The sequence below is a fragment of the Podarcis cretensis genome, assembly GCF_951804945.1.
Source record: "Podarcis cretensis genome assembly, chromosome: 9".
In the NCBI taxonomy this organism is placed as follows: domain Eukaryota; kingdom Metazoa; phylum Chordata; class Lepidosauria; order Squamata; family Lacertidae; genus Podarcis; species Podarcis cretensis.
The window spans coordinates 21,843,452-21,983,402 of NC_137178.1; the positions used below are offsets into that span (position 1 = coordinate 21,843,452).

Here is a 139,951-nt window from a genome sequence, read left to right on the forward strand (position 1 = left end):
GGTCCTAAAGCCCGCCGGAGGGAGGGGGAGGAGCTAAGTGACTCAGCGTCGGAAGAGTCCAGAAAGGGCAATGCCCCAGCGGGCAGGAGGACCCAGAGGAGGAGAGAGCAGCGTAAAAGGTGGAGCAGGGCTAGGATCTTAAACTGGTGTCATAGGGGAGGGGACTCCGACGGGACTTCGCCGATCTAGGGTTTAAGACATAGGGCTGCACGCTGTGGCTTTGAAATGGAAACTGAACTTCAATAAAGACTTTTGTACATTACTACAGCCTAGCGTTGGTCCTCTGTGAGCTGGGACCTAGAGGCAGCTCTGACAATTATTATTATTATTATTATTATTATTATTAGTGTAAGTATTGTTTGCAGAGTACAGGTTGGAAAGCACATTAGCTTCTGAGAAAACTGTGGTTGGCATATGTATATACAATTTTACTAAGCTTTCTCTGCTGCTACTCGGACAGAACTACATTAGCAGCTATTCTGCAAGTTCCAAAGCCACATCACAGTTTCTGAGAAATCCCCTCAATTTCCAAAGCAGTTTGTCATATAAGGCTCCCATCCTCAAGACCCAAGACCACGGTGGATGCAGAACAAGTTGCATAATTTTTCCAGAGTCTAACAACACGTTGGAGAGGAGAATTAAGTATCAATGTATGCTTAAGAAGCTTAACCTGTGGTTTTGAAGTTTCCATTTTGTGCAAAAGAACGTATGGCACTCAGTCAAAATTTTCATTGTATGTTTTAATGAATGGGAGCTCACTCTGTACCTAGAAATACACCTTGTCAAACACAGGCTAGTTAGGTTTATTTCCGTCAATCTGAAGAATTCAGATCTCCCTCTATTTTAAGAATTGAATGGGGCATTTCTGAGATGCGGAATTTCTACTCTCCTCTTTCCCACCTCCATGCTGCTTTTCAAAAAGGTGAAGCATATGTAAGAACAGTCAGCAGGACCAGGATAATGGCCCATCTAGTCCAGCATCCTGTTCTCACAGTGGCCAACCAGATCTCTATGGGAAACCAAGGAGCAGAACATGAGCACAAGAGAAGTCTCTCCTCCCATGATTTCCCAGGAACTGGAATTCGGAAGCATTGCTGCCTCCATATGTGGAGACAGAGAATAGCCACCATGCCTTGTAGCTGTCAGTTTGCATTTCTTGGTGCAGAAAGTATTGATCTGATGTGTAGAGATCTTTCCTATTCTACTTAATTCTAGAGGGTTCTGAAAGCAGAAGGTTAATGATGTTTGGGTTATACTTCTAGAGAAGCTGAGTACAGTCATACCTCGTGTTGTGTTTGCTTCATGATACATTTTGTCAGGTTGTGTTCCGCCGCAACCCGGAAGTACCAGAAAGGGTTACTTCTGGGTTTCACTGCTTGCTCATGCGCAGACACGCAAAATGACGTCACGTGCATGTGCAGACGCAGCGCATTCACAGATGCCGCTTGCATTCTGCTCATGTTGCGAACAGGACTCTGGAATGGATCCCGTTCGCAACCAGAGGTACCACTGTACAGCTGGTTTAAACTGGTTCTCTTCTCTCTTCTGTCAAAATCATGCTGACTATAAAAGTACGGCCAGAAGGAGCCTGGGTTTCACTTTATCTCTTTTCCTTCTGGTGTGGTGTTCTGTACATAGTATGCTATAACGTTAAGGTTTAGACTTACTACAAGTTATTGTAAGTTTAAGTTAAGTACGCTGCAACTGGATTTCTTATGGACAGTGCCAATCCTGAATGTATTGGATTTGTGACCATTATGCTCATTTGCCTTCAGTAGCAGTAAAGCTCTGCTGGAAGAAATACAATTGCCTCTGATCTATTTTGGGGGAATCCTGGAACATGTTAAAGTTTTTACTCTGCTAACTATACATTGGAATCTACTCTAGATCAATATTGAGTAGAATTTCATGACAGTAGCCACTGATAGTCCTCTTCTCCATAAATTTGTCTAATCCTCTTTTAAAGCCACCCAAGTTGGTGGCCATCACTGTCTCTGCAGGAGCAAATTCCATAATTCATCTGCCCTAAGTTCAGCTTCATTGAATGTCCACAATTTCTAGTGTTATGAAAAAAAACTTTTCTGCAACGCTACATCCCCTTCTACATTTTGGTGGCCTTTTCCTGAAGTGACAGGCCAGACACCTTAATTATTCTCGAGACTAAAGAAAAATGAAAACCCGAGATCTGAGAATTAAAAATATACCTTTATTTATAAGACAGACTTACATCTCCTTCCATAGGAACCAACACTTTAAGATCAATGCTAAGACCATAACAACAAGAACCAAAAACATTTTGCAACTTCAAAACAATTCTGGCATCTGCATCAGTGCAACATCCACCCATACAAATGGCAGCCATTTAACACCAGAAGGTTAACAGTGGTTTTAAGTGCATCGTGAGTTTACAATGGTCCTAATAGCAACAAGACAGAAGTTCAGTAGCTGGTATACAGAAATGGGTCAATTTTTATTCCAATGTCAGCTATTTAAAATTTAGTGTTCTGCAACTTATCAGGCAACTTATCAGGCAACAGCAATACTCCCCGCCCAAGTCTATTAGTCTTTCTGAAATATATGCCATGTACATAGAAGTTTGCCCTCCCCCCCAATAATAGCATTTGAAGGAAATCAGGAGTGTCACCTGTAGAAGCTTCCAAAATCACCCCTTTTTCATTGCATATTAGCAAAATGCTAAACTAGCACAGACGCAGAAACAAAAATTCCTGGGGCATTAGACAATGCTGCCTACTATTCCCACTACAACAGTCTTTTCTCAATATCCCTGTTTCTCAATATTTATATATGGTAGGATCTGGTCCCTCATGAAGTGCTTTTTCCAAAGAAAGCCACGAATCCTGGTATGTTAACATGGCCCATCTGCACGAACAGTGCTTAAATCTCATCGCTGTGAGCTATAGGAGTTTAAAGCCAAGAGGCATTAAAGAAAGACATTCAGTGCAATACCTTTGCTTGACACAAGCAGCCAATTTGATTCAATGGGGGCTAAAAGAGTGGCAAACCTCACCCCCTCCACCCCCAATGTGATTACTGGGTTTCTGAAAGGACAGTAATGGGCAACTTAATAGCTGGAGCCCCGGCAAGAGACAAAAGCTGAAGGTTTGGCATGACCAAGATGAAAGACCTCCATCTTAGCACTTTCAAGGGAAATAAGCCTTTCATAGCCTTAAAATTAATAAGGAACATTTTCCTAATGCTGCTGAAGTAGGGGAACATCCTTGACAAAAGGATTATGGAGACTAGGAAACACACATATATGTTGCTCTTTGGATCATAGATGGCTCATGTCATGGGAGTACGCATGGGTGGCAAGTCAGCAAAAATAAAAAAGAAATCTTCAGCTGGCCTCTCTTGCCCCCATGGCCATGTAGATTTCCCCTTAGCTAAGCCAAGAAACTCTATGAGGGAAACAACAGTGAACATCAGATTAGGTACTCCTTTTAAAAATATCCTGCTGAAAGAGAACCAAAGTGTTCCTTCCAGTCTGTGGTAAAGCAGCCTTCTGAACCCGTCAACTATGAATCGTTTGCGGGACCATAAAAGTCAACCGGCTGTGGTTTTCAGATGATCAAGCAGTCACCTGAAAACCAGCAATCATTTTAGGCATCATCACCACTGAAGGGAAGCCCAAGAAGTGGTTGTATGAGGTGTTCTTTCACACCAAAAGTGGAAGGCAACTGTGTACTAGAGCAATAGCCCCCCTCTTTTTTCAGAAATAGATGTGAGGTAGGTCAGGAGTATTGATGGACACCACCAGCACTTCTACGAGACTGAGAAAAAATAAATGCAGCATTTAGTGCCAAAAGCCAGAATTCAAAATACACATTTCAATTGAAATATAGTGCAGTTGTTACTGACACTTTAGGGAAACTATTTTAACACAAACACTTCCATCTCGAGTATCCCATAAGAACAGAACTATGCTAATTTTTGTTAGTCCCCCACAAAATACTAGCAGGATGAAACTGAAGCTATTGTTGCTTTGCCACCCAAGCTTTAACTTTTCATTCCAGGATGGGGAATCTGTAGCACATCAGTTGTTGGATTCCATTTTCCATCAGCCTCAACCAGCATGGCCAACGACCAGGGATGATGAGCGTTGTAGCCCAGGAACAGCTGAAGAACAGGTTCCCCACAAAGACTTTAGTTCCACCTCCTTCCAATACTTTCTACCTCTGTGTTTGGTGCTACAAACAACATTTGGAAGCATGGTTCCTATTAACACAGTAGTTGCTGAACTACAACTCCCATCAGCCCCAGCCAGCAGGGCCAATGTGCAGGGATGGTGACCTTTGTAGTTCAGTAACACCTGGAGACCCAAAGGTTCCCAACTCCTGTATTTATGTCAAAAGGACACTGCCGGCTGTTTTTGTTCTTTGAAGGCTATAAAGGATAACTTCTCCTAGTTCTTCTTAAAGAAGCTGAATTTAGAGAACTTAGTTTTTTTCTTTAAAAAAAAAAAAGGAAGGTGGGAGTCAAGAATGCCAAATTGTTAACAGGGAACATTTAGTATAGCGGCTAGCAATAAGCAGCAATCATGTTGGCTATTGGGACTTTCTGGTGCTGATCAAGGAATGTTTCAAGTATTAATAGCTGTGTTCCTTCTCATTCTACCTAGTACCAAGTAGCTTTACTGAGGTTTACCTAGCCTAAATAGAGGGCATCTGTGCAAAAGTCGCAATCTTCTTAAAAAAAATAAAAATCATATTTCTAAGGGTTTCAGGCTCAGTTATTTAAACTGTTAAAAACCGGTGTTTTTGTGTGTGTGCTTTTAGCATTCTTCAACAACTGTTTCAATCAAGGAATACAATTTTTTCTTAATCAGACGAAACCCAGGACTCAGGATCAGAGTACGTTTGATGCCGGAAGTGAAGCAAGCTCTGGGGAAGAAATCCCTGAAACTCGGCCATGAACAGCAGTCCTGTTTGAACACCAGCGTCAGTTCAAAAGTAGGAACGACAGTGGGGTCATAGACAATCTTATCCAGCTTTTTACACACATTTCCTGTTTCTAAGTTGACGTGAATGACACACCCCCTTAAGCCACAAGGCTCGGTGGAAGAGAGACGCAAGACGTCTTGGGCTATCCTCCTGGTTAGCTTCTCAGGGACTAGAACCTTAGAGCAACGCAGTTTAGTCTGTTTTGATTTAGACAGGCAGCTCTCCAGCATTCTAACTAAACTCTGACATTTCTGTTCCTCAAACACCATCTCATTAAAGTTGGGTTCAGGCACTACATAATCCCAGTAGTCAAAATCTGTAAAGGATAGGAGAAGAGGAAAGAGATTCTCAGTTACCAGGCAAGAAGCCAGCCAGCCACCACCTGCAGTATCAAATAATTACAGCAAGCCAAGATTTCACATATTATATATAGTGTGTTTGTTGTCCCCCCAAGCTAATGTAAAATAGCAGCTAGGTCTACTGTATCTGCTGCCAACAAGCAACCCTACTTTGACTTCATGCAGAAATAAACAGTTTATCAAATTGCCTTTCCCTTGACAAAGTGGTTACAACAGAAGAGTCATGAAGTGCACTGCAATCAGGATATGGCCCTTTTGCCACTAACAAACATTTGATTATTTACTAAAAAGGAACAGAAGAAGATGTTAGTAGAAAAACACACAGAGATGACATACAAGACTCCTAAGCAAGTGACCCAATCATGCTTTTCTTAATAGATTACATTTGGGCAGGCTGTCAGAAGCTGAGCCAAATTGCTTCTCTCTCTCTCTCTCTCTCTCTCTCTCTCTCTCTCTCTCTCACACACACACACACACACACACACGAGAAGCAACTTGTTTACCTCTCTAAATTAAACGTTGGGTGAAAGTTAGGTACAGTTTTCACCACATCTTTTTATGTGGCAAAGAGAATAGCAAGCAAAACTGTAAGGCTGCAATCAATTTGAATTAATATTTTGCTGAGTCCAGTTGGATGAAAAGTTATTTCTCACCTAAAGGAATGCTTCAGTTTTGCTAAAAGGTATATGTCAATACATTGCTAATATTTATGTGCAAATTTAGGGATGCAAGCTTCAGTTGCTCTATCCGGTCACTAAGCTGGTGAGGAGGAGGTTTAGTTTTCATCAGTAAACATTCTTGTTTTTCTTGGGGCTATTTTGATTGTGGCAGGATAGTTTTAAAAAGGGATGGAACTTTTAGAAATATTTCAGGTAGTGTTGCAAGAAAGGGTTGAGTGGTAGCTCTTTTACTTCCAATAAGTGCTTAGCCTGCAGATGTCAAATATAACACAGATACCAATCATCTGGAAACTATTGAATTAGTTTGATAGCTCTGCTAAAATCACAACCATTTATTTAGTCCTTATTCATTTTGACTTTCATATTAGGATGCATACTGATAATAGTGCTTAGAAAATGAATTTCATGGCATTATTATTTTGGTAAGCAATAACTTCTCCAGTCCTTGGGTTAAAGGTTCTCTGCAAAATTTTGTGTAGCTTTCTTTTGGTAGAACACATTCCAAGGACCAGCCCTAAAAAAATCAAAGTTGATACCCAGCTGCTGTAAAAAAAAAGGGGGATATGATTTTTCACCATAGTTGGTGAACACAGCCATGTTGCTGGTTTGCAAATGTCGCCTATTGGTTGTGGTTAGTGTTCAGAACAGTTTATATGGTGAACTCTCCTGGATCGGTCCAATGGTCCATGTAGTACAGCATCATGTCTCCTACAGTGGACAACCAGATGCTTTGGGAAGTCTACAAACAAGCTGGGTGGATCAGGGGAATGCTGTGGTCATAGTGTATCTTGAATTCAGTAAGGCTTTTGACAAAGTCTTTTGCAAATTCTTGCAAAGAAGCTGGTAAAATGTGGGATGAGTAAGGTGGATTTGTAGCTGGTTGGCTGACCAAAGTGCTCACTAATGGTTCCTCATCATTCTGGAAAAAGAGGCAAGTGGGGTACCTCATGGTTCTGTCCTGGGCCTGTTGTTGTTCAAAGTCTTTATAAATGACTTGGATGAAGGAAATGAGGGGATGCTCATCAAATGTACAGGTGCCAAAGTGCCACAGAAGACAGAACTGGCATTAAAGATGACCTTAACAGATTGAAGACTTGGGCCCCAACTTTCAACAGGGAGAAATATAAGGTTCTGTATTTATGCAGGAAGAACCAGATGTACAAATATAAGATGTAGGACACCAGGCTTACCAGTAGTATATGTGAGAAGGATTGAGGGATCTTAGTAGACCACAAGCTTAACATGAGTCAACAGTGTGATGCAGCAGCAAAAAGGGCAATGCTGTTCTAGACTGCATCAACAGAAGCATGGTGTCCCAATCAAGGAAAGTAATAGTACCACTTTATACTGTCTTGGTCAGACCACACCTGGAGTACTGTGTCTAGTTCTAGTTTAAGAAGGATATTGACAAGCTGGAATGTGCATAGAGGAGGGCATCAAGGTCTGGACACCAAGAATGGTTGAAGGAGCTGGGTATGTTTAGCCTGTAGAAGAAGAGACTAAAAGGAGATAGGATAGTCATCTTCAAACATCTCAAAGATTGCCACATGGAAGATGGAGCAAGCTTGTTTTCTCCTGCTCTGGAGGATAAGGACCTGAACCAATGAATTCAAATTTCAAGAAAAGAGATTCCGACTAAACATCAGGCAGAAGCTTCTGATGGTAAGAGCTCTTTGACAGTGGAACAGACTCCTTAGAAAGGTGGTGGACTCTCCTTCCTTGGAGGTTTTTAAGCAGAGGTTGGATGACCATCTGTCTGTCTTTAGTTGAGATTCCTGCATTGCAGAGGATTGGACTAAATGATCCTCGGGGTCCCTTTCAACTCTACAATTTTATGATTCTAAGCAGTACATGAGCACAATGAGTCACTAGTATTGCTCCTCAGCCAGTGACTATTATTCAGGGGATATAACCATCATTGTAGTAATCACAGATAGCCTTATTCTCCATGAATTTATCAAATTCCATTTCACAGCCATCTTGTGCTAGCAAATTCCATTGTGTAACCATGCCCTGGGGGAGTGGAGAGAAGTACTTCTTGTCTGTTTCAGATTCATGAGATGACCAGAAGTTCTAGCATTAAGAGAGAAAAATCACTAAAGGCATTGAAAGCAACCTATTGAAACAAAATTAACAAGTCCATCAGTCCTTTGTGGATACTATTTTTCTTCAAAGTTGTCACAAGGCTATAGCTCAGTGGTAGAGCATCTGTTTTGCATACAGAAGGCCACAGGTTTGAGCCCCAGCAACTCCAGATAGGGAATCTCCAGTCAGTGTAGATAATACTGAACTAGCTGGACCAATGACCTCAGTATAAGGAAGCTTCCCATGTTCATATCAGGAAAACAGTATGCTTTTCCCATGAAAATGTGATTTGTCTACTTTGTTTGGCATGATAATTTGGGCACAGCACACATAGCATAGCGAAAAGTTGCTAAGAGTGTTGCGCAATGTTTTGCAAAGGCCTAACAATAGTACACTGTTCAGTTTGCAGGCTAAATGGGGGGCGGGATTTGCTGCTTAACATGCAGTTGAATGACCAAACCTCAGGGCTTTAGGAAGAGCTTCAAGGCTTTAGGAAGAGTCTGAGATCCATTCCACACATGCTACACACATTTTGCATAATTTTCCATGACGCATCCACAAACAATTTTAATTCGGTGTGAATCTCATCATCATTTTGATCTTTCTGGAAATTGAAATTGGGTGGGTGGGGGGAGTGTTTTATCCTCCAGCTGTTCACACTAGCTGACACCAAGTTCAATTTTAGGGTCGTTCATAAACCAACAAACTGCATGAATTATTATTATTGAAGAAGACTTGTAGCCTAAGCACCTCTCTGTGTGTATACATGCAAGCCCAAAAGCACAATTGCAGATCTAATGGAACCTGGATTGCATTAAGTTAGTAAGTGTGGCATTAACCACCAGCATCTGAACCCACTCACCAGTCACGGGTGCTGGATGAAAGCGTTGCTGTATCAGTTCAGAGATACATGCAGAATTTTTAATGTTTAAGCTGCTGGATGCCACCATTCTGAAGAACAGTTGTCCTTGCCACCAAGAGGCGGGCTTACCTCTCTGGGTTAACTGAAGAAAAAAAAAGCAAATATAGTTTATTGACAGGCCGTTAGACAATAAAAAGATAGCAGCACACAATTCTCAAAACTGGAAAAGCTGCAGCAGGAGAAATTTGATATGCATCAGACCACAAGATTTTGAAGAAAACAACCTATGTGTTATTTACAATCCATTAGCAGTTTAGCAGTTTAAAGTCTGGGGGATGGGGGGGGGGGAGAGAGTGAAATCAAACACTTATTTTTTAAAGAAAAGTAGAGAATTTATTTGTTGTTTCTTTTTAAAAAAAGGGGAGAGCAGTTCACAGGCAGATTGCAGAACAGTAAACACAATCCATTAATTCAGCCCCCAAGACAAACAGCTCCTCTTACCTGCTGAAAATGTCAAGTAAAGTGCACGGAAATTTTAATTTTCTAGAAAAGCAACTTCAGCTTTCATTGGAAATCAGTTTTTAAATAAAAAGTGTAAAAAAAAGACAAAAGTAACACGACAACAACCCACCTAGGTATACAAAAAGTAATAAATACGTGCAAACTTCCACCCGTTGTTCCACACCACCCACCCTTCCTCTCTCTCTCGTACTACGAGAGCGACTTATATATACAGATATCTATATATATCTCTCTGCTCCCCGCGCCCAATGCTCCACCTCCTCCGCAGGTCTTTGGGGGCAGCGGCAAACTTTGCAGGCGAATCTCTCTCGCCATTGGCGGCTGCGTGAAGGTGAGTTGCGCGTCGGGGGAAGAGGAGCAAACAGCCTCTTAACTCAGTTCACCCATGTGAAAGAAGAGATGCGGAGCGGCGCCGCCGCGGGGGGGGGGGGGGGAGGCGAGCTGATCACTGGATTGGTCAGATTGAATGTCAGAAAGACTTGGGAGAGAGGAAAACATCGGTCACCTGACCTCTCTCTCTGTCTCTCTCTCTCTCACACACATCCATCCTTCTCTGTCAATGTTTGACTCACAGCAGTGTTTTGATCCGCTTCTCTCCTTGCTTTTTTCTGCTCACCTGGTTGCGCACGTGTGCGTGTGAATGGGTGACGTGATGGGAGCAAGTGGCCGTTTCTCCTCCTCTCCTCCCCCCCCCCGCTTGTTTATTAGTTTATTGATGGCTACATTTAAAGCCCACCAAATCGCTCATAGGGGCACACGTGGTTTTCACACCCAGCCCCCACAATCTCCTCCTAATCCTCATCACAACCCAGTGAGGTAGTTCAGGCTGAGAGCTGGTGACTGCCCCCCCCCCCCAGTGAGCTTCGTGGCCAAATGGGGATTTGAACCCAGGTCCTAGCCTGGCACACTAACTCAGGGGTAAAGACACATTTCCTTCTGGCCAATGGGATAGCTCAGTCAGAAGCGCGTGAGACTCTTAATCTCAGGGACATAGGTGCAAGCACAAGGTTCCTTCCTTCCCTCCTTTTTTGAAATAATTTTTATTTGGTTTTACAAGTATAAAATTATAACAATACAAAATACATATCCCTATTTAGAGATTCCTCCAAATCTCTGGACTTCCCACCTTCCCCTCTATGGGTCCTATTGTCAACTTTTTCAATTGCATATTATTCTGTAATCCATATTTTATATTACTCCATTTTGTCCACAGTATTTGCTATGTTACAAAGTATTATTGCAATCCTGCTAATGTTTTCATCTGCTTACAGTGGTCTCCCAGATAGGTTACGATATAGATGCTTTCCCCTCATTTTTTATTAAAGTTTTGGTCTTCTTAGTTCCTGAGCTTTCCAGTCAGTTTTGCCATTTCGGCATGTTCCAACAGCTTAGTTTGCCATTCCTCTCTGGTAGGGACTTTGTCTTCTTTCCACCTCTGGGCTAATAACATCCATACGGCTGTCGTTGCGTACGGTACATAAAAAGTCTTTTCTGCTCCTTTGGAACATTGGTACTTACAATTCCTAATAGAAAAGCTTCTGTTTTTTTTAAATAAAAGTTATTTTAAACATTTTTTTCAATTCATTATATATCATTTCCCAGAATGCTTTTATTACCTTACATGTCCACCACATATGTTAAAAAGGTGCCTTCTTTTTCTTTATCTTTCCAGCAGGTATTTGTACTTGAAACAGGGTTCCTTTCAACTCTATGATTCTAACATGACATTTTCCATCTTGCAACTCTATTTTGATTGCAATCTGCAAAATATGTGTGCACAAGGAGGGATTTAGTTTGGTGCCAGGGGAATCTCTTGCCCCCTGAACATCAGGCTGTTATCCTGCTCATTGAGATGGCTAAGAAAACCAGCATCTTAGCCAAATTAACAGGAGCTTGCACGAGTGTTTTAGGACTTTGCATCTTGGGGGAGTGTCCCTATAAGGCAGGGAATTTGATGTTGTCAGACCCCCCAACTGCTATCAACCCCATCCAGCATGATCAATGATCAGGGACAATGGGAGTGGCAGACTAGCATCTTCTGAAACACCATAGTTTCCCTACTCCTTCTACAAGGAGAGCCAAGACTGGGTGTTTGAAGATCAATGGGTACTTAATGTGGGTCTTTCCTCCAGGATTAAAAGCAGAGGAGAGGAGGGGAAATTATTGGGAACGGGGCTAGAAAAGGAAGGGTTAAATCTCCTCTTCCTGTGCTCTGGGGTCCTGGTGAAAATCAGGGCCCTCTGTGCCTAATGATTTTATTTTTTAAAAGCCTCATGTGTTTCCAAGTGATGCACTTAGCATAAGGTGTAGTCTGACCCACAGTCTTGGGATGCCACAATATTATTTTTGTGTGTGTTTGCTGTAATAGACTACCCCGAATACTCCTGGAAAAGTACTGCTGAACTTGAATTAAGGAAGGAAAATGAGGGTGTATTTTCCTTCCATTCCATATGTCCTTCGGTTTACCATGTTCCTTGCCAGGCTCATATAGTTTTAACAGTTTGTAGGTCAGGTAGAATTTTAACAGGTGAAGCTTCCACCCATAATCAGCACATTTACTGGGATGGCAATGCACTGATGCAGAAAGCTGCAATTCCCAAATAAGACTGCAAGAAGCATCCTGCTGGATCAAGCCATAAACCCATCTAGTCCCATGTTCTGTTCTCACAGTGGCCATCCAGATGGCCGTGGAAAGCTTGCAAGGAGAACCTGAGTACAGGGATGTTCTTCCTACTTGTGATTCCCAGCAACTGACCTTCAGGGGCATACTGCTTCCCACAGTGGAGGTAGTACATAGTCACCATTTGTCGTTATGGCAACAGAGCAACCTCTTTGGACATGTAACTGGCAGTACTTAACTGGCCAGCTAAGGCTATTACTATTGGAATTCTTGATCCATGATTGCAGTCATGGGATTTTTGACTGTCACATGATGGTATATGTTTTGACTCCACAGAGTGGGAAGTGATGGAGACAGGATGTTTGTGTTACTGTGTTCCGTGAAGTGGGACTATTGTCCTTTGTTCTTTTTCTCTCTGCTGTCTGATGCTAGAGAGAGCGGGAGCCATGCTGCAGTGCTCCGTGTGTGTTTATATGTAAATAAAGTAGATTAGCCAAAATGCTGAGTTGCTGGGATTCTGTTACACGATTGCGCAAATTCTGTGGATCCCTAAGTGCACTGGTTTCGGTTGGCATCGATCGCTATGATGTTCGGGCAGAAGAAAGCTTATGAAGCTCCCGAACGATTGACCAGGAAGGAGAGAACATGCCAGTCGGGCATGTGTCTGTGCCAGGGTCCTACTCGAGTGTAGGCTGAACTCCTGACAATTACATTGACAAAGGAAATGGTCTGACTGGTTCAGTGGCCTCTTCTAAGCTTTCTTGATACAGAACCACAGGCCTTAAGGGACCCACAAATGCTATCCACTCTGACCCCCACAAACCTATAACAATACCTTTTCCAGCAGGTGTGAAAGAGGGCTATGTGATCCGGTGAACAGAGCACGACAAATTGTTCCTCCTCAAAATGGTGAAAGCGGGAGCAGGAGGGTCTGGGAGCAGGTGAGCTTGCTCAGAGCCCAGAAAATAATTGGGGGAGGAAGGAGGTATATGCTAGAGTGCAATTATTATCAGGCAAGTGTCCAGATAGCTCCAATTAAACTCTGTGTTGGGGAGATCTCAAGTATCTGCCTCTCTGGGAGACTGCCCATCAAACCCACCATGTAGCTGAAAGGAAGAAGTGGTTATTGTTTTTAATTTTGTTTAAAAAGTTGAGGGGGAAATGTAAAAGAACAGGGCTTGGCATCTTATGTGATTTTCTGCCTTTAAAAGTAAAGCTCTGTTAAGTGGTCAGTTCAGCGATTCATTAATTAAAACTTCTCTGCCAGTTTGATTGCTGCCTGGAACAGCTCCAAGACAGCCTAAGTGATTTGTTTGTGGCTCATTAGCCTGATGGATTAATGTTTGTCTGGCAACCACCTTTGCCCAACATTCTGCCATAGGAAGAAAAAAAGCAGTCGTCCCCCAAGGCAAGCTGCTGGCTGCATTAAGTTCAGTGGGGTTGGCACAGGACTCTGCCACTCACTCCAAATATACTGTGGAACAGCTTGGCTTTGGGGGAGATCACAAAGCTTCACGTGGGGAGTGCATGGCATGGGATGGAAGACAAATGCACCTATACCAGTTCCCCTGGAATTAATCCTGTAGGAAGTAAAAACAATATCTGGGCTCTTCTCTTTCAGTGAATGACATTTAAAGCCCTTCCAGATGTATGTTTTACTGTGTATTCGTGACAATTTACACTCATAATTGGCACAGTTATGTGATCCACTTTCAAAACTGCAAAAGTTTCAGGGCAGACATACCACTTTGTTTCCAATCAGTGCATGCCCTATCATATCCTGCTGAAATCCTGATATTTTTTCTACCACTAATGTTCCAGGGGTGTTAATTTTTTGGGGTGCGTGTATGTGTGCAAGAACCAACCTCCAGATTACGATAATGCAGTTACAACTAAGGAAGCAAAATGATGTGTGGACACTCCAGTACAAATCCACTACAAATACTTCAGTAACATGGTGTAAGGGTTGCGGCGCTCATCTCGCTTTACTGGCCGAGGGAGCCAGTGTTTGTCCACAGACAGCTTCCGGGTCATGTGGCCAGCATGACTAAGCCGCTTCTAGTGAACCAGAGCAGTGCATGGAAACGCCGTTTACCTTCCCACCAGAGTGGTACCTATTTTATTTACTTGCATTTGACGTGCTTTCGAACTGCTAGGTTAGCAGGAGCTGGGACCGAGCCACAGGAGCTCTCCTGTTGTGGAGACCTTCTGATCAGCAAGCCCAAGAGGCTCAGTGGTTTAGACCACAGTGCCACCCTCGTCCCTGGTGTAGAAACAATCAAAAGTCTGTAGGGCACCTTAGCCGTCACTGCATTTGGGTTCCTTATTATGAGCCAAAGTGATGCACATTGTTAAATTGTCACAATCAAGTGGCCAGGTCTTTTGGGGAGCTGTGTCATGTTTGAATGCTCCCTCCTTTTGGGGGTGGCAGGATCTCTGCATAAAGCAATATTGCATGTCGTTTAAAGAGCTCAGCTTCTTTCAGAACACAATATTTTTCTATGGGCAGAGAAGGTGTCCCCTGCCCTTATAGGTTAGGAGTCACATACAGCCCTACACCTGAATGCTGTAGTGATTCAATGCTGGAGAAGCTTTGCCACTTGATTTGTCTGGCATATAAACTGACCCTAACCCTTTTGCTTCAGATTTTAAGCACGTGCTCAATAACTTCAGTGTATGTAAAAGTGCTTAAAAGTCTGCTCCTTATTATTGCTATTTTTCAGAAAAGAAACCACCCCCAGCTTTTTCTCATATATTCCTCAGATGCTGCATTTGCCACCATCATCCCTGACAGCATGTTCAAGATTTTCTTCTTTTCGATATCATTGCTATGTCAAGATGTGAAGCACTAGGTCAATTACAGTCTGTAGCCAATCTCGCTAGAAAACATGCCCCTTTGATCACAATCCCAGCTGCTTTTCAGTTCTAAGCTGAGAAATTGTTGCCATAGTGATCCTATTCTGCAGAACACATTCTCTGAACTCAGCATCATGCTGTAACAATGTCTGCTCTTACTGAAAGTAATTTATAGAGTATGTGCATTTTTCTCCCCCAGCACAAGATTCTGCCTATTTAATGCTGGTTCATACATAAATCACAGTTGCAGGAAAGAACTGGGCAAGGACTCCATCCATTTTTTTTAGCCAGGTTGTGAGGCTGCCCCACAGTCAATTGTGGGTGGGTGGGGGACAACCAGGAATAGCCAAAGGCATTTTATTACCTGAAGTGAAGAATAAAATGGCGCCTCCCTATCCAAATACCACAGTGAATCTTATTTCAGCATTGGCTGTGTGGCATCATCCTTTACCACACTGGAGGGCAGCTGGATAGCTGAAGGAGTGTGTGTGGTGTCAGGGGCTGGTCTGAATCAGATGCCAGAGACTGGTCTGACTCCGAAGCTGAAGGAATGCAGGCACAGTAGCCTCTGACAGAGGAGGAGGGAGAGGATTCACCCCCCCGCCTTACATGTTCCCAGAAGCAGAGAGACCAGCAGATTCAGAAGCTGCTCATTCGAAGGGGTGGGAGAGATAGACAGTTTTGAGATAGTAGCTAGGCAACCAGGAGAGAGGGAGCCTTTAGAGATTCTTCAGTTGAGAGTGGTGGGGAAGTCCCTCCCTCCTCTTGATCTCAGAGGACTGAAAGGGTCCAAGAACAACAGAAATGCAGGGGAGGGACAGGTGTCTGGTGGCATGCTTCTTGCTGCAGAAGGATAGGGGACTCAGAGTGAGCAACTGCCATCCGTGGGGAGGGCAGCCTGATGCTGCTCTCAGTATGTTGCTGTAAATAAAACAGACTATAAACCTGCGAAAGTCTTGTTACTTCTTATCGGAAGCTACCAGAGGGAGGGGGGAAACTCCCTTGCCAGCCAGCATACCTGACATGCGGACATATTGTTGTCCTTCAATACTTGAGGACTGGAGTGCTCACATGCTACATTGAATGAGTGTACAAGCTGTGTGCTTGTGCACAGAAAGAATGGAGCTGCACACCCATACAGTTCTTCACATGTAAGGAGTGTACAACCTGCGTACCTGTGTACAGAGTAGCTGAGCTGTACAAATCAGCAAGTGTACACTCTTTCACACTAAGACTATACATGTGTACTTTGTACCTGTGTTTGCCATAATGTGTGAACAAGTCTCTCACCACCACTTCTTGTCCCCAATAATCCCCCATCTGAGATTGCGGTCTTACTCTGGGCTCATGAGGCAGTTTCATTCTAGGCTGATGTAAACCTAAATCCATCCATCTATCTGTCATATAAAGGAATTCCAAACTTTGGGGTTCTGTGGATATGCACGGTCAGAGGAAGTAAGCACAGAAGAGAAAATAGCTGTTGTGATGGAAAGCTTAACCATTTGGAACAGCTAAGTCATAACCTAGTGGTTTACCCACTGCCAATCCAGAACCATGTCATTTGCCATCGCTGCATTGGTACCTGCATAAGAGATGCACCGAGATTCTTCTGGGCAGATCTAGATGAGCTGATTCATAGCCTATACACAAATTTGTGTGTATGTGTGCACAAATGTACACAACGTGGGACTTAGTTCTAAGCTGGGTATTATTAGAACTACATCCTTGATCTTTATTCCCCTGACAAAAGCTTTGAGTCACTCTCTAACAGATGCATAATACGCAAGCTTTCCCATCATGTAGATGCAAATTTCTGTCTTGTTACTAGAAGTTCCTTGATATCGATTCCAGAATAAGAAACTTGGGGATTGTGGCTTCAAATCATTTACAGTTCACAAATGCATATGCCTGTACTTAAAATATGGTGCTATATGTTCAAAAATATGGCATATGGATAGACTGCTTGTGTTTTAAGTCCTCCACATCCATAATTACGTAGGTTAAATTTGGCTGGGTGTATGCTTGATTACCTTCCTAACTTATTTTTAATTTTGTTATTAGTTGGACTCTTTATAGCGAAACTGTCTTTTGATGGTGAGAAAATCTGACTGATTTTTTTAAAAATAAAAATAGTTGTTGCATCTATACACAGCGGATTTACATTGTAGTCCTATTCTGTAGGTTGAGCTCAGTGAAACTTATTTCCTTGAGTAGATATGCGTAGGATTGCAGTGTTTCCCAAATTAGCATAACCTTTTTCTTTTTAAAGAAAACCTAAACTATGGAAAAGTTGATGTTGAACACCAGGCACTCACAATACAACAGTGCTTCTCTGACACATCTCTTCTGCAATTGTATTTCAGTGTAACAGCCAAATACCTAAGAATATGAAACTGTGTGGGACAAACACTTTAATTCAAACCCTATTGGATTCAGAAGAGTAAGGTTCTGAGTCTGAGGATGGGGGAGAGGAATGCTCCTTCTAATCCAGCCCAGGCAGAAAAAATATATTGCTGTTTTATTTCTGAAGCAGTGAACAGGTTGAGTCTCAGTGGAATGCTGAAGTTTAATAAGATTCAGTACAAATGGTGTCAGCCTTTCAGCATAGGCAGGAATACATCATTGATTTTTTTGTTTTGTTTTTTGTTTCCTCAAGTATGAAGTCAGTTTGCAGAGGGAAAACAAAACTAAGCTTTAAAGAAAATAGGAGGGAAAGGCCTCTCCCTCCCTCTCTCCCTTCTGCAACTCTCAACAACCCGTTTGGGTTGACCAGTTCAAGACATCCTGTTATATTGAGCATTCATTCTGCAGGGAGGTTATATGATGTTGAACTAAGCAGATGTTTTCCCCATTGTATTTTATTAAGTTGCAACATTTTTAACATATCCTATGCACAATTACATTGTTTCTCTTATTTTTGTTGTCTTCCCATCCAGCTTTCCATGGAGTTGTTGTAAAAAAGCTATCTATTAAACAATAACCACAATGCTATGATCTAGTTCCTTCTGTTGCTCATAGTTCAAATCCTGCTTGCAAATTTGTCTTACTCTAGTAGTTCTTTATGTAGTCCAAGAAAGGTGTCCATTCTTCCACAAGACTCATCACTGGAGTCTCTTTATGTTGCTGTTAATTTTGCCAATTCTGCAAAGTCCATTATCTTGCTTATTCATTCTTCTTTAGTGGGAACTTCTTCTTCCTTCCCTTCATGCACATAAAGGAACCTAGTTGCTGTTGTTACATACATTAAAAAATGTGACTTGTTCTTTGGAATTTCTGCCCCTATAATCCCTGCATTAAGCTGATGTTATTCCATACTTTCCAGCGTATTTCACCATAACTTCCCTTATTGCAAAAAGCCCATTAAAAGAAAAATCTGTGTGGTTTGTTGTGCAAGAGCTGAGGTGAGAGTTGCCAGTGCTGTGGACCAGTCCTAGCACGAGGGCTTGGCAGCTGGCGGCTCCCCGACCAAGCCTGCCCTCCCAAGTAGCACCAGCTGGTGAAAAGGAGATGTCAATGGGCAGCATCTGTTGCAATGTGATTGATAGTTTGTTGTTTTTTGGACACAGACCCTTCCATCCAGCACATACAAACCACATTTCTAACCCCCAAAATAATCCTGGGGACTGGGTGCTGTGAATTGTAGCTCTCCGAGACTGAAACTACCATTCTCAGGATTACTGGGTGGTGTTGTGTGTGCTTTAAATCTAAGGTGGGTTTGGAGCCTCAAGTTTAATGGCACAGCCTGAGTGTGTCAGTATCTGTCTGAATCCCACCCCAAAATAGCAACTGTCTGGATCCACCCCTAAGTGCACTGTAGGAATTGGTCCACACTCTCATCACAAGAAATATAATTCAGAAGTTGAGTCCACGGAAGATTTGACTGTGGTCAGAAAGCCATATGCCCACATAAGCTAAACTGTAGCAGAATGGATGGGCAGCTCTGGATGACTGGTGCCTTTACTGATCTGTGCAGCTTGAAGTTGTTTTTAATAGTATCGTAGAATTGTAGAGTTGGAAGGGACAATGAGGGTCATCTAGCTCAAACGCCCTGCAATGTGGGATCTTTTGCCCAAAGCAGAGCTCAGACCCACAACCCTGGGATTAAGAGTCTTTTGTTCTACCTGGTTTATGTTTGTTGATTTTAAAAAACCATTTTTGGGATGTTTCATGGGAAGCGATTAATAAAATAAATACATACATACTGATATTATTTTCAAACAAACAAATAAATAATATGTGCACAGCCCTTGGGTTCTTCTCCTGAAATTTTCAGTTGTGTGTCTAAAAGCTTGCGGTAACTTGCTAAACTCTCCAATTTTCTTTCAGGATCAGATGTCACATGTGAGAAATATTTCAAAGGGCATGTGAGTCAGGATTTTGGGCAAGAAGCACTTGGTAACTTTATATCTGAAATTTAAGGATGCCTGAACTCTGGAGCTCTCAACAGGGTGATCTCCGGAGCCTGCTTGCTGTATCTTATTTGTATCTGTGCAACTTACACCTCTGCAGACTTTTAAGGTTTAGCCTGCATCATCTGCATCTGAACAGCACGTTTTTAACAGATACTTCCACTGGGAACTATTCGCATTTATATTATTATTTGAATGAGAGGGATAGGGTTGAGATTTCGTAAAGGAACTTCACCATCAGAGGCTGCATACACACCGTATATTTAAGGCATTTGCCTTCCCCCAGAGGAATCCTGGGAACTGTAGTTTATTACAATTCTCAGAATCCTGAACAAACTACAACTCCCAGCATTCTTTGGGGGAAGCCATGTGCTTTAAATGTATGGTGTGTCTGCAGCCTCTGATGGTGAAGTTCCTTTACGAAATCTCAGCTATTCTGTACTCTGTGTGTTTAAGGCCCAGCTCTGGGTGCTGAAATATGGACTCCTGCTGTCATGCTCTAGAAAAGCCGAACCTGACGCTGCCCAATGTTGCTGGGCTCCAAATCCCTGAACAGTGGTCATATTGGCTGGTACTGATGAGAGTTGGAGCCCCCCCCCCACAATACCTGGTGGACACCGAGTTGAGGAAAGGCCTCTGTAAAGTGGCTGTTGCGTGGCAGGGCAGGGCTTCTCAGTGGTGGCTCCCCATTTGTGGAATGCCCTCCTTGATGAGGCGCATCTGTTTCTCACATTATTAACATTCAGGAGGAATAATGGCCATTTAGGCCATTATTTCCCAGGGAGATTCTTTAGAAAGAGTTCAACAGCACCTAAAATTGGCTGCAGACAAGGATTGTGGACATTATCTGAACCCTCTTATTTCACAGTTTTGCCACTTTTTCAATCCTGAGGAGCTTTGGTGGGATTTCTCTGCTGATCAGTAGTCACAGCCAACACCCGGTTTTCTGCACGTAGCCCTTAGTTAGCCTGACACCAGCTATTACATAGCCAGTATTTGCTAGAATCAGCCTTTTGCAAGATTACATAATCTGATTTGCACAACATTTGATAACTGGAGGTCGACGGAGCCTGAGATACAAGTTCTGTTTTACCCAACAGGGCCCTCAAGACTGTTTGAACTTCTAACATAACCCCGTCTTTACATTGTAATGTACACTTGTGTTGCAAGCTTATATATTCAGAGCCGAGTGATTTCTCTGTGTCCTTGTGTTAAATGTACTGGAGTTTCAACCCTTGTTAGAGATAAAGCCTCAGGCACAGAGAAATGCAAGCAGCTCTTAAAATGCATGTAGCAGACCTCCCTGCTTTCCTCCTCCCCCACCTGTAGTCGGAGGAATTTCAAAACCAGGTTGCTATGTTATAGAAGCCTTGTTTAGGAAGGGTGGAAAAAGCCTGAGGCAAACAACCCCTTAAGTATATATGAGGTTCCAAGTTCCAGAATGATAGCCAATTCTAGTCTGATGCCAGCAAAACCCAGTGTAGCTCAGCTGGTTAGAGTATGGTGTGTAAATGCCAAGGTTGCAGGTTCAGTCCCTGTATAGGACAGCTGCATATTCCTGTATTGCAGGGCATTGGAGGAGATCAGGGGTCAGCAAACTTACCGTGCCTTGGGCCGGTGTCTCCAGCGCCGATCGTGCGGTGGGCTGGAGGGCGGGGGAGCGCGTGCCCATATGCGTGCGCACACACGCTTTCTGGCACACTTCTGGGTTGGAGGAGCACCGGAAATAGCTTGTGCGCATGTGCACAGGCCTCCTCCAACCCGGATGTGCACCAGAAATAATGGTTGCACATGCGCACAATGCTTGCGCATGCACACAAGCTATTTCCGGTGCTCCTCTGACCCAGAAGTGGGCAGCCACACAGCGCAGCGCCAGTAAGAGCGGGTGGTGGCAGCAGGTGGCGGGGGTCGCCGCAGGCCAGATAAACGAATCCCTTGGACCTTATCTGGCCCGTGGGCCTTAGTTTGGGGACCCCTGGAGTAGATGATCCTCAGGGTTCCTTCTGACACTATGATTCTATGTAGCACCTAAGGGCCCCATAGATATCCTTTTTATTGCACTTCCATTATTATTTGCACTTATGGTGCTACTGGGGCAGTTATACACTGTTGGCGTATGCAAAGGTTTTGAGCAGGTCATTTCTAGTCAGTGCATATCCTTCAACATACTGCTGAAATCTCATGACTTTTCACATCACAAATGATTCTCCTCACTATGTTGTGTTAAAGCCCCTCCAGAGAGCAGTAATGTGGTAGCAATTGGGGAAGCATCACTGAACTCCTGACCATTGGTCATGCTGGCTGAGGCTGATGGGAGTTATATTCCAGTAACATGCGGGAGGGCAACACATTGACTACCCCTGCAGGAAAGGGATGCAGAAGAGGATGGTGATAATAATTAAGATTTATATACCACCCTTCATCAGAAGATCTCAGGGCGGTTCACAAGATACAAACATGAGATACAAGCAGAAATAAATAGTTACCGTATTTTTCGCTCTATAGGACGCACTTTTCCCCCTCTAAAAAAGAAGGGGAAATGTGTGTGCATCCTGTGGAGCGAATGCAGGCTCCTTGGCTTCAGCGATAGCAACGCGAAGCCTCCGAAGCACAGAGGGAGCGCTCCCTCCGCGCTCCGGAGGCTTCACGTTGCTTTTGCTGAAGCCTGGAGAACAAGAGGGGTCATTTGTGCACCGACCCCTCTCTTTCTCCAGGCTTCAGGGATAGCCGCCTGAAGCCTTTGGAGTGCAGCGAGAACTTGCGCTGACTCTCCTGGCTTCAGCAGAGAGGGAGAGTTGTGCAGCGCCCCTTCAGCGAAGCGGGAGGAGAAATGGAAGGGGCTCCATTTCTCCTGCCGCTTCACTGAAGGGGCGCTGAGCAGAGAGGGGGAGAATTTTTTTTCCCTCCCCCTCTAAAACAAGGTTTGTCCTATGGTCGGGTGCGTCCTGTAGAGCGAAAAATACGGTAAAACAAAAACAACAAAACAATAACCTCCTACTCCCACAAACTCAATCAAAAAGCTATAGAATATTAATCAGCCAAAGGCCTGGTTGAAAAGGAACATTTTTGCCTGGCACCTAAAGATATATAAAGAAGGTGGTAGATGAACTTCCCTGGGGAGAACTCTCCACAAGTGGGGAACCACTGCGGAAAAGGCCAGTTCTCATGTTGCCACCTTCTGGGCCTCTTGAGGAGGCACATGAAGAAGGGCCCCATATGATCATCGCAAGGTCCAGCTGGGTTTATATGGGGAGAGGCAGTACTTTAGATTTAATGAGAGTTTGTCCTGAAGATCTTCAGATTTTTCTGCCCTCTGCTTCTTTTGTTCCCTTCTTGGTTATTACACAGAGATGCTATGTGCACGAGGCTGCTGCACATATTTGGAAGATGGTTTGCAAGAAGAAGTTGATGGAAGCTTCCCCAAATGTTGTTACCTTAGGTTTCTGCCTACAACTCCCATCAGCCCCCCGCTGGCACAGTCATTGTGTATCGCCTCTAGCACATGATATGCACCCATGTGTGATTGCGCATGAGCACTAAGGCATCATGCTGCACACAGCTTTACCCTGCTGTGGATGAGACACATTTTGAAGTATGATAGCATATGAACATATTGTTTTTCTAGTAGATCTTTAACTAAAAGAGCAAACACTGCCTCAGCAGAGGACAGGCTATATTCCAGAGTACCAGAAGCATTCAACAGCCAGAGAAGGCGTCTTCAGCAATGTGCAGTGCAGGGAAAACTCAAGCTCTGATCTTTGGAACAGAAAAAGAGATTATAGAACCATAGAAATGCATAGTTGGAAGAGTTGTCTCATCCAACCACTGCAATGCAGGACTGTCAGATGAAGAATCACTGACAGGTGGCGATTCTACCTTTGATGGAAAAAATAACCCCAGGGAAGGAGAGTCCACCACTTTCCGAAGGAGTCTGTCCCACTGTTGCCCTCAGAAAGTTCTTCAAAGCATGTTCCTATTGTATCAGAGATATATGGGAGGGGATGTCAGTTCTGAGCTGTGTTATAGGCTGGAATCCAGGTCTCTGCTCTGTAAAGACGTTGTTTCTACCTGAATCCTGCCTCTTAGGACAAACTTTTGGGGAGCTGGATTTATCCTCCCACAGGCCCACATAACAGATGAGAATATTATTGTGCAGATCTCCTGAAGCAGCCCCATTGTCTGAAGTAGGAGAAGCCCTCAGTGGATTGTGCCCCCGCATTAAAATAACAAACCCACCACGAACATGTGAGAATGGCCATTAATCTGTTGGACGCAGTTCAACTTCCTATAAGGACTAAAAACTGCCCCTACCGGTACAGTGGTACCTTGGTTTAAGAACAGCTTAGTTTATGAACAACTTGGATTAAGAACGCTGCAAAACCGGAAGTAGGTGTTTTGGTTTGTGAACTTTGCCTTGTAAAAAGAACATGTTGAGTGTGTTCCATTTGAAAACTGAGCCCCCCGCTGCTATGGGAAAGCAGGCCTTGGTTTAAGAATGCTTTGGTTTAAGAACGGACTTCCGGAAGGGATTGACTTCATAAACCAAGGTACCACTGTATTTCTTTAATGGGATGTGAAACTGGATTCAGTGTTATTTATTTTTAAAATATTTATTGTACTTCTGTCTTGGCGCTTATGTGTGCATGTGTGCATGCACATGACATGGACCCTTTCCATTCCTCTGCGTTATGGTCATCTTGAGTTGAGCTGTGGCCAATTAGTTAATGCAATAAACCTACATATATTTGCATATGACAATACTTTGAAGAGGGGAAAAACTTCTATTGTTTTGAGATGTTGCATGTATGTATTGTGGCAGACATCTTCCAAGAAGAGGCATCACCTCTGGTTTGAGGTTGGAGGACTTCTCCAAAGCCAGTTTTTCATAAGTGTTTTCTCAAAAAAATGTACAGTGTGTTGCCTGATTAATTGATGCGTGCAGGTGTTGAATTAAAAGCCCCTTTCAGTTACTAATCTAATGAAATAAATACAATTAAGCTCATTGAAGTCTCCCTGAATTAAATGGTAGTTGAAAGTAGTTGATTGCATTTATTTATAGATTGATAACATGCTTTTCAGCCCTAGAGCGCAAGAACAGAAGGGAGCCCTCCTGGATTAGAGCAAAGACCCATCCCAGGGATGGGGAACCTCGGGCCGAGAGGGGTGGGCAGACTGAATGTGGTCCCCCAAGTCTGTCTGGCCCTCAGGACTTCATCCAGATCATACCAGCTGCCTTGCCACACCCTGACTGGCCTTGTATTGCCCCCTTCCTTCCTGATTTTGCCTGGTTGTAACATATCCTTGCATGTCGAGGTTGCCTCTTGCTTCCCTGGATAAAGCATAGAGAGGGGTGTCCCTATGGTACAAAAGTAACATTTACATTTGCCGCTGAAATATACTCGGAGTCGAGTGTGGATTTCGTGCTCTTTATTCAGCTCAGAGTAGTGAGGAAAGGAAGTTCCCCCGAAATGTCTGCTTTATATACATTACTTACAGAATGGGCCCCACGTGATTGGCTAATTCTGGGATTCTCTTGTAGGCTAATCAGATTGTGGATTCACTTTCACCTGGAGTTGGATTGGGTGGCTCCTGCGGACCAATCAGACTGCTGCATTCTGGATCCTATTGTTCTAGGACCAATCAGACTGCTGCATTTTGGATCCTATTCAACTCAGTACATAACAGCCGCCCTGCCCACTTTTGGCCCTGGCACTGCCCACCCCTGGCATGTGGCCCCCAGAAGGTTGCCTGGAATGGAATGTGGCCTCTGGGGTGAAAAAAAGTTCCACGCTAAATTTAAACTGGATTGTACCAAAATAACCATATTCAGAGGCTAGACTCTAGCTAGTTCATCATTAGGTTCTGGCAACTTTATGGGGTCAGCAGATTATTTGGTGCTTTGGGGATGTAAAAGGGAGCCTCTTCAACAAACAACACTGTAAAGACACGCCACACAACTTAACAAATATGAAATAGAGGCTTGGGGTGGGGGGGGGAGAGAGACAGAAAAGCAATGGCCCTTGCTCTGTGCAGTCAGGATTCACCTGTTGCCTGGGCAACCTTGCATTGCACGTATTGCAGGCTGCTGTGTTGTTATTGATAGCCTAGAGAAGAGAATGGGACACTGAAGATATTTATGTTATGTTTGCTTTCCCTGTAGATGCCATTAATTTCTGGAAAGCTTAAAGCTGCTGTGCCCAAGCACAAGGAGGCCAGCGTTTGTTGTGCAAAAAAACTGCATGTGGAAAGATGGGGTGTAGAGTTTAAGCAGGTAGTCAATCATTGAGAATGTCCTACAGGCATTTTGGTGCTCTGTTGATGGGCACTTTCGCATTTGGGTTGAAAAGTGGAGGAGTACTTATTCAGCAAAAAAAGCATATAAAGATATGGATGAGTTGAAGAGAAGAGATTCTGTTGCTGGCCATTGCTCAGATTACAGGCGCCATTTAAAAGCTTTGTAGCTTTCTGGGGAAAAGCTCCGTTGAATTTAGTGGGACTGAACAAACATACATATTTTCCACGTTCTCAGACTACCCTTCCTTATCCCCATTGCACAAGCCCTGTTCCAGAATCAGTGGCTTTGTAGCTATACAAATATACATAGAGGAAATTCAACTGCAAAATCCTGTTTGTGTTTTCCTAAGTCCAGGAGTTCCTACTATTCCCATACAAGGAAATGTAGTAGTGATACTGAGGGAAACCCGATTGCAAGGTTCTTGTGGTCTGTCTGTGGCCGATGGGCCAGATGATCCCCCATCCCAGTAGTTTTGTGGTCCTCCAGCTGTTGTTGGAGACCAACAGTCAGCGATGATAGGAATTGTAGCTCAGCGTTTGAATGACCACAAGTTTCCCATCCCTGTTCAAAAGTGAACTATTTTCCCCACCCCTTTTGAAACAAACAGATTACATGGGTTCGTATATTTTATTTATTTGTAATATAAACATTTTCTTTAAAAAACCATGGCAGTGTACAATAAAATCAGTAAAGCGTCATAAAATTATACAATAATAAAATACAGAACAAATGGCCAGTGTGGAATCAAACACACTCCTGTTTAATATGCACTCAATGCGTTCCCACAACATTAGCCACAACTCGTACCTAGCATGTATCTATTCTGTCATTTGTTATGAAATACTGTGTTTTTATGCCTCCCCCCACAACAGCTTCAGTGTGTCTTGAGAAAAATAACTGCTTTTTCTGCTTTTTAACGCAGTTATGTATATAATGCCTGATTTTCTAAACGCTTAGCTTAATGAAAACATTTTCAGCGGGTGACGAAATGCCAGAACTGTAGGTGTCTGCCTGATCTCAGTATAGGAGCAGTCCCGCAAATTGCTGGTGACATTAAACCTGAAGACTTAGTTCACATGGAAATTAAATGGATATGAGGCAACTCACATGAGATAATGTGGATATGCGCTCATCCTTTGACCTTTAAAGCAAAAACTAATGCAAGAGAAATGTTTAAAATTTGTTCTAAAAATTCCCTAGGAACTTTGTGGAAAGTTGGAGACTGACCTACTTCATCATACTGACCAATAGGTGTGCATAACAGTCCTACCAAAATGTAGAGCAACAGTGAGGGTTTCTTAGAGCTTTCAGAGTATCTGTGTGGTTTTCAAAAATAAGAATCTGCAAGATTGATTCGACAGGAGCACAGGTACAAAAATCAGCACACATGCAGTGGGCAAACTCAAAGCTCTGTAGCACCACCTCTAAGTCTCCAAAAATCTCTCCTGGCCACATGGCTTGGATTGGCCAGTAAAGTTTTTTGCTGTTAGCATTGGTTACTGTACATAGAAAAAATAATAATGCCTCGAACCAGCTAGCAGGAAAGAGGTGTCCCGTCTCAATTTCATACTCAATCTACCAAATGCTCAGAACGAGATGCTTCTCACTTATCAGATTCACATGAAGGCCTTTTCAGTGCTGTTCCTGCTGTTGCCCAGTAAACATGATATACAGTGTTTGCATGAGGTGCTTCTCTCCATTTCCTTTGCCCCCCTGGGATCCAAGTTCCTATAAATAAATGCTTGAGCTCTAGTCAGCTGTGTGTAGAATGAATGACATTTAACCTTTCCACTCCTTCCTAATGCAATCCAGAATAGTATAGATGCCGGAGGTTGGCAGGAGGAGGGAGAGGGAAGTGCAGAATAGCTTCCCACTTTGGGGGACTTTCTCCTTGGGAAATATTTGTGACTCACAGATGTCCATTATATCACCTGTCCCACACTTACCATATTCTTTTTCAGCCTCTCCTGGTGTTTCTGCAGTATACAATCTTGGAAAGAAGCCTGTTGGGTTCTCTGGCTTTCCTCCATTCTGCTTACATCAGGCTGGCTGTGAGATGAATCAATAGAATGTCAGGAAATTTATAGCTGAGGTGGGGAATAGTGACAAAATACTGCTTTAAATGGACAGATGGGGTCAAAAAACAATACTGTGAGCTAAAGACACTATTGCATCCACTGTGGCTGCAAAATCTGGATGTGAAAAAGAACAACAGTGGCACCATCACTTAGGACTTGTTGTGTGCTGTGGGTGACTCTTTATTCATTCACCTGTCCTAACTGGAGTCTGCAAAATGCAAACTAATTTTTTAATTTTTTTAATTTTAAACGCTACAGGAGTTGCACACTGCCTGTTGCCTCTGTTTTCAATCAATAGGCTCCTTGTCCTCCTCAGACTTGCCCTTCTGCTCCAACAAGACTTGGGATCTCGTTTCGCGGGTCTGCCAAACATGGCAGTTGTTTAGCAACTGGCAGCCGCACACGGAACACTCGGTTTGTGGGAGGGGAAGTGGGAAAGAATGCAATCCCACTGGACGGGCGTAAGGTGATTTTAAGTTGAGAGAAGAATACGTGTAATTGCCAAGCTTGGGCACAGGCCAAGACGATTTTGGATAACACCTCTATTTTTACAAACAGGGATATCCAATCTTCATCAGTTGGGGCTGCAGGCTGCAGTGACCTTCAACGGACTCATCTTGGCCCCGTTCGGAAGAAGACTGGCACAGCATGTCCCAAGCCCAATGGACTAGCAAGAACAAACAGTAACTTCCTTCATTCTAGGACTCAGCCCAATGGGTTTCCAAGAAAATGCACGAGGTCCTTCATAGAACAGGAGTATAATTATGGGCATGGAAGATATAGAGACATACATCATTTCCAACCTTGTGTGTGTGAGAGAGTGATGCAAGTAGCTAGCTGTTCAAAGGATAGAAACCTAAACCCAAAGCCCTTGTTGCTAAAGCTAAAGTGGTTCTTTGGATCCTGGACAATTTAAATAGAGGACTTGTTCATTCATGCAAGTAGTTGCACCTCCACTTTAATGCTGTCAGGTGCCATGTACACCAAGGCCATGGGTACGGTATGCCCTGCAGAGGACCTTAAGGTCCATAAATAACAACACTTTGGAGATCCCAAGCTGCAAGGTGGTTAGATTGGTCTCAACTAGGGCCAGGGCCTCTTCGGTACTGGCCCCGACTTGGTGGAACACTCTGTCACAAGAGACCAAGGCCCTGTGGGATTTGACATTTTTCCGCAGGGTCTGCAAGATGGAGCTGTTCCACCTGGCCTTGGGTTTGGATACAGTCTGACCCTTATGTTTCCCTCCCCTTATGGTTTTGATTTATGGGCTACTACTAAAACAAGGTTGTATTTTAAAGTATTTTAACCTGTATTTTAATTAACTGTTTTTTCTTTTTCTTTTATGTTTTATTGTAATTCTATTGCTGTTAGCCGCCCTGAGCCAGGTCCTGGCTGGGGAGGGCGGGGTATAAATAAAAATTATTATTATTATTAAATTAGCATCAGTGGTAGCTAAGAGAGGTTTCTCATATTACAAGTGCCTTTGCAAATATCTATGGCATCCACCTTTAAAATGTTCAGGTTTACAATGAATGTGTGAAATGACACTCCTGGAGATCCCAGTGGCAATCTCTAGGCTGAATGACAATTTTGCATCAGGACTTCAGATGGAGACCTTTACAAATCCTGTCTTCTTCTTCTTTTTTTTAAAAAAATATTTTATTTAGGATTTTCTTGTTTTACAGAAGTGTGATGCCTCGTATTTTTTTCCCCCCCATGTAACATTTTTACAAATCCGTTTCATTTGTTGAGGCATTAGGGGGAGAAGAGGAAAAAAAAAAGAAAAAGAAAGGGGGTGGAGGGAGGGAAGATGGATGGGGGTGGGGTCAGGTGGTGGTGTTTCTATTATGCTTAATGTATGTAGAGTTTGGTGTCAGCGTTGTTTGTGTTGTTCACTTGTGTTCCTTTGGTGGCAAGAGAGTTTGGGGTTGGCCTAGGGTGTGATTGTTTGTTTGTAATTGGCTGTGGGTGATCTTTGTTTTCGTGTGTGAGTGGGGTGGGTGGGTGGTTTGGATCAGGTTAGCCATATTGATTTGTATGCTGTTGGCGGATTATTGTCATTGTCTTGTTGGGCTGTGTATGTGATAAAGGGGAGCCATATCGGGGTGAAGGTGTCTTCTTCTGTTTGTCCCCGTGTCAGTTTCAGTTTATTAGTTATTTTTTCCAGTAGGGCTGTTTCCCATACTATTTGGTACCATTGGTCCATGCTTACTCCTGACAGGTCTCTCCAGTGTCTGGTTATGGTGTTTCTGGCTGCTGAAAGTAGGTGGGTTATAAGTTCTTTGTGGTGTAAATGGGCATTGTTGTCTTGGAAGATGTTTAGTAGGGCCAATTCTGGGGTGATATCTAATACTTGTTTAGTTATTTTACATATTTCTCGTATGGCTGTTGCCCAGAATAGTTGGATTTTGTGACACTCCCACCACATGTGGAGGTATGTGCCTGTGGAGGTGACCCTCTCCAGCATTTTGGTGAGGTTCCTGGGCATATTAGCGCTAGTTTCCTTGGTGTTAGGTACCACCTGTAGGTGAGTTTCAGTGTGAGTTCTTTTCTTTTCGTTGATATGGATTTAAAGGGAGGTTTAGACCACATTCTGGTCCATTGCGTGGGGTTAATCTCATAGCCTATGTCATTCTCCCATTGTTTTTTGATTGCGTCTAGAGGGTTTGTGGGATTTTGGAGTAGTATTTTGTATATTGCGGATACCGTCCCTTTACTGTTTCCCTTTGTTGTTAGGAGGAGGTTTTCGAAGGTTGTCAGGGGCCTAGTTGCTGCTAATTTTACTGTTGGGTTGTTTAAGAGGGCATGTAGTTGGTGTTGTGTTAACCAGGGCATTTGGGTGTCTTCTAGTTTGTCTTGTATTTCTTGTGTTGACAAAGGTTTGTTATTTTTATAAAAGTCTATTAGGCGATATAAGCCTTTGGTTCGCCAGGTTTTTATCTGGAGGTTTTGTGCTGCATGGTGGGATAATGGGTGGTACGCCAGGGGGATTAGTGGGGATGGGGTTGGGGATAGTTTGCCTATTTGTGTTTTCCATGCTTTGAGCATGGTCTGTGTGTACCTGTTGAGTGTTGTGGGAATTTTCTTTAGTTTGTTTGGGAGGAGTGGGTATGCTGTGGTGCAGGTATTTTCAATTGTGTCCCTCTCTAGGTGTACCCATTGTTTTGTCTCATCTTTGAGTATATATGGGATTATATGTCGTATTTGGTTGGCAATGTAATATGCTTCTATGTTGGGGATTCCCCATCCTCCTTCTGAGGTGGGGAGGTGCAGGCATTTGGGGCTTATTCTTGGTTTTTTATGTGAGAAGATAAAAGAGTGTAGTTTTCTCTGCCAACTGCGGAGTTGGGTTGGGGGGATCCAGATTGGGAGGGTTTGGAATAGGTAGGTTAGTTTTGGGAGTGTGATCATTTTGATCATGGCTATTTTGTCTGAGAGAGTGAAATTCATGTTATTCCATCTCTTTAGGTCTTTGTTAATTTGTCGCCACAGGGGCTTGTAGTTGTGGAGGTGCAATTTATTGAGGTTTCTGGTTATTTGTACCCCTAGGTATCTGAACTTGGTGTGGCAAAGTTTTATTTTGGTGACCTTCGTGAGTTCTTTTTGGGTGTGAGGAGGGGTGTTGAAGCACATAGCTTCTGACTTTGTGAAGTTTACCTGTAGGCCCGACACCATTGCAAATGTGTTGAATTCTCTGATTAGGGAGGTTGCTGTGCTTATGGGGTCTGGTGTTGTGACCATTAGGTCATCTGCAAAGAGCCCTAATTTATAGGTTCTGCCTTTTATTTCCACTCCCTTGATGTCTGTGGCTGCTCGGATGCGGATTGCTAAGGGTTCCAGAGCCAGGATAAATAAGAAGGGAGACAGTGGGCATCCTTGTTTCGTGCCTCTTTGGATAGCTATAGTATTAGAATCCATATTATTAGTTCTGCATCTTGCTGAGGCTTGGGAGTATATTTGTTTGAGGATTTGTAGGAAGTTGGGGCCAAATTTCATGTTAGTTAGTACTGCTAATATGTATTTCCACTCTAAGCAATCAAAGGCTTTGAGGATGTCTAAGGACATAATTGTCAATGGGAGTTTAGTTGCCTTGCTGTGTTCGATCAGGTTCAGTAGTTTCCTGATGGGGTCTGTTATATTGCGGCCAGGGACAAAGCCAGTGTGGTCTGGGGCTATTAACTTGTGTAGGAAGATTTTTAGGCGGTTGGCCAAGATTGATGTGAATATATTGTAGTCTTGGTTTATTAATGAGATTGGGCGGTATGATTCTACTTTGAGGCTATCTTTTAGTGGTTTTGGGATGGAGACTATTTTGGAGTGGGTCCAGGTTTTGGGGATGGGCCCCCCTTTTATGATGTCGTTGAATAGGCGGGTCATGTAGGGCATCAAGGTTTCTTTGAATTTCCTATAGAATTCTGCTGTGAAGCCATCTGGGCCTGGGGCTTTGTGTGGTTTCAGGTTTTTGAGGACCGCATCTATTTCCTCTGGGGTGATAGGGCTGTCCATGAATTCCTGTTCCTCATCAGTTAGGGTAGGCATGGTCAGTCCTGCTAGAAATTTTTTGATTTCCCTCTCTGGTGGGTTATGGGACAAATCCTGTCTTCTGAGATCCTTGTCGGCAGTGGGGAACCTGCTGTCTTCCAGATGTTGCTAGACTTCAATGCCCAGCATCCCTACCCATTGGCCATTCTGGCTGGTGTCAATGGTCCAACAACATGTGTAAGGCCACAGGTTCCCCACCTCTCCTTTAGATAAAAGTAACGTTTGGAATGGCAAAAACTGTACTGGGATGCAATCTCAAAAATGATAGAATGACCTCGATACGAATCCAAGGCAAACCTTTTAACATCACAGTAATCCAAGTTTGTGCAACAACTACCAGTGCTGAAGAAACTGAAATTGACCAATTCTATGAAGACTTACAACACCTTCTAGAAATGACACCAAAGAAGGATGTTCTTCTCATCATAGGGGATTGGAATGCTAAAGTAGGGAGTCAGGAGATAAAAGGAACAACTGGCAAGTTTGGCCTTGGAGTTCAAAACAAAGCAGGGTAAAGGCTAATAGAGTTCTGTCAAGAGAACAAGCTGGTCATCACAAACACTCTTTTCCAACAACACAAAAGACGACTACACATGGACATCACCAGATGGGCAGTATCGAAATCAGATTGATTATATTCTCTGCAGCCAAAGATGAAGAAGCTCTATACAGCCAGCAAAAACAAGACCTGGAGCTGACTGTGGCTCAGATCATCAGCTTCTTATAGCAAAATTCAAACTTAAAGCAAAGTAAAATTCTTATAGCAAAATTCAAGCTTAAAGTAAAGTAAAATTCAAGCTTGAAGAAAGTAGGGAAAACCACTAGGCCAGTAAGATGCAATCTAAATCAAATCCCTTATGAATACACAGTGGAAGTGAGGTACAGTTTTAAAGATTTAGATTTGGTGGACAGAGTGCCTGAAGAACTATGGATGGAGGCTCGTAACATTATGCAGGAGGCAGCAACAAAAACCATCCCAATGAAAAGGAAATGCAAGAAAGCAAAGTGGCTGTCCAACGAGGCCTTACAAATAGTGGGGTAGAGAAGGCAAGCAAAATGCGAGGGAGATAGTGAAAGATACAGGAAATTGAATGCAGATTTTCAAAGAACAGCAAGGAGAGACAAGAGGGCCTTCTTAAATGAGCAATGCAAAGAAATAGAGGAAAACAATAGAATGGGGAAAACAAGAGATCTGTTCAAGAAAATTGGAGATATGAAAGGAACATTTCATGCAAAGATTACCATAATAAAAGACAAAGGTGGAAAGGACCTAACAGAAGCAGAAGACACCAAGAAGAGGTGGCAAGAATACACAGAGGAATTATACCAGAAAGATATGGATGTCTCGTACACCCCAGGCAGTGTGGTTGCTGACCTTGAGCCAGACATCCTGGAGAGTGAAGTCAAATGGGTCTTAGAAAGCATTGCTAATAACAAGGCCAGTGGAAGTGATGATATTCCAGCTGAACTATTTAAAATTTTAAAAGATGATGCTGTTAAGGTACTACACTCAATATGCCAGCAAGTTTGGAAAACTCAGCAGTGGTCAGAGGATTGGAGAAGATCAGTGTACATCCCAATCCCAAAAAAAGGGCAGTGCCAAAGAATGCTCCAACTACTGCACAATTGCACTCATTTCATACGCCAGCAAAGTTATGCTTAAAATTCTACAAAGCAGGCTTAAGCAGTATGTGGACCAAGAACTCCCAGAAGTGCAAGCTGGATTTCAAAGGGGCAGAGGAACCATAGACCAAATTGCAAACATGCAATGGATTATGGAGAAAGCTAGAGAGTTCCAGAAAAACATCTACTTCTGCTTCATTGACTACGCAAAAACCTTTGACTGTCGACTACAGCAAACTATGGCAAGTTCTTAAAGAAATGGGAGTGCCTGATCACCTCATTTGTCTCCTGAGAAATCTCTATGTGGGACAAGAAGCTACTGTTAAAACTGGATATGGAAAAACTGATTGGTTCAAAATTGGGAAAGGCGTACGACAAGGCTGTATATTGTCTCCCTGCTTATTAAACTTATATGCAGAATTCATTATGCGAAAGGCTGGACTGGATGAATCCCAAACCGGAATAAAGATTGCCGGAAGAAATATCAATAACCTCAGATATGCAGATGACATAATTTTGATGGCCGAAAGTGAGGAGGAATGAAAGAACCTCTTAATGAGGGTGAAAGAGGAGAGCGCAAAATATGGCCTGAAGCTCAACATCAAAAAAACTAAGATCATGGCCACTGGTCCCATCACCTCCTGGCAAACAGAAGGGGAAGAAATGGAGGCAGTGAGAGATTTTACTTTCTTGGGCTCCATGATCACTGCAGATGGTGACAGCAGTCACGAAATTAAAAGACTCCTGCTTCTTGGGAGAAAAGCGATGACAAACCTAGACAGCATCTTAAAAAGCAGAGACATCACCTTGCCAACAAAGGTCCGTATAGTTGAAGCTATGGTTTTCCCAATAGTGATTTATGGAAGTGAGAGCTGGACCATAAAGAAGGCTGATTGCCGAAGAATTGATGCTTTTGAATTATGGTGCTGGAGGAGACTCTTGAGAGTCCCATGGACTGCAAGAAGATCAAACGTATCCATTCTGAAGGAAATCAGCCCTGAGTGCTCACTGGAAGGACAGATCGTGAAGCTGAGGCTCCAATACTTTGGCCACCTCATGAGAAGAGAAGACTCCCTGGAAAAGACCCTGATGTTGGGAAAGATGGAGGGCACAAGGAGAAGGGGACGACAGAGGACGAGATGGTTGGATAGTGTTCTCAAAGCTACCAACATGAGTTTGACCAAACTGCGGGAAGCAGTGGAAGACAGGAGTGTCTGGCGTGCTCTGGTCCATGGGGTCACGAAGAGCCGTACACGACTAAATGACTAAACAACAAAAAGGTTTGGATCTATTATTATTATTATTATTATTATTATTATTATTATTATTATTTGAATTTATATATTGCCCTGTACCCGGAGGTCACAGAACAAAATCAAATATGAAACCAGAAAATATATGATCAAAATAAAAACAACAATCCAATAAACCACCCCCCTAGCACATCATATATTCAGATTATATGCTTTCTAATAAGTTATGTACCTCCTTCCTCTGGAAAGAGCTAATCCTGTGAGTAATAACACACACACACACACACACACACACACACACACACACACAGAGATACACACAAATACACTACAATGTTATCTACTCTAATTCATTAGATTTATTGATTTAAAATGGGTTAAAAGGCAGATTTTTAAAAATAAAGTAATATTAACAGAAGTGCTTCTAAAAGCTTCAACTGGCAGCCACCATCTTAAAAAGGCTACCTCCATTTTCTCTCTCATACATACAGGAAAGACTAGAATATCTCTTCTAAGAAAATGCCTGTGATGATACCTTCTCATTTAAAAACAAAGGAAGTATACTTTTTACTTCAGAAACAGATGCAAATTCAACCACAATATCTATCAATCAACTCTACCTGACATGATTCACATTTTTAAAAATTGAGCTATAGCCTTAGCTGTGAATTATTTTTAACTTGCAATCCTTACAACAATCTTGTCGGCTAGATCAGCATTATCCCTAAATTACTGTTGGGTGACTGAAGTTGCGTTGCTTTTTGGAAGTTCCACTGAATCAGATCTTATCAGACGGACGGAAAATCTGAAGAGATATTTTGCTTAAACGAACTTCAATTTAGCAGGTAAGATTTGATCTTCCCAAGGCTCAGCCACGGAACAACAAGAAAAGCTCTGGGAGCTCTTGGGGAATTAATAGGAACGTGATACGATCAAAATATGGGTCAGGCGAAAGTGTGGATGAGCACTTAGTGACTTTATGAGCTGTAACGAAAGATGGCCACAGCTATTGGACCAATGAAAGCAGAACTATAAAGTTACCAGCAGTAGTCTATATATATCTCCACAGTAGGTGAATCGGTTCAGAGTGGCACACAGCCTACCTTGTGTACTCCTGATGGTTATGAGAGGAACCACATTACACACAAAGGTAATGAAATGAAGGCCAAATGTTGACACCAAACCCTCCTGATCCAGGGATTAGAAGGGGGCACAGGCATACAGCCTTCCCTCCAAAAAACCTCATACTTAATATTATCTGTATGAGAAGGCAGAAGTTGTCTCGTCTGAAAGCAATGCAGAGTGGAGAATAGCCCATTGGGGCGCTGCCCAACAAACCCCAGGCAGCTTTGTCTAGTCTGCTTTCTTACTTGCACCTAGTCCAAGGGGTAGCATTCCTTCTCCTTAGTCTTACAGTTCCCCTTGCAGATCTCAGCATGGAGTAGGTTGAGGACAAAACTAAAACTAGTTGGCTGTGCCTTACATTGGCTCTAGCTCCAATGACCATTGCTTATTCCCTGCTTTCTACCCCATGGGCATTAGACACCCCTGGGAATTCAACACCCCTCAATTCTGGGTCCTTGTTTTCTCTTCTTGGGAGAGATCCTGTCTGAACAATAACTGAACATTTCAGGGTAGGAAACACGGAGGTGCAATAAAAGCATTTAAGATCAATATTTTAGGAATGGGCAGCATGCAACAAAATGCTTCATTACTATATGCCCCGTATCAACCGTTGTTATTTTATTTGCTTAACAAATTTCTGTCCAGCTCTTTGGGTAGAAAAGAAACCTTGAGGAGTGGCTAGCAAAATTAAAAACATAAAATAATATAAAATCGCAGTAGCAAAGATGAAAACCTAAGTCCTAGATTAAACTGTATAAATCTTAAAAATCCTGGGCAAATGAACTATGCGCTGCAATGAGTAATGCAATGCACTGTTTGGGGATTGTGTTCAGTAAGGAAGGAGAGGGAAGAAAGTAAGTTACTGGGAGCAGGGAATGTTAAGGTAAGGGGGAGTGGGGAGTTGAAGGAAATTTATACAGCTGATCCTTGAAACAGGGAGAGGAAGAGGGTGGGGATTAGAGGGGAGCAGGGCTGGCCCATGCATGAGGTAAGTTGAGATGACTGCCTCAGGTGGCAGGATCCACAGAGGCAGCAGATCCCAATGTCAATTTTTCCTCCACCTTTGTTCCAGATGTAGATCTTCTCTCACCCCTTCTTCCGCAGTAGGGAGGGGAGCGCCATTTTGGGGTCTGCCTCAGATGCCAAAATGTCTTGGGCCAGCCCTGGAGGGAGTAGCTGGTTGGGCGTGAATTTGGAAGACATGTCTGTTCATTTCTAGATCATCCAAAGCTGATAAGTAACAGATCATTGTTCTTCTGTCAAGTCCCAGACTTGAAGCTCACATTGCCTTAACCAAATCATGGTGATCTATTCATTCATAGCAATCAGGCAGCAAACCACAATGTTGTTTTTAACAACCTCTAGAAAAACCTGATTGCAAGGTTCTATGCAGAACATGACGGAATTAACCCGGTCCAAATGTCCCAACAATCCACTGCCCCATGAAGGGAAAAATAAACCCAGCCCAGAATGCCAAGTTCTGAGCATTCCAAAACCACCAAGCTGACACTGTAGAGGACGAAATGGGGGGGACGGCGACACAATATTCTCCTGAATTCCCCACACATCCGCCTGCCTGTTCTAAATAACAAACTGTAAATCAGAAAAGACCCAGAGCATCCAGTATATTGATATACTGCTTAGGACTATATGGGAATGGTGTGGGATGCCAAGAAATCTCTGGAGAACCAACCTTTCACAGACTGTCCAGGGGCAGTAAATTGTGAATTTGAAGAGAGAAGCTAGCTTGAACATCTTGGTCTAAAGTTACACCCCATGGGGGATGCCATTTCCACTTTGTATTGTTGTTGTTTAGTCATTTAGTCGTGTCCGACTCTTCGTGACCCCATAGACCAGAGCACGCCAGGGACTCCTGTATTCCACAGTTTGGTCAGACTCATGTTTGTAGCTTCGAGAACACTGTCCAACCATCTCGTCCTCTGTCATCCCCTTCTCCTTGTGCCCTCAATGTTTCCCAACATCAGGGTCTTTTCCAGGGAGTCTTTTCTTCTCATGAGGTGGCCAAAGTATTGGAGCCTTTGTATTGTTTGTATTAGGAGGGGACAATTAGTCAACACAACGTTACAATGAGATGTTTACAGCACTATATATGAATTCATCAGGCCTATAGTCAAGCAATGGTGAAAACTGATATTTGGCCCCAACTAAGCCAGAGTTCAAGGGACGCGGGTGGCGCTGTGGGTAAAACCTCAGCACCTAGGACTTGCCAATCGCATGGTCGGCGGTTCGAATCCCCGCGGCGGGGTGAGCTCCCGTCGTTCGGTCCCAGCTCCTGCCCACCTAGCAGTTCGAAAGCACCCTTAAGTGCAAGTAGATAAATAGGTACCGCTTTATAGCGGGAAGGTAAACGGCGTTTCCGTGTGCTGCTCTGGTGCCGGTTCACCAGAGCAGCTTCATCACGCTGGCCATGTGACCCGGAAGTGTCTGCGGACAGCGCTGGCTCCCGGCCTCTAGAGTGAGATGAGCGCACAACCCTAGAGTCTGTCAAGACTGGCCCGTACGGGCAGGGGTACCTTTACCTTTACCTAAGCCAGAGTTCATCATGAGTACGGGTGTCACTGAAACATGTATTTCCTAGTGAAGTCACCGAAGAAAAGCACCTCAGAAATATGAACCTTGGAAGCTTGTAATGCAGCCTCAGATATGATGCAAGCATGAGGACCTCATAATTCAACCTTTGCCAACCTGGTGCCCCCCAGATCATCCCCAGCCAGTACACCATCCTGGGGCTGATGGGAGTTGTAGTTGAAAACACCTGGAGGGTACCAGGTTGATGTAAGCTGTCATCATTATTTTACGGGCTGGATTTCCCGTGAGCTGGAGAAGCATTCTGTCTTCTGCCACACATATGCAATACACAACCTCCTTTATCTATTCAACCCCAAGCTCTTTCTTCCAACTCAGGATGTCCCTGCCTCCCTCTTACACACCTGACCACTGCTGCCATTCGAGCAGCAAGCAGGAAGAAGGAGAGAAGGCTGGGAAATGCCTGGTGCTTTGCCATGTGACCCGCCAGTGAGCAGCCCTGGGAAATGTAATTGTAATAAGGGATATTGACACCCACACCCAGCTTGGCTCACCCCAAGGAGGATAGGTTTGTTCCATCTCTAGATATCAACACTATATATTTATAGCATTGTCATACAATTTGTAAGCTGCCATAGAATACTACCCAAAGAATCCTGAGAGCTGCAGTTTGTCAAGAATTGTTAGGAGACCCCTATTGCCTTCAGAGACAGGGACGCTGGTGGCACTGTGGGTTAAACCACAGAGCCTAGGACCTGCCGATCGGAAGGTCAGCAGTTCGAATCCCCGCGACGGGGTGAGCTCCCGTTGCTCGGCCACTGCTCCTGCCAACCTAGCAGTTCGAAAACACATCAAAAGTGCAAGTAGATAAATAGGTACCGCTCCAGCGGGAAGGTAAACACCGTTTCCGTGCGCTGCTCTGGTTTGCCAGAAGCGGCTTAGTCATGCTGTACGCTGGTTCCCTCAGCCAATAAAGTGAGATGAGTGCCGCAACCCCAGAGTCGGTCACGACTGGACCTAATGGTCAGGGGTCCCTTTACCTTTACCTTTATTGCCTTCAGAGAGCTACAATTTCCAGTTGTTTATCAATCCTTCCTCCCAGGGAACTTTAGGAATTGTGGATCTATGAGGGTTTCCCAACAGTACTCAGCATCCTTAACAAACTACAGCCCCCAGAATTCTTTGGGTAGCACTATGACTGATTAAAGCGGTATGATCCTGCTTTAAATGTATATTGCAGATGGGGCCTAAGACCCAATGAAACCACTAGAATGTGTTTGACTCAACCCCTCTTTATACATTGGTACTTATCTGCTCTTTATAGTTTACTGCATGCATGCCGCCCCCCATGGCTTCAGCAAATAAAAAAAGAAAATATATATATTAATCTTTCCCAGTTTCCAAACCTCTCTCACACCAGCTACTCTGGATGGAATGATATGCAAACTAGATCTTTCCTACAGTATATCTTAATTGGCTTCATTTTACATAATTTAGCAGGCATTAAAACAAATCTGGTGTATAATGATGCAGCCAGAGCAGGTGCGGGTTGTTTATTTATTTTATTTTTTAAGAGAAGCAGCCAGATGCTGTTTTGAGATCTGTATTTTGCTCTGTGTTTTGGGTATTGATATGGTTCAAAGTGAAAACCTCAGCATCTGGTCGCTCCAATATAAGGGGTGGGAAACCGTTTTCAGGCCAAGAGACACACATTGACCAGTGGTCAACCCTCTGGGGGGGTTACATCTCAAAATTGATGTGGCCAAATGACCTCCATAATCCCAGAGAGACTTGTTATTAATGTAGCATACCTGAATAGTTTCTTTTTCCTGTTTCTTTGGGGGGGGGGAGCTTCTGGGTGGTGGACGATATTGAGGCAGTATAAAAATGATGAAAGCAAATAAATAAAACAAATAATAGGGCAACAAGCTGTTAGATTTGGACCTGGAAAGTTTCAGTTTAATTTTTTAATCAGCAGACCCTCCCAGTGTCCCTGTTTTCCAGGGACAGACTTAAATTTACAGATGTCCCTGTTTCTTATTTGATCGTGGAATGTCCTGCTTTGCTTTAAAAGGTAAAGGGACCCCTGACCATTAAGTCCAGTCGTGACCGACTCTGGGGTTGTGGCGCTCATCTCGCTTTATTGGCCGAGGGAGCCATGTGGCCAACATGACTAAGCCACTTCTGGCGAAGCAGAGCAGCGCACGGAAACGCTGTTTACCTTCCTGCCGGAGCGGTATCTATTTATCTATTTGCACTTTGACGTGCTTTCGAACTGCTAGGTTGGCAGGAGCAGAGACCGAGCAACGGGAGCTCATCCCGTCGTGGGTGTTCGAACCGCCGACCTTCTGATCGGCAAGTCCTAGGCTCTGTGGTTTAACCCACAGCGCCACCCGCGTCCCTGCTTTGCTTTAGGATGTCCCTATTTTCAGCTGAGAAATGGTGGGGGGTATGGAGTTATGCCACCCCTCAAACCAGGGAGATAAGTGACTATACAACTTTTAGAAGACCTCTGTATAGGGAACTTTTTAAAAATGTTCGCATCAGGCTACTATGCTGTGCATAAGATAGGGTAACCATTCCCCTTGCCCTGATCCATAGGAAAGGGTGGAAATGTATTCTATAATGTTCTTAGGAAGCTCCTAGTGGTATGTCATTGATCAGAGCTACACACATGTCTACTCAGTAGCAAGTCCTGCTGAGTTCAATAGGTAAGTGTGCATAGGATTACAGCCCAAGTGATTTTAAGGAGTTGTTGATTTATGATTATGTTTATAACCTGCCTTTTTGTATTCTGATGTCTTTTTGGCACTTATTGAACACCTTCCTTTTCCAACAGGCCTTTTAAGCTGAGGTTTTCCTCGGTCTTCATCTGTATTAGAATTGCTTTTCATACGGTTTTATTGTTTCCTCACGTTGTTTGCCACCATGGGCTCTGTTGGGAGGGAGGGTGGAATATAAATTTAATGAATAACTAAAGAAATAAATGAGAGAGAGTCATTCTGCTATGGACATCTTTTGCAGCAAGGAACACCTTTTGCAAGAAAACTGTCAAACTTTCCTGCAGGCTGCAGGATTGTTTATTCCTGGTTAGTATTTACTACTACACCATGTTGTAGCTCATGTTTCAGTTTAATTTTCAAGAGCCCTGCCAAAGATGCTGAGGGCAAAACAAGTCCCCAGCCCACCTGCTGCTACACGCATCTCTTATTACTGAAATTTGCTGTGCTATTTTTATCGTACTTTGCAGCTTGGGCAAAGGGTGGTAGGTGGCTGTATGTGGCTCCTTTTCGGTCTCTGGCTTGATGGCTTAAACAACTAAGATGTGGAAGATGATGGGATTTGGCTGGTTTTCATAGTTGCTTTTTAAGATCTAGTATGAGGACAAAAAAAAAAAAAGCATCTATTTACTTGGGCATCATTAATGCCTTACAGAAAATTCAAGGGGCAGCGGGAGAGGGAGAGAAATGGAAGAACACTTCAGGTTGACTCGACTCAAACTTTTTCAGAATCAGGATCCAGAGAAAATAATAATAATAATAATAATAATAATAATAATAATAATAATACAAAAACATCCCTTTGTCGATTTGTAACTGCCGTCACAAAGCTATGCTGCCTCTATGCAGATACATCCTGCATTGGGGGGCAAGTCATATTCAAATGCTCGATTTTCATACCTGTACGTAACAATGCTGATCTTTAAATACTGAAATTTGAGATTTGGATTTCAAGATTTGATAGTAAAATATGAGGTTGTGAAGGATCATTCAGCTTTGGGTTGGATTTAAACTTTTGTTATTTGTGTTAATTTCCAGGTCATTGGCATGAGTTTAAATTGTCCCCTCCATTTGGGCTGGCATTAAAAAGACTTAGGTGTGAACCAAATGCCCCAAATAAGAGGGTTTCTCTCTCACACTGTTTTGAGTATCATGTGCTGCTTTTGTAATGTGGTAACATTTCAAAAAGCATTTGTAAGTGGAAAGCCTGTTTCTATGCAAGAATCCTGCCCTTTGAAAGGCCCCTAAATTGTTTAACCACAGTATCTCCTCTCTCAGTTGGAACTTAATTTCAAACCCATTTATTAACTATCTTATTGCTAGTGAGCAAAATACATATGCATGGCAATGGCTGTTTGCACTCTTAAGACTACAAAAACCATGAAGCAGGGTGACTGTGTAGAAATACACTTGCAGGGAAATTCTAAGACCTCAGTGGCATTAGAAGTACTGAAAGGTTATTCTGAGAACAAACAGCCTACTTTACAAGCCAACAGTACTACTTTGGCTTTGTTTAAGCAATAAAAAATATGGCTTTGAGTAGGAATCATTGGTATAAAATCAACAAAGCTAAAATTAGGTTCCTGAATACTGGGCATGAGGACTGTGGCTAATCCTACACATATTGACAGACTGCCAGATTAGCACTGCTGCTGGTATCAAATTGCAGCTGGGTGAATCCTGCTTCTGCCCTGTAAACATTTAACAGCTGAAGTGGCAAGAGGGCTGGGAAAGACGTAGCAGCTACAGGCACCCCCAAACTTGCCCCGCAAGATGTTTTGGGACTACAACTCCCATCATAACCTAGCTAACAGGACCAATGGTCAGGGATGGTGGGAACTGTAGTCCCAAAAACATCTAGAGGGCTGAGTTTGGGGAAGCCTGATATAGTATATCTGTGTACCACAGACTTAAATTTGTTTAACAATAATTTCATCTCCCTAGGAAATCTAAGGAACTATAATTCTGAGAGGGTAGGGATATCTGATAAGGAATTCTTCAGCACTCTTGCAAAACTACAGTTCCCAATTTTTTGGGGGGTGAATCCCAAGCAGCTAAACTTGTATAATACCAATATATGCTTGTAATGCAGACCTGCCACTAGGTCAGTGTTTCCCAACTGGTGTTCCGCGGCACACTAGTGTGCCGCGAGACGTTGCCTGGTGTGCCGTGGGAGGGAGGCGGGCGAGTCGGGCGGCGAGAGGCCTTAGGCGCCCTGCAGAAAGGCGTCCTCTTTGTGGGTGGGGTCTCTCCCCTCCCTTAGCGCATCGTATTTAGTTGGGGATTCTGGAGAGGGGGGCGGGGGCGCGCTGGCCCCGAGCGGAACAGACGCGCCGTCGTCCCCACCTCCCTCTCCTCAGTAGCTCCGAGCCGACTGACTGAGGGTGGGACGCGGCCAGCGGCGTCTCTCTCTCTCTCTCCGCCTCCCAGCACCGTTTTTCCCGAGGCGGGCGCGCGCCTAAGGCTGAATGGGAGCAGCCTGGAGGCTTGGCGGCCTCTCAGCGGCTCATGACGGGTGTCCCCGAGGCGGGAGGTGCTGAGCAGGGGCTCTGCGAGAGGGCGCGAGGGATGCGTGGTGGTGCCTGCGCGCGCGTGACTTAAGAGGGCGACCTGCTGCCTCTCCTCTCTCCCCCCTCCCTCCCCTCATGGGCACGGAGTCCCCGGCACAGCTTGGCGCTACTACAGCTACAGCTGCTGCTGCTCCTGCTTGGATGAAGGCGGCTGCTTCTTCCTAACGCCCAGCCTCTGAGGGACCGCAGTCTCCCGCCCTCTTTTTTTTTTTTTTTTTTTTGGGCGGGATGCTGAGGTAAAGGATCCCCTCGCGCGCGGGCGGGCATCTCTTTGGGCAGGGCGCGTGTGGAGGCTTAAGGTGGGGAGTGTGGAGGGGTTGCCGCTTGCGAGGGGAGGGTTCATATTGTATTGGGCTGCGGTGTGGGCGACACAGCTCTCCAATGGCCAGCCCGCGGAGGAACATTGAGTTGGAGCATTTCGAGGAGAGGGACAAAAGGCGCAATTTTTCATATTTCTGTTTACTTACTATTTCATAAAAAAGTAATTATAAAATACTTTCTTTGTGTTTATTTGATTCCTATTAAAGAGAGTTACTTTATATATAGTCAATATAGGCACAGAGTTAATTTTTTAAACATTTTCTAATGGTGGTGTGCCTCGAGATTTTTTTCATGAAACAAGTGTGCCTTTGCCCAAAAAAGGTTGGGAAACACTGCACTAGGTAACATCTTTTTTTTTTTTTTTGCTGTGCTGGTTAACAATTTTCGTGTGGGATTTCTTTTCTCCTTTTCTGATCCTGCCCTTCTGCTTGACAATAGAACTTTAGAAGATCTGCAAAAGAAGTTTATGCCTGAATCAGCTTTCCTCTGAGAAAACCTGGAAGAAAGGAAGAGACAATTCTGTTTTTTTTAAAAAATAATATTTATTCAAATTTTCAAAAAAAAAATTACAAAAAGGAACACAGAATACAGAAACACAACATATCCAAAAGAAAAGTAAAGTAAAATAAAGAGATAAAAAAGCAAAAAACAGCCAAAAAGAAAAAAAGAAAAAAATACAATAAAAAAACCAACCTTAATATAGTTCCCTTTCTTAACTTATTTCCTTGACCTCCTCGCACCTCCCCTCTTTGTATTCTACTTCAAATAGATATTTCAGCAAATCCTTCATCCTTGTTTTTATCCTTATAACTTATCTTAATATACTATAATTTTCCATTCTCTCTTTTACCAATTAGCCATCCACTTTTACTTTATTTAATCTTATTTCTCATTTAAAACTTATATATCTGAACTTATTCTCTTAAGATGTTTCCCTGAGATCATAGAAATTCCATTCCACGATTTTCCCATCTCTCATTAAAAGAAAAAAAAAAAGAAAAAAGATATACACTTTAGATTCCCAATTTTTCTTTCACCAACTCCCCTCCCCGGTCTCGGCCCCTACCAACAGGTCCATCAATAAAAGTCCATCAACCCGGAGATCTTAAGTCCGAGGCTCTTAGCTCTCTTTCATGTCCCCTCTGCTGATCTTTTTGATAGTCTTTGGTGTTAAAAGACAAATCTCGGGGAGCTCCAACCCAACAGTAGTCATATTCCTTTTTAGCAAGTCTGCCAGGCTTCCATAGTTGAAGATAGGGCCCATAGAATATTCCAAATCTTGTTTCACACTCCTTCCAAATCCAAAGGCCCCAAAGACTCCAATCTCCACCTGGCTCAGATTCCCATCCCAAAAGTTACCCGATCCCCACATAGGGTGATCTCTCCATCCCTCATTTTCCACCCCAAGCCAGGCTCTCACCTCCAAAGACTGGTTTCTCCTAGTAGCAATCATATAGGGCCTCAAGTTATAATCCAACATTTGCCTCTGTAGGGTTACAGCTCCCCCTTGCATCACTTTCACAGCATAAAGGAAGAGACAATTCTGAATCTAGGTAGGCAGTGCTAAAAATGCTGGTCTGCATGGACTCTAATTGCTCATCTGTAGCTTTGTTGGTATGTATGAGATAAAACAACAAAAATCATATGCCTTTCTATAGCAATTTGGTGATTGCTCAAAGTGTTTTGCCAACACTTTCCCAGGAATCATTAAATGACTCTGTGGGCGAATAATATCAAACTACCTACTCAGAATAGGGACGTAAGGCTTGGCTAATCCGCCAAGTAATCTGAGATTTGAACTCTTAAACTTGGATGTGTCTGCAGAGATGCCCCCCACCATGGAGGGGTGATTGCCTTAGCAAGGAGTGGTTGGTAGCTCTCCGTTCTTCAGGCAGGCCCCCAAAAGGTAAACCTAGTCAAAATCAGCAACTTGGAGAGAGCTCAAGGTGAAAATGCTCAGGATCACAGAGATTGCTACAGATAGACATCCAACTTTTCTCAGCGAGATCCTGAAGCAACTGGCTGAGTTTTAGAGCAAGGCTAGGTAGCCATTGCCTGGAAGCTGCTGGTTCAAGTGTCATGGCCTTCTGCAGTTGTTGGATCCTTCAAGGTTTCCAGCTGTGATGATCTCTCCTCTGGGTTCTCTTGATCTGTCTAAGAGTCTGTGGTCAAGCCACCAAAATCTGACAGAAGAAGCATCTTTTTGGAGCTCAAGATTCTGGGGTCCATGGCCTCACATGGGATGGACCAGGGAGTGGGTCTGTTTCTTCTTCGGAGCTGAAGTTGCTGGAGGAGTGCTGATCTAGGGCTATCATTGGATCTTAAGTTCCTCCTGCATTCATTGGAGCCCCCCCTTCCATATACAAAGCACCCAGAGCCCCAGGAGCAGATGAGGGGCTGCGGAGTATTGTAGAGTGAAGGATGTGTTGAGAAAGCCCCATTCTGTGAATGTGGAGGAAAGCCACACTACGCTACCTCTCTGCCACAGAACTGTGATTATCTGTTTGGGGAACTCTTGCCAGCAACTTCAGGCTCCAGCTGGCTGAAAAACAGCTGTTTCATCAACAGAACGACAAGCCATTTCTTCTAAATCAGCAGCCAAGGCTAGAGGATGAGAAATTTAATTGAAAATTTCTTTCACATACAACAATCAATAGTTCCACATTGTGAAAGCTGTTGCAGAGATAAATCATCCTCTGCTTCATCTTTTATTACAGTCACGGTGTAGTCAATTAAATATTTCTTTAAAAATAAATAAAACAAAAAGCTTTGCAGCTTATCATAGTGTTGGCTCAGTACTTGTCCCACACTAGAAGGCAGGAACTGAGAAAGTAAAAAGAGTGGATATGGGTATCTCTTTTTACAGGCCCCAGTACAATATCTGCTGTGAACATTGGCCTTCTAGCATCACCACCTGCAGAGCTAATGACCTGGAAAGATAGGGGAGCATTGTGGGATGTAGTTGTGGCTGTATAGGTACAGAATGGGAAGATGCACGCTCGACATGAATAAACCAGCCTTCAAAACTCCCACCTGGATGCACCCAAAGAGGCAACGTGGTACTCTGGACTGCTGTTGAATTTTGTCAAAAACCCAGTTGTAAGTGGAAATTGTAATAGTGCTACTGGAGAATAGTTTCTCAAAAAACAACAACAACCCATGATGTGGAGCAACTGAGTACAAATGCACATGCACAGAAAATCAGAGAGTTCAATGAATGGGGAAAACTGTTTGCATTGTGAAAGGGGAAGTGGCTCCATTTCCTTTGTTACTCTACGGTTGCCCTGGCTGATGGGAGATGTAGTCCAAAACAACTGGAGGGCATCGGATTGCTGAGAACTGCCTTGTAGTAACTTGGTACAACTATCTCAGTATTTTTTTAACTAACTGGCAGCAATCCTCAAAGGGTTTGACGAGGGCCTGCTCGCCATAAGAAATAAATCAGTCTCACACCAAAAATGTATTGAATAGGCCTAGCCAGCAACAACTGAGCTGAACTGAGCTGAACAGAACTGATCAGGCCTGCACATGCTCAAACTGCTGCGGCCTAGCATTTTATTATTTCACAGAACATTGTATCAACTCAACAGTATAAGACAATACCATATAAGGAAAATCACTCCACTATCAGGGTATGCTGTATAAGCCAATCACAGGCCAGCATAAGGTGTCCACGCGCTGATCATGCTTAACACAGCCTGCCCTACCAAAAGGTCAGGCTGCAGTACATTTCCACCCATGCGCCCATTTTCCCTATAGGTAAACCCAACCATATTCCCACATGCCCTCTTTTCTTATTTATTTTATGAAAAATAAAGCTTTTCTTAACTAAACCTAAGCAGAGTCATTTGTCTCATTTTCTAAACGCTTATAACTTGCAACATAAATCCTTCTTGTCATCCCTGTGGCGGGTTGTGGTTTGTACCACCACGTAGTACACTGACCATACAGAGAAGGTAGGCATTGAATGCAGCAACACAACACAATAAATCCTGCAACAAACAAAATTACAATTAGCAAAAGTTTTCTTAACCATACTCTATTAGGTAACCAGGAAGATAACCATTCCCATGGATCAAAACCTTCAGGTGGATTCAAAGGATTATGGGCTATCATTTGTTCCATATAATCAATAGTAGCAGAAATATTGGCTGATTGATCAGATATATACATACAACAATGGGAATGAATTAAGGCACAAACTCCACCTTTAGAAGCAAGGATAATATCTAAAGCATAACGATTTTCAAGAGCCACATCTCTCAATTCTGACATTTCTTTGTTAATTAATTTTAAAGCCAAAATGGTAGAGTTAAACAAGGCTTCAGTCCAATTTGCCAATTTATGCAGATCACGGTAATTCATAGCTGCACCTAAAGAGGGCAGAAGAGACCTAGAGATGGCTGTCCCTGTATATTGAGAGATAGGTGAATGCACTTCCCTTTCGTTACGGACTGTTGGGAGCTTGTCCATTTTATACACCAGGGGTATGACTACTCCTAAAGTACAGGTTCCAGAAAAGGCAGAGGGGATTTCTTTGTAGGCTCTTGTACCACAAAATAACCATAAATCAGATTGAAGCAAGCATGTAGATTTGTGGCTTTTCTTCATCCAATCAAGCCAAACATTAAAATCTCTACACGCAGCCTGTTGTTCATAAGTCATGTTGGTCATGACATTATTAACTAAAACTTTTGGCCTACCACTCATAGTGGTAACATTAAGAAAACAAGAAGATCCATTAATATACTCATAGGTCCAATTACAATAGGGATAATGACCTAAAAAGTTACTACTATTATGATTAAAAAGAAAACAATAAGACGCTGTTTCCATAAGTGACAAAAACACAGGGGGGTGAACTAGTACGATTATCCTTCATATTATTACTAATCTTATATGAGGCATTTACTGGAATACCATGCAATAATATACCAGATCTCTTCGATTGAGGAGGAATATGCATACATACCCAACATTCAGAAAGATTAAGTATAGAAGCAAAATTATTTATGTCCCTAACATACGTATTGTTGTTCCAAATCTGATGATAAGGTTCAGGTCTCTGGGCTTTCCGCAAAAGAGCAGCACGATGAAAACGACGTCTCACAGTGTCCACAGAGGGGTGATTAGCAGTCACGGTGGTTTCCCAGGGGGGAGGAGGGTCAAGGACGTAGGGACGAAGATGGTCTTTCAACGTGCCAGGAAACACTGGAACAGCTGTGGAAGGTGACTTCATCCAGGGCACATCAATGTGGCGACGTCTCCAGCTGCAGTGCGGGTTGAGATCAGGTGGAAGGTCATCACTGGCAGACAGCGTAGAATACGATTTCAAGGTGCTGGTGTCCCCTTGGGCGAAGGCGAGGCAACAGAAGAGCGCCAAGGCCGAACACACCGAGCTGGAACCCATCGTATTTCTCCGTCCACGTCGATGGCAGCGAATCCGCGACCCCAGGAAACCAAGGAAGTTGGACCCTTCCACTGTGGATCTGGAAGCAACCTATAAGACACTAGAGGGCGCTGCAGTACTTCTTCCTTCCTGAAATGAAGTTCAGCAGGCGTAAAATTCTTATTGTGAGGGTACAACAGATGATTTAAGGTAAACAACACTTGATGCACAACAAGAGGTATTTCAGAAACAGTAGCCGAGCGGCCTCCCAATTGCTTATTGAGAAGAGTCTTAAAAGTCAGGCGGGCGCGCTCGACGATTGCCTGCCCTGTAGAGTTGAAGGGAATGCCATGAATCAACTTAACATCCCACAAAGAACAAAAATCAGAAAAGGCCTGAGAAATATATGCAGGGCCATTATCAGTTTTTAAGGTATGGGGTTTTCCCATAACAGCAAAACAACGCATCAAATGCTGAATAACATGACGAGTAGTCTCTCCTTTAAGAGGAGAGGCCCAAATAAAGCCAGAGGCAGTGTCCACAGTGAGATGCACCTTAGAAAATGGAGCCAAAGATGGTGTGTGGGTGACATCCATTTGCCAAATTGCCAGGGGATGCAGACCTCTAGGGTTGACTGCATCATAAGGGATGACTGTGGGTGATTTGGAACACACAGCACACTGTGACACAATGTCCCGAGCTTGAGAAATGGGCAACGAAAAAGATTTTGCCAGAACTTTAGCATTTTGATGGAATACAGAATGACTTTCAAACGGATCAGAAAACAATGAAAAAATACCATTCTTCAAAGCTTGGTCTGCCCGGGCATTACCTTCAGCCAAATACCCAGGGTGGCCAGTGTGAGATCTAAGATGTGCCACATAAAACTGACAAATTCTAGCTTGTACCAAGCTCTGCAAGGTGGAAAACAATGTAAACAAATTGTCATCAATGGCAGGAGTAATATAAGACAGCGGTAGCACATTCAACAGATTATATACGTACTGAGTATCCACAATGAGATTGAAAGGGATATCAGCAAACTGTTGGAATGCTAAAATTACAGCTGCTAATTCAGCACGTTGTGCTGAGGACTGCACAGAGGTATGCAAACTTCTCCATTCCCCCTCCTCTTCCCACACCACCACCCCCCTGGATTTGGTACCATCAGTGAAGACAGTGAGGGCGGAGGGTAAGGGTAGGGGGGACAAGGCAGTTCGCAGGACATAACGTAGCCCTGTAAGGAAAGACAAACGAGGGTCTCTAGGGGGATTGTGAATAATTTTTCCTAAGAAGTCAGCAAAAGCTATTTGAGTAGAAACGGCTGTCATCATCAAATGCATAAATTCTTCTTGGGAGAAGGGCAGGTACACTGACTGTAAGTCCATTCCAGAGAGGGCGAGGGCCCGATGTCGGCCTTTTACAACAAGGTCCATGACACTGTTGGGTGTAGCATACACATTACGCGGAGGAGTATGAGGCAGGTGAAGCCATTCCACAATAGATACAGTCCCAGGCTTCTGGCCTGTGGTGTACAATATAGCTGTTGGAAGGAGTGGGGTGGCAAATACTGCAAGGGACAACTGGGACATGGATAGGTATGGTATTCTATCCACCATACATCTGCGTAGGTGTTCGTTCACAGTTTTTAAAGCCTCTTCCATCGCAGGGGTAATAGTGATCCTGTCTGCTGCATCCTTGTGTCCTTTCAGGGCAGTAAACAATGGAGACAGGGTAGAAGTGGGTAGATCTAGGTAATTCTTGATCCAATTCAACTGTCCCAAGAGCTGTTGCAAATCCACCAATTTAAGATGCTCCGGGAACTGCAATTGAGGCGTGACAGGAATAGCTGCAGATGCTGTCAACTTGTGTCCCAGATACACAATAGGTAAAGTCCGCTGAATTTTTTCTCTAGCCACAGTCAATCCTGCTTGCATCATAGTATGAGTTAAGTCCTCGAGAAGAGCATCAGAGATGTGCGATGAGGAAATCAAAATATCATCCATGTAATGGTAACAGAGGACCGCTAGGTGGCGCTCACGAAATGGTTGAAGTGCCTTATCCACAAAATACTGGCATAAAGTTGGAGAATTTCGCATTCCCTGTGGAAGAACCACCCATTGAAAGCGCTGGGTAGGTTGGGAATTGTTCAGGACAGGCAGGGTAAAGGCAAAACGCTGTCTGTCTTGTGGTGCCAGAGGAATAGAGAAAAAGCAGTCCTTGAGATCGATGACTGCAAGTTGATGGTCTTGTGGCAGCATGTTGGGATTAGGAATGCCGGGTTGCAAGGTCCCCATTGGTTGCAATTGTTCATTAACCCTTTGAAGGTCTTGAAGAAGACGGTATTTCCCAGATGCCTTTTTTCTGATGACAAAGATGGGTGTGTTCCATGGGCTGGTGGAAGGTTCAATGTGCCCCAGTTCGAGTTGCTCCAAAATTAACTGGACTGCCACTGCAAGCTTTTCTTTAGGCAAGGGCCATTGATCTACCCACACGGGGGTGTCTGTGGTCCAGCAGAGAGAAAGCGCAGTCCGGGGCATGGCAGGGGCAGCCCTCAGCATAAATTTGTAGAAATGGTGGTATCCGCTGCAGCAAGCAGATCTCGCCCCCAAAGGGAGACAGGGATGTCCAAGATCAGAGGTAGAATGGTCATTTCAAAACCTTGTGAACCCTGGATCAAAATAGGGTTTCTGCTGCGGCGGGCCGAGGCAGCGCCTCCAACGCCGACAACAGAAGAAGTTGGTTCGGTGGGCCAGGCGGGGGGCCAATCCTTGGCGGCAATCACGGAGCAGTCAGCCCCTGTGTCGAAAATACCGTCAATCGTGCGGCCTCCAAGGGTCATCTGGATCTTAGGGCGCTCCTCCATGACTGAAAAGGTAGCGGCAATGAGAGGGTCATGATCCTGGGCTGACCCTGGGATGCATATGATTTTCGCTACAGGAGAGCCAGATTGCAGATGCGCCGGACGATCAGAGAAAACAGTCACATAGGGGTCATTTTGTTGTAACCCATGTAAAACATCTGGAACAAGGTGGACCCCATGTCGCAGGATGTCTGACAATGGAAAGACAAGGCACTGTGCTGAAGAAGAAAAACCAGCCCCTACTGACACTCTAACTTGTTGTGGCACATAGGGAACTGGCAGGCATAAGTCCTGAGTTAAGAAAAAACAAGGCAAGGCCGGAGGTGGGATGACCGGAGGAAGCGCTGGATCCCCTATTGTTGTGCCTGGGCCTGGGGCGGGCCCGACTGCCGGTTTCCCGTCGGCTGGTTTCGGTGGTATAGCTGGTTTTGCTGAGTCTGCTGACCTTGCTGAGGCGTGGCGGAACGGCATTGGTTGGCCCAATGGAAACCCTTCTTGCAAATGGGGCACTTTGAGTTAGGGCGACGCTGCTGTGTGGTAGATCTGCACTGCGCACGAAAATGCCCTACTCTGCCGCATCCAAAGCAAGTTTTGTCTTTGGCAGGAATTTGGGGCGCGGCGGAGGACAGAGCCGCGGCTAGAAGGCGAGCTTTGTGCGTCTCAGTGCCCACTGACTGGCAGGCTTTGAGCATATCAGCAATGGCAATATTGGGCGTTGTCATCAAAGGGCGCAGCGCTTGCTTACAGTCCTCATTTGCATTATCGAACGCAAGCTGGCGAACAATCACTTCTTGGGCTGCTATGTCCTGAACTTGCCGCTTGAGGGTGTTATACAAGCGATCTACAAATTGTCCATAGGGCTCTGCAGGGCCTTGACGGACGCTTCCCCACCGACCACCACGTTCTGTCTTATCATCAGGCACGGCAGACAGGGCCTCCTGAGCGGCAGCGGTAGTGGCTTCCCAATACATAGGATTAAGGGCTAACTGCTGGGCGATGGTAAAAAAGTTGCCCCCACCCGTCAACCCATCAAAAACATCCGTATGGGTCAACATAACAGGGGCTGGGGGTGCAGCGCCAGCACCTGCGGCAGCAACCGCGGCTTGGTGAGCTGCCTGCGCAGCATTATTGAGATTGTCACGAATACCATCAACGCGACATTGGCAAGCCCAGTGCCAAGCTTGCATAAATAAAATCATCTGATGAGGCTGCATTACAGTACGGGCTAACAATTTAATGTCCTCTGGTACCATATTCTGTTGAAAAAGAGTACCAAAAAGTCCCAAGGTATAAGGGGAATGCAGGCCATTGTCCCTGACAGAGGAATATAGTTCTTTTATGATTCTCAAGTCAAACTGTTCGTGCCGGGCTGGGCCTCCTCCCGGGGCGGCAGGAACAATCACAGGAAAAAGATTAGGGGTGGCAGAATCAAAAGCCAACAAAGGAGCAGCTGCACGAAGAGACTCTTGAAAAACAGTGGTAGAGGGCTGGACAGAAGGCGAAAAAGGTGGTGGAGGCAGCGGTGAGACAGAAGGAGCCGAAGGGGAGAAATCCGGTGGTTTAGGAGGCACATAAACCGGAGGATTTGAAGAAGGCAACGTGGGGTGCAGAGGCGAAGGAGGAGCCAAAAGGACAGGTGAGACAGGCGATGAGGCAGCCAGGAGGATATTTGCAGGAGTTAGGCTTGACATAGCCTTGTAAACTTTACACCAGGCATGTAAAACTTTAACATCAATCTGAGGATGATTCTGGAAAAATTGTCCTATTTTTCCCCAGTCTTTTAAATCAAAAGTGCCATCCTGAGGAAACCAGGGGCAGTGGGTGTCCAAAGCTTGAATAAGGGCCTTGAGATCAGCATCAAGTACAACAAGGTTGTTACTGGCCAGGAGGAATTTAAGGTCATCAAAAAATTTCTTCTGTGGTGCAGAGAGAGATTGCCCCATGATAGTGAGAACAGCAGAAAAAAGAGAGCAGTCGCTGGGATCCACAAAGGATGAAAAGAAGCGACAAAAGTAGGGAGCACTAACCGGGATCCTAAAGGAGAGGATGAGTGGTACCTGGAACCCTGGCTGGGTGTGGTCAGTGCTGAGAGGGCCGCAGCGCACGAAGTCCGAAAGAGACTGTCCCACAAAGGCAGAAGGAAAGCACACACCGGGATCCGAAGTGGATGAAAGACGCTGAGGCATCTAATCATAAGCCTGCATTTTTATTGAGGCTTGATCAGGGCCTGTATTTTAAAATGAGCTTAAAGATCTTCAAATGTTCATGCCAGGCAGAAGACCAGCTGCCTAAGAACCTTGGCAAGATGTTTATTCTCCTGGATAAGGGGGCCCCCTGATTTATAGCAGAAAACAATTCTCAAAGTCGTAAAAAGGGAATTACAGGCTGACAGCCAAGGTTACACTGACCCTACATATTACAGAAGATAAAAAAGCAGAGAAAAACATAATTAAGAGTGGGTAAATAGTAAAATAAAACCATGTGCCTCCCATTAAACTTGAGACATATTTTCCTAAGGTTCAAAGGTCAAGAGCAATGGAAAAGCATCTAGCTGGCAGAAAGGAAGAGAGTATTTTGGGAAGTCTTTTTCTAAAGTTGTTTCTTTCTTAAACTGAGATCCTTTTAAGATTTCTTTTCCTTTTAAAAAGCTATCTATGTTATGTATTAAATATATTGGCTTAAATGTAATTATGCAAAGGAATTAGAAGCTAAGAAATGTTAAATCCTTATGCTAGATTCTTATTTCATATAGTTGGAAGAGATCACAGGGGCCATCAGCCACCAGCCCCCCCTGCCAAGCAGGAAACATCATTAGAACATACATATGGTTGTCAAGCTTTTGTTTAGAGACCTCCAAAGGAAGGAGATCTTTCAATGATGATCCTTGACATCTGTTTAAGATAAAAATTTAAGATTAACCATCTGTTTTGGAGGGCAATAGGGCAAGGTGAGCTGGTAATTAAGGTTCCTTGTTGAGACACATGTAAGATATATTACTACTTATTTGTCATTTAAAGATAGAAGAATATATATCTTTTTGTTTCCCATAAAAGGACAAGAGGAAATGGGTGTATCTTTTGTGATTGGTTCTAGCAAACAGCCAATAGGAATTTCAACCAGGCTGATTGGACAGAGGCAGCCACAGGAGGAGCAAGGGGGCTGGGTTAAGGAAATATAAGTGCTGGCCAGAATGGCAGGAGGCCAGGCCAGAGCTTGGTAACCATATACCACTGTGCCTCATATTTATTTGTCTGACAAATAAATTATTATTTTAATTTCTCTATTGCTGCGTTGAATATTTCATTCCAGCTAAGCGTTAACCACAAGCAGGGTGCTACAACGCGTGGTGAATGCTGGACGATGAGAAACACCGTGGAGTCCGAAGTTATTCACACGGGGCACCAAATGACGAGGGCCTGCTCGCCATAAGAAATAAATCAGTCTCACACCAAAAATGTATTGAATAGGCCTAGCCAGCAACAACTGAGCTGAACTGAGCTGAACAGAACTGATCAGGCCTGCACATGCTCAAACTGCTGCGGCCTAGCATTTTATTATTTCACAGAACATTGTATCAACTCAACAGTAAAAGACAATACCATATAAGGAAAATCACTCCACTATCAGGGTATGCTGTATAAGCCAATCACAGGCCAGCATAAGGTGTCCACACGCTGATCATGCTTAACACAGCCTGCCCTACCAAAAGGTCAGGCTGCAGTACATTTCCACCCATGCGCCCATTTTCCCTATAGGTAAACCCAACCATATTCCCACAAGGGTTCAGGATGGGATTTCAGGCAACTACCTGGAGATGCTGAGCACTGAATCTGGGGCATGCAAAGCATGTACTCTACTACTGAGTTATGGTCCATATGTTGCATCTCTCCTCCATGGTCTGGGATTTGTATTTTCACACTTCTAGACAACTGCTGCAGATCATTATTCTGAGTCTCTAGTTAAGGGAATTTTCCTTTTCTCCCGTGCCCACTTCCTCCCCTGCATTCTGCACATTCTGAGGAGCACAGGTGAATTTAAATCTTTCACAATGTTCAGATCCTTAATGCTGCCTATAACTCTTTGGTGCAATCCATCAGATATGCTGTTTGTATATATTCTAGAATAATTAATGCAGCTTCAAAAGTGCAGAGAAACAGCCAATTTGCACATCAGACCAGGATAAGCAAAGGCGGAATGTATTTGCATAATGGCTACCACTTGGCTAGATTTAATGTTGGCTCTGAATACCAACAGCCTATTAATGATCCTATTCCTGAAGCTGCTGCTGAAAACCGAATGGGTCTGGAGTCTCATCTGAACATAATTAAAGACCTTTGGAGAAAAATATTAGGGCATACCAGCAACCCCTTCCTTTTCTGAGCACTTCCCACTTAGAATATGTGAATATTTTTGGGAAACATCAGTGACGGGTGAAACTCTTTGGCTTGATTTGAAATCAGCTTGGTAATTTTGAGGTTTGTTGGTCAGCATTTTGTGTGTGTGTATGTGTGTGTGTGGGGGGGGGGCCTTCCGTTTTCCCTTCTGAGAGTTCTATGCTGGCATGTAGTATCAGTATTATAGAATCATAGAATTGTATAGCTGGAAGAAACCGCGAGGGCCATCTAGTCCAACTTCCTGCAAAGCAGGAATCTTCTGAGCACAATTCAAAGTGTTGGTGTTGAGCTTTAAAGCCCTAAATGGCCTTGGCCCTGTATACCTGAAGGAGCGTCTCCACCCCCATCATTCTGCCAGGACACTGAGGTCCAGTGCCGAGGGCCTTCTGGTGGTTCCCTCACTGCGAGAAACAAAGCTACAGGGAACCAGGCAGAGGGACTTTTCGGTAGTGGCACCCGCCCTGTGGAATGCCCTCCCATCAGATGTCAAAGTGATAAACAACTACCTGACATTCAGAAGACATCTGAAGGCAGCCCTGTTTAGGGAAACTTTTAATGTTTGATGTATTACAGTATTTTAATATTTTTTTGGAAGCCGCCCAGAGTGGCTGGGGAAACCCAGCCAGATGGGCGGGGTAATAATAATAATAATAATAATAATAATAATAATAATAATAATTTGCTCCATGTGGGGCTTGAACCCACAATCCTAAGATCAAGAGTCTCATGCTCTACCAACTGAGCTATCCCATCAATACTGACTGAAGTCAGTCCCATAGGAGCATTCAGTTTATGCTCTAGTAGTAGACCAGAGCAAGAAGGTTCTCTCTCAGGTCCACTCCCAGTCCCTGCACCCCTGCCAAAGTCAGCTGGCTAATCCAGTTAGCTCCTGGTGTTGCAGCACAACCAGCCACTCTCCTGGTTAGAGAAAGATCCCAGAGCCCATGGGGCATGCGGAATCTTATCTAGCTCTTGCTCTGAAAGATATCTCTAAATCCCTCATCTGGTTGTTTCAGTTTGATTTGTTGTGGAGGAAGTCTAGACAAATCATGCCTTTAGAGAAATGAAGGGGAGAGACGTCTTCTTGAGAATGAACATATATTTTTTTTCCAGCAGCAGACAAGCTCCTTCCATTTTCACACGAGAAGTCAGATCTATAATTTCCTTTAAGTGCTCTCTCTTTCACTGCAGCACAATGGTGTATAATTTCTAATGATGGACATGAATAAAAGTATGAAATGCAAACTCTGCGATGCCCCGGAAGAACTTATTGAAGACCAATTTAAGAAGACCAATTTTAGATGGGCACTTTCAGAAGGCATTGTCCCTGATGGAAAAGGGGAACCAGCCCAAAATCAGCCAGAGATGGCTAATAAACTAAAAGCTGTAGCTCTCGTGTTCAGAGCCCAGAGAGTTCACAGACAGCAACCAGCTTCAACAAAGGTTGGAAGCGAATGGAAGTTTTTCAAGCTTGAGCACCCAGCCCCAACTAGATTCTATCTTGTAAAAAATGGTGAAGATACTGTTTAAATTGTAATGGGTTGTATTCAACTATATCCTACTCGGATTAGACCCATTGAAGTGAATGTGTTGGATAGTGGGAAAGATGGACAAAGGACACAGCTCTGTTGGATTCACAGCTCTTTATTGCAGCAGTTAGAACTGCTCCTGAAATCAGACTGACTGCAGCCTGGCTGGCTGCTTTATAGAATACTAAGTAACTTGAAACAGTAACAACTCACAACTAGCTAACCAATCAGGAGCGAGAGTTTTCAATCCTTCATTTACATACTGGTGGCCCTGAGTGAGAACTGCCACTAATCTTAATACATAACAGAATGAACCTAAGTTGGTAATACCTATTAACTTCAATGGGTCTACTCTGAGCAGGTGTGGTGTTGCTTCCCACCCTATGTTTTTAACAATGTACATGAGGTGCCCTGGAAGGGTTTGCCCTAAGTGAAATCATTGACATACTGGAAATGAGTAATATTTGGGGGCAGGATTAACAATTACTTTAAATACGTTATAGAGATTGCCCCCCTGCATAACGGTAGGGGGTTGCCTCTTTCAGCTAGTTCATATTTGCAGGTGGGTAAAACCTCAGCGCCTAGGGCTTGCTGATCGCATGGTCGGCGGTTCGAATCCCCGTGGCGGGGTGAGCTCCCGTCTTTCGCTCGCAGCTCCTGCCCACCTAGCAGTTCGAAAGCACCCTTAGGTGCAAGTAGATAAATAGGTACCGCTTTATAGCGGGACGGTAAATGGCGTTTCCGTGTGCTGCGCTGGTGCCGGCTTGCCAGAGCAGCTTCGTCACGCTGGTCACGTGACCCGGAAGTGTCTCCGGACAGCGCTGGCCCCCGGCCTCTTAAGTGAGATGGGCGCACAACCCTAGAGTCGGACACGACTGGCCCGCAAGGGCAGGGGTACCTTTACCTTTACCTTTATTTCCAGGTAGCGTGCAAGTGAGACAAAGACCAGCTTTATAACATTTGCTTATTATCACACAATGGTTACAGCTTATTTACAAAGACAGGAGAGGTCTGTTGGAGAATACGACAGCAGCTTCCCTATGAGTCAGCCCCATTTAATTCTATGGCACTCATTTCTGAGTCAATGGTAATAGGATGTTCTTTCTGAGGTTGACGAACAAATGCTGGACGCCAGGTCTCCATGCGTTAAGCATGGAGCTTAAGTTCAATGGTGGCTTGAACATTTTTATTTTGCCTGACTGTAAAAATAAAATAAAATTCAAAACCAAAGGGGGAGAATCAGCTAATGTGGATAAGCCAGTGTGCGATATAAAACAGGATTATCGGTTTGCAACAGATGTCACCGAGATAGCGGAACATATCCCTGAAGCAGATGCCTTATTATTGCAAAGACCTTTCTCTGAAGCGATCTTAGCAATAGGGTACTTCTTAAGATCAGGAAATACTTTCTGGAACAGCATATTAAAAAAACCCCTGAATGAATCAAGTAAGCTGAACTGAGTAAACGATGATTAATGGAGAAAGACCTTATTTGCAGTACATGTAACTTTTGATAGGAAAAAAGTATGCTTACTACACATTCAGTCTGTATGCAACCATGATCCCATGCATATTCATGTGCAAGTCATCACCATTAGTCCTGTGATGCATACTTCCAAGGATGCATGCATATAGAGCTGTGGCTTTATGGCAGACCTCTTGTGTCAAGGTTGATCGCTTGATTAATAGTATTTGATGGCTGGCGGCTATTAGATATAAGATGCCCTACTGCTTTTTTGGATGGGTGCCAAAGGGAATAGCTAAGCAAATCCCTTCTGCTTGGTAGCTGATTTCTGATCTTCCTGGTAGCTGATATTATTGTCGATCGTAATTTCATGTGGCTCAGTTGCATTGTATTAACTATTTTGTGGAATACGTACCCTACATGGATATTGGTTGACATAAAGCAGGATAGAAATATTTTACAAAATATGAAATATGAAATTTGATTTCAGCTAGGGAAGGAGGAAGGAGGAAGAAGTTACCCTTTAGTGCAGGCTTCCTCAACCTTGGCCCTCCAGATGTTTTTGGCCTACAACTCCCATGATCCCTAGCTAGCAGGACCAGTGGTCAGGGTTGATGGGAATTGTAGTCTCAAAACATCTGGAGGGCCGAGGTTGTAGAAGCCTGCTTTAGTGTACCTAGCAGTCAAGTAGATTCTTAGGAGGGCTAAATGCTATTGCTTTTAGGGAATTCGGTGTTGTCTACCTTGTTGTTGTCAGTGTGCATCTCCCTATTCAGCTTGAGTATTGTACATATTTCTCTCGAGGTTTTGAAGCAGAGGCTGGATGGTCACTGTTGTAGTATGGGATATCCTGCATCAGTAGAGGATTGAACTAGATGACCTTTTGGAGCCTTTCCAACTCTATGATCCTGGGATTTCATGCAGATATTATGCACACAAAAAGAAAATTTATTTACTTATGTTGGTTCTAGAGCATCTGTTGGAGGAGCGGGAAAACCCTTTGACTCCGTGGGCCAGATCCTTATCAGGATTAGCCTTGATAGAATGTGGGACCACCCATCTGTCAATCACCTGATCTCGCAATGATGGCACCATTTGGTGCTTTGAATGCCCAAACTTGCAGCTTCAAAGCACTTTGCTAGCAGCAAGGTGCTGCTGAAACAAAGGTCTCCCCCACTGCCTGTAACCCTGTAAATTTGCTGCTGCTTGTTGTACACATTACCAAACTAGATGGGGCTGTTCATCTTTTCATTATAAGGCAGGTTCTTCACCAATATTGCCATTCATCAAATTACCTCAAATGCATAAATATGATGAATGACAAATTAGAAATAATCACATCTCCCTTGCCACAAGGCTAGAATATGCTTAGATAGAAATAATGGCAAAATGCTCAGTTCCAGTAACCTTACCAGCTGCGGCAGTTACCAGCAATTCCTGCAAACTAAAGGTCAGAGCCTGCACACTGCACCATCTAGTGTTTAGTGAGAGCATCTTCAGGTTGGCCCGCCAATAACTCCGTTTTCAAAGAAAGCCAATGCCCTGCTGAGATTGCAGGTTCTCATTCACCAGTATTCACTTGGAAACAGCAGATTGCCCTGTGTCTTTCTGAATGTTATCAATGCAGAAGGCAAGAGAGGAAAACGACACACCAGAAAATACGTTCAAGGCCATTACAAGCCGTTTCACTTCACAATGAAATGAACACACACACACACACACACACACACACACACACACACACGTCTTAACCCATCTGTTAATGAGACTGTCAATAAGCTTTTAGTATTGTTATATGGCAGGGTTGAGGAGGAGGTACTAAGGAGATTGATGGCTATGCTTAGGCCTGTTAAGAAAGAGAAGGAAGGAAGGAAGGAGCATGAACAATACACATTCTGTAATCCATTTTGGGTCCTGCATCAAAAGACTGCAATGGCTGCTACTTTTACAGCTAGGAAAAAAGTATGTGCAGGAAGTTGGCAAGCAATTGCACAGAAAGCAATGAATTTTGCTGTCATGGTTGCTCTTTAAAAAATACTGCCCTGTCTTTTTTATATATCTGGCATGACCCAAACATTTAGCATGGAGGTTTTGCATATCTGCGAAATGCCTGGCACCTTGGGATGAAAATGGTATGCAAATGTGCAGCAAAGTGAGTTTGCCTGAGCAAACATTTTATAAGACTTCATAATTTCCCATTTCCGTTTTCCCACCCCAACAGCAATAATGGGGATTTTATTGACTTAATTTAGATGTCTGTATCTTGGTTCAACAGCTAAGCCTTGTAGGATCTCTGGTGTAGGGAAGGCTGATGTGGAGGGCATATTCATATTGGGGTGGTTCACCTTTGTGAACCAAAGGACATGTATGCAGAATTGGAAAGGTAAAGCATTTACTTTTTTCCTTCTAGAGTTACTCTAGGACATGGGTAGGCAAACTAAGGCCTGCTAAATCTGGCCCATGCACGGTCCGGGAATCAGCGTGTTTTTACATGAGTAGAATGTGTCCTTTTATTTAAAATGCATCTCTGGGTTCTTTGTTGGGCATAGGAATTTGTTCATCCTCTCCCCACCCAAGGTCTGAGGGACAATGGACCAGCTCCCTGCTGAAAAAGTTTGCTGACCTCTGCTCTAGGAAATATGATCAGCTTAGGTCATTGTCATACACAGCCAGGGATTATGGTAATTTGAACTGAGGGCCTTATCCTGGTGCCTCTTTATATGACACTCAGCCCTGGAAAAATGAATTAACAACATAAACTTTGCCGCTGCACATGTACAGAAACATTTTCTGGGGTGTTTGGGTTTTTTTTTTTTTGGGGGGGGGGTGTCTGAGTAGAAAAAGTGAGAATGGGATGTTTGTGCAAATTCTCCAAATGGCAGAAATTCCTTTGAAGGAATAGGGATCTCTTATCAATGTTCAGTTCCCTTAAGAAACTACAGTTCCCATAATTCTTTGGGGGAAGTCATGCCTGTTTAATGCAGTATGATGATGCTTTAAATGTGTAGTGCAACAGGGGCTGAAATCTCCTTCTGATCCTTTAAAGCCCTGCTTTTGCCTAGTGTACTGAATTACTATAACCCAGTAATATTATTTGTTATAGTACCTTCCTGGGTTTGTGATGTGATGTCTTTATAAGTGCATGTGCAATGTTAAGGTAAAAATAACACAGCAGGGTTCGGTATAATGGGAGAGGATAGGCTGGTTTGAAAGAATTCCAGTACAGAGTAGAAAAATATACCATGATAGCAGAGAATGGTATTGCTACAACATGAACCTATTGAAAAACTTTGAGATGCTTACAAGGAAAGTATTGTGGATTAGATTAAGTATACCAGAATTTTTGTAGCAATATTTAGATACAACAGAAAACTCCCAATATCCTACCTGAACACAATGGTTGCTGGCTTTCTTGAGCAACTCTATTTAAAAACATCTAATATTTATTTATCCTTCTTCAAGTATAATCCCTTAAATAAAGTTTGGCTTCTGTTGAGATAATCTGTTCAGTTCTGAGTGAGAAATCTTTCCGATTTTGTATCCTTGTTTGCATAATGCTTGCAGCAGACAACAAAGTTAGCTGAAAGTGTAGATAAAACTATAGGGATTACCTTCAAGCATTTGCAAATTGCCACATCCGTGCCCTTTATGTGAGATTTGTAAGAAGCTCAGTGACAACTAAGCTGAAAAGCAACAGAGGATAAGGAATTTCCAGCACAATAAATCATCCTCACTTCTCAATTTCGAAAGCACTGAGGCAGGTTTGGGCGATTATAAAACCAGGAGGCTTAACCTTTCTCATAATGACAAGAGAGTTGAAGTCTTAACCAGTTCTGCCTCCCATACAGCACTCATCAAATATTTACCTGCATTGCAGAATCTGGATCCAGGTTTAAAATTCCACAAGTGGGAAGGCTGAAGAAGATTACCAGGATTTTCAGGGGTGGTGCTGTGCTGAAAGCTGCCCTCATAAATTGCTGTTGTTATTATTTAAATTTGTATACCACCCTATACCCTCAGGTCTCAGGGCGGTTCTCAACAATATAACCCCCCCCCCCCCAATCCTCTGCAAATAATCCTTTGTTTCCCCTCCTGTTTCTCAGGGCACTGACGAAAATCTCCTCAGCTGTCTCAAATGTAAAATAAGCACAACAAAACCTATGTACCTAGCCCATGAGATTTGCTTCAGGATTTTCTCTCCCCCCTGCTAATGTTCAAATGCAATCCCCCCCCCATGTGTTGATAAGGGGGGAGATGCAGAAGAAACTTTCCACACACAGCAGTCGTCCAAAGTGCCCCATCTTTTATTTAAGTAGATGGACACAGGAAGAATTCAACCATCATCTAATGCTAGTCACCTCTGGTCCTTCTGCTCCCCTTTCCATGCCCACTACTACATATGCCCGGTCCATATTTAAAATCAGCAACCAAATGTGCTCCTCATAAACAAATTCAAATATGTGTGGGTGTGAACTAAAAGGTAAAGGGTGGCTGACTCTGGGGTTGCGGTGCTCATCTCGCCTTACTGGCTGAGGGAGCCGGCGTACAGCTTCCGGGTCATGTGGCCACCATGACTAAGCCGCTTCTGGCGAACCAGAGCAGCACATGGAAACGCCGTTTACCTTCCTGCCGGAGCGGTACCTATTTATCTACCTGCACTTTGATGTGCTTTTGAACTGCTAGGTTGGCAGGAGCAGGGACCGAGCAACAGGAGCTCACCCCGTCGTGGGGATTCGAACTGCCGGCCTTCTGATCGGCAAGTCCTAGGCTCTGTGGTTCAACCCACAGCGCCACCTGCATCCCTGGGTGTGAACTACTCTGGTCTAATTCATATAGGGGAAATATGGTATAAACAGCTAAATAATGCTCTTAATTTAGGAAAGCCCCAAGTGGAACCCAAGCTTAGGAGCCTTCTCAGCACCTCCTCGATTTCTCCAATCCTCTATTTTTAATGCATTTATATCCCATCTCATGGCTTTGATGCACAATTTGCACATTTGATTTATTTCATTCACTTGCTCACATGGATCTCTGTACATCTTTTTTTTTGTTCCTGCCATATATAAGTAAATAAAACTAATGTATTACCCCCAAGCTTACAGAACCTTTATAATTTTAAAGAATAACAAATGTGGTAACACCAGGAACTGTGCACCTCCTCTGGGTGGAGCAGACACAGCAGGTGACAGCTTTAGAGTCCAGCGTGCCTTGGTCTATTAGTTCAAAAGGTCATTTTTCCACCTTTGCCCTTGGAAAATGAAGCATAGCATTGCTGAGATCCAAAGACTGGCCTGTGGCATTTTCATTCGATCAAATGGCAAGGAATGTCAATCTCTCATCAGCCACTGGGAACAGATAAGTTTTAATGAGCTCGAGCTTTGGAAAGCTTTATTGAAGGAACTGGAACCATTTGTGATATCGGCACAGCTGACAAATCATGTAAAACTTGGACTGAGGTAACTGTAACCCTCAAGTTGTTGTTAGGCTCCAACTGCCATCAACCTCAGCCACTGCAGCCACCATAGCCAACAATGAAGGATGATGGGAGCTGTGGTCTAGCAACATACTGATGGCCGCAGGATCTCCAATCCTGCATTGTGCCATAGTTTAAAATACTGTAAACAATGGTTTCATGCGACGAGGCAGCATGCTCTTTCCCTGTGGAAGTTCTTCCCCACTCCTGCTGCTGCCATGCCACAGATAAACCAAGCCATAGTCTGGCTTGTCGTGTTATCAAAACCTGAGCTCATACTTTGTTTCCTCCAAGCAAACTATGAGTGGTAAGCCATGAATGAACCTTGATTACCACTCATGGTTTGTTTGAGGGGAAACTACCGTATTTTTCGCTCTATAACATGCACCTGACCATAACACGCATGTAGTTTTTAGAGGAGGAAAACAAGAAAAAAATATTCTAAACGAAACAGTGGATGTATGATTTTTGTGGTTCATGCTGTGGCCACAGATGTGATCTGACGGTGAGTTTGGGGTAGCCCAATGCAAAAATCCTGAGGATCCATGTGGATCCATGCTTTGTAACCACATTTTTGCGCCATTGCAGCCCCATGAAAGAGTGGGTGTGTGTATGTTTTTTGGTGCAGGCTGTAGCCATGGATATGCTATGTGATCTGATGGTGAACTTGGGGTTACCCAGTGCAAAAATCCTGAGGATCCATGTGGATCCGTGCTTTGTAACCATGTTTTAAGTGGGGAGGGAAGGAAAAGCATTCAAGGGACAAGGAGCACACGTGGGGTGTGTGGAGAAGGATGCTGCTAATAATGCAGAAGAGGGGTTTAAGGGAAGAAGGAACACGCGTGGGGTGTGTGGAGAAGGATGCGGCTAATAATGCAGGCGAGGGGTTTAAGGGGAGAAGGAACACGCGTGGGGTGTGTGGAGAAGGATGCGGCTAATAATGCAGGCGAGGGGTTTAAGGGGAGAAGGAACACGCATGGGGTATGTAGAGAAGGATGCTGCTAATGATGCAGGAGAGGGGTTTAAGGGGCGAAGGAGCTCGCGTGGGGTGTGTGGAAAAGGAGCTTTTCGGTGAGCTGAGCGGGGAGGGGGGAGGGAAAGAGCACTGTTGCTTTAAGGGAGCCAATCGGACAGCAGCCACTTACAGCAGTGTAAGCAGCTCCTTTCCTCTCCTGCTTTGCTCCTTCTCTCCCTCTTTGCCGCTTTACACAGCTAATGGCCCAAGTCCTGCTCAGTGGATCAGCTGAGACACTGGGAGAATCGTAATTTCCCCCTCTCCCTCATCCCGGGCCCTCCTGTCCCCAGCAGCCTTTTAAAAAATGTTGGTCTGAAATTAAAAGAGACTTAGACAGTTGGACAAAATTGAAACTTTCTTTGTTAGGCCGAATTGCTGCTATTAAGATGAATGTATTGCCAAAAATGTTGTTTTTGTTTCAAACACTACAGATTGTGGACAAGACGGAGTGCTTCCGGAAGTGGCAGAGAGACATCTCTAAGTTTGTCTGGCAGGGCAAAAAGCCCAGAATTAAGTTTAAGATATTAACTGATGCGAAAGAAAGAGGGGGCTTTGCCCTGCCAGACTTAAAGTTGTACTATGAGGCCGCAGCTTTCTGCTGGCTAAAAGACTGGCTACTTCTCGAGGACACTGACGTTCTGGATCTGGAAGGTTTTAACAATGCTTTTGGTTGGCATGCATACTTATGGTATGACAAGGTTAAGATCAATAAGGCCTTTAAGAATCATATTGTCAGAAAAGCAGTGTTTAATGTCTGGACAAAATATAAAGACTTATTGGAAAATAAAACTCCAAGGTGGCTTTCACCGCTGGAAGCTAAGGCCCGAAAAAGACCCAATATGGAGGCCAAATGGCCAAAATATTGGGAAATACTAGAAAAAGATGGAGACAATTGGAAATTGCAGAGTTTGGAGAAAATGAAGGATAAAGTGCGAGACTGGCTACACTACGGTCAGATTAAAGAAGTTTTTAAAAATGACAAAAAGCTAGGGTTCCAGGTGGAGAAATCGAAGTTGGAAACAGAACTGTTAGAGCCTAAGACTAAGGTACTTTCAAGAATGTATAACTTGCTGTTAAAATGGAATACACAAGATGAAATGGTTAAATCGGCTATGATAAAGTGGGCACAGGACATTGGGCACAACATTATGTTTGAGGACTGGGAAAGGTTGTGGACCATTGGGTTGAACTTCACTGCATGTAATGCTTTGAAGGAAAATGTAATGAAAATGATATATAGATGGTACATGACCCCAGTTAAACTTGCCAAAATATACCATTTGTCTGATAATAAATGTTGGAAATGTAAAGAAAATGAAGGAACATTCTTTCACCTCTGGTGGACTTGCCCTAGAGTGAAGGCTTTCTGGGAAATGATATATAATGAGCTGAAAAAGGTATTTAAGTATACCTTCACTAAGAAACCAGAGGCCTTCCTTTTGGGTATTGTCGGCCAGAAGGTGTTAAGGAAGGACCGAACATTTTTTATGTATGCAACAACAGCAGCAAGGATACTTATCGCTAAGCACTGGAAAACCCAAGATCTACCCACACTGGAAGAGTGGCAGATGCAGCTGATAGACTATATGGAACTAGCCGAGATGACTGGCAGAATCCGAGACCTGGGAGAAGAGAAGGTTGAAGAAGACTGGAAGAAATTTAAGATTTATTTAAAAAAGCATTGTAATTTGGTTGAATGTTAAGAAGGATGCTAGATCATAAATAATTGTGCACCACTAAACTAGATGGAATTAGGATGACAAGTGAGATTGAGGAAAAAACATAAACCTTTGGGAGGATTATTAGATTATATTTTAAATGAGTGGGATATAAGAATGTAAACAAGATGATAAATTGCGGGTAAGAATTGACAATGATGCAAGTGGGAGCGGGAGACGTGAGGGAGTCCAATGAAGTTAAGAAAATATGTTATGATATATGTTTCATTGTTTTTATTTCTGCATTTATGTTTAAAAATTTTATATATATATATATATATATATATATATATATATATATATATATATAAAACCTTTTTACTGGTTTTCACTGCGCTTGTGGCTCAGAGCCCTCCTGTGCCCTGCCGTCCCTCTGCAGCCTCATTGCTCCGTTTAGAGAGCGCACGTACCTTTGCTAGCTGAGGCTGCAGCAGCTGTTGCTGGCTACGCAACGCTTTTTCCGGCTCGCTATGGCTCCCGTCTGTCCCTCCTCCCGTGTAAGCGGCTGCTGCCCGCTTTGCTGCCATGGCTCTCCTTCCCTCCCTCCTCCTCGGCTCCTCCCCCCCTCCTGGCTGTAAAGCAAGCAAAGCTAGAGCCCTGCAAAGCCCTGCAAGCGCTCCCGCTTTGCTTGACTGACGGCAGCCATGGCTCCGGTTGAGTGCATTCACTCCGTAACACGCACAGGCATTTTCCCTTACTTTCTAGGAGCAAAAAAGTGCGTGTTTTGGAGAGAGAATTACGGAAACCATCAGTACAGGTATGGATGGCATGATAAGGCAGAATTTGGCCTGCTTCATCCACAGCATAGCATCAGTGGGAGAGGAGTGCCGTGGAAACTTTTGAGTAGGATGCACCCGGCATGTTGATAGTTCACAATAAACCATGGCTTATTTTTAAACTCCGGTTTACCGTATGTGATATGTAAAGCAGGTCATTATCTGAAGAATTAGATATGTGCTTGGAGAACAGTTCAAGTAAAGCAGGGGGGAATTCTCCCCTGCAAACACACACTCTGTATGTGGTACAGTGGTGCCTCGCAAGACGAAAAGAATCCGTTCCGCGAGTCTCTTCGTCTAGCGGTTTTTTCGTCTTGCGAAGCAAGCCCATTAGTGGCTTAGCGGATTAGCGCTATTAGCGGCTTTTAGCGGCTTAGCGGCTTAGAAAAAGGGGGGGGGGAGTCGGAAAAACTCGCAAGACATTTTCGTCTTGCGAAGCAAGCCCATAGGGAAATTCGTCTTGCGAAGCACCTCAAAAACGGAAAACCCTTTCGTCTAGCGGGTTTTTTGTCTTGCGAGGCATTCGTCTTGCGGGGCACCACTGTACTCTGCCCCAGATCACACAGCTTTCTGAAGAAGAAGGAGGAGGAGGAGGAGGAGGAGGAGGAGAAGAAGACGATGACGAAGAAGAAGAGTTTGGATTTGATATCCCGCTTTATCACTACCTGAAGGAGTCTCAAAGCGGCTAACATTCTCCTTTCCCTTCCTCCCCCACAAAAACACTCTGTGAAGTGAGTGAGGCTGAGAGACTTCAGAGAAGTGTGACTAGCCCAAGGTCACCCAGCAGCTGCATGTGAAGCCGCGGAGACGCGAACCAGGTTCACCAGATTATGAGACTACCGCTCTTAACCACTACACCACACTGGCTCTCCCCCAACCACTGGGTCCCCCAAACACTGGGAGCAGAGTTTTTTGGGGGCACGGGGAACTGCAAAGGGAAGGGAGTGGTTGGAAAGCTCCATTCCACAAACTCCTTTCTTTTATGGATGGAAAGTTAGGACACCAGTGTGCAGTTCTGCCTACACAAAGCCCTCCATGTGGTCCATGTGGTATGACTATTTTTGAAAAACTGGAAGTACAAGAAAATGTATTAACTTTTCCCTCTTTACAGGCAGAACATTTTTTATATATACAGAATTTCTCACCACCAGTCAAATATTGATTTGACATTAGTATTATAAAATGTGAACATTTTAGTGCTTTTACATACGGGGATATCAATAAATATGTACTATACACCAGTTAACAGAGCCACTATAAAAAAATATAAAAACAGCAGGCATGTAAGAGGGGGAAGTGGCAATTTGTAGATAAAACTATTATGAAGTAAGTGTGCACATTCTGTCTGTAGATGTGGAGACGCCATGAATCCACCGTGCTCCATTGGAATGTCCGCTTTGATGAGTGACTCCTTCCAGGAGGAATTCATGAAACAGGATGTCTTCACACCTGAAACACGGTAATGTTACACAGGGTTATTTATTCCAGAAAGATTATTCTGGGTTCATAAAAGGAAGGTCAGCTAGGCTGCTTTTAGGGTGCAAAAACAAAATGAGCCCTGTTGTATCAAGCTGCAGTTATAAAGCTTAAATTCTTAGATGGAGTTGGTTCATTTGCAGATATGGGCAGTACTTTGGAGAGATGTAAATTCCCACCACTCTATCTTATCTTAACATCTCTAGGACAAGTGAACGTAGAAGCCAAGTCCTTCCTAACCACAACCTAAGAACCAGTTGAGACATTACCTACACTAGGCACGTCCAACTCCCAAGAGACTGCGATTTACTCCCAGTATAAGGCCAAAGTTGTTGACCTTTTTTTTTGGGGGGGGGGGCAAATTTAAACCACAATGCAGCAGTAATGAGTACTTCCGTATGCAAACTCGTCGGCAACAGATGATTGAAGACTGCCCATTTGATGCAACAGAGGAACAAAGCGCAGGGGGCAGCGCTTTCAATCCATTGTTTTTCTCTTCCACCAATTGATAGAGATCCTGTGATTGACCAAGATAGACCGTGACTATCCGGGGATCAACCTGTTGATTGTGGTTAATCGGTTGGACATCCTTGACCTACACCATGACAAACTGTCTTCTGGTGGCAAGTTTTCTACCTCCTGGATGTACTGCAAAAAATTCATTGCATAAGTTTGAATTCCTCTACCTGTGATTCACACCCATGCCATTGCCAGTGGGAGTGAAGAAACTCGTTGTTTGATGGTCTCAGCTGAAGTATTCTGCTTCATGATACAGCTGGGAGGTGCCATGTTACCTTTATGCAGTGTCTTATGAGGCCCAAGTTCAATTCTGGCCAGATTGTACCTAAAACTTCCATAAACAACCTTCCATTTTCTCTCTCCAGGGCTTATAAATCCCGATGCTCCAAAGCTCCAAACGGCACCATATCCACTTTGCTATTGTAGTTCAGGAATCCATAGCAGAATTTGCTCCATACCCTTTGAAGGTTTATCTAAGAAAAGGGTTCTCTGCCTTTCCCAGTGAAAAACATTTGATTAGCACTAAAAAAAAAAAAAGAAATATCAAGGCCATGTTTAGCAAATGGAAGGTCTTGAACATACCCGTTTGTTGCCAAGGTGTGAAGAAGACGAATCATTCTGCTGCCGAGTTCTATTCTTCCCTTGAGTAGCCTGATCGCCTAAGAAACAGGAAGTGCATGTCACTTAATTGGGCACAAAGGCGTAATCACACCAGAATTTGCTGTATTAGCCATAGGCCATTGCAGTCAGTGGAGGAGAGCCACAGAAATGAGAGCTATCCAGAGAAATGTGGCCCACATAATCTAGTATGTCTGCATTGCATATAGATGCATAATTAGAAATGAGTTCAGCTACTCATTTGTAGTTCCAAAAAGGGGGGGGGCAAAGGTTAATCTTTTCCCAAGTATAGGTAGCTCAGAGATATGTTTTAGACTACAACTCCCATCATCACTTATAGTTTGTGATGCTAGCTGGGGCTGATGGGAGTTATAGTCCACTGCATCTGGAGGTCTCACCACATTGGCTTCCCCTGATGTAGCTCTACACACACACATATATATTCCACCACCACGGTAAGTGTCTTCTGGAAGTAACTTAAGCCCAACCTTCATGGCATCAATTTAGACCAAATTTCTAAGCACACAGTCAAATGCATGGACCTTGCCTGAAATCTTGTAACCAATGGGAGTACTCACATTGGTTTGAAGGGCTCCAAAGGTAATGACATGCCTAAAGGCAAGTCATATGAGGAAAGATTCAAGAAACTGGACATTCCTGGCCCAGAAGGAAAATAAATGTTAATGGGGAGTAGATATATATCGGAGATGTAAAGCATAATACAAAATCTTACTAAACTATATTAGGTGAAAACCAAATCTGCTTAGCACCATCAGCATACAGAATGCCAGAGGCTACAGATCATGAGCAGGAAAGTGTTATTGTGCTAACATCCTGCTTGTAGACCCATCTGGTTGGCCATAGTGAAAACAGAATGCTGGCCTAGATAGGCCTTTGGTCTGATCCAGTAGGGTGCTTATTATGCTTACAAAGGCATTGCGCTGTCTCTTGAATCACAGTTAAGGAATTCAGGCCCCAAACAGATATTGGTAACATCACTGGTGTATTAACAAGGTTTTATGGAGCTTTCTGGCAGGGCTCTTAGTGCAGTCCTGCAAGAGTTCTCCCCATTCCCCAGATCAAGGAAAAAAGAGAGAGGATGGGTTGTGCTTTGGTTCAGGGGACAGTGCACAGTTAATTCACTGTCTTGAATATAAAACAGGTACTAGATGTGCCATCACTCAAAGATGACTGACAGGGTCAATAGTCTATGTTATGCCCAAAATAGGGATGGGTGAATCTGTAATTTTTCCTCTTCATTTCTAATACCTCTAATCTGAAGTTCAGTTCTCCACATTTCTATGTCAGTTAGTGTTTTTTTAAAAAGTCATCATGAAAATTCACCATCATTTTTACGCTAATTTCTCCTAATATGCAATTTTGCCTAATATATTTTGCAAAGCAATTTCTCCTAACATTTGTGTGTTCTATTTTCACAAATACATGCATGTTGTTGTGCTTATTTACCTTAGTATATTACTTGGTGGGAGAATAGCACTGCCAAATTCAGAGAAGTGCGAATTTCAGGGCATGGTTGTGTTTTGGTTCGTGCTTTGCTTTGGAAAATGTGGGTGTAAAGATCACCTTTGCATGAGAACTGAATCAAATTTCATTTGCATCCCAAGTCAAGCAGCAACTGTGTGAACCAGAGCAGAGATAACCCATAACCATGGTTAAGTTTTCTTAAACCATGATTATGTGTTAAATCTACACTTCAGCACAGAACTAAGCTGTACCTTTTGGGCAGTTGCCCATCTTTCTGTGCATTTCCTGCTGTTATTGAACTGCTTTGACCTGGGTTGTGTACAGATCTCAAAGAATTAGCCTCACTTCTTTAGAAGACACAGATAAAGGTGAATGTGATTACACATATGAAAAAGGAACATCCAAGGAGGATCTAGAGGGAGAAGAACCTTTGCTTTCAAGCCCTTTTCCTGAAAAAAAAAACCCCTCAACATTCTATAGGACCTGAAAGGCAAAAGTGGATTTTATACTTATGGAAATGTGTGTGAGCTGAAAAGGTATTAAACTTCTGAAAATTCAGCTGCAAAGTGTATTAAATATGAATCAAATTAGCTGGAGTGTGAGAGGGAAGCGGGGAAAAATAATGTTTCTCGAGTGGTTATGACTCAGTTCTCTTCCAAATATAGTATGCACACAACATTGTTCAGTAACGAGTTTATCAAGCTTTTGCTCTGCAAAAAGAGGACTCAGAGCCAAGGTGGAAGATTCAGAAGCTCCCAGAGGCATTAGAAGCTCATTCCCAATTTCCTAAAAAAATAAAGAATCTGTCAGTATGATTCTCCTGTTGCTGCAAGTTAGACATCACCAAGGCTAAGAGGAATACTTTGATAACTCTATAGTAGTGTTTTTTGAACTGCGTTCTACTGAGTCCTAGAATTCTGGGAAGGCTTTATTAGGGATTTTTCAGTGGGATAATCAATCTTAGGGTCTGGTTTGAAGGAACCATCTTGCTGGAGCTCAGGTGTGGGTCTGGCCAGTGCAGGGATGAGTGAGTCCCTGAGAACCACAGGTATACTGTATTGTACTGGTTGGACACAGAGGAATGGTAGGAGGAACCAGCTGGGGAACCCCCAAGGGAAGAAGGCTCAGAGCCTGGGGAGTGCTGGTGGGTCAACAAAGAGGTGAGAAGACTCAGAGCAGGTGTTGGAAGCTGAGGAGGCAACAGGGCTTAGTGAGCTGGGAAAGTCTGTGGCAGAAAGAGATCCTGAATCAGAGGCAGAAGCTGAAGCAGGAGGATGGGAGGAGAGAGGCCAAAAGGCAGAGATGAATCAGGCTGGTGAAGAGTCACAGGTGTCTCCCCTTCCCCCTTGTCTCCCAGAACCAGAAGTGCCATGAAAAGGGTGGAGGACAGATGGGCGATGCACAGACACAGTCTCTGATTGCTTGGAAAAAAATCCAAGCAAGGAAGGGACTTAGGCAGCTGTGGGGAGACAGGGGCCTTCAGTCTTAGCAACTGCTTCATGGGGGCAAGACCTACTGAATATGAGTTGCTGTGCTCATGAGGCCTAACACTCCTGTGCAGGTCGTGTTTTTGCTTATGAAGAGTGAACTCCAACTTGCGTGGCATGATTTACTGCTGCCTTGCTCCTGTTATATACCTTCTTGAGTTCTGTAATGGAAGGAAGGAGCAGGGCTTGCCCAAGATATTTTGTCGCCTCAGGAGAAGGGCAAGATGGCGTCCCCTCCCACAGCATCCACCCACCTGAGGCAGCAGATTCACTCTGACTCATGGTAGGGCCAGCCATAGAGGGGAGGGATTGTAACGGTAAGTAAATAGAGAAAAGTATGACTGCTTTTCCCCTGTAATGGGGAGCCGCAGAGGTGTGCTGAGCATGGTGAGGATGTGCTGTGGGCATTGTTAGAGGGGCTGAGCTTCAGGTTTTTTGAGCTGGGCTCCAAACCTCTCGCCCCATTCTGTAGCTTTTAAGAAACTTACTGGGTGAGACTCTATTCACCCAGCGGAGGCACTTATACACATAATTTAGAATATGCAAATTTAATGCAAATTTTTGTCACATGGGTCTCTGCCCCTAGTGCCACAGGGGTACACTCTTTTCATGCCCAGGCCAACTATGATGTCAGGGAACTGCCATCGGAAGAACAGATGGTGGAAAGGCTCCAGGAGAATACCAGAGACACTACAGCAGAAGAGGGAACCAGTAGGGGGGGTGCAGGAGCTCCAAGGGAAAGGGAGTCGGAGGGGAGGCTCTGGGATACTTCCAGTGAGAACAGTGAGGAGGTATCAGGACCCCCTTTAGGGACCCCCATCCCTCGCTGGAAACTGTCACGCAGAGAATCCAGGAGACGCGTTTCCGTTAAACAGCTTTTATGTTGGAAACGTTTCCGCAGACGCCCACTGTCAGATTCTACCAGCGACTGACGGAGCCATGCCAAAGGGCTCCGCTCAAGGCAGAGATTTACTACACTGAGTAATCTCTGAGGGATCAAGCTTTTACGCACAAGCAGCTCATTATCCCATCACATATGACATCTAATAGAAATGGTAATAGAAAAAAAGATGTTTCCTTTAAACTTAACCATTTTTAAAGAAACCCATCCTTTACTTCTTGCTAGTTCCCAGTACAGTGGTACCTCAGGTTAAGAACTGAATTCGTTCTGGAGGTCCGTTCTCAACCTGAAACTGTTCTTAGCTAATGGGGCCTCCTGCCGCTGCCACACAATTTCTGTTCTCATCCTGAAGCAGAGTTCTTAACCCGAGGTACTATTTCTGGGTTAGCGGAGTCTGTAACCTGAAGTATCTGTAACCTGAAGCAATCTGTAACCCAAGGTACCACTGTATAGGCAGTGATGAGCAATCATGACTTACCATTTTCTGGAGAAGTTGTCTTCACAGAAATAAGCTTCACATTCTCTTTATCCGATGGCGCTCTGTTGGGAGATGTTGAAGGTGTTTGGAGACATTTAAAGCATGAGGGGGACAGAGTACATTTCTAGAAGAGGATTCAATTTAGCTGATCCAAGCAGTACATAAATACTGTATTTAAATAAATAAGACTGTGGTCAAGTTATTCCAGTACAGGAATGGCCAGGACTGTCTTACCAACTGAAGATGGTAAAAGAAATTCCTGGCCACTGAGGACATCTGCACCTTCTGGGACAGAGCTGGATGTTGCATCGAACAATAGCTATCTCACACTTTTCAGTGTATTTTTCCTTATCAGAAAAAAAATATCAATTTTTAGGGGGAGGGAGGGATAGATTTGTTGCTCAAGAGCATGGAATCAACTTTAATTGTGCAACCTTAATCTGCCAATCTACGGTTGAATACTGCCCCCAAATAGCAAGAGTCTAGAAGTACCCCTTGTGAAGGAAACAGGTTCTGTATCAATGCATTTTCAAGATGAATACTCTAAGTTACTGTAAGCAGCAACTGCATTCTCTTAACCAGATAGGGACAGTAGAGTTTTGGAAAAACCAACTCTGTCTGAAAGAATAGCCAAACGGACTAAATTCATAATACTATTTGGAAAATACTGTTTGAAAAAGTTTGAAAAAGATCTTCCAGAGGTAACAGTGAGCTGAAAAAAGTTGTCAAGAATTTTATTGTAGTTAGAGAGTATAGCTTGGTATTTGGGTCAGCAGCAGAGGAATGTGCCAAACCTCTCAAGTCCACCTGAATCTGCAAATAAAGGACTTAATAAAGAAAAAGGCAACTTCCTCCTGCACATAATAGATTTCTAAAAAATAATAATAATAAACAAGGATGGACAGGGTATGGGCCATTTGAGAACTGGGAACAGTCACTGCTGCTACAGAATTTAGGTGTGTATTTAGGTGTGTAAACTACCTGGGACTCTTTCTGCCAAATACATTTACAACACGAAAGTCATTCAAATTATAAGAAAGGGAAATTGCGTGTTCAGACCCAGAGACCTCCCCACTCAATAAAGACACACTTGACTCAAATTTTAGTTTTGGTTTTTGGTAGAATTTAGGCCACAGCTTTATTGATTACAGAAGGTGAGTGGTTACATAGGCTCTGGTTCGACTAGCTCCCTGCAGCGCTGACCCAGGGCACCAGCATAGGTCAGCCTAGGGTGAACACCTGGGTAGGTGAAAAGCCAGGAACAGACTATGTTCACCACCCAGATGCCCCCCGGGACTCAGGCACAGGCACAACCCCCTCTTGGGGGTTGACCAAACCAGATGAGTCCCTGGATTCCTTTAATGGAATACCCTTCACAAAGGGATGGCGAGATCGTTCTTCCATCCCTAACACCTGAACCAGTGCCTATCCACAACCTTACAAGTTGTGACGACTTGCTATGTGGCAGGTGAAACCCAAATGGCAACAGCCAATCAGCCAAGTGGGGAAATTCCTGTCGTGCCCCTGTCCCAACGACAGATGACACACGACGGCACAGCAAGGTAAATCGCAAAATGACCTAAAAGTAGGGTGAGGTAGGCTGGTGTTCCGAATGCATGAGCCAAAAGAGGAAGCTCTGGGTCATGTGCATTGGTATATATAGGTCCCTTGATCCGTTTAGACTGCACCCCATTGGTCAGACTGAACCCAACATCGAGGGACCTACCAATCGGGCGTTGTGGCTGACCAATCTTACCCACCCACAACACAGGTGGTCAGTCTCCAGGTCTCACTGCAACACGTGCCCTCTTTTAGGGAGGACACGATTTGTATTAATGTGAGGAAGGACTTCCTGGCAGAATAAACAGCAAAGGCATGTCTGTTAGGGCAAATGGGACACTGTTCCAATAACTTCAATATGCCCTTCTCCCTGCCCTCTTACTCCCATTCCAAGGAGTGGTCCTGAGGCTGCTGTAGCAGACTGTGAGGGTGGTGCTCACATGACCTTCTGGCAGCAGAGTTACTGCTGCTTACTGGGAGGGAGAAATGGAGGGTGGGAAGGGTGAGGTGGTGGGGAGGTCCTGGCTGTCAACTTCCTCCTCCTTAGCCTTCTAGAACTCAACAGGGAGGAAGATTCACAAAGATCAACAGGGGTCAAAGTGAGAATGAGCTGGCACTATCTGTTGTTGGAAGTGAGAGCTGGACCATAAAGAAGACTGATCGCCAAAGAATTGATGCTTTTGAATTATGGTGCTGGAAGAGACTCTTGAGAGTCTCATGGACTGCAAGAAGACCAAACTTCTCCATTGTGAAGGAAATCAGCCCTGAGTGCTCACTGGAAGGACAGATCCTGAAGCTGAGGCTCCAATACTTTGGCCACCTCATGAGAAGAGAAGACTCCCTGGAAAAGACCCTGATGTTGGGAAAGATGGAGGGCACAAGGAGAAGGGGACGACAGAGGACAAGATGGTTGGACGGTGTTCTCGAAGCTACAAACATGAGTCTGACCAAACTGTGGGAGGCAGTGGAAGACAAGAGTGCCTGGCATGCTCTGGTCCATGGGGTCATGAAGAGTTGGACACGACTAAATGACTAAACAACACCAAATCTGTTGTTGGCTCTGGCGCCACCTATTATCGGCCTCCTTGTCTTCTGCCCTACCAATCCCAATGGGGACTGGCTACCACAGAGTATATAGAGTGTTCAGCAGTGGGATTGAATAGGACTGAAAGTGGTAGTTTTCAAGCAGAGGCTTAATAACCTTTTAAAAGGCTATGAGCGATTCTGTAGCAGCCAATTTTCTGCATTTGCAGTTGACCATCCCAACTCCATGATTCCATGAAGCAGTTATGGAAGAAAGATGTTGCCTGGCTCTGTGTTGTCAGGGGAGTGATAGAAATCAATCTTCCCAGCTGCCCTCATTCTGAAGTTTTATCTCCCAAACAAACCCACACTGGTTATTACAGAGGCTGATAGCTACTGAATAGAGGAGGCACGCTGATAAAGCTGCATGAATCTGTGCAGACATCAGGTGTGTTTTGTTCTCACACAGTAACAAATATGAAGAGGCCATGCACACAGATCAAGAAGGACCGTGTCAGAGTGTATTTTTGTGAACGGACTTCTGCAAATCTCTCGTCTCTCTCTCATTTATGGGAATGACTCTGACCATGTACTGTAGAGATGTCAAGACCTTCTTGATAAGTCCAGATTTGTATCTCAAAAGAAACTGTCAGAAAGCCAGTGCCACAGTGGGGTTCTTCCGAATTTGAAGAACATGCACGGCTGGGTTGCAGGGACAGGAATTGCAAGATAGCTGAACTAGTGGCAGAATGGCCTAGTTATTTTCAAAACCTGGACCATTATAGCAGAGGTAGCCAACGTGAGGCTATGACTCTCATCATGCTGGCTGGGGCTGATGGGTGTGGGGAGCCCCACAGCATCTGGAGGGTACCATCCTGGCTCTTGCTGCCTTCAAGGGACCGCTTCCATAAGGCACCTTTATATTAGCATAGGATGGGAGGAAAGGAAAACAACTTACTGTTCAGTTCCGTTTTCTTGTCTCTCTGAAAGGAAAAGGAGATTCACATGATATGGATATCCCAAAGCTAATTGTCAGGGAGTAAGATTCCTACCTAGTCTTCTCCATCACATGTAACTCTTTCACATGCCAGGATTTTCTCCTTCTTGCATATCAGAATAATCATGCAATGTGAGCATTCACTGAATTTGGCAATAAGGAATGATTTACTTGCTAGGGTTATACAGTTGTAAGTGATTTCGGGAGCAATAAGAATGGGAGCCTAACTACCGCCTCTTTTCTGAGTACGGATGGGTAAATATGTGAATTACAGTTTCTCACAATCCCTCAGTTTTCAAATCTTCAGTTCTTTACCTTTCCATATTAGTTCAGCAGCAAGCCCCAGAGTGGGTTAAAACAAATCAAAATTCAGAATAAAAGTAGTTACACCCTTATTTTCTGGTATGTACTTTTGCCTAATATACATATTAGTTGCAAAGTATATTTCCCCCTAATACTTATAATTTCTCTAATATAGTGCATTTTTGTATGCTATCTTCACTAATCTATGCATGTTGTCACACACTTTACCCTAACATATGTATTGTTGTACACATTACTTGGCAGGAGAACTGCATTGCACAATTCTGAGAAGTGTAAATTTTGAAGGCTGGCTGTGTTTTGGTTTGCATATTGTTTCAGAAAGTGTGAATTAGGCAGATATGCCTTTAAATGTGAACTGAATTGAATCCCCCCTATTCCCTCTTGCAACTATATATATAATATCTTGATTACGGTCCAACGACCCATAACATAGATACAGAATAAAATATAAACTCATATACACAACCCCCCAGGGAAGGGAGACCGAAGCATTATTTGTTTAGTCATGGGTATGTTGATCTGCAACTTAATATTGCTGTGAATAGAGCTGATATTTGGGATTCTAGCTACCCTCTGCAGTACAGCTACCCTCTGCAATCAGTCATTACTCCGCAAAGACTGAGCATGCTCAGTCTTCATTGGACTCGTTTCCGGTTCTTCTGCAAACCGTAGGGTGTCCAAAAGCCTGCTGACAGCTCCCTCTTGAGGCAAGGAGGCTGGTTGATGATGCTTAGGCTGGATAAGCAACAACTCAGTGCGACATGTTGGACATCATGTTTACAAATAAAGCAAGGCATCGCAAAAAATCCCAATCGGTTCAAAAACATGCTGCAGCTGAAATTACAATGGGAAATATAATTCAAACCCGTTTAAAATATTATTCAAAAAAAATTTTTATTTATTTTTGGTTAAAAGTTGAATAGATACCTGGAGTTGTCTTCAAGCACATTCTGTACAAAGTCACCAGAAGGAATACAGAAAGGGATATGACTATCAAGGCAATGATGACCGGCAAAATAATGGCTGCATGCAATGGAGAAAAACTGTTTTAATTCATACATGTCAACATCTTAGATTCTTTTTTAAAAGAAAAAAACACGCAAAACATGTTCCTCCCTGACCCCTTTCTACACAGTGCCTGCAGTGGAAATTCTTACCTAATTTCCCAGCTTTCCTATTTTCCAGTGCAACCACTGGGTGGCAGGCTTACAGCCATTATGAAAGACCATAACCTGACTTCCTCCCCGGTTCCAAAGGCCTCTGCAGTAAACAGCAATATCCATGCTGCGAGGCCTGCGTCCATATATACCCTTCCTTGACAGGCCTAACGGTGTTTAACACTTTTCCTAGGGGAATTAAGGATGAGATTTCAAAAAAGTGTCAGCAGCAACTGCAGTAAAATTCCAATTTGTGTGTGTGCATTGCATTGTGTGTGCATGTTATGTTGTTATGCTATGTTATGTTGTTACGTTATGTTTGTGTGTGTGTATGTGGGTTTCTTTGTCCGGGACAGAACTGCTGCCTTTGATAGGAGGCAAATGCCACACATTGTTTTACTGATGATTTGTTAATTATTCTCTATGATTTATGTTGTATTTGTGATGTTATTGGGCAGACATATCCCCTTGTTCATGCTCTCTGTAAGAATGACCTGATCCAGGGTTATCACTTGCATGATATTGCGGCTTTGACCTCCAACCTCAAGAATAATTTCAGGGCTCAGAGGGTGAAAGGCGATGTCAGTTCTGCTCTCATTAGAGCCTGTCTCTCTTGCAGATAAGCTCTTATGCAGGCAGGTAGACAGCTTTCTGTAATTAGGTTCACTGTCCACCAAGGACTGAAGTTAAGTTGCTGACAATTTTATTTCGGCAGCTGCCATAAAACCACCACACTCAGTGTACTTACTGGTATAAGAGGGGTGATCCTGTTTTTCAGCGTGTGCATTTACAGTGTTGCCTACGAGAAAGAAAAAATGTGATTAAAGTAAAACATTCACTTGCATGGTTTCTGCTTTTAAAAAAAAAAATCAGCTAGCAGTTGAACACAACTGCAGCCTTCTTATCACCCCACATCCCACTGCTGTCCTGTTCCAAGTCACCAGTAGACTGAAGAGCAATTATTATGATACTACTCTGACAAGAAAAGCTGCTTTGGTTCCGCCTCTCTCCCTTCTCATTTTCCCAGTGTCAGTTCTCCACATTTCCACAGTAGTTTGTGATTTTTTATTTTTTATTGTCATTGGAAAATTCACCAGCATTTTAGTAACAAATTTCTCCCAAAAGATGCCTTTTTGTATGCAGTTTTGCTCAGTGCTATTTTTCAAGAAAAAGAAGTGCCGTAACTCGCCACAAACATCTTCTCTTAGAATGACAACAGCGCCCACTTGAGAGGTGCTGGAACTGCGTTCCAGTGAGTTCTGGCTGAAAAAAAGCCCTGGTTTTGCTTGTACACATTTTTGCAAATCTGTTTCCCCATTTTCATGTTATTTTCACTAATATATGGGTCTGCACATTTTACCCTAAAGTATACACACACTGCTTGAGCAATGAACTTCCTTGAAAAATTTGGAGAAGGATGGCTGTGCTTCATGTATTGTTTTAAAAAGAGCAAATCGGGTAGATATGGCTTAAAATATGAACTGAATCAAATTTCTTTTCCATCCCAAGCTAGGAACGATCTATAACTCAAATATTAGCCCAGTCCACTTGGATATAACCCAATTTCACTCCCCTGATTCCATTTGAGTGCTTAGAATTTAAGCCAACTAAATATAATTTGCTTCCAAGAGATTTAGACTGAATTAAATCCAAGTACCTCAACTTCACAGATCTCTCCCCCCTTACACACACACACACACACACACACACACACACACACACACCATTAGCATATGTTTAATTTAATGCTTTTCAGGGATTTTGTTATAGCTCTCTTCATTGACATTGCTGGTCTCATTAAAACTAGATTACATTTTCTGCTGATCCAGGTTCAACCTTATTGAATTAACCAAAATCTTATGCTGGTCAGCAGTTTTCTGCCTCCCTACTATGTGATATTATTTATTTGAAAAATAATCTGGCACCCATTATTATGTTTTATTGAATTTTCATATACACTTAAGAAACCTACATTCTAGGTGATGTTATTGTCTTAAAAATATGCATTTGTTTTACTTTCTTTCTTGAGTGATAGCATTTCTCAATCCATACTAACCTTTACCTTATTATCTGAATCCCAGGTGAATTTTTTAAAAAATAAAAAGCCCACATATTAACCTCCTCAAGTTTCTGAGATGCTTTAATTCCTATATTTCTGTCAGTATTTACTAAAATAGGGCATATCAAAGGACTGCAACCTTACTATAAATTCTGTTGTGAATCATGATCATTATATTTATTCCTAGGGTTTCCTTTCCCTCCATTTGTGAAAGGTAAGTTTGCCATATGGCCGAGAATTGAATGCCCTATAGCACGGTAGCAGAACATAAATGTTGTCTGCAAAGGCCTGTAAAACAAGGTTGTGGAATCATTAACTTGCAGGCCTTAAGAGCTCCTGCTGCCATCCTTCCCCCCACAGCCAACAGAGTCTCATCTGCCCCTCCCTGATGCAACAAGGCTTGACGAAAGCCTTCTGTTGGAACCAATGGAAGGCTTTTTCCAAGCCTAACTGCATTGTGATGGAGCCATTTTCAGGGTACTCATAGCTTCAGAGGAAAGGAAGGTCTTTCTGGAAAAAGCAGCAAAGGAGGGAATGGGTAACCATCCTTCAGCTTGGAAAGGCTTGGAAAAAGCTAAAATGCTCACATTGGCCACATTCACTGTCGTCTTGGCCACTGCCATGTTCCCCTGAAGGGCTGACCAAGGGGGAGTCCAATCCTTGGGCTGCAAAAACTCCCCACCCTTTGCTATAAAGCTACAGGATAAATTGTTGGTATCTCCCAAGGTCACATAGAGTAGGTAAAGGGGACATTTGGCCCTCCAGATGTTGCTGAGTCAGAACTCCCATCATCCCCCGACAATAGCCATGCTTGCTAGGGCCGAAGTTGGTTCAGTTAAGCAACATCTGGAAGTCAAAGGTTCCCCAGACCTGACCTAAAGGATCTCCTGTAACCACCAGACTGTTGCCATCAGTCAGAATAAGCACTACTGTGCTTATCTAGATGGACAAGTAATCTCAAGCTGCTGCTTATATCCTTGTGCTGTTAGGCATATCTGGTCAACAGTATCATGGTTTTCAGTTTGCCTTTAATGAGCAATTTGCACCGCATCAGTCATCGCTATAGAAAGCCCAAGAAATTGACAATGACTGGCAGACTTATTGAACTTGTTCTATGCCTCTTCCATGTCAACCTCACACTCCTTTGGGGGCTGTGAGTTTAGAGGGGCAGCTGCCCTGTAAAAAGAATCTGGGAAGACTTCCAGACTCATTACTGAAAAATGAGGAGGGCAATATTGTCTGGAATAAGTTGTTGTTGGGCAATGAGCTATGAAGCGGGGAGAGAGAAAGCCTCCTATTTTTCCCCTTCTTTTTTGCATTGCTGCCTTGCCTCATCCTAGTAGGTGGTTAACAGACCAGCAGATGGCATGGGAGACAGAGACCCCAAACCAACCTCCCTCCATTGTGTTCTCAAATGGCCCTTTGACTAAACAACTGCAGTCTTCTTCCGTTTGTTTCTTTCCCCCCTTCCTTTTTGGATGGCAACCAAGTGAAGCTAAGCTCAAGTACGCTCCTGACTGATGGCTCAAAGGGGATGCTAAAATACACAAAGTATGTTTTTGTAATTTGGAGGTGGAGGAGCTCAAACAAGATCTACACTTTTTCATTTTTTAAAAATGACACATACGTATGTTGTTCTAAACTTCCCAATTCTCCAAATTATAGAAATAAAACCTGCCAAAAGTGGTTACAAATGAACCCACTGCGGGGAAGGTCCTTTATCCTGAACACCTGGAGCTTTCAGGAGGCATTTGAAACCATTCCTGTTTACCCCGGCATTTGGTGGCAACCCTAAGACTGTTGGATGGAAGAATATTTTTAACTGTAACTACTTTTAGATGTTTTAAACTGTAACAGCTTTTAAATTGTTTTTATGGTGTTAAAATGTTTTTGCTTTGTTTTTGTGTTTGTGTGTTTCTGTTTTCTGCCCTGGGCTCCTGGGGGAGGAAGGGTAGGATAGAAATTCAAAAATGAAAAAAGGCCAAAAGTAGAAGATCTCAAGAACTTAAACTGGCTGGTTTGCTCTGTTTGTGACTCATTTATGAGTCCTGATTATCAACTCAGATTTGTAGGGCAAGCTGAAAGTTTGCTGCTTTGTATATATAATATCAAATTATGGTTTGCCACAAAGCAAGAAGGGGGGGGGGGAATCACAGTGTGAATGGGAGAATGGTGTTCTTGATAATCATTTATTAATTCCACACATTTTAATGCATTTACCCCACAACTTTCCCAACATGCAAAACTGGTTTTTTGAAGTGAATTTGATGCACCAGGGGGATAAAGCACTTAAACCATGTCAATTGCTAATTTTTCCATATTCACTGGAATCCCTCCCACAAAATACTGGCAGTCTGGAGGTAAAATAGGAGAGAAGTATTTGCCTTTACTTACTTTCAGTTGGAACTTCGGTTACTTTTTGAAGCGGGTCTTGTATGCTTCTCTCAGTGGCCTTCTCGCTGGGAAGTGCCCTTGTTGTTGTTGTTGTCTTGTTATGTTGATCTGTAAGGAAGGAAATCTCATGTTAAACACAAACACCACCCTAAGGTTTAGACTCTTGTCTAGGTAGGAAGCACTGCTTTCAGTCAGAAACAAAGGCAGTTCTCCCTCTCTCTTTCTGAGTGCCCATACCAGACTTTTCATAAGACATTGAGAGATCTGGTGAGATAGTGTGGAAGTAGATCTGGAGAGGCAGGGTGGAGGTGAGTCCACTCTTTGCCAGTCCACCACTGTGACGATCACACAGGGTCCCCAGATGTTTAAGTCTATTGATCCCTGTGCCACCACTGTGCTCACTTCCCTGCTGCAACCAACCAGTTACTCTCTGGTAGAACACTGAGTCCAGACAGTTGTTAAAAGTGAACCAGAAAAACCCACCAAGTTTATTGTACAAACATCAACAAGTTTATGGTTTCTCAGATAATATTCCTGTCAGTATCTTAACCTTAGTTTCTTTACTGGCCTATACCTTCCTAATACCTTCTGACTGATTATCTCAACTGTTTGACTGACTCCTCTTAACAAATTCTCTCCCTCTCTCACACCAGACTAGCCCAACCCACAGACTTATCTTCTCTGTCTCTTCTAACTCCAGACTGTCTTCTCAACCACCCTAACTCTAACTCCTCCAAAAAAAAACCCCTCTGTGCTTAAACCTTATACACAGTTAACTCTGCCCCTTGGGTTCCCATTGGTTAGTCGTTTTACAATTAGTTAACCCTTTCCTTATGAACCCAGTATGATGTCACACAGCTAGGAGGGCAAACGCCACAACCGCCTTCCTAAAACAACTTCCCCACCAGCTCCCATCTGTAGAACATTTTCCTCTACTTATCTGGCTGGTGGGAGTAGTCATGGCACATTGGGAGAGGGGAAGAGGGGAGATAACCCTATCTCTTCCCTGCCTCATCATGCTTTGTAGCAACATGCCAGGACAAAAGGTGTAGCCTTCCCAAGGGCTGCTGCAAGATGACATATGAACAGAAGAAACTTGCCTTATACCAAGGTAGAGCATTGGTCTATATATAGTTTAGGTCTGTCAACCAGTATGGATGCTTATGCATTGGGGGTGGGGTGGGAATCAGAAAATGCATTACCCATAAAAAAGCACAGCTTTTCATAAATTGTGCACATGCTGCTTTATTTTATGGATGCAAAGTTAGAAATAGTCTTTTTTTTTTTAATGCACTACATCTCATCACAGCAGGGAGGGTAGTGATCTGGGTGCCTATTTAGTCCCCTGTCCTGATGACAACTGCTGGTGAGCAATTTAAACCAGGCTTGGGACTGGATAGCTTTTCAAGCAGAGCACTCACCTCTGCAAAGGAAGGCACATGGATGCCCTAAAACCGACCAAAGGGACAGCATCCCCTGAAAGGTTATTCTGTTTGCTCCCTGGAGCATGCTGGGAGATGCTTTTCCTTGGACCCATCCCCTGCAAGCCTTTCATCAAGTTTACCCGACAACCAGAAGCTACAGGGAAAAATCAACCACAAAAAAACCTCTGCCTGCATCTACTGCAAGGAAACTGAAGCTTTACTCAACATCGCAGCACAGAAGCAAAACCGCTGCTATAATACAGTCATATAATTGTTTAATGGGCCAGTTGTCAACAGTTGATTATGAATTAGATTATAAAGGGGATGTCTTACCAGGAGTTGTTAGAGTCAAGTGAGATGAAGTCACAGAGCTCAGTGCTGGTGATTCAGCTGTCCCTGCTGATATTTTGATAAGATAAATGACAGTGTGTTAACTGCTGTTCTCAAAACATATTTGTCAAAGGAATAATCAGTATGCAAGTGTGGGGAAAACCAGAGTAATCCTGCAGAGCTGTTGTCTCAACATCCTTAGGTCCCTGCATCTTTTTCTTTAAAACTGTGCCTATTATTATTATTATTATTATTATTATTAATAGTTATTTATTTCATTTATGAATCACTTCCCAAGAGGCTTCTTGAGACGATGTACAATACAATAAAAACATTCATGAAACAATTACATGTAAAAGCAATTTAGAAAAAAAAAACCAATTTAAACAACAATTTGAAAATCAATTAAATAAACAATGAATGATTTGAAAAAATCATGTTAAAAGAGGAAGATTTTCAACAAGTTCCCAGACAGACAATAGGGATGGAGGTTATCTGATGGTGTGAATTTCAAAGAGTAGGCGCCGTCACAATAAAGGCCTGGTTCTGGCACTTGACAATGGACCTCACAATGAAATGCTAGTTGCATGATGCCCTCTTCTGCAGAATACAGAGATCAGCTGGGTGTACAGAGGGTGGGATTATCTTTGGGGTGTTTTGTTCTAAGCACTGCAATGTCTGAATACCTGAAGAATGTCATTCCACAGATAAAGGTAAAGGTAAAGGTACCCCTGACCATTAGCTCCAGTCGTGACCAACTCTGGGGTTGTGGCGCTCATCTCACTTTATTGGCCAAGGGAGCTGGCGTACAGCTTCCGGGTCATGTGGCCAGCATGACTAAGCTGCTTCTGGTGAACCAGAGCAGCGCACATAAACGCCGTTTACCTTCCTGCCGGAGCGGTACCTATTTATCTACTTGCACTTTGACGTGCTTTCGAACTGCTAGGTTGGCAGGACCAACCTAGAAAATATAAAGCCTAGAATATAAAGTTATATTAAAGAAAAAAGGGCCAGGAATGCCTTGGTTTGAAATTCTGATTTTCAGAGGAGAGACTTAGTTATGCTGCAAAGCACATCTTCCCACAGCAAAATCTGCCAATCCCTCTTGAGAATATCAGTAACTTTTATTACCTGAGGGAGTGCTCAAGCTATTGGGGGCAGGCAGATAGGGAAGGAGGAGGATTTCCTTTGATGCCCGTTTAATTATTTAGTTGGTACACTTTTATCCCGCCCTTCATCTTACAGTCATGGGGCACAGTGGCCTAATTCACCTCATCTGGATTAATACACTGATAAGAATGCAACTATTCTTCAGATTCTGCACTTCTCCGAATGTCACAATGCTGTTCCAGACAATGAAAAGTATCAAATTCATTTTTAAAAAGTGTTTTAGGATAAAATGCATATGGTAAGGTATATATTGAGATAAAAGGCATTGATACATATCTTAAAAATGGCTTTGGTACATTTTTAGAAGAGTCACAGATTGGTATGAAGTAGGTCTTACGAATGAACTCACCTGAAACTTAAAGAAGAGTAGTAGTAGAAGAAGAGTTTGGATTTGATAGCCTGCTTTATGACTACCCGAAGGAGTCTCAAAGCGGCTAACATTCTCCTTTCCTTTCCTCCCTGACAACAAACACTCTGTGAGGTGAGTGGGGCTGAGAGACTGCAGAGAAGTGTGACTAGCCGAAGGTCACCAAGCAGCTGCATGTGGAGGAGCGGAGACACGAACCCGGTTCACCAGATTACAAGTCTATCGCTCTTAACCACTACACCACACTGGCCAGAAATAGACTGTTCTGTTCATCCCGACTAGTAGTGACACAGTTATCTTTTTAAAAGAAGAAACCACTGACTGCTGCGAGCTGATCTGTGGGGTGGGGGTGGTTTGCTGATGCCAGAAAGGGTGAATAGTCAGCAGCTGCCCAACACTTGCACATTGCTGACTGAGGCTGCATATACACCGTACGTGTAAAACACATGGCTTTCGCCAAAGAATCCCGAGACCTATCTTTTTTATGGCTGCTGGAAAGTGTGTAGTTCTGTGAGCAACAGCTTTTATGCCTCTCCTAATCCAAATGCTGCATCACTTCCAGGTCTTTTCTACAGCTATTTTCCACAATGTTAGCACAAAATAAATGTGAAGAACCCAGGAAAAGGTCTGCTGGATTAGACCAAATTCCTATCTAGCATCCTTTTTCTACAGTGGCCAACCAGATGCTAGTGGGAAGCTCACAAGCAGTTCATGGGCATGGCAGGCCTCGTCTGCCATTGTCCTCTTCTCGAAACCCCTTGAGGAAGTCACTTGGAATGGGTGGAGTAGCTCAGCTTTGAAGCTGATCGTAAAAACCATCACCAATGGTATTGTTCTAGGTTGGTCTATTATGGGCAAGGAAGTAGTCAACTTCCAGTATTCATTCAGGGCACTACCATGAACTAAGCTGTAGAGACAGGCCTGCCTTTGCTTATTAACTTTTCCCTACATGCCACAAGCTTTAGCTTTCAGTACAGGTTAATTATAGGTGGTTGTGTTCTATGGATACCCTCAAGTGAGGAACTTCACCATGACCTAAAAGGAAAAGAGTCACATTTGTGGGCTTTTCGTTTCGTTTTGTTTCTATCCATTAGGACTTCTGCCATAAAGTGGAACGGCAAAAGCAAAACAAAAGCTAAAGCTTCTTCATAGCCTACAGCATCAGCTCCACATCAGCAAATCTTCATTTGGTGCAGTAACAGCAGAGACAGACAGTTCAGTATTTTAGTGCTGTAGGTAAGTATAAAATAAAAGATGTGCATCCAAAGACTATGGTTAATTGAGATGCCTTTGTGTGCAATTATTTATGGGTACATTTTTAAAAAATGTCTACAGTATTCCATAATAATGGACACATTCACATACTAAAGCCAGGATGGGGAACCTGTGGCCCTCCAGATTTGGTTGGGCTACATCTCCCATCAAAGGCAGGCCCAAGACATTTTGGCACCTGAGGCAATCCCTAAAATGGCACCCCCTCCCCACCAGGGAAGAAGGGGGTGAGGGAATATTTACATCAGGAACAAGAGGGGAAGAAAAATCAACATCAGGATTTGCTGCACTGGTGGATGCTGCCGCCTGAGGCAGTCACCTCACCTTACCTCATGAGTGGGCTGGCCTTGCTCCCTTCAGCCCTGAACATTTGGCTATGTTGACTGGGGCTGATGGAGTCCAACAAAATCAGGAGAGCCACAGTTTCCCCATAAGACACCCTTATGCAGAAGGCTGATGGTAGCCATGCTTGAGTTAAGCGAGAGTCAACTAGCATGACCTTCTGCAAAGAACCGAAGGGTCAGACTTTCCCCTTCCTTAGGGGGCTTTCATATTCAGAGAGGCTTAGGTGTTGAAAGTTGAGCTGTGGACCCAAAAGAACTGCTCAGAAGCCAAATAAAATGTCTTCATCTAGCCTGATGCACCATGTGCAAGAAAATTGGGTTTTATTATCACTTGATCCCCAAGACTGAGGGCCAAAAACAGAAGAGACAGTGGAGATTTGAAATTGGATCCCTTGCCATTTTACCTTTCTCCAAAATCTAGGGGACAGAGGGGTTCCACAACATTTCTTCATATGAATTATGCCACTAACTGCCCTACAAAAGTAATATCCAGTCCAGTATTTCTCCTTCTCCTCTATTTATTTTGAAATATATGAAGTATCAATAGATTGTAAAATTACATATGCAGGTCTATGACCTTATTCCTCAAGATGTGTTCAGTGGAGACATTGCAGAGAGCAGTTTGCGAGCAGATACAACACTGTCTGTCTGTCATCATCATTTTTCTGTCTACCATGAAAAAGAGTATTGCAGTGTGTTAAGGATCTAACAGATTTATTGCTAATGTGCCACAGACCTCTTTGTTGTTCCTGCTGCAGCAGATTACCATAGCTACCCCTCTGGAAATATTGTAGAATGATAGCATCATCAATTAATATGCTGGTTTACTGCAGGGGTGGGCAGACTTTGGTGTGGATCTACAGATTCCAGGCCCTGCATGTACATAGCCTTTATTTCAGCTGTGGCTGCATGAAGACTAGCCAACACTCTTACGCCAGTACTCTTCACTCCCATGTTCATCAACACAGGGGTAAGAAGCTGGGTCACACATCGAAAACTGCCTTGTACCAAGTTAGATCATTGGTTAATCTAGCTCAGTATGGTCTATTGGTGGGGCGCGGGTGGCGCTGTGGGTTAAACCACAGAACCTAGGGCTTGCCGATCAGAAGGTTAACGGTTCGAATCCCCGTGACGGGGTGAGCTGCTGTTGCTCGGTCCCTGCTCCTGCCAACCTAGCAGTTCGAAAGCACATCAAAAGTGCAAGTAGATAAATAGGTACTGCTCCTGTGGGAAGGTAAACGGTGTTTCCGTGCGCTGCTCTGGTTTTGCCAGAAGTGGCTTAGTCATGCTGGCCACATGACCCAGAAGCTGTACGCCAGCTCCCTTGGCCAATAAAGCCTTTACCTTTACCTTTTATGGTCTATTGGTAGCAGATTTCCAAGATTTCACATAGGAGTCTCTTGCAAATTCTGGGGATTGAACCTGGGAGGTTTTAGCGTCCAATGTATGTGCTCCATCACTGAGTCAAGACCTTCGCCACAAACCAATGCCCTGCTTCACAGCCATGGTGGCCCTTTCTCACCCTCAGGTATGGCTTACAATGAATTCACCAGTGAGCCAGAGAAACACAATACCTACTGCTTGCTGTGTTGTTGGGTGTTGATAGTGACCCATGTGCAGAGGCCTGTGTTGGTCGGGCTATTGCTGAAGAATTCGCAGTAGTTGTCGTATTACCTGAAACAAAGAACACACATTTTTTTTCTGTTACTCTTCCTCTGCCAAATAAACATAGCCGATCTGTGACCCACTTATGGTTTATTGCTAACACTGCTTATGAAAAGACAACAGAACTCCCAGCATTCCATGCTGTTTACTTTCCATGTTCCTGGTGCAGCTCAAGCCATTGTCTGCATATGTAAATGACACTCCTGTTGATCCAGATGTGTGATTATTCACTTCCTGTGGCTATACCTGAGACTACATATATATCCTTGTCAGAAATATTGTCCAAAGAGAAAGAACCAGAGATTCAGGTCTAATTTTTGTTGCCCTGTAGGGATGTCAGAAAATTCACATGAAAACTGGGAGTGAAAATTGACGGTGTTCACACATTCATGTTCATTATTTCATCAGTCATGTTCATTCATTTCAATAGGTCTTCCCTGCGTAAAACTTAGCTGAATGCCACCCAGTGTAATTCACATAAGTTATGTAATTTTGCCACAGTGGACCAACTTCACCCACTCCTTGTCGATGACGTGCTTTATTTCTGTTTCAGGGTGCTTCTCAGGGACTTCTTCTCTTAAGTTGACATGAATAGCATAGTTTTGGGCAGAAGATGGAACTGCTGCAGAATGGGAGCAGTGCTGCATGTGGCAATTACAGAATGGAATGGAAAATGCTGCTTTCCTAAATCTCCATTTCTATTAAAGCTTTGCACAGATTTCAACTCCACATGATGAAATCACTGTTTACATGTTCTAGAAAGCATATGGGGATTTTAATTTGAGGGGGGGAACATGGAAGTGCAGTAAATTGTGCCCATATTACATGGGTGTTCATTGATTCATAGCATTCCCCCACCCCCATGATTAAAAAATTAATTGTTGTTTTAAATACCCACATAAACAGTAGAGCAGCTTTGAAGTCAGAGCTACTGAGAAAGCTACCTCCATCTACAGCTTCCATTTTTGCCCTCCTTTTCTGTCGCTGACTCTGGCAATAGCTCTGGGCTTCTCTATAAAGCAGGAATGATGATATTATTACCCACTTACGTTGCAGAGGAGTTGCAAAAAATGAATTAGCAAATGCCGCTAAAGCGTTTTCGAAAATGAAAAAAGTGTTCACCTTCATCAGAGTGCAGCTCTTCAAAGGGAAAACACAGCCTCACTCGTAGACAGTGGCACAGAATTAATCACTTCAAGAAGAGTAAAGCACTCTGAGGAAATCATTCCAAACATGATTTGCTTTTTTACTGCCACACTGTTCCGGATGCCAGTGCATGCTTTCCCTTTAAACTGGGGTGGGTGGGTGTGTATGCAGCTCCATTCCCTTCTTATGCTAGCAGTGTTAAGTGTCTAAGACTCAGAATGGAAGAAGATACAGTGGTGCCTCGCAAGACGAAATTAATCCGTTCCGTGAGGCTCTTCGTCTAGCGGTTTTTTCGTCTTGCGAAGCAAGCCCATTGACAGCTTAGCGGATTAGCGCTATTAGCGGTTTAGCGGCTTTTAGCGGATCAGCTGATAAGTGGCTTAGGGCTTAGGAAAAGGGGGGGAAAGGGAAAAAACCCCGCAGGAACTCGCAATACATTTTCGTCTTGCAAAGCAAGCCCATAGATAAATTCGTTTTGCGAAGCGCCTCCAAAACGGAAAACCCTTTCGTCTAGCGGGTTTTCCGTCTTGCGAGGCGTTCGTCTTGCGGGGCACCACTGTACTGGGAAAGTCAACTAAAATGATAGGGTTGAGCCAAATATTCCCATCAAAGGTATGAAGATCATCTAAAAAGAAGAGGGCTTGATTAGTAGTGGTAGCCCAGTTACCGAATGGCCTCCCCAAAGGGCTTCACCTAGTACCAACCCCACCATCATTTAGATATTAAACTGAAACATTTTAATAGATTTTACTGATTTACAGTGCAATCCCATAAACTCAGCGGGACTTATTCCCAGGTAAGTGTGCATAGGATTTCAACCTTAACTGTGCAAGTTCTAGCTGGTTTGCTGTTGTTTCGTTTGTTTTCGTTTAATGCTCTGCACCACCCTGATATCGAAAGTCAGGATGAACATGTTTTACACTAGTAAATAAATACATCACCTCAATTATATCCTACCTTTCAACCATAATGCACTGGGTTTTCTCAGGTAGGTTTCTCAGACGGCTCCGGATCTGCTTAGTTCAGGAAGCGAGCTTATTCCAAGTCAGACCACAGGCCTCTCATGCACAGTACTGCCTACAATACTGTTGTCAGAGACCAGGCTGAGGAGTACAGCTCTGATGAGGAATCGTGGGAACCTCCCCCTCCCCCTGCTCCTGACCAGGATCCTGAAGTTGCCCAGGAGCAATGGAACAGTACAGATTTGGAACAGTGGTTTGCAGAGGGGCATAGTTCTGAAGACAAAAGTTGGGAAGAACGGGGGGGGGGGGGTGTTGATCAGCAAAGTGAAGAAGAACAGGAAGAGAGTGAGCTAAGAGACTCTTTCGCTGGAAAGTGTGCAGCCTATCACTCCAAGGCCAAGGAGAGCAAAAAAAGCACAGTGGTTGTGAGATCAGGTTGCAAGAAGCGGAAGTGACAAGGGGGGAAGTGGGTATAAACCTTAATTGGAACACCTTCATTCTGAGAATGGCTGTGTTGGTTTTTTTGCTGTGATCATTAAAGCCTCTTTAAATGGTAAGAGACTCTTTTTGCTTTGTCCTGCTTATCTACGGCCAATGGGGGGGGCCGAGTCCCCAAAGCCTGACAACTGTCTAAGCTTGGGTCCCTCCACAGATGTTGTTGAACTACAACCCACATCAACCCTGACCATTGTAACCAGCATGGATGGGAATGATGGGAGTTGTAGGTCAACAGCAGCAGTAATAATAATAATAATAATAATAATAATAATAATAATAATAAATCATAATCTAAGTCCACATCCACACCCTACATTTGAAGCAGTATTATACTACTTTAAACAGTCATGATTTCCCCCAAAGGATCCTGGAAGCTGCTGTTTGCTAAAGATGATGAGAGTCATTAGGAAACCCTATTCTCTTCATAGGTGTACAGTTTCCAGAGTGGTTTAACAATCAATCCTGCTTCCCAGGCAACTGGAAATGGTACCTCTGGTAGGGCAGGAGGGGTCTTAGCACCCTTAACGAGCTACAGCTCCCATAATTCTTTGGAACTGTTAAAGTGGTATAGCAGTGCTTTAAATGTATGGTGCAGATGTGGCCAAGATATAGAATGTGTTCTTCAAACTTCACTGTAACTCACTTTCACAGCCAAACATGGTTTTATGTGCAGCACCCCATGCGGAAAGCATCTGATATGGATTAATCAAAGAGCAGAAGCTAGAAGAAGAAAATCACATGCAAAAAAATAATTCAAATGTTGAAGAAATTACCTGCAGTTTCAGCTTTGCTTGTGGTCGTGGAAGAGGAAGAGGTTTCTTGGCTTGCTATGAGAAGGGTAAGGTAAAGCAAAATGAATTTTATTATTAAAAACAACCAAGTCTGCTTGAGGGGAAGGAGAAGGTTCAGATATGTTGACCAATGGTCTTTTGGAACATGATAATATCTCATGGCAATATATGCCGCATTTCAAATAAAAGTTACCTGAAAGCATATTGCAAATATACCATGCCAAATGTTCCATCTCGCAGCATTGCCTGTCCCTTTTGTGCTTGTATTAGGAGATGCTTTAATATGCCTTTTAAAAAATAAAATAAAATCTATTCTCTTCCTGAGCTCAGCCAGGCATTTCACAATTTTTATTGGCCTCTGAAGTTACAATACCCTTCAATTTCGCTGTACTTTATTTGAGAAGTAAAGGTCTTCATATCATGATACTTGAGGAACAAGCTACTCCTGCACACAAATCATGATTTAAGTAGAGAACCTGGTTTTTTAAAATTTGGAAAAATAGCCCCAGGAAGACCTTAGTGACAGGACAGATCTATTTGAGAGAAAGTGTTCCCTAAGATTTCCTAGTTAACTGCAAATTGGTATCAGCTTTATTATGAAAATATGAATGGTGGGTGTGAGTGCGTGCTTCAAAATTCACTTCTGGATTCTTGATCATTATCTAAAGTAGGGTTGGGTGAACTGCCAACCTATAAGATCAGATTCCCACCCACAAACCCAAATACCAGCTGTATCAAAATGTAAGAAGGGCATATACACACTTAGAATGAAAGAACAAAGCATCTCTCGGCCCAAGACTTTGTCTTCAGTACCAGAAATGAGGTCATAGTTCTTTCACAAAAAAATCCTAGTCCCCCACCCCACAAATTAGAAGCCTAATTCGGGGGGAAAGGCTGGTGCTATTTTTGAACCACTGGGAGTCAGAAGTTATTGGTGATTAGCTACAAATAACCCAGAGATCTACAAATAGTACCTTCTGCCTGGACCTTATCTGGAGATAAGGACTGGTTGCAAGTCAGAAGGCAGACAAGTGGGCTTCGTGGAATCAAGGTTAGTGGGGCAGTACCCATTTGCTCTAATGGAGCAGACTCCATTGCCATATCATGCTTCACTTTTGAATATTATATCTCCTCTTCCATTGGATTCCTCTCACCTCCACAGTAAGGAGCCTCCCTTTTACATGTACTATAACACTAATCTCCAACTTCTCCATATATATATATATATATATATATATATATATATATATCCATTTCGATCTGAAATGGAAACCTTGAAGCAAAGTCCTTGCAAATGAATGCAATGGAAACCAAATGCAAAGGCGTTTAACCCAATCGAGTGGACCCTTCAATGGACACTGAAGTAAGCTAAAAATGATTGTTTACATGAACTAGTATAAATGATATGCAGTGACTTTAAACTTCCAGACGATTATATACAATTATATAGCTTACCTGTAGTTGCTGAGATAGTTGTGGTTGATCCTGTACAAATAACATTAAGCATTCATTGTGGTGATTTATCTTGCAGTTCAGATTAATGTTACACTAAACAGCCATCTTAATAATAATTGTTGAGAAGGGATTTCATAAGGCAGGGGACCTATGCTAAAGGAAGGTTGTGGGAGCGTAAAAGGAATACCTGGAGAAATAAAACAAACTAACAGACAGGATCAATGATGATATGAGCACCCCAGATTGCAAGAATAAGGGTTTCTGAAAGTTAGCGACCCCCTGGAGTTCTGACAATCCTTGGGAATGACAGAGGAGGCAAGGCATTACATATTTACTATTAGTATTACTCCTGCTATTTACATTATACCCTGCTTAAGGTGATGTATATATGGTTCTCTCCTCACTCTTTTATCCCCACAACAGCTCTGTGAAGTAGGTTGGGAAGAGATAGTGAATACTCACCCTGGGCACGAGAAGCGATTTAAACCAGATCTTTCTGATCTTAGCCTGACACTGTAACCACTAAGCTGACTGCACTGGCTCTCATGCACCATCATAGTTCGGCCCCGAATCAGCAAGGACCCATGATGTGCTTTGCTGATAAACAGCAACAAGGAAGAAGTTTCTTTTTCTGGAACAAAGCCACTCTAATGTATGGGCATGTTCTCAAGAGATGGTTAAAAATAAGACAATAAAGGGTTGTTGCTTACCAGGAGTTGTTTGGGCCTTGCTGGTTGTTGTATTCATGTCTCCTGAAGATTTAAACAAACACACATATAAGTATGAGTGTTAATCATTGTTCTCAACAATCTCTGTCAAATGAAGAATTAGCACTCAGAGGCAATGCCATGAAAGCAGAAGTCATTCTGCTGAGCAGCTGTTTGAACAGTTGGTAATGCTTTCCTTTGATGGTTTATTGATTAACCTTTTCTGTTATAGCTCATCACTTATTTAATGGTATAAGGCGCTACCATTCCAATAACCATTTGGGTGCATTTCCCTATTATCTACCAGTACTAGAATGTGTTCAGGACAGCTTGTTCATGTTGTAAACAAAAATTGCCCTTTTTCCCTTATGGGGTATCCAAGAGCCCATATAGAGTCCTTACATAGGTTCCCTATTGGTAGAAGAAAATAACAGAGGCCAACCAGAGAATATTGAGAAGCAAAGCAGCTAGTAAGCTTGATCTTTATTGATCTGTTGCAACAGGGTGCTCCCCTCACCCGCAGGAGAGGAGGAGGACCCAGAAAAATGGCGTGCAAAGCCTTATAAAGACTTTTGAAATTGCCACCCTATAGATCAAGACCACCCCCAGAAACATCATACATACATCACAGAAGGGGTGTAACCTAAGACCACCCCTCAGATACATCACACCTACATCACAGAAAAGGCGGTCTAAACAGAAATTTGAATGTTGTTTTTCTCCTGTCCTTGTTTATCTCCTGTCTGGCAGGTTACTTGATTGGATTTCCTGGGCAGCCTGGCCAGTCTTTTGTAATGATAAATACCTGGGCCAGGTCACAGGCTCACACCCTATTCAAACACAGACATACCCTTAAGACAGGATTTGTGAAGGAAAAGACAATGGGGAGGTTTCCCACTTTGACCTTGCAGAGAAACATTGCCTCAGTTTAGGAATCAAAATGGTTCCAGGTTGGTCTTCCTGTGCTGATCTATGTACGTGCTTGGTTGGTACACTTATGAACATTACCATATATCTAAGACCATAAAATTCCTATCACATTCATTTGGGGGAAAAATTTTTACAACTTTGTCCTTTCGTTAAAATGTGGGCAGTTGTGTTTTGCTGATATTCCTTACTGAAATTATGATGATTTCACAGCTACAGTAGGAGATACCAGGTTTGTAATTTTAGGAAAAGACCAGTTTGCAGAAAGAACAGTTTGCTTCCTGTTTATGAAAAATGTACTCTCTCTCTTTTTCTTCTCCAAAGCAGGAACAGGAATTGGCTGGTGCCTTTAAGTGGAAGCTTTTTCCTGGACTTGCACCTATAAGCAGAAGTCGATAGCATGGCTGCATAGCCAAAAGAAGCTAGGCTAAATATATGGAGAGCTGGGCTTCGTATAATTTCTTTCCAGTAAATAGACTTAAGTGCCCCTGTTCTCAACACATTGACTTTGCTGTGCAAGGGGTCAATCCACTATGAAAAGCTTAATTATACGGCAGTTATTACAGTGTGAAAAGCAAATTATAGTAGCAAACCCAGACACAGAAAAAAGCCATTGCCAGTGATGACAGGTCTGAATTTTTCAGTGCAAATGTGCAATGTAAATTGCAATCCTTATTGCAGAAAATATATAGCAGCACAGGAGGAGATGTTTGGGGAAATCACATAGGCAGAGAAAATTATGTGACATTCGAACCATCTTATTACTTCATGAATGGATGAAAAGGCTGGTTTGCATCTATAGAAGAAGCTGAAGTTTATAGGATTTTAAGCAACTTTAGTTGTGAACCTCTCCCTTCAAGAGCGTGTCATTTCAGAGACTTTGTTTATTGTTAAGGCCCCTGATTTGTTGAGGGGCAATTTTTAAGTTCACATTTTAATAGCTTATTTACTCTTAAATGATGTGTAGGGCAATCCTGTGTATGTTTACTCTGGATAAAGTCACACTCAGTAAGATGGGGGTTGCTCCCTGGTAAATGTAGACAGGATTGCAGCCTAGAGCTAGAGATGGAAGAAGGCAGCAATTTCTGTTCCAACCTGTATTCATCACAATTGGTGCTGTTTCTGGTCTGCTGCAGTTCAGTTTCTTCCAATATTGCATTATTCATCTCACTGTCCACTATGTAATGTAAATTACATAAATTAAGTATTTATATAACTTCTATAACTTACATTAATTTCAATGTAAAGGGAACATCAATGCAGAAAAACCCCCATAGTTAATTATGTATGAACTTAAAACAATTATATCAATGAATATCAATCATAGCCACTTGACTGATTTCCATTTCTAACTATAAATGTAAACTGCAGATGTGAACACACAGACTAAAGCAATGTCTTTTTCTTTTGCATAATTCTCTGATATCTCTACCTGAAGCTTTCTGCCCTGTTTCCCTATCTTATCAGGCTTACTATTTATGTCAGTAGCCCTTTCCTATAGATAGTGAAGAAATGGGTGGGTCTTTCAAAAACGTGGTCCCCACTTCAGCCAGGACACATCCTGTGCAATGAGATCTGCAGATGAAGGACGGTATGCAGATTTAAAAAATAATAACAGTAGTAAGAAAGTGAAAGATAGCCATTTACTCTCCCAGTGGTGCCAGTTGGACTAGGTGCCTCAGAGTGAACCAGAGGGAGAACTTTACTCCTCTGGTCCACTCAAGAGCTCCAAATAAAGCTCTCCATCCATGATGAAGAGCAAGGATGATGAGGAGCAAGCTGATGACAAAGAACAAGGATGAGGGAAGGGGGCTTCCAAGGGGGGCTTCATATTGTAAATGGGTGGTTGGCAACACACACACACACACACACACACACAGAGAGAGAGAGAGAGAGAGAGAGAGAGAGAGAGAGAGAGAGAGGTTTTCCCTGGAAAGGGTAGATCTGGAATGGTCTGGGGAGGAATAGAGTTGGCATTTTGCTGTCAGCAAATGTGTGGATGCTGCAACCCCCCCCCCCCCCCAGGAACAATTGCACACATGAGCGGCAGAGTCAACAATGAATGTTTGTCTAGGAGCATTCACAGAGCGGTTACCAACAAGTCAGCTATTTTGCTTAGGGATGGGACTAATCCTTTAATCCAGGTGAGAGGAACCTGTGGTCTTCCACATGTTGCTGAGCTGCAACTCCCATCAGCCCCAGCAAGCATGGCCAATGACCAGGGATGACCAGGGCTCCTCATGCCTGCTTTAATTCAAGGGTGGTTCCCCCAGATGTTGCTGGACTGTATGTATGTATGTATGTATGTATGTATGTATGTAGAAGGCTCATGTTGGGGAAGGCTGTCATAGGAATATAAGAAGCTGTCTTATTCTGAGTCAGACCATTGGTCCTTTAGCTCAGTATTGTCTACACTGACTGGATGCAGCTATTCAGGGTTTTAGATAGGGGTTTCCCCAGCCCTACCTGGAGATACCAGGGATTGAACTTTGGACCTTCCACTTGCAAGGCAGATGCTCTATCCACTGAGCTATGGCCCTTCCCCTCATTTGTTCCCCTTATTTGTTACAGTGATAGAAAGATTGTCCATCCTCTCATGGCCTCCTCTATTTAGCAGTCAGCTGCTTATTCCTCCCCCAGCCTGTGCTTTTCTGCTATCCCTTTAGCTGCAACAGCTTCATCTTTTCAAGCATTGAGAGGAAAGGCTCTCTTGGGCTGGATTCAGCAGGGATTTGCCATCCCTGGTGGAAGTGACTAGCAACATTCCCACGGAAAGCTTCGTGTGGGAGTCCGTCTCTGTTCCCTGATCCCAATGCAGTCACTTCCAGGAATGTGTCAGGGGGAGAAGTGTGGTGAGGGTGTGGCTGCAGGGAGTGTGTGGAAGATAACAGGATATGCTAAAAATATGAGCATTACAGCCGCAGCTGCAAGGTCAAGCTAGCAACACACCGAGATATGACCGAATAATGCAAAAAGAACACCGCCCATCGTTTGCTACACAACAGAAGAGCTGTTCCCCCACTCCATCCACTGACTTCTCTTACATGTGCAAATCTGTCCATTTTGGTTCTTCTTCATTTCCCCCACCAACCCACTCTTTAGCTAGGTTCTGCACATTTCTACATCAGTTTGTGGCATTTACTCCCCCCCCCCCAAAGATCCTCATGAAATTCCAACCGCATTTTAGTGCAAACGTCTCCTAATATACATGTTTTCAATGCACTTTTGCCTCATGCACACATTTTAGCAAAGCAAATATAACATATTTTTGCATGTTGTTTGCACTAATATATACATTTCTGTGCACACGTTGCCCTATATCATGCATTTTTGTAGAAAATTTGGAGAAGTGAGAATTTCAAAGGATGGCTGTGTTTTGATTGGCAAATGGTTTCAGAATGTGTCAGTTAGTAGAAATGATAGGGCTGCCTTTACCTAACAGCTTCTCTGCTGAATTCCTCCACACCATCACACAGACATGTTTGAAGATAAGGCAACCTTTCTCCATATGAGGAACAGTTAGTGTGAACTGAGGTAGCATGTCAGGAGTTATTACTGTGGTTCCAACTGCATTCCCCCCCCTCCCCAAGATGGCTGCCCACTCATGTTTACAGACTTATTTATGCTCAGTTTTCTCCAGAAAGTGAAAACTTGAATCTAAAGTTTAGTGGCTGCTTGGACAAAGAGGTGATCTTTGGGCTCAAGCGTGATGGCTTGCCCCCATGATTGAGGGGGCCCGGGCCATGTGACATGCTGATATCACCCACGTATGCCATGCGACATGCTGATGTGTTGTCCACATGCTGCATGGCTTGCGTGAGTGATGCAAGCATGCCATGCAGTGTGTGTGAGTGATGTGAGCATGTTGCATGTTGTGCATGCCCAGCATGTGCACAGTCATCGTGGAATATTGAGGGGGCTCAGCCCTCTCCTTGAATTTTTTGGGAGGGTCCTCAGCCTCTCGGCTCCCCAGATGGCACCCCTGTCTGGGCTCATGCTCTGACTGCCATTAAAATGAGTCTTTGAACAACGTATGTACTATACTGGGCAAGAGACTTTGGGTATAATATCCAACTAACAGCATAGGAGAAGTTATGGAATTGGGATTTAAAATTCACAGCATGTTACATGTTGAAAGAATTTTTTTTATGAACATGATGTATTTAACTGGTATTTAACTCCTAGCAAATTAGTAGAAAACATGATCAAATGTATGCTGGAAATGTAAGGAAAAAGAAGGCACCTTTTATCATATGTGGTGGAAATGTAAGATAGTAAAAAGAATTTTGGGAAATGATATATAATGAGTTGAAAAAAATGTTTAAAGTAACCTTTCCTTTAATACCCCCCCCCCCGAAGCCTTCCTTTTAGGAATTCTAGATGCCGAAATCCCAAGGGAGCAGATAAGACTATTTATGTAAGCAACCACGGCTGTGCGGATGTTATTGGCCCAGAGATGGAAAGAAGATAAAACCCCTAGCAGAGAAAAATGGCAGATCATGTTGATGGATTATGCCAAAATGGCCAAAATGACCAAAATGACCAGAAGAATCAGAAATCAGGAAGACAGAAATTTGAATAAGGAATGGGGGGAAATTATGACTTATCTTAGAAACCATTGTAAACAGTTTAAATTGTTAGTAGGATTGGAATATCACTTGTAGTTTAATGGTGAGTTTTGGACACAGTGGAGAGGTAAAAGATTTTGGATTATCATAAAAGATGCAGGAGGAAATGATTAATAATAAGTCCCACAAAGGGGAGGAGGGAAGCCCAGGAGATTCCTTGGAATCTTGTATTTATGTTGTAAGTTGGACATGTGACAGTAAAATTTTAATTTGAAAAACCATATATATATATATATATATATATGAACAATGTATGTACAAAGTGTTCTGAGTGTGTATGAACAGCTGCATCACATGTCAAAATATCTTAGATCAGGGAAAGGGAATGTTACTGTCAGGCGGCATCTCTGCTCGTACACTTTTATGAAATACATACCTACAGGTTACATCAAAGGTTCTGGCTGCTAATCTGCAATGGGAAACCTCAGCACTCCTGCAGGGAACCACAGGGAAGACGGCAGCAAGGCAGATGCTCTACCATGGTCCTTCCCTTGTAAACAAAGGAACGTAGGAACCTGCCTTACAAGAGTTCATCTACTGTTCTATCTTGTTCTGTCTGGGACCTTCTGAATGCAAGCCAGATGTGTTGCCACTTAGCCATGACCCAGGTCCCGTCCCCCAAAGCTATGTACACAAATGTGGAATATGGCACGTTACAGGACACTGAAAATACCCACCTAGAACTTCAAATCATCCATATGATGATTATATGTGAGCAGCCTTTGGTAGAAGATAGCTAAATGATGAAACAAAGTAATGTCTGATGGACGTCAATGAGGTAGGAAGGACCACAGATTGGTGACAGAGCATATGCTTTGCAAACCAAAGGTGCAAGGTTCAGTCTTTGATACCTCCACAGAAAAATACCAAGTAGCAAAGAAGGGGAAGATGTATGCTTGAGACCCTGGAGAGCTGATGCCAGAGCAGACTGTATTGAGCTAGGTGAACAAAGAGTATGAGGCAGCTCCTGACATTGCCTTGCTTTGCCCTCCTGAATCCAAATGCATAATGAATCCAAACTCTTGACATTATCACTCTCTCTCCCCCACCCCCATTGAAATCCTATGGCTTATACTGAAGTTTATTTTGATGGATGGTCAGGGCTCTCTCTTCTTAATTTAACTTGCAGAAAGATAAGCTGCCTGAAATTCTTGGGCAGCAGGGATGAGCAGCCTTGTTGAAGGAGCAGAAGAGGCACTTCCACCACGGTCTCTAGGGCTGAACAGCATTCTCTGCGTGCAACTAGTCCCCTCAGGAAAGAATCACTTGTAGTTTCCATATAAAATATCTGCATGTTCAGGTGAGCACACTTCGGCCAGCCCATAGGATTATGGTAAAGCCATTTCATAAGCTGTGGAGTGCTCTTTTTGTGATATCTGGAGAGACAGACTTAGGCTGAGGGGGAAAAAACCCCAAACTCACCAGATGCTCTAACCTGGGATTTAGCCTCATTCTTGTACACTGGAGTTGTGTGCTTTCAGGACCCAGCCTATTCTTGTGACAGTAACCTAATTTAACTGTTTTTAATTCTGAATTTTAAATTATTATGGCCATTTTTGGCGCCGTGCTCTTGTGTGATTTCAGGATGCAATCTCATCCCTGAAAAGTACTTTCCCCAGGGCCACGATCTCATACAGGTCACATGACTTGCCTGGGAATGCAGCCCCAGAAGATGGCATCCTGGTTTTTCCCTGCGTCGCGTTGGAGGGTGTGGACTTGGTATCAGGCAGCTTCCTACATTTTCTATGAGGCTACTTCGAATAAAATGGCAGAGATAACAGACTGCTGAAGCTTTGTAAAAGAAGCCCATGCTTGTAAAAAGCATCTAGTAGAATGTTACAGATGGCTATTAAAAGGTAAAGGGACCCCTGACCATTAGGTCCAGTCGTGACCGACTCTGGGGTTGTGGCGCTCATCTCACTTTATTGGTCGAGGGAGCCGGTGTACAGCTTCTGGGTCATGTGGCCAGCATGACTAAGCCACTTCTGGTGAACCAGAGCAGCACACGGAAACGCCGTTTACCTTCCCGCCAGAGCGGTACCTATTTATCTACTTGCACTTTGACGTGCTTTCAAACTGCTAAGGTGGCAGGAGCTGGGACTGAACAACGGGAGCTCACCCCGTCACGGGGATTCGAACCGCTGACCTTCTGATCGGCAAGTCCTAGGCTCTGTGGTTTAACCCACAGTGCCACACATGGCTATTACTGATTATCAAAAGCAATGACTTGTGGGGATGCAGTTGGGTCACCCATTCTTAGCAAGGTGTGCCCTTTCTCAATATGACTGGGCTGAGAAGTCCAGCTAAGGATAACATTTTTTAAAAAAAAAAAAACACCCCACAAAGCATCAGAAGGCCAAAAGCCAAAGTAGGATGGAAACTAGATAAAGGGAAATGGGATGACCATTACACAGAGCAATGGGGTGGGTTTTTATTTTTGTTAAACAGTCATAGCATTCATTTAAATGGAATAACACCCAAAATAACCATGTGGTGAAGCCCATTACATCAGCCTGCAATGAAAAGAGAGAGAGAGTAGCTAAATCCTTTGGCATTCAAGACATATAAATTGAAAACCTTGATTGGACAAAGCTGTGGAAAATATATTCAAAGGAGGAGTATGTGTGTATGTGTGTATTTTTATATATATACTGCCTTTCAAAGAGCTGGATAATACCTCTAAGTAGGTCAGGTCATTTTAATCTCTAATTAATGAAAAATATGGAAGATGCTACTAGGTCAACACAAATAGGATTAGGGTAATTGTGTGAATGGTTTTGCTTATTAGCAGCATGTCTTAAGGACTGGATTATTCCTAAAGTAGTTTTAATATTGCTCTAATTTATGCCAACAAGGAAGAGAAGAACTGAGGACAATGGTTACTAATTGCTAGGGGCATTGTCCACACAATTTAAATATCTTTATGTACAATTAGGGATGGGGTATGTATTTGCAAGGGACGCGGGTGGCGCTGTGGGTTAAACCACAGAGCCTAGGACTTGCCAATCAGAAGGTTGGCAGTTCGAATCCCCATGACGGGGTGAGCTCCCGTTGTTCGGTCCCAGCTCCTGCCCGCCTAGCAGTTTGAAAGCACGCCAATGCAAGTAGATAAATAGGTACTGCTCTGGTGGGAAGGTAAACGGCGTTTCCGTGCGCTGCTCTGGTTCGCCAGAAGCAGCTTAGTCATGCTGGCCACATGATGCAGAAGCTGTACGCCGGCTCCCTCGGCCAATAAAGCGAGATGAGTGCCGCAACCCCAGAGTCGGTCACGACTGGACCTAATGGTCGGGGTCCCTTTACCTTTATGTATTTGCAAAGGGGAAGGGGCTTGAAAATGCAAGCCCCTCCTTTCAGAGTGTATGCTGACATGACATGGGTTTGAAAGCAGATCTTTCAAAGATGATACCTTTGGTGCCAACCTCTTTGTCAGCATTTTGAACAGCAGCGAGCCTGCCCAACAACATGGGTTATGCCACACCAAGCTTCTGTTTATTTCCATTCTAATGAGTAAGCCGAGGAAAAGACTTTGATCCAATACTTGTGATTACTTAGCAGCAGGCATTCGGCTACATGGTTAGTAACCATTCAATCAACTGGTCTATTTATAATATATCTGTGAAAGGGTATAGACTTTGCATCTTTTTAAAGGAGACAACTGCACAAAACAGCACTTTCTGCAAAAACAACATTTCCTAGCGTCAAATGGAATTACTGTCTTTTCAAATAACAGCTCCAGTTGTTCTCTGGTTATCAGCCTTTGTTTTGCTTTAAAATTGAATACTGTAAAAAACACAACAATTCTGTACTACAGACTGCAAAAACTGATTGAATGATATACAATGATTAGAATCCAAAGTTAAAATAAGAAGGAATCCTAGATCTGCAAAGTCCCAATGATATCTCTGTGTTAATCTGTGTGTTTATTTCTTATTCTCCATGTCCCTTTCCCTTCAAAATTAAAAATTAAAAAAGAACAAAATTAGAAAACGACACTGCAATAAGGCAACACTCCCCTCCCAGGTTTATTCCTCTAGCTGTTTCAGTCTCCTTTGAACAATGCTTACTGCTCTTAACAGTACAAATATCTGCATGTGTATTCAGAAGCAATTTCTACTACCTTCAAAGGCGCTTAGTTCCTAGTACTGTAAGTGTGCTTAGGAATGCAGCTTTATTCTTTGCTTGTAATAAAAGGTCTGATGGGGTTAATCTCCAGGAGGTATGATGTGTTCAATGAGCTACCAGTTGTGGTGAATTAGGCTAAGTGACCATGCCTAAGGGCCCTATGCAATAGGTAAATAAATCAGATTTTTCTGCTCACTTTCAAATACTAGAGCTCCAGAAGAGCTGACCAGCAAGAGATATTATTCTCTGAATACACTGAGATCCATAAGAAATAACCCTCTACCTTCCTTCTCTAGTCGTGCAATCAGTCAGTCCATGCATGTGTGGCAATGAAGCACTCTCTAGTATAGCCCAAGAAAAAGCAGCATAGCAGGCAAACCTAGCCAGGATCCTCAACTTGTCCCCAACTGCTCTGAGTGAGCAAGCAAGCCAGAAAAGAATAGCAAAGAGGAATATACCATTATTTCCGACACAGCAGAGGGTCAACAAAGCCACAGAGAGGAGGACTCTTCCCAACAGCTCCATAGTGCTTGTTCTGTGTGCTGCAGGCATTCCTTCTCCAAAGGCAGTAAAGCACAAAACTCTTTCCCCATATGAATGGCCACTGCCCAGTCCTGCTTATTTTTGGGAGCTTGATAAAGAACAGGAGGAAATACGACAGACTCCCTCTGGGAATTCAGATTTATTGTTTCAGCCCTTTAGCAGGAACTCCTTTTCCTTGGCAGGCAATCGTGTTTTTGTTACTACTTTAGTTTGTTCTTCTTCAGCCTCAGAGGTCAGGAAAGGTTCCAAAGGGAGCAGATCTTGCTTGAGAAGAGGACCAGATTCACAGTTTTTATATATCTATAGTGTATCTCTATCTCTATCTCTATCTCTATCTCTATCTCTATCTCTATCTCTATCTCTATCTCTATCTCTATCTCTATCTCTATCTCTATCTCTATCTCTATCTCTATCTCATCTATAGCTATAGCTATGGTTATAGCTATATAGTATCTCTGGTTATCTATGCTCTAACACACCTTCAGTATGTCCTCATTCAGATAACATGCAATTTCAAATTGATTTTTCTTCACTCCTCATATTATTTTTTATCATTTTGGGGGAACAGCTTATTAAAGCAACCGAGAGGAAGAAATAAGCTGAGCACTTCTGGAAATAAAGTGATGAAAGACAAGCCATCAGTTTGCTTTCCTGCCTTCAGACAAATTTTTCGTCTTCCTTTCCTTAGTCCCTGTCCTGAGGACTGACTGAGTCATTCCCCACCTTGCTGAAACCCCTCAGCCCTTCCACATAATCCTCAACGCAGCCCATTCCCGATCTTTCTTCTTGGCAATAATTTACATCATGGGCAAGAACTGCTCAAAGCTCAGTTGTCTTCCTTTGTCCTTTGTCAGATACAAATTTAGTAGCAGGGAAGTATGAGTTGCAACATGGATTGATTACATTTCAAGTCGTATTAATTGGATCTTGGCTTGTTTTCACGGCTCTTTTTGTGGAAATGAGTGCTTGATGTCTGCTTGACACTCTAGAGCAGGCACCCCCAAACTCGGCCCTCCAGCTGTTTTGGGACTACAACTCCCATCATCCCTAGCTAACCGGACCAGTGGTCAGGGATGATGGGAGTTGTAGTCCCAAAGCAGCTGGAGGGCCGAGTTTGGGGATGCCTGCTCTAGAGGACTGTAGAAGACATTGCGTGGTATTCAGTGCTAACCCTACTCAGAGTAGACCCACTGAAGTTAATTGTCATGACTAACTTGGATTTCTAATTAAAGCTAGAAATAAATCCTGTTGGGGGAAAAGACAGGGTATAAACAAACAAACTTTTTTTTAAAAAAAATTTAAAGTAAATTCAATGTTTAATTATTGACTGAATTAATTGTATTTTAAAAATACCAAACATAATAATTTAATGGCTGGTCAAGTTATACATAATACTTTGTTACTAAAGTAACAAAATGCCTTTCAATCTCTAACGGCGCTGGAAAAAACAACAATTGCATACTTTTCAATTTCAAAAATTTCATTTCCCCCTGCTTTCCCTAAAGGATTCTGGGAACTGCAATTTGGTAAGGGTTATGGAAATTGTAGCTGTGTGAGGGGTAAACTTACACTTCCTGGGATTCTTTTGGGGGAGCTATGTACTCTAAATGTGCTTTAAATGTATGGTGTAGTCGTGACCTTAGTCCAGAAGGGTGTTATTGTTCATTTCTCTGTGTGCCAATGGGCTTGTTCTGTTTTAAGATATGCTGTTATTTATTTATTTATTTTTACTGTTTTGCTCATATTGTTGAATTTATAGTTTTTATGACAATTATCTGTAAGGTGTCTTGTGGGGTGTGTGTGAAAGGCAGACTAGAAGTCTGTAAGTAAGGAAGTAAATAATACATTGTTGCATAGCTGTCAATGTTTCCCTTTTTTTAAGGGAAATTCCCTTATCCTAAATAGGATTCCTCGCAAGAAAAGGGAAAAGTTGACAGCTATGCATTGTTGAAAAGAGAAAGTGCCAGCCCATATCCATTTTTGGATCAGGCAAAGAGCAATATTCTTGGCATTGCAATGTGTAAGGTTTGGAGGAGAATTTAGTTTAGTCCATATTTTAATGCTCACCTAACTAATTTGCAGTCCCTAGACTTATCTGCAAATCAGAATGCACTTCTTAATTAACTTTGTGCACTGCTCCAAAGTTTGCGATATAGTTTTGGTTAAGGAAATAACCTCATCCTACTCTCCTCCCAGAAAATGCATTCAAAGGTGCTTATTTTTAGGGCGGGAAATGCATATGAAATGTATATTTTAAGGGAAAGTGCATACGTAAGGGAAAGCTCCATGCAATTAAAACACACATTTTAAATGCTGTGTCTTTTAAAAAGAAAAAAGGGGGCAGAGCAGACTTACGACTGAAAGCACGCAGAGCTGACATGGGAATAGGTTGATTTGTTCATCTTTAGCAGCTCATCAGAAGCAAAACCTGATACACCATTAAGGAAAAGGTTATTGGTTGGCTGCAGCCAGACAAAACATCATGCTTAGGAGATTGGAAGTCTGAGACAAGGCAAAGCAAAACTGAGGCCCACGGACTCTGTGAATAATTGTGTCATATAAAGTCCCCCTTCCCAATATGTGTTTATGAGCCCCACATCCTGATCCAAGCTAATTAAATTGGAAACAGTGAGTCAGTCTCCTTGGCATCTTTTGTTATTCAAAATGCATGCTCTGATTATACTCTTGGCTGTCTCTCACGAAGCAAAACAGAAGCTGTGTGTTCGGGGCCAGGCCTCAATTTTCCAAAAGACTGTGCAAGCTCAACCGCTATCTATCTAAGTACAAATCACATCCTAATGCAAATGACATGCGACGTGAAAACAGGAATGGAAATGGGGAGGAGAGGATGGGCCGGTTGGGTGAAAAAATATTTAAGATAAATGGACATGGGCAATGATAACTCAGTTATCTTGTAAACATTTCAGCCCTTGTGGTGGTGGAATAAAATCACAAAATCCTGACGGTGCTGTGGCTTTTGGGAAATAAGAGATAGTTGATGTCGTTTTTATGTAAGCCCCTAAGCAGTTGATTGATTATTTATTGCCTTCTGGCTCACAAGAACACCGCCCCTGCCCCCGCAAACTGGCAATATACAATAATCAAAAACAACAACACAGGAATTTTTTTTAAAAACACACTGCTTAAACAGGACCAAACCTTTATTAAAACAGAACTGGAGGGCAGATTGTTTTGAATCAAAGGCAAGGCAAAAGAAAAAAAAAGTTTTTACAGCCTGCTGAAAGTTTTGCAAGTTCAGGCCAACTTGAACTTCCTAGAGAGGAAGTTCCACAGTGTGGAGGGGTGCTGCAACCAAAAAGGCCCTGTCCCAGGTACCAATGAGCCTAGCTTCTCCTAATTGTGAGACATACAACAGGGCCTCTGATGAAGATCATACATTTAAGGCATGCTCACAAGAGATGGAGGTGGTCTTTCTTGATCCCAATCCATTTAAGGGCTTCTAGGCAAGAATGAGCAACTTGGAAGCCAGTGTAGTGGATAAAAGATTATTCTTCAATAGTTCATAAAGCACACGTCAGACAACTATCTGGTGGCTGCATTTTGCAACCCCTCAAGTTTCCAAACAGTCTTCCAGGGTAGCCCCATGAGAGTGCATTGCACAAATCGAAATGAGAAGCATGTATCACCGTGGCCAGATCTGTATTCTCCAGGAAGGGGCACAGCTGGGGCATCCTAGCCAAAGCTGGGCAAAAGCACTCCCAGCCACAGCACCTTTTACACACCCAGGATCCAATCCTGTCACCCCAAGGGTGACTTGCTTTAACCACTCTAAATATTTCTGAGGTGGGGCTGTTACGGAGTTTATATGCAGTCCCATAGCTATCTGGGGCTTCCTGTGAGTTGAGATACTCTAGCACTGGTTTAGCAGCCTTAGTCTTCATCCAGCTCAGCGGACACCAGGATTTATTCAGTCTGCCTTTTTAAGCAAGCCAACCTGATGATAGTTTGTGCATTCCATTGTTGCAATGACTTCTATGCCTTTGTGTGTGTGTGTGCCCAGACTCCTGTTTGTTTGTTTGTTTCAATTCACTGGGTGTAGCTTTCCACTTCAGAATACAGCAATTCTGTGAGTCAGGAAATGATGCCAACACCTTCCCTGGGCCAAAACCCATCAAAGCCAAGTTTATGTCATAGAGCAGAGCCTTAGCAATGCAGATAAAGAGGTACAACTTCCTTCAGTTTAACATTATTTTAGCCGTGCCTATCAGCTGTCTCTCCTTTATTTTGGTGCACAAACCAGGCTTACATTGATAGTGGCTTAAATTGTTTTTCCACAGCTGCAAATCACTGCATCATTGGATCTCTTGCCATTGCTTCTTTCACACAACAACAACAACAACAAACCCCTCTTGAATCTCACACTTCACAGAGTTCAATCAGTAGGCATGACTTGATGTTTTATTTATACCCCATCTTTTTCTCCAAGGTGCTCAAAGTACAGGGTTCTACCTCTCCTCATTTTAGCCTTACACCGACCCTGTCAGGTAGATTAGACGAAGAGACAGTGACAGCCCAAAGTCACCCATTGAGGTAATCATGGCTGAATGGGACCTAGAATCCTAATCTCCCAGGTTTTAGTCCAACTAAGCCATGGTGCGGCAGTGAGCAAAACATGGATTTGCGACACCTAGATTCCAGTTCCCGTTGAGCCAATGGCTTTGGACCAGCCACTATTTTGCAGCCTAAAGAACCTCACAAAGTTGTTGAAAAAAAATGAAATGATGTCATGTAAGGAAAATCTCGTGTATGACTATCTTGTGTTCCTTGGAGGAAGTGTCGGAAACAGTTATGATAGATAGAGATATATGTTATTCCATCCCAATGCCCAACATGAGAGGCTAGGCTTCCCCTCCCTAAACATACACATATACAGGATGCTTCGGGATTTTCAGACTCCTGGTCTACCTATTGAAAAAGCTTGGGCGTGTAATGTATTTTTCCTGTTTTGTTGGAAGCCGCCCAGAGTGGCTGGGGATATCCAGCCAGATGGGCGGGGTATAAATATATTATTATTATTATTATTATTATTATTATTATTATTATTATTATTAATGCCAGATCTACTCATTAAGCACTTATATCATTAGTCCACATTGGTAGCATTAGAATGGTGTGTAGTGGGGGGGGGAGGGAAGGAAGGAAGGAAGCAAGCAAGAAATAGCTTATTTTCTGAAATTGCTGTTCTGTCTCTTTAAATTTTATCAACCTGCATTTTAATTCAAATGAAATTCACATTTAAAAAATGTATGTGGCAATTATTAGGGCCGCAACAGTTTGTGTATGGGGAACTGAAGCCTTCAATTCCCCTGCTAAAATCATGAGGAAATTCCCTCCTCTGAAGTGTTAGCCTTGGGAGCAAGTGTCCCATTAGTGCTGGGTGGGGTTTGCAGATTTCTTCCCAGTGCAAAGTTTCAGGGGAGGGATTTTCCTTAGGACTCCAGCAGGGAAGGAAAAGGTTACATTCCCCCATATGCCTGCTGCAATCCTCATCATTATCACCCACCCACCCCTTCAGCTGATGTCATTTGCATTTTAAAAAAGGCATATAAATGCAAATATGCACTTGTCATGTCTCGTTTGGCCCTCAGATTGGAAGAATGTGTATATGTGTGTGAGATGAATATTTTAATTTACCATGCATAGTAAAATAATAATAATAATAATAATAATAATTATTATTATTATTATTCAGCAGGTTCCACAAATTTCTAGCAGTTACCGCACACTGGTGACTGTAGAAATCAGCCCAGAAAACATAACAGGAATAGGCAGAAGTCCTGTTGGTGTTCAAAAAATACACCCCAGATACTACAGCTGCTTGGTGATCAGCTTGTATCTGCTTCCTTCCAGCTATCACGCCTCCCCTCCCCCACCCCACCTCCCCCCACCCTTGCTGTCTGTGTTTCCACTTTCCAATTTATATAAGACATATAAAGCAGGATGAAATATTTTCCATGCCACGGAAAGCCATCAATTGTGCCAGTAAAGTAACCAGCCGAAAATCAAAAGTGTTCAGGGCAACTTGCTGAAAGCCAATATTTCAAATTACCCATAGAAAGGTTGAAAGTAGAGACGATTTTTCACACATGCACACTTATAGTAATTTATTACACTGCTGGGCTTTTCATCGTAACAGTATATTCTAGCATGCACTCATCTGTTGTTGTGGCATTTCTAACTAGCCAGGGTTGGAAGACAACCTTTAAACTAAGCTCCTGGGTAAAAGAAGCAAGCAAGGAAGGAAGGAAGGAAGGAAGGAAGGAAGGTTGGTTGGTTGGTTTTGCCCAGTATAATATATAATAATAATAATAATAATAATAATAATAATAATAATAATAATAATTTATTTTTACCCCAACAAAATATTAAAATACTGTAATGCATTAAACATTAAAAACTTCCCTAAACAGGGCTGCCTTCAGATGTCTTCTAAAAGTCTGGTAGTTGTTCTTCTCTTTGACATCTGGTGGGAGGGTGTTCCACCCGGCGGGCACCACTACCAAGAAGGGCCTCTGCCTGGTTCCCTGTAACTTGACTTCTCACAGTGAGGAAACCGCCAGAAGGCCCTCAAAGCTGGACTTCAGCGTCTGGGCAGAACAATCAGGGTGGAGACGCTCCTTCAAATATACTCACCTCTATGTGATGGGCTCATGGGGAAAACCTGTCCCATGAACCCTTGCTGAAGAGAGGGAGGGAAAGCCTATATAAGGCTGCTTCCCCTGGAGCTTTGAGAGCTTTCCACCTGCCCACCCTCAGGTTAGAGCAATTTTGGGTCGTTGGTTGACAGGGCTGGAAAGGATTTTTCTCTCTCTCAACCTGATTGGCAATTGGTTGGGGGTTGTTGTTTTTTTGCCCTCCCCTCAGTGAAATTATGGCTTTCCTCTGTTAGGCAGAAGAATGTTGTTTGTATGAGGGCAGAAATGGCATTGGACAGGATCAACCTAGTATAGCCCCTCCCCCAAGGGGCCTGAGGGGATGATTGACCACGGCAAATCCAAGCGTGGGTTCGGCATCTGCCTGGTTGGAATCTGCCCCCTGGTCCCCCCATGAGATCTTGCTTGCTTGGCTTGCACCATGGCACGGTTCAACACTGACTGACTCCCATCGTACAGGTTTGGAGCGCTCCAAACCCAGCGGATCCATTCCATCAACATGGGGCTTGTGGAATGATGAACTGAACCTGGGACCTAGTGCCATGCCAACCCTTGCTGTGCCTGCTGCTGTCAATAGAGATTTGGCCTGATTTTGTCCCATCACCGTTGTACAGGTTACTGTATTTTGCTCCTCTCATGGGTCACATAATGCGCCTGCCTGGGCAAACAAGTATCAGAGGGCAAGTTATTTCATTCAGGAATATTTTGTGGAAATGGAAACTAATTCTAGATAAACTATGGATCCGCCACATTTATCTGGGATTATATCCCATTTAACTCAATGGGACTCTCTTCTTTATAGTCCTGTAGAAGGCCTGCACTGTAAATCCTTTACATCCTTATATTACTCAGACATTTTATGTGTATCCATGAATGGAGAGCATTGGCCAAGTCTGCAGCGGACTTTCTTGATGTCCCTGTGCACTAGTATGGCCAATATAAGTTGTGCAGTGGTTTATCAACACTCAGATAAATCTTACTGAGCAAAGAAAATCCCTGCAGGCCTTTTGCAAAAAGTGGCAGTGGGCTGTAAAAGCGATTCACTAATTTGATCAAAGAGAAAGCTTTTGGAAGCTGTTGTTTTCGTCGTACTTTGTCCTGGTAGCTTAACTGGTCATGCTGTATGCCTGTGTTTCAGACATTTTTCTTCTACCTGTACTGTAAGCAATGACCTATGACTGCAAGCAATAACATTTATTCAATTGTGACTGCACATTCACCGTACCAAATTTGGAAATCAAAACAAAAAATTGAGATTTTCATGAGACTATTTGAAGAGCACTGCTGGATCACATCGACCAATATTTAGATGCCTCTGGAAAATCTATAAGCAGGTCATAAGGGCAGAAGTCCTCTCCCACTTTTGTTCCTCAGTGGCTTGTGTTCAGATGCATGTTACCTGAAGGTAATGCAGAGTATTTTGAGGGAGAGAGAAAAACCCCCATCTCTGTCCAACTTCTTCATACCATGCCTCACAAGATTGGGTAATTCACAGACCTGCAAAATCTGGGAATAAATACTCATCTGCATGAGCAGTGGTTAGAAATCTTGTGTTTATGAAGGTGTAATTTTGAGGAAAACAAGCTTTTTAATCACACCAAAACACTGGGATCATAATTGCTCTGAATTCAGTTCACATTGCTTTAGCAAAAAAATGAACATTCTCCTCTGCAATCTGCAATCATTCTTCTTGCTGGGCTTTTAGAAACTGGGTGTCTTGTGCTCTGAAAGACAGATAATTTAATCCATTCAGGTAAGTATGATAACAGTACATTACAGACCTGAGCCTATCATGTGTCATTACAAGAGCTGGGGAAGCTTCCATAATAGCTTCATCCATCGAGCATGTCAAGCTTATGAGTTAACAAAGGATGGATGGATGGATGCCCCCAAAGAGAGGTTTAATGCAGTAGAAAAGCCAAGCTAGCAATGATTTCTGTGTTAAATGAATTAACTGAGTCACACATATGCTGTTTCTCCTGCCACAATAAACAGTTAAAAGAATTGAACAAACTGCAAGGTCAACACCCTTCTTTTCCTATTGAGATGTATCCACAAATATAGTTAGCATCATGATTTTAAATGCTTGAACCAAAACTTTACCGAGTTGTGTTGCTGAGCTGGTATTAATAAATATTACAGGCAGCTGGCTAGTGCCTGCATTCCCCCACCCCTCCAGAAGGTAGAGGTAAAAAAGTAAAGGACCCCTGGATGGCTAAGTCCAGTCAAAGGTGACTATGGGGTGTGGTGCACATCTTGCTTTCAGGCTGAGGGAGCTGGCATTGGTCCACAGACAGCTTTCTGGGTCATGCGACCAGCATGACTAAACCGCTACTGGCACAATGGAACACCATGACAGAAGCCAGAGTGCACGGAAACGCTGTTTACCTTCTCGCCACAATGGTACCTATTTATCTACTTGCACTGGCATGCTTTCGAACTGCTAGGTTGGCAGGAGCTGGGACAGAGCAACAGGAGCTCACCCCATCATGGAGATTCAAACCGCTGATGTTATGTACTGAGTTGAATAGGATCCAAAATGCTTCAGTCTGATTAGTCGTAGAACAATAGGATTCAGAATGCAGCAGTCTGATTGGTCCTAGAACAATAGGACCCAGAATGCAGCAGTCTGATTGGTCCACAGGAGCCACCCAATCCAGCTCCAGGTGGAAGTGAATCCGCAACCTGATTGGCCTACAGGAGAATCCCGGAATTAGCCAATTATGTGGGGCCCATTGTGCAAATAGAGTATATTTCAGCTGACCTTCTGATTGGCAAACCCAAGAGGCTCAGTGGTTTACAGCACAGCACCACCTGCGTCCGCCCACCTCTCCAGAAGGGATGAAAGGTGTCACATTGGTTTATGTAGGAAATTAAATCAGGGAAATGGTGTGTGTATGCGTGTGTCCAGTGGACAAATAAGGGGTAGGGCAATCCAGCAAGTAAAGTGCCGCAAAACCGTTAAGGGATTTATACACTAATAGTAATGCATTGACGTTGGCCTGGAAGCAAATGGGCAATCAGAGGAGATCTCGGACAAGACCTGAAAGTTCCCTAAATAATCAACCCAGTTCTGGTAGGCAAACCAGGCACTAGACCTCAACGTAGTAGATCTACTGGTAATTCTAGCAGCAGCCTAGGAAGGGAGAGTGGGGGGTGGTGCGGGGGTGGGGGTGGGGGTGGGAGAAGAGGCTTCTCACTGTGACATCATGATTAGTGCATCAATAAGCAAGAGAGATTAAAGTGCAGGAAGGAGGATGAAATTTGATAATAGCTATATGAATCCATTTTCATGTTTGGCTGGAGTGAATTTCTTCGCTGTTTCTCCTAGCAAACGCAGCAAAATTTTACCCCCAGGCAAAAACAGTTTATAATTATTTCCCAGGCTCAAGAAGACCTGTCATATTGCAACCATTTGGGGGAGAAAAATCAAACTTTATCAAATATGTGTGTGTTGCTTTCTTTGTCCATAACATATGGCTGCCAGGAGTACATTAGTATGCAAATTAGTAAGGGTCACTAGTGAAAACAGACAAAAAGGGAAGGAAGAGGTGTCTCAACAAATTACTTCATTAAGCCTGCAAATAAAGCTGTTTTATAAGATGTAGATTCCTGTTTTTTTGTTACAACATTTCTAAGAAAACATCGTTGGCAAATGTGCAAGGGCTTGGTTCAAAGCTTTGTCCATTACAAACAGCTTTTCATTAAGGTGTGAAAGCACTTGAGTCAAGAAATACAAAGGGCTCTTTGTCACTGTCCAAATTAGCCACTGTCCCCTGCCGTGCAGTCCCCTGTGTGCCAATAAGTGTGTTTCTTTTTTAAAAAATGACTTGGAGGTTAAAGACAGGTGATCACATTATATACAACCAATCTTAATGAAAAATGCTATATTTTGTTCACTGAGATCCCCCCCCCAAGAATAAACATTTTATTCTCACTTTCTTCGTCTGCTCCAAAATACAGTTCTTTGGGAGTATTTTATTTCTAGTTTATCCATTGCATCAAATCCTTCATTCCTGGCTTCTTCTGGACATGTCTCCTGACTCTTGCTCAGTGGATGCCTATTGCACAGCAACCATAACAATTTGTCCTGGCATAGAGTTGCTGACGTATCATGATCGTCACACAAACAACCGTAGTACCTTACTGGATGGATGGGTGATGGTTATAGAATCATAGAATCATAGAGTTGGAAGAGACCACAAGGGCCATCGAGTCCAACCCCCTGCCAAGCAGGAAACACCATCAGAGCACTCCTGACATATGGTTGTCAAGCCTCTGCTTAAAGACCTCCAAAGAAGGAGACTCCACCACACTCCTTGGCAGCAAATTCCACTGTCGAACAGCTCTTACTGTCAGGAAGTTCTTCCTAATGTTTAGGTGGAATCTTCTTTCTTGTAGTTTGGAACCATTGCTCCGTGTCCGCTTCTTTGGAGCAGCAGAAAACAACCTTTCTCCCTCCTCTATGTGACATCCTTTTATATATTTGAACATGGCTATCATATCACCCCTTAACCTCCTCTTCTCCAGGCTAAACATGTCCAGCTCCCTTAGCCGTTCCTCATAAGGCATCGTTTCCAGGCCTTTGACCATTTTGGTTGCCCTCCTCTGGACACGTCCCAGTTTGTCAGTGTCCTTCTTGAACTGTGGTGCCCAGAACTGGACACAGTACTCCAGGTGAGGTCTGACCAGAGCAGAATACAGTGGCACTATTACTTCCCTTGATCTAGGTTGCGTGTCGAGACCCTGAAGCCACAATTACGTTGAGAAATAACACACACAAGGACACAGATATTAGGTTAATGTTATTGGGCAAATTTTGGCCACAACTTTATTGATTACAGAATGCAAGCGGTATTGGCTTAGGCATTGAATGGACCCGACTATATCTGACTTCTGCCCGATGCGCAGGAAGTCCGGTAAGGGTAAACCACCGGAAGGGGGAGCCCTGTCGATGCAGACCAACTCAAGCTCCCTCTGGTGTTCCCATCGGGGTCATGTCATGGCCCTAGCCCCACCCTGGGCTTCGGACAAGATCAACACTCCTGGATTCCTTTAACAGAATACCCTTAAGTTTGGAGGGGCAGGTGATGGCCACACCTCCCCTCCCCCGTCACAAGCTCAAACAATGCCTAACCGCAACCCTAACAAAGTTGTGACGATTGCTATGAGGTAGGCAAAAACCAAATGGCCAGTGCCAATTTGCCAAGTGGAAAAATTACTACCAGGCCCCTCAACGGCAACCAACTGAGGTCCATGGCAAGGTCAGTACCTAAAACCTGCAAAATAGGGAGGGAGGACGGGTGATTGAGGAAGCGAGCCAAAGAGGAAGTCCTCCGGCTCGTGCCTCTGTTTAAATGGTCCCAGCCACGCCCCCCGGCCAGCGGATTGGCTGGTCGGGCTCTGACATGGCCCTGGAGGGGAGTGGGTGGCCATGCGGTCCACCGCAACTCCTCCCCACGGGGAAGTGGAGCGGATTTGCTAATATCTTCGGATATGTTCAGACCCTACAGTAGGTTTGGAGCCTTGATACGGTGCTATATAGCCTTATTCAAACAAATATTTGCAGATCAGAATGTTATATATACATTAGGGGTGTGTAACCCCTTCTCTATGCCAACTGTGGGCAGGCATTATCTAGTCCTCCCAAGCAGCAGCTGTTCCGTGGGGAGCAGCTGAGAGAGAAATGGATTTTCCTGGTGTGAGAAATGTGCTGCCCCCAAGTTTTCCTCAGCAAGAAGGTTAAAGCAGAGAGGGAAATAGCTGCAAATTTGGGGCGGATCTACACTCATGGTTGATGAAGTTAAGGAACGGTTAAAGAATGATTTTCATAACGTAGATGGACACATTACGTTTTGCTTGTAACGTTAATAAGGTGTTATTAAAATGTGACACCAGAAGGCACTGCAGAGAAACCAGAAACCAGCAGTAGGGAAATTGTGTTTGGACGGACAAAACAAGGTAAGGAACATTCTTAATTTAACAGTATGCCCTGTGACATTTTAGAACGATATATCTAACATCGTTCTGATAATGTTAAAATGGTCAGTGTAAATCCAGCCTTGCACTCCTTGCAAATCTGTAAAATAGAGCCCATGTGTTTTGCAACTTCATGGACACAGTTTTTCAAAATGCAACTGTATTTTTATTTTGGTAAAGAAATGCAACTGCATTTTGAAGTCATAAATAACTGTAAGACAGGGCTTGCCGTTCCGGAGTACATTGGCCTTGTTTGTGTTCTGCTGGGATACTTGAGTACAGTGGTACCTCGGGTTAAGAACTTAATTCGTTCCGGAGGTCTGTTCTTAACCTGAAACTGTTCTTAACCTGAGGTACCACTTTAGCTAATGGGGCCTCCCGCTGCTGCCGTGCGATTTCTGTTCTCATCCTGAAGCAAAGTTCTTAACCTGAGGTACTATTTCTGGGTTAGCGGAGTCTGTAACCTGAAGTGTCTGTAACCCGAGGTACTACTGTACTTTTGCAGAGCCAGGAGAGATAAAGGATGTTAGATGGTTGGTTCCCCCTCTCCAAACTGTCAAAGAAAATGTCTGTGAAGAAAATGAAAGTGAAACTTGAGTGGAATCATTAAGACCTGTATGCTTCTGTTTCCATGGAAAATAGGGGTGGCTTTATATTTGTGTGTATGTGAAAGGTGTGTGATTGTATGTTGTTGGTCTGGATCTGCCCACAGTGGGAGCTGGCCCCACTCACTACTGGAATGTGACCCCTGACACTTTCCACTAGTGTAATTTTATTCATTGTTTGTTTCATAAAATGTATACACTGCTTGATTGTAAAAAACCCTCAAAGCCGTTTACAAAAGATAAAACAGTAAAATCAAGAAAAATTGATTTTCAATGAGGCTCTTGGCAAAGAATAAAAAATAAAAATGCCCCCTTCCCTTTTATAATATCGATATTTATTGACAACTTGTCCAAAGATATACAAAAGTTCATACCCAATACAAAGTGTCATTTTAGAATACGCCAGAGTAAAATAAACACTTCTAAAATCTAATCTAAAGAAGAATAGAGGCAGAAAGATGGGAAAAGGGAAAGAGAGGAAGGGGGGGAATGAATGGGGGGGGGGAGAGAGAAATGGAAAAAGATCAAAAGTCCTCCGGTTCTTTGTCCTGCAGCTAAATGTAGTATTCATTCACACACACACACACACACACACACACACACACCTATTATATTTTATATAAGACAACATTTTTTCAGTCTTCAAATCCTGATCTTGCAAGTTCATTTTCTCTTTCACCAAAAAGTCAAAAAGAAGTTTCCAATCCTTAATAAATGCTAGTAATGATTTTTCTCTAATTAAACACGTTAACTTAACCATCATAGCTAAGTCCAATAATTTTATCAACCATTCCTTCCTAGTAGGTAGGGCTGTATCTTTCCGTCTTTGTTTTTAGAGCCATCTCTCCACTGTAATCATAGATTGTCCCTCTCTCCTTTTACATGGTGGCAGCTTATCCACAGAAAATGTCAATAACAACTCTTTGTTTTTTAAAAAATAAATTCTGTAAAGAATGTAGGTAGGTAGTTCAAGCAGCTGTTTGGGGATTGTACCCATGAGCTATTCAAACCAGGAGATTACAGGAAAAATCAATGGCTGTTTGTACAGTGCTGTAGCCTGTATATTATCCACTCAACAAATTATATTTCTCCTGCTTTTAACTTTCCCTCCTATCATCATGGATATCAGGAACGATGGTGTCTATGAAGGGAAGTCTGCCATGCTCAGGAGTTATGCAGCTTGGAAATGAAATTGTTCCAGTGAGTCATCTTCCTGCTCCAATACAGGAAAAATAACAACATTCCTTCAAAGAAGCAGCTGGATGTTTGTGTGCCAGAATCCCAGCGATTATGTCCTCTGTGTTCCATCTTGATCACTGACCACTGTCAATGCTTACGGAGATGGGTGCCTTCATAATATTAGTGGTTTATTCAAACCATCTTCTAAACTTTCTCTCCCTATTGTTTTACTAGATAACAACAAGTCAGCACTAAATCTGGTTGTACTTTTAAGAACCAGGAAAAAACTTTCCTTATTGAGTAAGTTCATTAGATCATCACCTCTCAGCCTCAGCTACCTAATAGGGTTTTTGTGAAGCTGCAGAGGTGGAATGGGAACCATGCACACCACCTTAAGTTTCTTGGAGGAAATGTAGGAAATCAATGTAATAAAGAAACAAACAGAAAATAAACTAGGATTGCAGCTGGCTGGGTTGGCACATTTTGGAAAAGTGCCATGCACTCTTAAGTGATCACAAGTTTCTCATTCATAACAATTTCTCATGAGCGGATATGTGTGGATGGCTTTCAAATAGGAGCAAATGAAGACTCAGTGAGGTTTGGCAGAATATGACCAAAACCAGACAACAACATGAAGTGCCATTTGTTTTCAGTCACTGTGCATAGGATAAGTTTAAAATAGAGCTTCCACTCCATGGAAATGGCTAATGGTCTTTCTGAAACTCTTGGCTCTGCAAATCAATGACTAAGCAGAGTAGCTGGTGAAACCTTTATGAAGACAGGCAGGCAAGCGGAGAGCTGCAAAGCTTCTCTGATTTACTGATTTGCTTCGTACGCACCTGCTAAGATCACTCAGAGAGCCCTGCATTGCATACATATTTTCAGGTTGGGACTCTAAATCAATTCCAAGTTTGTGTATTCATTTTGGACAGTCTAAGTTGATCAAAGTTTTCCAATATTTAAGAAGCTGCAGTTTTAAAAGAATGGAGGGTAAGCAGGGCTGACCCAAGATATTTTGTTGCCTGAGGCAAAGGACAAGATGGCACCTTCTCCATTCCACATCCAGAAGGTATCTGGACTGTTGGTTGACTCTTACTGTAGTGTCCTCCTTGTTTTCGAGTTTCCTCCCAATGAGAGCAGTCGACCCAGAGCCCCCAAACCCAACCTTTCCTTCAGAAAGGCCTGAGTGAGTTCCGGTATCTTAATATTATAACAACAACAACAACAACAACAACAACAACAATGTACAGCCATGATTGTTGAAGTTCATGCAGAGATGCTCAGAGTTCAATGAGAGTTTGATCCAGCATGTGGCTTTCTTGAGAGGAGAAAGAACAAGAACAACAAAAAGTATAATCTCTGTACTTTTAACCTCCAGCTTCCCAGCATTTTGGAAGCCGCAAGGCATTGTAACTCGGATGGGTGAATAGGTGGACCATAAACAATGATCTCTGTTTCCATATTTACTTAAGAGTGTTATACTTGGCAGCTCACGTTTCCACTGGCTGAGGACTAATTTCCTGATAACACAACTGGGCTGTTAATACAGGCTCCTAGATGAACATCTAAGCGTGGTGTGAATGGCTGTGGTCAAGTTTCGGGTCCAGGACTGGGAGAGGGCAGAAGAAGACAGAGTTGGAGCCCAGAGCTGCTCTGGAAATTCTCCTAAACTGCCCTGGGTTTATTAAATTGTAGAATTTACTAAATTTATTTCCACTTTTGCAAAGGCCTTGTTCTGAGTTCTGCCACTATTGTAGAACTATATAGTTTGGTCGTTAACTAATATGAGATGATTAATTTATCAGGTCAGTTCCAGTGCAACAGCATTAGCTATCAATATGCAGGGCTCTAAAACAGGGAAACTTGTGGCCTTCCAGATATTATTGGACCCCAAACTGACTGATTATTGGACCTCAGCTCCCATCAGCCAGCATAACCAGTTGTCAGGGATGGGGATAGTTTGAGTCCAACATCATCACAGGTTCTCCCTGCCTGCTTTGGAGACTTATTCAGATTGGGTCCAGCTTGCCTTAGGCAACGCCTTCACCCCTAATATGCCTCTTTAGGATGATACGCTGTTCCATGTTATATCCTTTTATGGCATGGACAGTCCTCCTGAATGCTGTTGGACTTCAACTCCCATCAGCCTCAGCTAGCATCAGCAAAAGGGACTTGGAGTGAAAAATAATAATAAATAAATTAGAAAGGTTACCACAACTGTTGGCTCCTGTATTATGGCAATATGTTTATTTTATGCATTTGTGGCAAGTATTTCTAGTCTGCCTTTCAGGACAGAAATTATTCCAAGGTGGTCAACAAGTCTCTCTCTCTCTCTCTCTCTCTCTCTCACACACACACACACACACACAGAGTATATATGCAGTGTTATATTGTGGGTGAACATATCAGACAACACAGCGATTCTTCAAACAGCTCTTGTTTATTCACAGGCCAGAACTGAACTGAACTGAAGGGTTCAGTCAGCCTGCTCCTGTACAACATAACTGTAACAATTTTCTAAAACTATCCAATCAGTGAATGTCACTTTCGACCCCTTATTTGCATAACTATGTACAGTATCCCCCTGCTGGCCCAGGGTGAGAACTTCAGTATATAACATGCAGAATAAAGAAAACCACGATGCAACAATTAATCAAAATTCTGATGAGCATGGGTAAAGGGAGGCAGGAGGGGAAGTCCAGGTGGAATGGGACTCCCCCCCCCCCATTTCTGAGAACACCAGGTTGAAAACTAATTAAACAATGATGAAGTCATGACGGTCCAACACAATTCGCAAGCTCAAGCACCACTGAAACCGATGGTTCTGAATTGTGGACAACCCTGGAGCAGATGGTGGACCATGTTTACACAGCAAGGATTGACCAGATACCTAGGTTCGAAGAGGCAAGGGCTTTTACGAGAAAAGCTGTTTCAGTTATATGTGTGCCAATGTTGCAGCTTTCTTGAGAGAAGCTACCTTTTAATTTTGTTCTGAAGGAAGTTGTGTATTTATTTTTCCTTCCTGGCAGATCTGATAAAAAGAAGCATCTCACAATATTTTGTTTGAAGTTCATGTCCTTCCCCATCTCAGGTTACAGAAACAGAAAGACACACACTGAGTGTATACCCTGTACCATCCACTCTGATGTATCCCGATAAGTTAAGAAAGAAAAGTGTGTATGGAGAAAGAGATAGTGGCAGGTTTCCCCCTTCTCCATCATCTTTCCCTGGAGTCCTCATGAGTGGGTGTGCTGGCTCTCTATTGCACTGCACATCAGGATGCCATTTTTGTGTCTAGTGACCCATGAAAGATTGAGTTCTTGCCTCAAAGAGGGAAGCCAGGATTTTTCTCCAGCTGAGATTTTAGTTTGGGGCTTTGGAAAAGCACCTGTCGAAAGCTTTCCTCTTCCAATAAGTCTTTTGATTAGAGATCTTTCACACTGTGCATCTGAATTGCAATTGTTTTTAAAGATGTTATTGTTTGTTATTTGCAACCCTGGTTCCTTTTAGGAGGAAACACAGGATACTCGTTAAATAAATAAATAAAGTTGTTGTTGTTGTTTTTTCCCCTGAGGCAGATTGTTAAGGACTCCTAATTTTTATTTTTATTTTAGAGCCAGGCAAGAGAGAAAGCCACCAGCACATTTAGCTGAGGCATCAAAATCTGCAGGTTGTTGAAATTGCTAGTTTAACTCTCAACACTTGCCAGGAGTCTGACAGGTTGTAGGTGGCTTTTTAAAAAATTCTTATTAAATGGTGGTTTACTTCCAACAAAAAGGTGTCAAGATATTTTTAAAATCTCTGAAGAGGACAGAAGGATGAGGTTTAAGGAGGAATAAAAGGTCACCCATGTGAGAATAAAGGGGGGGGGGAGAGACACAACCCCATCATTGCAATAACATCATTTACAGATTCCTATAATATTAAAGACATCACTTTTTAGATTGTGGTTTTTGTGGGGGCGAAAACGCGCAAAGGTTTAACAGAGCTACCTGAATGTAAACAACTTTAAGAGTGTAAAAATGAAAAATGGGTAAGAGGAGGAGCTTGCCCTGTTGTTTCACACTCTCTCACAGCCATGGCTTCCCCCAAAGAATTCTGGAAACTATAGTTTGTTTAAGGGTGTCGAGAGTTGTTACGAGACCCCTTCTCCCCTCACAGAGCTACAATTTCCAGAACGCTAGAATGAGCAACCCCTCTTCCCTGGGAACTCTGGGGCAGCCATGACTGTTTAAAGTGGCATCACGGTATTTTAAATGTATGGTGTGAATGTGACCTTAATCCACTTCAGGTGTGCTATTAATGTATCAGTTGCATGTTGTGTACACATTGACAATTAAACAACCACCTGCATGTGTCCTGGGTCTACATGCCCCACTTCCCCAAGTGGGAGACGCTCCTGTAGGAAATGTGTGCATTTTATCTTTTAGCCTCTGCAAATTCTTGTTGCCCTTTATAGTACAGTGGTACCTTGGGTTAAGAACTTAATTCGTCCTGGAGAGCCGTTCTTAACCTGAAACTGTTCTTAACCTGAGGTACCATTTTAGCTAATGGGGCCTCCCACTGCCACTGCGCAGCCACCATGAGATTTCTGTTCTTATCCTGAAGCAAAGTTCTTAACCTGAGGTACTATTTCTGAGTTAGTGGAGTCTGTAACCTGAAGCGCCTGTAACCCGAGGTACCACTGTATAGATTTATTACATGCTTTGTGTTAAGTTGTCGGTGAACATATCAGACGACACAGTGATTCTTCAAACAGCTCTTGTTTATTCACAGGCCAGAACTGAACTGAACTGAAGGGTTCAGCCAGCCTGCTTATATAGAGCTCCAGTACAATGTAACTGTAACAACTTTCTGTAACTATCCAATCACTGAACGTCACTTTCGATCCCTTATTTGCATATGTGGACCTGAACTATCTACAGTATCCCCCTGCTGGCCCAGGGTGAGAACTTCAGTACATAACACTTTGTTCTTTGTGTGATCAAACTGCCAGGACCCGTGTGCACTTTAAAATTTTAGCCTCTATGAAAACGATCCTATGCTTTGTTAGTTTTTGTAGTGTTTGGTCTCGTACTGCCAGGCATTGGTGGTGGTTATATTATTGCTGGCCTGCTGCAACATTGGGATGCTTATTTTATTTGTTGTATGATGGACAGTTTGGCTTTTATGATGACTTTAAAATATTATCACATTCATATAATCCAACTGAGTCATTTGTTGGATCTTTGTGTTCTGTTTTGCAGTAATTTAGTATTTGGTTGTTATTGTAATGATGCATTGATTTGCTTTTTTTGCTGTTGTTCTGTTTTGAACCTTTGAGCATATTTATATGGCAAAGTGGCATACAAGTGTAAATAATGAGCCAATAATAATTAATTAAAGGCGCTTGTCTCTTTCACTAGCCTTAGACTCCTATGGCACTGGGGAGATGATGCTGATTCCATTGGAATCCTCAGGACTCGAACGTGGCAGAGTGAGTTTCTCAGGTTGGAGAGATGTTGGCAGAATGGGCTCCTCCTGTGCTGGTACTGCCAGCACAGTGAGGATTGTTGCGATTGTGAACAATACCCCCTCACTCTCTGGTGGCTCCTGCAAGCCCATAGCTTCATCCTCTGAAGTGGGGAAAAAATCTCTGTTACGATTGCCAGACCTCCAGGTCTGACCTGAAGTTTCCAGGTTTGCTTGGCTCCATCCAGGTGGCAGATCGAGGGCTTGGATCTCCAGATGGCTGAGAGCAAGGGTGCTTTTAATAAAAAATTTGAAATTATTAAGGAGACTGTGCATGCCGTGTGCGAGCTTCAGCTTGGCAGGAGCTGGATGCAAATTACAGCATAAGCACTCGGGGGTGAGGATCTTTGCTGCTCCATTGCCTTCTACCAATTAACCTCCATCTCCAGGACCCACCCTTGTGACATCACCAGGGGTCTCCTTGATGTGGGCTCTGAAATCTCAGGGTCTGAGATGCTCTTGGCGTGGCAACCCTAGTTTTGATGTTCGCCATCTAGAGATGCCTATTTCCACCTGCCTTGCCCAACCATGCAGCCCTGAAAGCAAGATACCTGCTTCCAGTATAACTTTTAAGGAATTTGCTGGTCTTTGGGGTTGAGGCATAAAAGACTGGCATGACATTAATGTGCTTCAGGGGTGCCAACTTGAATAAAATATTGTGGGGGGGCACAGGTAATCAATCATAATCACATAATCAATCACATGACATGGTGCACACACACCATCTGAATGGCAATGCCCATGAACCTGGGGTGGGGGCCAGCCCCTAGGAGTTGGCTCCTACGATCAGTTTTAGGGCTACTTTTGGATGGAAAGTTGTGTGATATTTTTATTTGACCTGCTGTAAAAGATTTTGGCAGGTGGGCAGGACAGCCCATCTGTCAATCATCTGCCATCCTAATGATGTCATGTGACCGAAGGTGGGTTGCCCACCCACCTGTCAATGTATTGTCCTGCAGGGCCAAATAGCTGCTTTGGACTATCCTGCTGCAGCCCAAAGTTAAAAGCCCTGCCAGAAAGACTGGGATATTCACAAAGCATGGCTCTTTGGTGAAAAGACTGTAGGTCATCGATCCCTCCACCATATAGCCTGAAGCCAATAATCAGTGCATTGGTATAATTCAGTTTAAATGAATAAAATTAAATAAATGAATGCAAATGATGTTTGCATTCAAGTCTCCATCAGACTTGGCAGCGGGGAAGAGAGCAAGCATTCTGTTAAATACCAAGGTGGGTTCACAGGGGAGGTGGGGTGGCTTATGTAACCTGGGCCTCAAACCATTTCAGCCATTGTTTTGCATTCAGAAATAGACAGGGATGGAGGCAGTTGCAAATAGCCCTGCTGCAGCTGTATTTTGAACTAATTGCACTTTCCTGACAATCTTCAAAGACAGGCCCTGCATATGAGACACTGAAGAAGCCCAGATCAAATCCTACTAGAGTGTGGATAGCTGTGGCCAACTCATCTCTGTTCCTACGTCCTGCCTTAATTGTCTTCACAGTCAGTGAAAATTGCCAGGTTTCTCAGCCTTTCATTATATGCTCTGTTTGTTGTTCTGTTCTTTAATTTGCATCTCTCCAAACCAAAGCTTTGCATGGGTAAGTCGTATTATGGCTAAAGGTTTCATATGATCCTGGGGAAGGACATAATGCAACTCCTTTTAACTTTAATGAAAATAGAATTTGGCCAACACTAGTTAGCTGTTCCACCATCTGCATCGCAGCGTAGGGGGTATTATCACTGACAATTATAATTCTGACTGATGTCTTGCCAGTGCAGATGACTCATCTAGGATGATGCTGATCAAAGCGAAAAAGCAAACAGGGAATACCTTCTTCACCCTTTCCCGGGCTGGAGAAAGTAAAGCTGATCTGGTTTATTTGCAAGCTTATACCAGGATTACAGGCAACAGGTTTAAAGCCAAGAAAAACAAATAGCCTTTTAAATGGCAAGCTTAAATGGACGCATGGAATTTGCGGCACTGGCAGACAAGGTAGCACAGCTCAAAACTGGATAAGAAAAGTGTATGGAGGATTAGAGGATAGATAACTACTTAAGAGTAATGATTAATCCAAGGGCATGAGAATATACCTCTTTGTAGAAGGCAGGGTCAGTCCAAGACATTTTGCCACCTGAAACAAACCACAAAATGGTGCTACCTCCCACCAGAGAAGAAGGGGGCAGTGGAGATCTCCACTGGCAACAGGAGGTGGTGAATTAAATCAAATTTTGCCTTGATTTAGTGTGAAAGGGTCTGAATCAAACCTCAAGAGATCCCAGAGGGCAGCCCTGCCCTGCCATTTTCTCCTGAGGGCTGGGAGGAGATCTGCAGTGCTTACTATACACTGAGAGGATGCTGCAGAGATGGCATGGGGGGGCTGTTTAAGAGGGAGCAGATCTGGCCTCCAAGGAGCGCCCCTCAGTCATTGCTGCTACTGCAGTGGTGCCGGCAGCAGGCAATGTATTCCTTTGAGGCCGGATCTTGTTGCCTTTGTGGATCCTGCCACCTGAGGTGGTCACCTCAACTTGACTCGTAGGTGAGCCAGCCCTGGGAATAAGTACTCATGGGGTGCTTTTTCAGGCTCAAGGGGTAATTTCAGTGTGGAGGGCTGAGAAGGAAAAATCCACAGTCAAGTTCTTGTTCTGCTCAGTAAAAGTGAGGAGATGTTCTTCCAACTCTGCTCCTGTTCGCACTCTCCTATATTGAACATCACCCTTTGAACATGGTCACATTTGCCACCCAGAGGAGGAGAGGTGGAAAGACCTCCTCTACACAAGACAGTACAGTGGTAGTTTATGTTACTGTAGTGGGGGTTGATGAGTGGACAGGCACACCTTGTGATCCTGGCTCTTTTCTTGCTCTTTTAGAGGTAGCAGACATTTCTCATGGCAGCCCTTCTCCCTACCCACCCACCGCCCACAGCCATTTTGTGACTGGTACTCACATCACCTACTCAAAATTCCAAATGTGTCTACTGGCCCCAAAGAGTTGGTGAGCTCTGAAATGGGGGGCCTTTAGAAAAACATGTTCTGGTGGGTCTCCTCATGCTTTGATGAGCTTTCTCAGCCTCATCTGACAGTTGTGATAGCAACAGCACTTCAAGATGGCTGGGAGCCACCATTTAAATTTCCCTGGAATGCCTGAAGTAATGTCACTTGGGAACATGGTGAGAAATTAAAAACTCTCACAGACACAGCTACCCAGTGTGGAGGACCCTGAGAAGGTATCAGCACTGGTGGACCCTGACAGCTGCCCTGGGATGCCAGGGGAATGACACCAGGCCTGGTATGTATCTGATGCATGTGTCACACATGCCTTGAGCTGCTGTTTTGCTACATGGTACTTCAAAGCTGTAATATACAGTAGAATTGAGGGGGTGGGGGAGCTACAGTTTGGAAATACAAATGAAGCAATTAAAAATACACGGGCTATTTGGCATTCAGGGAACACTAGATGGTGCTAGTACTTAGCAGAGATCAATAATAATACACTGTTTTGTTCTGGGTTTTGTGTGGGCAGAAGAAATGCCTTGCCAAGGTGATTTGTGTGACCTGCTGGTGAGACTTTGGTCTTGGCAGAAATTAAGTTTCTGTTTTTTAAAAAACTGCCAAACAGTTGCACTCCCACCGTTTGCAAAAAGGAAACTTTCTAATGGCAAATGATTCATGGTTCAGCTTCTTCATCTCTCGGCGTGACAGCTTGAAATGATAACTCCTGGGTGAGCGGCCCACTCGCCAGCTTGTGACACCATAATTGTCTGAGCAGAAGGATTGAACAAAAGGATTGTGCAGGTAGAGCAGCCTTCGACAACCTGGAGCCTTCCAGATGACTAAAACTACACCTCCCATCAGCCCCTGCCAGCACAGGGAAGCCACTCAGAGCAGCTGGAGCAACCCAGTCAGAAACAAGAGTCACTGTCTCTGGCCTCATCCTCAGTGATGTGTAGTGGGAACCTGGTGATGACCTCCCATGGGTGGTTGCTTATCTTGGATAGCAGTAGAGCCAAGAAAGACACTGCTAATTAGAGATAAGGAGAAATCATTAAAACGTGAACCTACCCAATTTGCACTTCGCAAAACAATATACGAATCACAACACAGCAGCCCTTTGGAATTCATGCTTGTGAGTTTTGTGTTGCTTTCTAGCAAAACCAGTGTACAACATTTGCCTACAAAATGTGCGTATCTTTAGTGTGCATAAAAATTAGCAGTGAAAAGAACATACAGGATGCATTATGTGAAGGATAATTGCTTGCAGAAATACGTGTGCATAGGAAAGGTGCATACGAAAATGTGTATATTAGGACATATGTACACTAAGATGCTAAGGAAGTTTTTGTGTGATGACTTAAAAGTACATATATAATCACAACCGGAAGTAGAAATGCGCCAAACTGAATTTAAGATTGGAAAACAAGAAACCAAAATGCACGGGTCCATCTCTCCCTATTGTTTGCTTTTGCTGGGAGAGAAGAAATATTATTCTGCCACCCAGGGCTCAGTTGCATTATGCTCTCCACCATGAAACTGAGAGTCCATCCTGCCAGTCACTTGCCTTTCCTAGTTGGCAACAGCACAGACACGTTGAAGTTCTAGCTGGGCAGGTTTCACTGTCGCAAATCCTCTTGGCATAATGTCACATAGAGTCTTGAGGAATTTGATCTGCAGCACTAACCTGGAGGTTAAGGAGAGGAAGCTACTGTTATGTACTGAAGTTCTCACCCTGGGCCAGCAGGGGGATACTGTAGATAGTTTTCACTCAGGTCCACATATGCAAATAAGGGATTGAAAGTGACGTTCAGTGATTGGATAGTTACAGAAAATGGTTACTGTTGCGTTCTAGTGGAGCTCTATATACCGTAAGCAGGCTGGCTTTCAGTTCAGTTCTGTTCTGGGCTGTGAATAAACGAGAGCTGTTTGAAGAATCGCTGTTTCGTCTGATATGTTCACCGACAACTTAACAGCTACCTTGAGGAAGAGGGAGCACAACAAGCGTGGAAGTTTAGTGCTTCGGTTATGGATTTGAACTGCATTACCTCTGCTGATCTTCCTAATCGATTTAGACCAGGAACAATCAGCATAGCAAGCATTACAGACTTTCCGTGGTTCGAGGGTGTCAGGCACTCTGATCCAAGCTGGTTGACATTTGCAAAAAAACCATATGGAAGCATCTGCCCTGCCTCGTTGGAGACAAGTTTTTCCTCTAAATAAACAAACAAATAAATAAATGCACCCAGCTTTGCCGCTTCCACTGTCAATAAATCCCACACTTGGTGAAAGTACATCTACCATAACAAAGCAGGCTTTTCTTGGGGTGGGGAAGAATAATTCATAGTCGATACAGCCCTTGTTAGACAGCTTCTTGGTTTCCTAGCAACAGCATAGGGAAATCCATCAGAGACTTTGAATCGAAACTACAAAGTGGGAAGGATGCCTTGAGCGTGCTCATTTTCTTCCAAATAAAGTAACTGATGCAACTTCATCTGCTAGAGGAGGTCTCTGCAGCTGTGCAACCACACTCACCAACATAAGTGCATACCCTCCAACAATTCTCTGACGAAAATAGGGACCTCCTATTTTTATTATTTTTACCCCATCTATCTGACTCGGTGAGGCCTCCGACATATATAAAAACATAATAAAACATTAAACATTTGAAAACTTCCCTATACAGGGTTCCCTCCACACCATGGAAGAAGGGGTGAGTGAAAATCTGGTCCTGAATGGGGCAACAATGCCCCTGAAGGAGCAGGTGCGCAGCCTGGGAGTCATTTTGGACTCACAGCTGCCCATGGAGGTACAGGTCAATTCTGTGTCCAGGGCAGCTATCTATCAGCTCCATCTGGTACGCAGGCTGAGACCCTACCTGTCCGCGGACTGTCTCGCCAGAGTGATGCATGCTCTAGTTATCTCCCACTTGGACTACTGCAATGCGCTCTACGTGGGGCTACCTTTGAAGGTGACCTGGAAACTGCAACTAATCCAGAATGTGGCAACTAGACTGGTGACTGGGAGTAGCCACTGAGACTACACTTGTCCTGAAACACCTACATTGGCTCCCAGTACATTTCTGAGCACAATTCAAAGTGTTGGTGCTGACCTTTAAAGCCCTAAATGGCCTCAGCCCAGTATACCTGAAGGATCATCTCCACCCCCATCATTCAGCTGAGGTCCAGCTCCAAGGGCCTTGTTGCAGTTCCCTCACTGTGAGAAGTGAGGTTACAGGGAACCAGGCAGAGGGCCTTCTCAGTAGTGGTGCCCACCCTGTGGAACGCCCTCCCATCAGATGTCAAGGAAATAAACAACTTTTAGAAGACACCTGAAGGCAGCCCTGTTTGAAGTTTTATTCTGTTTTTAGGGTTCTGTTGAAAGCCACCCAGAGTGGCTGGGGAAACCCAGCCAGATGGGTGGGGTAGAAATAATAAGTTGTTGTTGTTACATCAGGAACAAAGGAGGAAATAATATCTACATTGGGATCTGTTGCCTTTATGGCTTTATGCTGCTACCTGAGGCAGTTATGTCAACTTGCCTCATGGTTAGGCTGGCCCTGCCTCTAAGGAACCTCGTGGAAACAAAGGCTGGCCCAGTGAGATGTAACATGGGAAGCATGGAGAATGAGGGAGGTTTATGCTTGAACAAAACTGGGGCTTTCAAATATGCACTGCTCCCTTGGGATACCATGGATGCAAAAACATAACTCAGAAAGATGTGGGGAGTGCCATGCTGTCCCATGTACTGATAAAAGTGAAATGAGAAGGAAAATGAATTACCGTGTAAAGGACCCAGAAATGTCTTTCCCAGAACTGAGGAGGTGGGAGACATAGGCAGTTTCAAGTGCTATTCAGGTGTTGCTAGACTACATTTCTCATGGGCCCTCACCATTTACCATGTTGTCTGGGGCTTATGGGAAGGGAAATGGTGTGCCCCCAATGATTTATGGATTCCACCTGCCGCCACCCCTGCCCATTGGCTATGCTAGCTGGGGCTCATGGGAGATGGAGTCCAACAATGGCTGAATAACAAGAAATTCCCAATCACTGTACTAGGCCTTCTACATCCCTCCTGCTACCCTGCCTCTTCTACCCTAGTCAACTGATGAGTTCAGCCACAGGAAGAGCAACAAAAGGATCTGAGGTCTTACGACTCTTGATATGATGCATGCTGGGCAATCCGCACGTACCTTTCCTGCATCTCTCTCATTGATTTGCACACATACTCAGTATGTTCAGCAAGCAACTCCGATGTAAAACAGCATCATACACAGTGACTCATCAGCGCCTGGTTTCCATCCCACAGAGAGCCTGCTCTGCCATTCACGCTGGCCTTTGCAAACAAAGCTACAAATACACATAATCTAGTCAGTTGTCTTGTAGAACACTTTGCAGATAAATCCTCCTTCGATGCACACAATAATAAAAAAAATAAGATTTGGGCGCAGGGCATTTTGCAAAGGAATCAGTCTAGGGTGACTTCAATCTCTAATGACACATTTTGAGTGTATTCACTTTATAACCTTTGATTTATGGATGAGCTCTTTCTAGTTTCTATGGCAATGTGCAACTATAATCAGTCATTAGCTTCTGCTGCATGGGGTGGGGGAATCTATTTACTCATACCAGCAAAGTGTGGTAAATGAATTACTCATATTAATGCCAGAAAGCTCTGTTGTCCTGTATCATTGGCTATTTAATCTTGTGTTTCTTCACTAGGTGCATCTTTTAAACACCAGCACAAAAGCCAGTCACTAGTGGAATAATAGAGGAAGATAGTTGGCTGATTATTACTGCTGTTAAGCTGCTTACAAAATGCGACAAGTGTGAAATTTGTTCTTATACAAAGATGATAGAAGCCTAATGTACCTGTTAAAGCCTTTATTCAAGACTAAAAGAAGACTAATTCACCCTTATAAATGCCCCATCATTTGAAACATGTGCTTGTTCTCTTAATTGTATGCAGGACCTGTCCAAGACATTTTGCTACCTAAGGAGGATGACAAGATCTGCATGCACAGAAGCAAACCAGATGGGCAGTTGAATCTGATTTCACTGCTGGACACACTGAGAATAAGAAGAACTCTATTGGATCAGAAGTTCATACTCCCTCTGATGGTTGTGAACAGCCATCATTGCCACTGATCATATAAATAATGGTGTTTCTGGTAAATTAATGGGGGGAGGGGAAATCAACTGATCAGTGTCATGTTTACCAGCCAATTAAACTAGAAACCCTCCAGTAATTTTCTAATTACTGGGAACAAAAGAGCTTAATGCTACTCAGAAGCTAGACATGAGGTTTGCTACTAGGTAAGAGGGTATAGAATTGTTACCTAACATTAATCACTTTGTTGGAAATGAATGTGTGGAGTGGACTGAGTTAGCATCTGTTGTTTGCATCACTCCTCCAGGCACGCACCAGCTATTGAGCATGATCCCACTGGCTTCTACATGTTCTGCCTAGGTGAAAGGTGCGGAATCTCTGGCTCTCCAGAGGTTGTTAGCCAGGGATGATATTTAGTTCAGCAACATCTGGTGGGCCAAAGGTTCTGCAGCCCTGTTTGACCATGTAAATGTTCATGTAAGACTGTAATCCTATGTGTTTTTAGGAGTAAGTCTTCATGAACACAGCTGGAATCATTTCTAGGTGAACATGCACAGGACTGGTCCACATTCAACATCAGTTTTGAGATTTGGGGATCCATGGTTCCTCTGGAGTGTGCCTGAGCTTTGACTCAGTTGAGTCTTCTTACCTTGAAATATTTGGATTAGAGTAACAAATAATGATGAGTTTCCCAGCCCCCTCTCCTTTTCTTAAGTCACTGCTCTCGCATTATCAAACTATCTAAATAACATATGCCCTTTTATTGTAAAATAAACTGGCAAGATCCAATTACCCGATACTGTACCAGGATTTGAATCAATGCAATGTGGGTAGCTGAGTAATAAGACCTTCTGTGATTTGAAGGCCTCATTTTTCTTCAGAGAAATGTACAAATATTAGACAAAGGGAAACCATTGACCTACTTGCCTAATATCAGAATGTTGTCAGGAAGAGCATTTTCTTTAATTAAGTAGAGTGTATTAAGATCAGGACTATCTAGCTAATTTTGCAGAGGAAATTATGTACACATTATTAATTAAAAAGAGACGGTGGCATTTTCCTTGCCCTCTTCAAATCCCACATCTTTGCTGATTAGAGGAGTCAGAATGATGTCAGTTAGCCCTGTCATTGCAAACAATTTCTAAACCTTCTGCTGTTTAATAAAACAACCCGTCTAGACAAACCCCAAGCCAAGCAGTAAATCTGATACTGCACTTGAAGCCATCACATATATTAATAACCTACTTGGTTGCCTGTCAAGTTTTCTGACTGGTAAAAGGACTCGAGATTACAGTTTCAGGCAAAACAGCCTTCAAGATGAAATGAACTGCTATCTTGAGCCCTTCGCTCGGAATAAAAGTTCCTTAAGAGATAATTAATAGTTCTTGCACTCCTTAATGGGAATGGTAACTTGGCAAATTGAGGGTCTGTTTTGACATTTTAACTCTTCACTTTGATAGCTAGATCAATGTCTTGATGGCCCCGCTAGATTCAAGATGAAAGCTGGCTAGTAGTCAGAAATATGTTTGGCCTCATGGGGTCTTGAAGGACAGCCTTCCCTGGCCTATTCCTTTCCAGATGTGCTGGACTACAACAACTGCCATCCTTGGCCATTCACCTTGCTGACTGAGGCTGATGGTAGTTGAAGTCCAATAGCAACATAAGACACCAGGTTGGGAAAGGATACTATAGGATGAGGGTTTTGTGGTCTCAGGTTTTGACTCGAAAAGTCAGGGTTTTCTTCCCCTCCTCAGGGTCTAATGACAAGTTATGTTAATGAGCTTCTTGTGGGTTTTACAAATAAATAAATGCCAGGTGTTTGGTGATGGTGATTGGCATGAAATAGGTCCCCCACCCCCAAATACTAATTGTCATATGCAAGATTTTTTCCAAGATCACTGCTGGGTAGGAAAGGCTTAAATCTCCCCTCCCCACATACTGAAAGGCCAATGCCAATTTCTGCTATGAATTTAGCATTTTGTTTTTTTAAAAAAACAAGCCATGAGGTTATTGCTTATTGCTTATTGATATCATTTATATAACCTGGAGTTGGGTCCTCAGAATATAATCTTTTTTGACTTGAAGGTCACATGCCACTACACATGGTAGGTAAATAGGTAAAGGTAAAGGTAACTGGACGGTTAAGTCCAGTCAAAGGCGACAATGGGGTGCATCACTCATTTTGATTCAGGTAAAGGGAGCCGGCATTTGTACACAGACAGCTTTCCGGGTCACGTCGCCAGCATGTCTAAACCACTTCTGGTGAAACGGAATACTGTGACGGAAACCAGAGTGCATGGAAACGCCGTTTACCTTCCTGCCACAGCGGTACCTATTTATCTACTTGCCCTGGTGTGCTTTGAACTGCTAGGTTGGCAGGAGCTGGGAAAGAGCAATGGGAGCTCACTCCGTTGCATGAATATGAACTGCCGACCTTCCGATCAGCAAGCCCAAGAGAGGAGTGACTATCTCATAAAATCCAGCTGTGCACCATTGAACTACAGCCCTTCCCAAGGTTTCTTAAGTGCTGTTTTGGCTTTTTGTACTTACAATTTTAATTTTTTATCTTTGTAGACTGTCCCAAGGACCTGATCAAAGGGTAACATAAAATATTTACAATACATGCAAATTATATGTCACCCTAAAGAGTCTGCGAGTTAAGAGAGCACATGATGAAGTGTGGACTATAGCTGTAGGTTTACATAGCAGACTCATGAGAAATAGTTTCACAGATCCATTTTAAAATCAGCTTGGATTTTTTTGTAAAAGTTTGTTTGTTGTGCCCATAGTGGCTCACAAGGTGATGGTGAAAAATACAAAATCATTACAACAGTGGTCTAAATATTAATTCATTTCAAAACACATGGCAAACAAAACAAGCAATTCATTTATAGTCATATTGATGATTTTAAAAATGGTCAATTAAATGTTTTCCTTTAGTGAGGGTAGAGATGTAACCTCCCCTTCCTAAACTATTCCAGCATGCCCACTTCTGATTAAAACTGCTAGCATCACCACCCTGCAAACCTGTCAACTTGATGAAATTAAAAACATCACAGAGAACATCAGGGTGACAGTTCTGGCCAGACATTAACTAATAGCTAGAACTGGAGAAAAATGAATACTGATCTCAAGTGACAACTTGCCTTTTCTTTACCAAAAAGAGGACGGTGTTCCATACAGATGAAGGAGATCATATATTTTTAACGAAGTATACTTGCCACTTTCCCCCTAGAAGCAGAAATCCTTTTGCATGTATTAATTTGTTTAAATATATTCTCATTGCACATGCCTGTTGTGTATAAATGCAGTTTAGTTTTCTTAACTTTCAGATTTGCACTCTCTCTTTTTCTTTCTTTTTTTAAAAAAGGCATCAAAAATTTTCCTTCATATAATATATTTGTGTATGTTATTTTCTCTAATATATTCATTTTTAGGTATACATGCATCTTTGTAAACATCATTTGGTTGGAGAACTCCATCGCTAAATTCAGATAAGCATGAATTTCAAAAGATAGCTGGGATTCAGTTCGCATATTGTTTAGGGAATGGCAAATTTGATAGATTTGGCTTTAAATGAATCCAGTTTCTCCTCCATCCCTAACCCCAGCACCTCAGAGAATCCAAATCCAGAGTCAACTGTATAAAAATGTCTGTAGGAGGGTAAGGAGGGAAAAAAGAAGCAAACAAAAAACATAAATTGTGTTTGCTTGATAGGCTGGGTCTGTATCTGACTGTATCGCAAGCTTTTCTTGCAACTGTTGCCATGGCAATGGAAATAGCTGTAGATTTTAGTGATTCCCCCCACCTCTCTCTCGGACAATGAATGCAGAGTTTGGTGGCAACATGCCACCAAAGGTGGAGGTTGGAGACTAGAAAGTCGGAGCTGCTCTCTGCCCACACTCAGACCTCATGTCACTCCCCCTCTTCATAGCTCTGCATCCATCATTGCCCTTCTGTTCTTAA

General features: G+C 43.3%; 2 protein-coding genes and 1 long non-coding RNA gene across 8 annotated transcripts; 1 reads left to right on the plus strand and 2 right to left on the minus strand.

Annotated features, from left to right (window-relative positions):
* Window positions 1-2,186: 2,186 nt before the first annotated feature.
* Window positions 2,187-9,841, minus strand: DDIT4L (DNA damage inducible transcript 4 like). Of its 2 annotated transcripts, none has more exons than XM_079990336.1 (3): window positions 9,727-9,841; window positions 8,948-9,089; window positions 2,187-5,277 (listed from the first exon to the last, which is right to left on the minus strand). In XM_079990336.1, the coding sequence occupies exons 2-3, from the start codon at window positions 9,033-9,035 to the stop codon at window positions 4,793-4,795; spliced, it is 573 nt and encodes a 190-aa protein (XP_079846462.1). In that variant the 5' UTR covers window positions 9,036-9,089; window positions 9,727-9,841; the 3' UTR covers window positions 2,187-4,792. The 2 variants fall into 2 exon arrangements, with proteins under 2 accessions (XP_079846462.1, XP_079846461.1); XM_079990335.1 differs by lacking the exon at window positions 9,727-9,841 and adding an exon at window positions 9,449-9,668.
* Window positions 9,842-32,322: 22,481 nt separating this feature from the next.
* On the plus strand, window positions 32,323-90,869 carry LOC307223936. 4 transcript variants are annotated; one of them, XR_013842325.1, is made up of 3 exons: window positions 32,323-35,172; window positions 35,857-35,990; window positions 89,974-90,869. It is a non-coding gene; the product is annotated as an uncharacterized lncRNA (long non-coding RNA). The 4 variants fall into 4 exon arrangements; XR_013842326.1 differs by lacking the exon at window positions 89,974-90,869 and adding an exon at window positions 68,123-68,185; XR_013842327.1 differs by lacking the exon at window positions 89,974-90,869 and adding an exon at window positions 44,927-44,999.
* On the minus strand, window positions 70,215-108,021 carry EMCN (endomucin). Of its 2 annotated transcripts, XM_079990317.1 has the most exons (14): window positions 107,855-108,021; window positions 97,723-97,764; window positions 97,013-97,042; window positions 95,540-95,593; window positions 92,074-92,169; window positions 87,346-87,411; window positions 85,589-85,696; window positions 81,884-81,934; window positions 80,906-81,001; window positions 79,616-79,640; window positions 76,075-76,136; window positions 72,302-72,380; window positions 71,688-71,764; window positions 70,215-70,559 (listed from the first exon to the last, which is right to left on the minus strand). In XM_079990317.1, the coding sequence occupies exons 1-13, from the start codon at window positions 107,946-107,948 to the stop codon at window positions 71,737-71,739; spliced, it is 831 nt and encodes a 276-aa protein (XP_079846443.1). In that variant the 5' UTR covers window positions 107,949-108,021; the 3' UTR covers window positions 70,215-70,559; window positions 71,688-71,736. The 2 variants fall into 2 exon arrangements, with proteins under 2 accessions (XP_079846443.1, XP_079846444.1); XM_079990318.1 differs by lacking the exon at window positions 72,302-72,380 and having other exon boundaries at window positions 107,855-108,017.
* Window positions 108,022-139,951: the final 31,930 nt, after the last annotated feature.

Coding starts and splice junctions, on each gene's coding strand:
- DDIT4L (XM_079990336.1), bottom strand. CDS start 9,035: ATGGTGGCATCCAGCAGCTTAAACATTAAAAATTCTGCATGTATCTCT. Junction 5,278..8,947: donor TCATCCAGCACCCGTGACTG/GTGAGTGGGTTC, acceptor TATCCTTTACAG/ATTTTGACTACTGGGATTAT.
- EMCN (XM_079990317.1), bottom strand. CDS start 107,948: ATGCCTGCAGCACACAGAACAAGCACTATGGAGCTGTTGGGAAGAGTC. Junction 85,697..87,345: donor CTTGACTCTAACAACTCCTG/GTAAGACATCCC, acceptor CCTTCCTTACAG/ATCAACATAACAAGACAACA. Junction 76,137..79,615: donor CAAGAAAACGGAACTGAACA/GTAAGTTGTTTT, acceptor ATCTCCCAACAG/AGCGCCATCGGATAAAGAGA.